At 46.6% G+C, this 144,179-nt stretch overlaps 1 protein-coding gene across 1 annotated transcript; it reads left to right on the plus strand.

Annotated features, from left to right (window-relative positions):
• The first annotated feature begins 22,074 nt into the window (after nt 1–22,074).
• On the plus strand, nt 22,075–112,524 carry fhdc1 (FH2 domain containing 1). Its single transcript, XM_086011927.1, has 11 exons — nt 22,075–22,725; nt 43,576–43,637; nt 72,640–72,742; nt 95,944–96,029; nt 96,140–96,240; nt 96,887–96,957; nt 97,047–97,154; nt 97,917–97,987; nt 105,071–105,188; nt 106,583–106,747; nt 107,807–112,524. The coding sequence occupies exons 1-11, from the start codon at nt 22,303–22,305 to the stop codon at nt 110,306–110,308; spliced, it is 3,810 nt and encodes a 1,269-aa protein (XP_085868053.1). The 5' UTR covers nt 22,075–22,302; the 3' UTR covers nt 110,309–112,524.
• Nucleotides 112,525–144,179: the final 31,655 nt, after the last annotated feature.

Here is a 144,179-nt window from a genome sequence, read left to right on the forward strand (position 1 = left end):
GGATACGACAGTTGATCTTAGCAATTCTGGGCTAGGGAAAGAACCTTCTGCCATGATTGCTGTTTCAGATAACTATCCAGCGACCCCACGAGAAAGTTTCTGTGCAGATGTCAATTGAGGACAGGGCCTTGACAACTGTTGCAGTAGCCTCCTACCACCACCCTGGCCAAAATCAGCTAATTACCCCAGATAACTGAGCAATCCTGGTACCTTCCTGGCCTGTGTGGCTGTCTGCACAATGCAATGCAATCATATACTGAGCCATTGGGGTAAGGGGCTGTGAAGCACTGAGGATATCATTTTCAGTAATCTCCTGCATCCAGCCTATTCTATGCTCCTCAAATAATTTGGAGTGACAGTCTGTCACTGTGCTAAGCACTGCCTGGGAAACAAAGCAATGTTTTAGGTTGCATGGTTACACCTGCCATCTGCTCAGTCTACCCACGTGCAAACAAATTCAGTTGAATCTTGTGTAATTTTCATCAATAGAGAGCATCCTGACGAACTGTATCACAGTATAGTATGGCAGCTGTAGCTACTGTGACCGGAAAGCCCTGCAGCGGGTAGTCAAAACTGCCCAACGCATTACCGGCACCCGGCTACCGACCATAGAGCACATATACCAGAAATGCTGTTTACGGAGGTCACGGTCCATCATCAAAGACCCTACCCACCCCAGCCACAGTCTGTTCGCCCTCCTGCCATCTGGGAGACGCTACAGATGCATTCGCACCCGTACGACCAGATTTAGGAACAGCTTCTTTCCCAGGGCTGTCATCCTACTGAACTCCACAAATAAACTCTAAAGCCTGCACATCTGCCAATGCACTTTATTATGGTTATGTTTATGTTAATGTATTACAAGCCAAATGTATGTTGAATGTTTACATTTCATTGTACTGCACTTGTGCACTAACAATGACAATAAAAGTTGATTTGATTTGATTTGATCACACCCAAGTGACACAACGATTTATTTCCACTCCCTTTGCATTATTGTAAAGGTTTTGCCAAACACTCTTTAACCATCTGAGCTCAAAGGCCTGTCATGCTATGCGAGCCTTCTTAAATTTTGATTTTGACATGTGAAAACGTACCTAAGCTTCAACTGGTCGCCGCAACCATGCGCTGGAAAACCGGCCACTGTTCAGGTCATAACGATCAATGGGGTCCAAGAGTTAGACTTTCCTCCGGCAAGACTTGTTTCGCAAATCACTAACTTGATCGAGTTTTTTGATGAGGTAACAGAGAGGGTTGATGAGGGCAATGCAGTTGACATGGTGTACATGGATTTCCAAAAGGTGTTTGACAAAGCGCCACATCATAGGCTTGCCGGCAAAGTTGAAACCCATGGAATAAAAAGGACAGTGGCAGCATGGATACGAAATTGGCCGAGTGACAGGAAACAGAGTAGTGGTGAATGGTTGTTTTTTGGACTGGAAGAAGGATGGTGTTCCCCATGGGTCGGATCTAGGACCATTGCTTTTCTTTATATATATTAATGACTTGGATGTGGGTGTACAGGGCACGATGTCAAAATTTGCAAATGACATAAAACTTGGAAGTACAGTGAGCAGCGAGGAAGATAGTGATGGACTTCAAGAAGACATAGACACTGGTTTGGCCCCAACTGGGGTACTGTGTCCAATTCTGGGCACCACACTTTAGGAAGGTTGTGAAGGCCTTAGAGAAGGTGCAGTAAAGATTTACGAGAATGATTCCAGGAATGAGAGACTTCAGTTATGTTGATAGACTGGAGAAGCTGGGGTTGTTCTCCTTGGAGCAGAGAAGATTGAGAGGAGATTTGATAGAGGTGTTCAAAATCATGAGGGGTCTGGACAGAGTAGATAGAGAGAAACTGTTCCCATTGGCAGAAAGGTCGAGAACCAGAGGACACAGATTTAAGGTGATTAGCAAAAGAAACAAAGGCCACTTAAGAAAAAACTTTTTTACACAGGGAGTGGTTAAGATCTGGAATGCACTGCCTGAAAGGGTGGTGGAGGCAGACTCAATTTTATCTTTCAAAAGGGAGTTGGGTAAGTATCTGAAGGAAAAAAATGCAGGTCCAAGGGGAAGGGGCAGGGGCTCGACGGGCCGAATGGCCTTCTTCCGCGCTGTAAGCATTCTATGAATCTGTGAATAAGTGGACTGCCCGATGGGATAAACACGCTTCTTGTCCGGAGAGGGCTGTTACATTTCTTTGCACGTTCTCTGATTTTTTTAATACATTTCAAAGGTCACAATAAAAATACAAACCTGAAATTACTCATTCACCTGGACATTGCAGGGATTGGATTAATGAATGTCAGACTATTGGATAACTTGCGATTTTACCTTCCCCTTTCAATGTACTAAGTTATGCTTACATATTGGGTTCACCTTAAATCTATGATCATTTTTTTGGATGAGAAAAGCCTTGTTCGGTTTATGTGCACAAAGTAACCCACCGTTTAAATAAGATCCAGCCTAAGCATTCTATAAATGAAGGCAGAAATATACTGGTGCTGACGGTGCCTGTTCATATAAGCTTGCACTTGATAATAAAGGTGAGGTCAAGATCGACATTGTGGGGTTTATTGAATGGTGGAAGCCGGTTATCCACAGACCCCACCGATCACAGGCCTCGGGGCTAATTGGTTTATTTTATGGGGTTCTCTTAAATGGGTGGAGTTCGGCTAGTTTAATGTTTGACATCGCGCGACATTTATAAACAAATCAGCTTGAAAATATTTAAAGCAATGATATCTGTTTCCCAGCAATCTAGCTGGATGTTGTACCACACCTGGACTGAGGGCGTTCTGTAACTAGATAACTCCAATTACAGTTATTTATATATAAATTATAATAAAGTAAATGACCAGGGCGAAATAATTCATAGGTTAATTCCAATAAGGAAGCCAACTCCTAATGGGTCAGGTTTTCAGACCTCGATAACCTGTTTATCTTTTGTTGTGTGTACATGCATCAAATGCAATACTATAAATACTGGCCATATATTACAGATCAGAATATCTGCTTAACGGGATCATGGCAGATGCATATATTAGATCGCATCAAGTTTCACTTTTTTCACTGATACTTAAAAATAATAACATGACATTTGCTGGTGATGTGTAATATTTTTACCATATCATTAATTCACATACCTTTCCGTTTCTTTGCACCAATCTAGTGATTAAAATACAACACGTGGGATGGGGACCTTCTCGGGATGGATGTGTTAAGTGGACGGCTGCTGGGTTTGTCTTGTTATGTAAATAATAAAACAACAAAAGATGGATTATAATAGCAATGTTGGTGAGGGAACAAGGCGGCAGCGATCACCTGGAGGAGCCCCGCCTGGCGCCGCGCATGCGCCGCGCCGCCGCTGAGGCCGGTCTGCGAGGAGATCGCGAGCGGCTGGTTCCGGGGAGCCCGAGAGATGTAACCATGGTGGCGATGTAACCTTCCCGGGGCATCAGACAGCGCCTTCCCTCACAACCCCGGCACAGCGCCCGAGGAAAAGGCAAGTATGTGCCCCAGTGTGTGGCGAGATCTGGCGTGTGGCATCATTCAACTCTTCCGAATGGACTTGCGTGGTTGGTGCAACCGGTTGTTTCAATGGAAATAAGACTAGTTCCATCGCCCTCCACGACCCCGATCTTCACCACAATAGTGAAATGCTTCGTGGATGTTTAGCTCCAATATGTTTTCGGACGTTTATTTACGAATTTGCATTTTTTTCCTTGCGATTAATTTCAGGGTTTTTTTTAAATATTGTTTTTAAACCTTTACATCCTGAGGGGTTGGGATGGAGGTAGAGTTGTGTTTTGCTGTTGTGTCTGAAAAGCGTATGCATCGAATGTGTGTGTGAAAGACGCGGTGTCTGTCCCCGGAGTTGCCGGCGAGAGGCTCGTCTCCCGGAGCAGCAGCAGGTTCCCCGCCACCCATCCGCTGTGCAAAGCGCTCATTTGGAGCCAGCGAAACATGAGGGCTGCAGGATTTGAAAAAAAATACAGTGTGCGTTGTTGAGCAGAACCGGATTTGGTGCAAGTTTATTTTTTAACTATTATTAATTTAGAAAGGACCACCTAGGTACCAATAATGTGAAGAGGAAGTCTGTAGTAGTTGGGTGTAGAAAAGGGCCACACCACGCTGGTCTTTTCTATTGATTGTAGCACATTACATTCACATCAGGTCCTGTGGTTATTGATCAACGCGTGATTGACGGGAATGCTGCCTCTCGTCTTAAAAAAAAAGACTGGTCGCAGTCCCCTGATCTTTATTGAGGCCAGCTAGCAGTTTCCATCAGGAATAAAGCGAGCGAGCAGGTAGGGCATTAGGGGTATGCTAAGAAGGGGACACCGGCACAATGCGTGTTTGTGCCACTTTTTATCAGCAGGACAAAAGGCTGCTGTTTGGGACTGAGATCACCCCGGTAATTACGCTGTCAGAAACAGGCGGATCAGATGCAGAGAATCAGTGGCGTCTCTACATTGGAGGGAAGGGGTAGGGGAGAATATTAGCATAGAAACGGCTGCCAAGGGCCCCAGCGTCGCTTGCTTTTTTTTTGTTTGGAGATCAGATTTCGCATTCAAGATGTATTGATTACTAAGATAAACGACAGGCAACAATCCCGCTCCCCCGCCACCTCCAAACACAAACCCCCACAAACTACAAGTTGCAGTGAGTTAGTGAATGCTGCCACCCTACAGCGAATGTGCGTGCTGCATGCGGCTTGATCCTTGATCCTTTTTTTTAGTACAAACTAGGGAATTGGTCGGGTCAAGTATATGGTTAACGCGTTTACAATGTAAACGGGCTATGTTTACGTCTCAGGTTATGTTTAATTTGTTGCCTTTATTCAGTGTACTCGCTCCCTAAACATTCTGAAAAAAATTGATATAAACTGGATACTGTACAAGAGAAAAGTGTAAAGAAATACATTTTTATGGTACACACGGCGGGTGGGGAATAGGTTTGGGTTTTAATTTATTTTAAGAGACAGGATTCGTACTGCAGTCTTGAAAATAACTAAATTTAGCAGAACTAAAGCTTGCCCTAGATAGATCAGGATCCCATTGGTACAGTTCTCTCTAAAATGGGATTCAAAGCTGCAGGGCACAAGTTCTGTTTTTAAGTTGATTTTTAATATTCACAAACTTGTATTTGTGCTATAATTTACAAGTGTACATTAAAATTAACTTTTTTTAATGGGATACCCATTTAAAAGCACCTGATGAATTGTGTTTTTTGTTTTTGCTGGATTCCCACCCTCCTCTCCTGGAGGTTTAAATAACTATACAAGATGAAATGATACTTTAATTTGATCAGAAAAAAATACTCGGTATCAATTAGATTTTTATTTCTGAAATAATTTGTTTATGGGTCTTATGAGCTTGCCATCAGACTTTCGATGAATAAGGAGAGTACAACAAAGACTCTTAATTTTAGGAAGGTTGACTTTGAGAGAATAAGGAATCCACCTCTGACCAAGCTTTTGGTTACTCCTAATATCGCCTCCTTTGGTTCGGCATCTATTTTTTGTTTGATTACACCTCTGTGAAGCACTTTGGAATGTATTTCTATATTAAATGCGCTATATAAATGCTACATTGTTTTTAATGGGGCTGGACTGGAAGAGATTGTTAGAGGGACAAAGCATGGAGGCAAACCAGTGTAGATAATTCTAAATACAGAATGTAGGAATTCTAAAGGCAATTCATGCCCTTGTATAAGAAATAACAGGAATAAGTGGAAACGTGTACAAATAACAAAGGAGGTAAAGAAAGAACTTGCATTTATATAATGCCTTTAACAGCCAATAAAGCCTTTTAGTGTAGTCACTGTTGCAATGTAGGGAAACGTGTCTGGATTTTCTGGTTACGTGGGGCAGGCAAGTGCTGGAGATGCATTCGTGGTGGCACGGATGCCTGCTGGCCTCATGCAAATTAAGTGCCCCCGTGCTGACCCTCCAAACTGCGGCTGGATCAGTGCTGGAGGTAACCGCCAGGATCGCAGATTTCTAGGGCCATTGCCTTTAAACAAGGGCAAAAGGACTGTCCTTTAAATGACATGGTGATAACTGTTGTGCGTAAAATATTAGAGGCTATCCTGAAGAAGTATATATGAAACCCCTAGAGAAGTATGGTCATGAGGGTCATGCCTTTAAAGGGGCAAAGATTAATAAATGGAACTCCACGGACATTGTTTAACTAGACTTCAGCAAAGCTGGTGATACAGAAGAGCATTGAGGGTTTGGTTTATAAGGTAGAAAAGCACTGAATTGTGGAGTGGGATTGATCTGTACTGGAGTGGCAGAAAGTGGCTAATGGGACTTGGGGTGGGGTTGTGCAGGATGGTAGGTGTGGTGGGGGGGGGTGCTAAGGAGCAGTGCTGGGACCTTTACTAATGTTATTGCATATGAATGGTTGGAAATGGGAATAGAGAGGTAACTGTCAAAACTAGCCACTGGCAACAAAGTGGGGAGGGGTGTTGCAAACAACTGAGAGCAAACTGATCAGGTGCAGAGGGATTTAGATGTCATAGAATCATACAGCACCGAAGGAGGCCATTCAGCCCACCGTGTCTGTGCCGGCTCTTTGAAAGAGCTATTCAATTAGTCTCACTCCCCTGCACTTTCTCCATGGCCATGCAAATTATTCCTTTTCAAGTACATATCCAATTCCCTTTTGAAAGTTACTATTGAATCTGCTTCCACCACCTTTTCAGGCAGTGCATTCCAGATCATCATAACTCGCTGCAGAAAAAATTCTCCTCATCTCTCCACTGGTTCTTTTACCAATTATCTTAAATCTGTGTCCTCTGGTTACTGACCCTCCTGCCAGTGGAAGCAGTTTCTCCTTATTTACTCTATCAAAACTCTTAATAATTTTGAACACCTCTATCAAATCTGCCCTTAATCTTCTCTGCTGTAAGAAGAACAATCCCAGATAGATTGGGAAGTTGGGTTGAGAAATGGCGAACGGAATTCAGTGTTGACGAGTGCAAAGTGATGAGACCAGAAAAGAAGAAACCTTGGAACTGTTAATTAAATGGCATTAATGTGCAGGATACAGCAGAGGAGGAGAATTTGGGTGTATTGTTGGATAGATTGTTGAAACCATCTGCACTGTGTGTGGCAGTCATAAATAAGGCAAATAGATCTTGGGTCGTATATGGCATGAATAGAATACAAATCATGGAATGTGATACTGAGCCTGTGCGCGGCAGTGATTTGTCCCCATCTGGAGTACTGTGTGCCGTTCTGGTCACAATATTACAGGAAGGACATCTCGGGACTTCAAAAGGTGCAGCAAATGCCACCCATCTGGCTTTTGACAGCTCAGTTACCAGGAGAGGCTATGGCAGCTGTTTGTTTACACTAAAGAAGACTGAGAGATCATATTGAGATATTCGAGATCCTTAAGGGTATCGACAAGTTGAACCCTGAGAAACTGTTTACTGTGGCCTGGAGAATGACGATGACAATGAGGGGGCATGGGATGAAGCTCAGATAAGGGAAATTGATTAGACAGATTGAACTGTTTCACACAGAGGGTGGTCGTTATTTGGAATGGACTGCCAATGAGCCGATCGAGGCTGAGGACATCAGTAGTTTCAAGGGGGTTGAACAGACATTTGGTAAGAAAATCAATTGAGGGATGTTAGCAGTGAACTGCATATTCTGAGGCTGGCCAAATGGACTGAAATGATCTTTCCTGGTCCTGTACATTTTTATGTCCCTTTGTTAAAGAATGGTTATTTTTTTGAGGAGCTCATTATGTTAGGTCCTCCTAAAATAAAAAAAATACTAGCTGTTAGTTGTGCAGCTTTCATGCCTGAATGATAAATGTGGGTGGCTGGGTTTATAAAGATGGGTTATTCCATGTATAGTGGTAATTTTCGTGATATTGCCTGCTTTACGGGAATTTCTCTCCTAAAAGTCGAGTGTTTCCACAGTTATTCAAGGGGGAAAAATTCGGTCGCGCAGTAGCGCCCCGAAAAAGTTAGCGCTCCTGCTTGGGGCACTACCATTCAATATCGTGGCGCTACGTGCAATGGCGCCACGCGCGTCAGCACGTAACGCTGCGGTATTACAGGCCTCCCTCCCCTGATTAAAGGGGAGGGGCCTAGCGCAGCATGCACCGGGGCCCTCCTGGATCACCGGGGAACGGGGTGCCGGGAAAACAGCCCGGCACTCGAGGAGTGCCAGGTTGACCGATTGCGGCCGGCACCCTGCATGAAGAAGCGGGAGGGGGCAGGTGCTGGTAGGCGGCCCCAAAAAAATGGCCGTCTGGCAACTGCCCTTTAATTAGCGTGGCCGCAGACATAACACCCTGACCCTGTCGGACATATCGTCCGGCGTTAGGTCAGAAGGCGCGACCAAAGTTTGCGGCCAGGGCGCGAGCGGGGTGCTGTGCACGACGATGATGTCATCGCTGGAGGTGCAGCGCTACCGGCTACCACTGCAGCTAACCTCCCGCTGAATTTTGCGAGAGGCGTTAGCGGCACTACGCCCAGGCGCTAGGTGCTTTGCGCCCCGCTTTCCAGTAGTATGGTCATTGGTTAATCCTAGGTATAAGAGATCTCTAAGGAATATGATACTGTTTTTGTGTCAAAATGCAAAAACAAGTACTAGACTATAGTTCTTGTGATACTACTCTTAAGTGAAAAACTAGTGTGGTTAGATCTCTTCTTGTTTTATAACATACTGAGTTTTAAGAAACAACATCTCAGTTTTCTGTTATGAAGGTACGTTATCGCAGAAAACTTTGGTATTCTGAAAGTTACAAAGAAATTATAGTGCTTGTTAAGACTCAGTGGCCGGGAAATTCGATAACAAAAATGGGCATGGACACTGCAATGCGAGATATGTCTGCGCCCGTTCAGAAAGCGCAGGCAGCACGTTAGTTTGATGCTGCTTGCTAATTAACATGATAGGAGCGCACAGCCTAGTGACGAATGCGCTGCTGACAGGCTGTGCGCTCAACAGGGGGCCCAAGTTCGTATCGCTGGAGTGAGGCTAGCTTTACTTAAAGCTAGCCTGCTCCTCTTCAAGGCAGTCTGCAGCTTTTAAAGCTGAACTGCCTTCTGCACATAAAAAATGCTGGAAGTGCTTCAGCACTAACACAAATGGCTCAACAGGCCAGGGAAGGGGCAGCCAGGATCTTGCACGCAGCACTCCAGCTTTGTGCAGGGGGTCAACACTGGAAGGGAGATCCTCTACCCATAGGAGCCAGGTGGGCCTCCAGAAAGAATGATGTGGGACCAGATCACTGAGACCATCACTGCCAGCAGTGTCGCCCCCACCACCTGGCTCCAGTGCCCAAAGAAGCTTCATGACTTCAGACCAGTGGTCAAGGTCAGTGAATGCATCGTCAAAAGCCGTCTCCTACCAACTGCACCACTGGCCTCACACACTGCTCAATGCACGACCCACCCACCCCCCCAACTCACCTACCAGCAATCTCTACCAAACACGAGGCACACCTCACATTCCTAGCTTTAGCTCACACCTTTGGAGGAGACGGGGCTGGCCATTCTTGGCAGGGGCATGGCTGAGCCCTTGGCCAGCTGTGGGATTGAAAGAATACAAGATGCTGGTATCCTCATACGTTATCCTCCTTCTCACACCCCAGTTACCTCTCATCCCACAATCTCTTCTGATTTACAAGCTGCACATGGTGTAAGCATGCACCTCTTGCTTTGCGCCGGAAGTGGGCGACAGCAAGGCTGCCAGTTTTTCAGCGGCCGGCGCTAAAGCTCCCAATTTCACGGTCAATAATTTTAGATGGCCACAAGTTTTAAATATGGTAGTAAGTATTGGGGCACCAGGGAGTGAGCTACACACAAATGTGGGGAGCTGTGGGGTGGGCTGCAGAGGCACAAAACTATTAGCCAGTGGCCTGCCAAGATTTTTAATTGGAAGACACTGGTTGATCATTCTGGCCCACTACAACACACACAATGAAGCATCTTGTCATAATGTGCCCTGCTTCTGGCTTTTTTTTCTATCATGGTGCATAGAGAGTTAAAAGCTAGGTTCACTCAAAGAAAGTCCCACCGGCAAACAGCTCACTGTTTTCTACCACAATCAGAGTGGGCAAGCTGACCGTTGTGCATGTCTACAAGCCACCGATGGAGACATGGTCAACTGTCGCCCTACCAACTGTTAACCACCCAGCCATCTACATTGGCGATTTCAACAGCCACCACTACATGTGGGGCTACTAAAATGTAGAAGGAGGGGGCGAACAACTAGAAGAATGGGCGCTGGCCTCTGACATCCATCTCGTCTACGATCCCAAACAGCCAGGCACCTTTTTTTCTGCCCGCTGGCAGAAGAAATACTCGCTGGACCTCTGCTTCACGACCAGTGACGGCAAAGGATGGGCGCCCACCTGCTCCCAGAAGATTCTTAAGAACTTCCCCCGCTCACAACACCGACCCAGCATCGTACATGTAGGGATCAAGGTGCTGATAGTCACCTCAGTCCCAAAACCAAGATGGAACTTCCGTAAGGCTTCATGGCCCACCTTCACGAGCATTGTTAAGGACACAATCCAGAGAATACCCCCGTCCCCAAACATCTACCACCGTTTTGTTCGATTGCTGAAAGTGAGGGCCACTAGAAGCATCCCGTATGACTACAGGAAAGAATACGTGCCATACTGGTCCCAGGAGAGTGAGAGACTGCCGGCACAGTTCAGTGTCACTCCAGACCCGGATGCAGCAACAACACTTATGGATTTCCTGGACGAAGGCAGATTAGCACGATGGCGAGAAACCACTGAAAACCTGGATTTCTCACACTCCAGCAGGAAACCCTAGAACCTGCTCCGTTGGCTTTGCGCTGTCTCACTTCCCCCAAGTGAGGCGCCAAAGATCAGTGCAGATGCCATTGCGGCCTGCCTCCTAACCAACTCAAAGGTAACGTTTAACACCAAAAACAAACGCAGAGTGAAAAAGCCGTTTAAGCTCTCTGCAAAAAACCGCTCCGCCCACCACTTTTTCTGCGGTCTTCACCACCGAAGAGGTGGACACAGTGCTAACAGCCACCGAGTCTGGGAGGGCCATTGGGATCAATGGCATCTACCCAGAATTTCTCAAGAACCAGGGCCCAAATGGACGGGTATGGCTTGCCAAACCCGCCTCCAACATCCTTGACACTGGGATAATCCCAGAAGTCTGGCGCCATTCCAAAGCCATTGCGATCCTAAACCCAGGAAAACTAGCCAGCAATCCCAAAAGCTACCGCCCCATCGCCCTTCTGTCTGTGGTCTACAAGGTGATCGAATGATTCGTCCTTAACCGGATAAAATTGGCTTTAGAAGCTGCCCTCCCAAATGAGCAGGCAGGCTTCAGAGAGGGAAGAAACTGCTCTGATCAGGTCCTTGCACCAACTACCAACATTGAGGCTTTGTGTGGCTGCAGGACCATGAGGCAGAGCAGTATAGACTAGGGCTACTGCTCTGCCTGATGGTCCTGCAGCCACATAAAGATCGTGGACTTGCAGCTAAACGGAATGCAGAAATGACGTATGAGGAGAGATTGGGATGATTGGGCTTATATTCGCTGGAGTTTAGAAGAATGAGAGGGGATCTCATTGAAACTTATAAAATTCTAACAGGACTAGACAGACTAGATGCAGGAAGGCTGTTCCCGATGGCAGGGAGTCCAGAACCAGGGGTCACAGTCTAAAGATAAGGGGTAAGTCATTTAGGACAGAAATGAGGAGGAATTTCTTCACCCAGAAAGTGGTGAACCTGTGGAATTTTCTACCACAAAAGGCAGTTGAGGCCAATTCATTAAATATATTCAAGAAGGAGTTAGATATATTTCTTAAGGCCAAAGGGATATGGGGAGAAAGCAGGGACAGGGTACTGAATTTGGATGATCAACCATGATCTCATTGAATGGCGGACCAGGCTCGAGGGGCCGAATGGCCTACTCCTGCTCCTATCTTCTCTGTTTCTATGTAAACGCCTCCATGAGGGCAGTGTCAGGAATGCTCAAGTCCACTCCAACTGAGTGGCTCCCGGTGCTGTCCCACATTGTCCTGCCTCCCATTCGCTGCACTGCCATCATGCTCCATAAGATGGAAAAAATCATGAGCAACATCGACCTTTCCATTCACAAAGACTTGAAAAACCTACCACAAAAGCACTTAAAATCGTGCTGACCATTCTGGGAAACAGTAGCCAATATTCATGTAGTTTGGTATCGACCCACTATCCAAATGGACAGAATTGTGGGACACATGCAACATTAAGAACAAACACCTGATCACTGACCCAACAGCAGAGGTCCCTGACTTCGTCCTTCCTCACACAGTGGACAGGCTCAACCGAATCCGCACAGGGCACGGACGATGCGGCCACCTGCCCCACAAGTGGAAGAGGAGGGACGACCAGAAGTGCGACTGTGGTCATGAGCCCCAGAGCATGGAACACATCACCGCAACCTGCCCACTAAGATCTGTTGCTGGAGGCACCTCATTTCTCCACTCGGCATCTCAGGAGGCCATCGAATGGATAGCCAAACTAGACATCCTGTTATAAGCTTTTCCCGTCATATGAAACAACAACTCAAAGAAAATGACCATGCCACTCTGGGTGGAACTTTAAAGACATGCTGAAGAATAATTGTAGAAGCAATTGAATCTTGAGAGAGAAATTGTGGTCAAGCAAATAATACCATTAAAATCATGATTGTTTATAGACTGTTCATTGTTCATCCTTATAAACCCACCCACACCCAAATTTACAATAGCCACAGAATATAGACACTGGGTTTCCCTGGTATTTGAGGGAGGGACCAAGCCATTCAATTCAGATGCGAGCATCATGTGGGTTTTGTTTGCATATATCTTTGATTGGCAGATCCTTTTGAGTTTAAGAGATACATATTTAAATTCAGTGGCAGATAAAAAATACAGATAAATGCAAAATACTGTACTAGAATATGTTAAAACTGTGAAAGTATTCTTGAAGACCCATGTTTGGTAGAACTTATTCAGTGAGTTATTGACACTTGGAATGGTCTACTAGGTATAGTAGTGGAGGAAAAACCTTAAATTCATTCAAGAGCTAGTTAGATGATGTCTTTGGGAATAATGTAAGTTCCTCTTTATTCTGAATGGAGAACTAAAGTTTGGTCAAATGGCCTTGCTCATCCATATCAAACATATGACCTTGTTGTTCAATTCATTGCTTTTACATTTTGTTTTATATGCTTTCCTCTATATTCTTCTCCCTCCCCCACTCTCCACCTTAGTGAGGATTGTGATGCTCTGGCCTGTAGACAGATTCAGTATTGCTCCCTTGTTGGACATAGTCACTATAACATTATTGTTGAACATTGCTAATATCGCTCCTTCATTGACCCCATCATGAGATGTGTGTTGAGCAGCTTGAAACAAGATGTCCCCTTATCTGTTGGACAACCTATCTGACGAGAATAAAACTCACCCATTATGCTGTCTTTTAATCAACTTATACTAAAGGCTTTTACTTTAAAATAGTGGGCACTGTTACCTTTTCTTTTTTCCACTAATTGTTTCTCCTATACTGAAAGTCTTGACTCCTTGCTTGGGTCCAGGTCCTTGGGCAATTTCCAGTACCTGGCCCAAGTGGCTGTTCTTCATGTATGAGTCTTTGGTGAGTTTTGGCAGACTACTTGACTGTAGGGGTATATATCACCCAAGCTGGATTCTGTCCTCACCTGATAACAGCATGCACACTTCCAATAGGGGGTCAATAGATAGCAATCATTAGCAAGAACCTTGCTGGTTTTTACTTCCATGAAGCACTGAGGCTAACTGTAGTGCCCCTACCACCACCCAAGCTGAAATCTGCTAATTCAGCACAGACTGGGATTGAACCTGGGACCTTCTTAGTCTGTATGGCTTAGCTATTCTTTTGCTTTAACCAGCTGGGCAGGTTCTTAAATTGAAAGAGCAGATTTAACTGTAAGAGCCCCTTGTGATCTGTACCAGATACTTGTGTCTTTCATACATGCATTTCTTCAATCTCACTAATGGTGGACTGCCTTACCAGTAGGTGAGGTAAGGCTTGATGTGGGTTATTAATCCACAGTAAAGTAAGGATATAGAACAACAGTTAGAATTAGTTTCACTTATTTCCAGCAATACAATTTGTCTAAACATAACAATATGAAAATAATAAATATGCATTGATACCCCACTTCAGTGAGTAGTCTTGCTTCACTTAAAGCTAATTTCCCAACTCCCTTCTCATATGTTCCATCCTCCTCGCAGCACTTTTCTGTCTGACTGTTCTTCAGCTTTTGTAGCTCTCTGTTTTAAAAACCTGACTCCATTGTCAGCTTTCAGGCAAACTGACCCCTCCCCCAAAGAGTAGAATCCACCAGCTTAACTTGGCAATAACCCATGATGAGTTTAAATTAAGAGTTGTCAAATCAGTAATGAGTGTGAATGTTCACGAATGTCAAACTATCTTTCATAGTCTCCAGGATGCTGATCCAGATGCCCATCCGAAAACAAATCCACACTTGTCAGCCCTGCTGTGCTGTGAATTTAACCATGTGAGAGCTAACTTTAGCTTAACAGTAGCATTTTTAACATATATTACACCAAGGTCCCCATGTGGCATTAGTGTGAAATCCTGAAATGTGACCGAGGCTGTTCACCCCATCAAGCCTGTGTCAGTGCTAACTCCTTAACTGGATATCTACTCTAATCCAATTTCCTTCTCCTTTCCCTGTATATGTTTATATTCTTCCTTTTCAAATACTTACCCAGCTCCTATTCAAATAGTTTTATAGATACTTGTGGTGAAGTATTCCATGCTCTCACAACCTCCGTGTGAGAAACTTCTTCGAACATTCTTCTTGTGATAATCCTGGGCTAATGGCCCCTTGTTATCGATTCACTAACCAATGAAAACAATCTTTGTCCTCTTAAAGCTTTTCATAATTATGAAAACCCGCATTAGATTCCTCCTTAACCTTATCTGTTCAAAGTAAAGCCCTCCATCTTTCAAGCCTTTCATGACCCTAACCTTCATTTCTTAGTTGTGACACTTTCCTTTCTCCTCCCCCATGCTTCTTCAGTGTTCCATTCTTTGCTCCTTCCTAACCCTGATGTCTAGATGCAGCTGAGACTCTTGTGCAGAACAAAGAAGATAAGTATGTACCAATGTACGCCCATCCCTTAATTCATGTGCTCTGCATCAGAAAATTAATCTTTTCAATTGTCAATCATAAAATTAAAACCCTATTCTATTTTTTTCTAACTTAAGAAAACTTAGAATATTGTATGAATGGTCTCTTGCATTGTCGTACTATTCTTCTGATGGAAATATTTTTTATATTCCACTTCCATCACATAACAATATGCTGTGATAAATATAGATGCCAGTATTAGAAGCCCCTCTCCCTGCCTTAATATTTCGAATCCAGTAATGCGCATGTAATATTCTAACAATTTTCTTAAGTCGGAACGTAAGACACACACACTATCCTGAAAGCAGCTCTGAACATAAACATGATACAGTAAGCTACCAGTCAGTGCATGTGTCTCTTCCCTACAACATTTAGGGTGTGACAGGCTATATACAGTCAGATGTGCCCTTTCAGCATTTATGAAATGTTAAAAATATATCTAATCTGTTATTTCTCAGTAATTGACTGCAGGTTAAGTATCATCAAGCAAGCTTATCCAGTGAACAGATGAGCCATCCAGATGAGAAAGGACCCAGGTTTGATTCTTGGCCTATGCTGAGTTAGTTGATTTCAGCCAGCTTGGCAGTAGGGGTGCTATCAATGGTCTCGGGCACCTGGGTTAGGGAGGACAAAAAGATCGGCCAGAGATTCTGCTTCTGATTAATATCCAATAACTCTTGCTGAAAGTGTATGTGAATTAAATTTGTATGGGAACTGGAACAGACCTGACTGTGATGTCCCCTGTGGCTGAGTAGATTGCTATGCACTGTCAAGATGAATAAAAGCCACTTGGGGAAGGTGTAAGAGGACAATTTGATCCTGTAGAACCATATCCCAGCAAAGATTAGTCAAACTTGGCAAGAACTGAAAAAAAAGTTTTCATTATTATGAGCAGTGCATACTGCACTCTCCATAACAGTGGAAACAGTGATTTATTTTCAAATTGTAAATGAAAACAACAGGACAATCTCTTTCTGTCTCACCTACACATGTCTTCTGAAGTAAAAAAAATGAAGTTAATAGGGTAGATTTTTATCTTCTCTGCACCTGGGGATTTGGCATTTCCCAAGTGCTGGGAAAAGAAAATGGAGATGGAGACCTATTACGTCAGCCTTATTGTGCTGCCCTGGGATTTCCTGGAGCTACCCCCGCTGGACATAACTGGGCTTGCACCTGTGAGATGAGCTTGTTACTTTAATGAGGCAGGAGTAGCATTCCCGACCTACCACCTCATTCTTCCAGATACAATCGTTGCGCACCCCATCGGAGGGGCACCTGAAAAACGTTGGAGCAAGGGCCTGTCCATGAGCCCCTGCAGCCCAGAGATCGGTGGGGGTCCTGGGGCCAGCTTGAAGAAGATGCAAGCAAGTGGACTTGATGCCATCAGCAGCTGCGTTTTGTGAAAACGCATTTTCAAATACTAGGCATTTGACTTGACAATGCTGAGACTAGTGGATGCGAGTGCTACTGGGTGTGAACTGTGATGTGGCACTCTCTGCAAATCCTTCTGTAATGTAAGCAATGACAACCATTTGGAATATTACAGTAGTACCAAAGAATTATGAAACAATTTCAGTAAAGAAACAAACTGTAGCACAGCATTATTATTTATTGATTTTTTAAGAAGGTTTTAACTGAGTATGAGTAACACAACCTCAAGAGCGGTGTGTGTAGGACAGTACACAAAAGTAATAAAGCTAAGCTCTTTTCAGCAGAAATGCTAAATGAATTGTACTTGCTTTTCTTGCAACAGAGCAGGCTTGTACATAAATTGTCACAATCCTGTAATATCTCAGAATCCCATGTGGTAATTTTAACAATCTGAGAAATCTCATGGCAGAGATGGGGGAACACAAGAGGAGGCAAATCTACAATTTTATGTATATACTTGAATGCTAGAGGCATTAGAAATAAGATGCCAGGACTGGAGGCTGTTGTGGCAGGAGGCAACTGAGTGCGTCAAGGAAGCCACAAGAGGCAATGCTGATCTTGATCCGGTATTCATAAGAGACCCAGAATATGTACAGGAAGCAAGAGTTGTAACACCCCTGATGGGACATCAATCACAGAAGGATCAAGTTTAACAGATCTCGGTCAGAGATGCCTAACACCAGGAGCCAGGTACATAACCTTAAAAGGGCTAAATTCAATGAAATGAGGTAACAACTAAAGCAAATAGACTGTGGGAGGTTGTTCAATAACACTTTAGTAGAAGGAAAATGGAACACCTTTAAAAGTTTCCGCTTGAGCATGCAGGATAAATAACATTCCCAAAACCAATAAGCTCAGACTAAACAAACATGACCCTAAATGGATCAGCAAACAAATTAAATGTGAGATAAAGAGGAAAAATATCATGTACAAGTCCTGCTAGGAAAAAGGAGAAGGGGCCAACTGGGTTAAATACAGGAAGTCACAGAAACACATTAAAACAGTGATCAGAGAGGCAAAGAGAGACTTGGGGTTGGGGCGGGGGAAGGAAGGCATAACAGCTGAGACCAGTCGGAATAGTAAAAAATTCTTTCAATACCACAACAGCAAGAAAGCAGTCGAGGTGAAAACTATAAAAGGTGCAAACAAGCTTGAAACTGAGGATGAGCATAAAATATTAAATATTCTGAATGTATTCACAAGGGAAGATATTGTCAGGGTTGGGAGTCACGGGGCCGTGTAGATACGGTGCCGTGCTGTCCGGGCGAGGCTGGTTCTGGACCCAAGTGCAGACAGACGAGGCGAGAAGCAGGTATACCGTCTTAAATAACAGTACTTTACTAGATTCACACATTACTAGATTCACACAAGGAAAACAGTAACAAACATAAGAGCTCAAGACAAGCTACCAAACGGCTAGTCAAGATAGGAACTCAGGACAAGCTTCCATGAGGCAACCCACTTGTCCAGACTGAGCTCGAGACAAGCTACCACATAGGCAACCGGCTTGCCGAGATAAGACTCAAGACAAGCTACCACAGGGGTAATCGGCTTATCAATACAGAGCTCAAGACAAGCTACCACAGGGCAACATGCTTGTCCAAACTGAGCACCTTATCAAAACTGAGCAACTTGTCAGCACCTTGTCAAGACCGAGATCAAAAGGAAGAACCACAGACTTAAATACAAGCAACAACCATGGCAACCAGCTTGTCAAGGCAAGCTACCACAGAGCAAAAGGCTAGTCGAGACTGAGCACCTAGTCGAGACTAACTCCCTTATCAGGACTGAGCCCAAAGGGAAGAAACCGCAGAACTTAGATACAAGCAAAAACAGGTGAAACCAATAAACCAGATAAAAGGCAGTTAAGTAATAAACAGGAGAAACAAGTAACAATTAACAAAGGGAAACCAACCAGTGAAGGTGCCATCTAGGGGTTACTGAATGAACTGATCGGCACCCTCACAGATATGAGCAACTTGGCTTCTTAAAAAAAATAGCCCCAGTAAAATCAATGACTTTGTTACAAATAAGATGGGAGTCCGACAAGCTAATTGGGTTCAAAACAAATAAATTCCCTGGGATAGATGGGATTTATCCCAGAATTCTGAAAGAGACTAGTGAAGAACATACACAATTGATGGGTAGGAAAAGACTAGCTGGCCCATCAAGCCTGCCCCACACCTCATGAAGGCTGGAACATTATGACTAGACATTTCCCCCACCCCCAATCATGTAATCTCCTGGGGAGGCAAAATCCAGAGAGAAAAACCAGGGCCAATAAAGGAAAACATACTCTGGAAAATTCCTCTCCGACCTCCCTCAGGTGATCGAAACCAGTCCAGAGATCACATGCACCATGTGCTATCTATAAAGACTCTTGCTTTCTATATGATGCAATCTCTGCCTCAGTCAAGAACCAGTACAGCTCCCTTTTGAAGGCATCCAGAATCAGCACACACCACATCCACCGGCAACGTATTCCAGAGGCTCAATAGGGATGCTTTTCAGCTCTTTAATTATTTTATTGACCTCTATCAGGCCGCTCTTTGTCTATGCTGCTCTAAAGTAAATAGACCACGGTCCTTAAGCCTACCTAAGTAGCTCAGGTTTTTTAAGCTACGAATCCTTCTCATAGCTCTCCATTGGACCTTTTCCAAAACATCTATATCACCCACCTTGTGGGGGGGACCAAAACTGGGCACACTACTCCAGGTGCGGTCTGACCAGCCACCTATATAGTGACAAAATGTTGTCTGTTGACATATGTGAAGTACTGTCAATCATTATGAGGGAGTCATTGGACACCAATTAGATATCAGAAGATTGGAAGCAAGGTAACGTGGTGGTCGTATTCAAAAAGGTGACAAAACAGGCACGAACAACTACAGAATCATTATTCAATTCCATTCCGTGTAAAATAATGGAATTGATTATCGGGAGTAAACTTGAGGATCACCTGTAAAACAATAATGTGGTAAATAGCATTCAATATGGATTCAGAAGGGGAAGATCCTGCCTGAACAACTTCCTTGATTTATTTGAGGAAGTGACAACCCAAGCCCTATGATGTGAAACTCTACTTTCAAAAGGCTTTTGACAAAGTTCCACATGAAAGGCTATTACATTAAACGCAAAGCTGTGGGGATTCAGGGTAAACCCTAGGAAACTGGTTGACAGGAAAGAAACAATGAGTACCCGTTAGGGGAGTTATGTCACTGTGGATGTAGTTTACATAAACTCAGAAACGCAGGGCATTAGGAACTCAATGGATGGATGAATAAAATGGGCCAAATAGCCTTCCCCATCCATAATTATCTTGTGAACTGAAAGAAAAGCCATTTTGATGTAATTTGATAGGTTCATTTACGATTTATCAAAAAATCTAATATATCCTGTATGTGTTTTTTGTGACTGAAAATGCTTAAGTAAATAAGAGTTGTCTTTTCACAACCATACTGCAGATGCCAGTTAACAAAAAGCTATTGCTTCAGTAATGTAATATCTTTGTCTCCTGAACCTCATGGATTGCCTTTTCGCTAATCCGAGTACCTGTACATAAATCCATTTCTCTGTCTCTTATTGCCAGTTGTCAATTAAGTAAATCACGTGGGAACATGTGCCCTTTCTTGCCTACTGCAAAGGGCATTGTTTTCATGGTGAATGGGACTGATCGTTTTTCATATAAGCTATTAAAAGAGTTATTTATGGGAAGAATGCTAGTAGGTGTGCTCAATTCATACGGAGATATGATTGCATTTGAATTCTAATAGTAAAAATGAATGCAGTTCTGAACTGAAAAAGTTGCCTTGAGAGGAATGTTATCTTGTCAGAAATCTTTGATACATTTATATTATATTTTTATAGTATTTTAAAACTAAAGATACCAGTCTGTAATATGTTTGAGCCAGTATTAGACAAAAATAGTCTCATGGGATTATAATAATCATAATCAACTTTATTGTCATTGTTAGTGCACAAGTGCAGTACAACGAAATGTAGGCTTGCGGCTCCCGAGAGTGTACATTTTGATTAAGACATTTAACATTCAACATTCATTTGGCTTGTAATACATAAACATAAACATAATAAAGTGCATTGGCAGATGTGCAGGCTTTAGAGTTTATTTGTAGAGTTCAGTAGGATGACAGCCCTGGGAAAGAAGCTGTTCCTAAATCTGGTCGTTCGGGTGCGAATGCATCTGTAGCGTCTCGCAGATGGCAGGGGGGCGAACAAACTGTGGCTGGGGTGGGTAGGGTCTTTGATGATGGTCAGTGACCTCCGTAAACAGCGTTTCTGGTAGATGTTCTCTATGGTCGGTAGCCGGGTGCCGGTAATGCGTTGGGCAGTTTTGACTACCCGCTGCAGGGCTTTCCGGTCATAGGAGCTACAGCTGCCATACCACACTGTGATACAGTTCGTCAGGATGCTCTCTATTGTGCAGCGGTAAAAGTTAGAGAGGATCAGGGGTGACAGGTTACATCCCTTCAGCCTCCTTAGGAAATATAGGCGCTGCTGGGCCTTCTTCACCAAAGAGGAGGTATTGAGGGACCAGGAGAGGTCTTCCGTGATGTGGACTCCGAGGAACTTAAAGCTGCCCACCCTTTCCACCACAGCCCCATGGATGTGGATGGGGGTGTGACTTCCGCCTTTAGACTTCCTGAAGTCCACAATGATTTCCTTGGTTATAAAAATAAATAATTTTAATAGAAAAAAGAAGCGCTCTAATGGGTCACAAGGTAGTTGTACTAGGTGGTGGGATACTGAGCTGGACATAACGGGAAAGTGCCAGATATGATCCCTGATCTGTGCTGAGTTAGCAGATTTCAACTTGAGTAGGAGTAGGGGAAACAGTGTTGCAGTTAGTATTAGTGTCCCTTGGCAATGGATCGGTAAATTGGCTAGTGTTCCTGCTTCTAAATACATTTAAATTAAATCTGCTTGAAGTGCCTGTGTGAGATAGGCAGACACACAGGATTGCATTCAGTTAGAATGACCCCAAAGCGAATGACCTATTTACAATCTCCGTTCAGGTTCCTGCATAGAGAATGGCTACAAGGTGAGGTGTTAAGGTGCTTCTAGCATCTATGAGACTGTACCTCACCATGAGTCGCCACCTCCATGGGAGGAATAAGAGAAAATCTGGAAAGGGAAAATATAATTTCCCACAATTTGGGACCACCATTTTGATGTTGGTATTCTCTTGAGTGTTATTTTCATTGTTGATTCAGGAGAGACCTGTCAGGAATGAATTAAGTATATTGCATATTGAAATTTCAACATAACTTCAAGCAATAAATGTTTGGTAAATGTAGTGCATGGGAGTCCTGGCCAATATTTATTCCCCAAAACATGTCTCTTTAGTGGGTATTGCAAGGGGTTAATGAGGGAGTCTTTGCATGAGATACGTGTGTCTGATTGATTATTCCATTCATTTAATATGAATAGATCTCTTGTTTTATTTTTTGATCTATAAACAGGTTCTGGTGCTTTGGTAGACCAACCATGATGAAGAATGAGTCTTCTGGGACATTTTACTCTTCAATGGACCGTGTCCAGAAAATCCTATGACTTGAGAAGAGCTTATCAGCAGATGTTGGAACAATGACTATGATTTAGCCCAGCCATTAAAGACCTTACAAGGGAGGAAAAAAGCCAAGTTACTTTTTTTTTCTTGGGATTACAATGCAAGTGATGAGTTGCCTGTCATTTGTAAATGACAAAGAGAATGCAAGTTCTCCATCAGTCATTGGTTTAGTACCCGGACCACCACCACCACCACCACCTCCTCCACTTCCAGGACCTCCTCCTGGGCCACCGCCGCCACCTCCACCTCCACCAGGGCTCCCGCCTCCTCCTCCACCCCCTCCTCCACCAGGTTCCCATGCTCATCATCAAAAGCGGATTCGCAGTTTCTTCTGGAAAACCATCCCTGAAGAGCATATCCGTGGAAAAACTAATATTTGGACAATTAGTGCAAGAGAACACTCTTACAGGATCGACACCAGTACTATTGAGGAACTGTTTGGACAGCAAGATGAAGTCAAATCTAAATTTGGTACGACAAACAAGAATTCAAGATCCCTATTTAAAAGCAGCAGCAAAGAGGTAAAATCGGAATTTCACTTTTATGTGTGTTTTCTATTTTATCGCAAGATATTGGTTATTTCCGAAATGTATTAGGTGTCAGCCTTGGCTCAGTGGTAGCGTTCTCGCCTCTGAGTCAGAAGGTTGCGGGTTCAAAGTCCCACTCCAGTGGCTTGAGTGCATAATCTAGCCCGACACTTCAGTGCAGTGCTGAGGGAGTGCTGCACTGTCAGAGGAGCCGTCTTTTGGATGAGACATTAAACCCAGGCCCCAGGTGGAGGTAACAAATCCCAAGGCACTATTTCGAAGAAGTGCAGGGGAGCCTGGTCAATATTTATCCCTCAACCAATATCACTAAAACAGATTATCTGGTCATTATCACATTGCTGCTTGTGGGACCTTGCTCTGCGCAAACTGGCTCCCTACATTACAACAGTGACTATACATCAATGTACCTCACTGGCTGTAAAGTGCTTTGGGACAACCTGAGATTATAAAAAGTGCTATATAAATGCAAGTTTTCTTTTCTTTAGTAGTCTTGTGTATATTTAAGAAAATTATACTTGTGTGAAGAAGTTACCAAAAATCAAGTGGTGCATGGCAAACTGGAGGGTTTAAAAATGACCAATGTTCAAATACTTACAAACCATAGTAACTCTCTCCCAATTTGAAATGTGGAGCTTTTTTTAAAAAAAAAGCTGCAATTACTAGTATTATTATAAAAATGTGAAATGAAAACAGAAAATATTGGAAATATTCAGCAGAACCATCAGCCTCTGAAAAGACAGATTTAACATTTTGGAAGGAGACCATTCATTAGAATATTAACATGTCTTTTTTTTTGGTTTCAGCTGCTGTCAGACCTGCTGTGTAATTGCCAGCATTTTTGGTTACTCATTTTAAATATATTTACTCCCTTTTAGTTCCGACCACACCATTATCTGGGTGACCACAGAATCACAGAATCACAGAAACGCCACAGTGCAGATAGAGGCCATTTCGGCCCATCGAGCCTGCACCGACACATATCCCACCCGATCCCCGTAACCCCTACGCCAACACATATCCCACCCTATCCCCGTAACCCCACGTATTTAATCCCCCTAACACTAAGGGTCAATTTATCATAGCCAATCAACCTAACCCGCACATCTTTGGACTGTGGGAGGAAACCGGAGCACCCGGAGGAAACCCACGCAAACACGGGGAGAATGTGCAAACTCCACACAGACAGTCACCCGAGGCCGGATTCGAACCCGGGTTTCTGGCGCTGTGAGGCAACAGTGCTAACCACTATGCCACCGTGCAGACCAGATGGGCTGCTGTCAAGCCCCTGCCAATGTTGTTCTTAAACCAACCATTCAGAAGTGTATCTGAATGAACTGGGCTGATTCAGTTACCACGCCACTAGATGTTATATTTTATCTATCGGCGTGTTTATATTTAAGTAGCAGTCCCAGGAAAGTGATGCCCAAATGGAGGTCCCCAGCCTCCGTGTGCCACTGTTTCTTTACTTTTTCCCTGATGCTGCTCCTGATAAAAGCCTGTATGGTGCCACGTTCGTGGAATTTGAATGGCGGTTTGTCGGTCAAGGAAAATGTACGTTCTGTTGCACCAGATTCTACAGAGGTTCCCAACTTTATACCAGAGAGTGCTATTGATCGTGGCAGAGAGCGATTCTCTCAACACAAAGGGGGAAAAATTCAGTTGTTTGCACCTCCCATTAGCGCCTTAAGAGGGCACCAATTGGGGCACAAAGCAACTAGCGCTCGGGCGCGGCAATGTTTGCGCCACTCGCGAAGTTAACTAGACATTTTGCGGCGGCGCTAAACACTACAGCCACGATCTCCTGCGCCGGCAGATCGTGATGTCAGTCGAGCGCGCAACGTCCCGTTAGCGTCCCGGACCGGATATTGAGTGGCGCCCCCTGCCTTACCGCCTGCCGCTAGCAACGACAGGTTGAGGGGCGCGTTATGCTGTTAGAAAGGGACTGGGGGAGCGCTATTTAAAAGGTGACCGCTCCCTGCCTTTTTTTGTCGGTGACATTTGTGCACCATGCATTCTGAGAGAGAGAGAGAGAGAGAGAGAGACTTCTGGAGAGATTCAACGCTGTGTGAAGGAGTTTTGAATACTGAGCAACACTTTGCAGGTTCATTTTGATTTGCCCTTCCTTGTATCTATTTAGAAGAGACTGTGGGGGCTGCACTCTGAGCTGAGATTCAAGGCTGCAATGAGCAGGATGTGGATGGAGAGCAAGATCAACCCTCCCCTTTAAGATAAAAACAGAAAATGCTGGAGAAACTCAGCAGGTCAAGCAGCATCTGTGAAGAGAGAAACAGTTAACATTTCAGGTCGATGACCATTCATCAGAACTCCCCTTTAAGAATTTGCCAGTGCCAGTGTGTCTGTGTTCCATTGCTGACTGACATCACATGAGCTTCACCAGCGCTGTGAGGTAGCGCCTCGCTCCTCAGCGTTAGCGCCTTAAGACAGATGTGAAGCGCCTGATTTAGCGCTCCAGTCACCTCCAGGGGCGATAAAAGCCAAGTTTGCTGTCGGAGGCGATAATTAGCGCCAGGCGCTAAACTTTGCGCACGGCCGATAATGGCGCCCCAAACGGGGCGATACTGAATTTTTCCCCCAATGTGCCTTATATTTATCCACTATGCCAGTCATACTGCTGCTTAATGCAGTTAAATTATACTTCAAACAAACAAATTACTCAAGCTGAGTGTCTGTCTGTTGAGGTTAACTCTGGAGGAGGCAGGCCATAGTGGGTGGTAGGCTGTGGCAAGTGGGGGTCCAGTCTGCATAAATAAGCATAGTGCATGATGCAGAAGGGTACTGGTGCTTCAATAGGATCCTAATGGGAGGTGCAGGATACTCCACCAATGGAGTTCCCAGGGCGGGGGCAGAGAGAGGAGCATTAGCCAGAGCACAGAGTATGGGACAAGGAAGATTGATAAGAGCATGGCATGGAACGGAGGGTAGTAGCAGATGTTATACAATCATGGTAAATAAGAACATAAGAATTAGGAGCAGGAGTAGGCCATTTGGCCCCTCGAGCCTGCTCCGCCATTCAATAAGATCATGGCTGATCTTCGACCTCAACTCCACTTTCCCGCTCGATCCCCATATCCTTTGATTCCCCTAGAGTCCAAAAATCTATCTATCTCAGCCTTGAATTACTCAACAATTCAGCATCCACAGCCCTTTGGGGTAGAAAATTCCATAGATTCACAACCCTCAGAGTGAAGAAATTCTTCCTCATCTCAGTCTAAATGGCCGACCCCTTATCCTAAGACTATGCCCCCTAGTTCTAGACTCTCCAGCCAGGGGAAACAACCTCTCAGCCTCTACCCTGTCAATCCCCCTCAGAAACTTATATGTTTCAATGAGATCACCTCTCATTCTGCTAAACTCCAGAGAGTATAGGCCCAATCTACTCAATCGTTTCTCATAGGGCAACCCTCTCATCTCAGGAATCAATCTAGTGAACCTTTGTTGCACCGCCTCCAAGGCAAGTGTGTCCTTCCTCAGATAAGGAGACCAAAACTGTGCACAGTACTCCAGGTGTGGTCTCACCAAAGCCCTGTACAATTGTAGCAAGACTTCCTTACTCTTATACTCCAACCCCCTTGCAATAAAGGCCAACATGCCATTTGCTTTCCCAATTGCTTGCTGTACCTGCAGGCTAATTCTCTGTGTTTCCTGTACGAAGACACCTCAATCTCTTGAACATCAACATTTAATACAAAAGCAAAATACTGCGGATGCTGGAAATGTGAAATAAAAACAGAAAATGCCGGAAATACTCTGCAGGTCAGGCAGCATCTGTGGAGAGAGAAACAGAGTTACCGTTTCAGGTCGATGACCTTTTGTCAGAGCTGGACAAAGTTAGAGTCGTTTCTCATCATTTAAAAAATATTCTGTTTTTCAATTTTTCCTGCCTAACCTCACATTTCCCCACATTATGCTCCATCTTCCACCTGGTTGCCCACTCACTTAACCTGTCTATATCCCTTTGCAGACTCTTTGTTCCTCCTCACAGCTTACTTTCCCACCTAGCTTTGTATCATCAGCAAACTTGGATACATTACACTTGGCCCCTTCATCTAAGTCATTAATATAGATTGTAAATAGCTGAGACTCAAGCACTGATCCTTGCAGCACCCCACTAGTTACAGCCTGCCAAACTGAAAATGCCACGTTTATCCCTACTCTGTTTTCTGTCCCTTAATCAATCCTCTATCCATCCATGCTAATATATTACCCCAACCCCATGAGCCCTTATCTTGCGAAACAACCTTTTATGTGGCACCTTATTAAATGCCTTTTGGAAATCCAAATATACTACATCAACTGGTTCCCAATGGACAAAAGGACTTAATGGACAAAAGGACTTCTGTTAGAGTCCAATTTTTCAGTGGAATCCAATCACAACATAGCACCTGATTGACATCTAGGGGGTCAATATTAACCTCTCCCCCCACAACGGATGGGAGAGGGTCGGGGGGCAGTTGAAGATTTTTTTTAAATCGAAGAATGCGACCCCAACCCGTCGCATACGCGCCTGCCGCCATTTTTACGGCATCGGGTTGCATGGCGTGTCTGTGTCCCATCTTGGAGAGGTGAGACACTTCATTATAATATTTAAATCAGGTTTCCACATTGCAGTTGGGGGCCTGATTTAAATTTCACGGCAGCGGGCTGCGTTTCCCAGAGCTTAGGAAACCCGGCAGCTAAATGGAGACAGGAGCTGCTCACTAATCCACGCGCCCACTTAGCAAGACTCTACATGGGAACAGACTCTGAAAATTTATAGGTAAAAAAATACTAAAAATAGACCAAGTGGGTAGTCAGGTAAATAAAGTATGATTTTTTTCTCTACATATAGTTAAATGCAGGTGTGCTATTGCACTCTGGCGTGTAATGGTATGACTTAAGTGTTAAATTATCGCTTGTTACACTTTTGAATTCCTGATTTTCATAAACAGGAGCCTGAAAGGGAAAGAATAAATGAAAATTGGAGTGCGAGCAAGTTTGAACTCCTCTCATTCACTTCCTAGTGACAGTTGTAAAGTGGCAGAGGCTGAAAAGGAAGTCCCCTGTTACCCCTCCCCCCCCTTTCAATCAGGAACTGGTGTGGGGAGCTTAAAGAAGGGTAGAAAAATAATTACAAAACAGAACAAAGACCAGCAACCAAATCTTTTCAGCCAATTTTCCATAATAAGTTTATTGCTTTTTAACTCTGGAAAGAACATTAAGCTTTCTAATACACTTTGGCCGTGATTTCGCCAGCGGAGGCGGAATCGCGGTGGGAGAGGTGGTTGGCGGGTTTCGGTCCCGCTCCCGGCTGCAGCTGCTCTGTGATAAGGATTTTCCGTTAATAGGGCTTGTTAAGCCCACCCTGCGGGCTTCCCGGCCAATTAAAAGGAAGCAGGTCCGATGATGCCATTTGATGACGCTTCATCAGCCGGTTTCCTTAAACGCACCATGGCCGCATTTATTTTGACAGTTGTACTATCAGTGTTCTGCAGCATTGAGATGCTGCAGACACTGACAAGCACTGCACAAAGGTGCACGGCTGCACCCAGGCTCGCCCATGACTCCCTCCATATGCTTATGGAGGGAGTCACAGTACGCAGGGAGGTTCTCATCCCTTCTAAGGGCGGAAGAGACCTCCCCAGGAGATCAACGCAGCCTGGTTGCACATTGCACAGGAGGGCACAAGCATGGATGTCGTCAGGAGGACCAGGCTGCAGTGGCACAAGCCTTTCAAATCAAATCAAAAATCAAATCAAATCAACTTTTATTGTCATTGTTAGTGCACAAGTGCAGTACAACGAAATGTAGGCTTGCGGCTCCCGAGAGTGTACATTTGGATTAAGACATTTAAACATTCAACATACATTTGGCTTGTAGTATCTATCTATCTTCTATCTATATATATAAAGCGGTCGATCTGTCTGTCCTTCTGTCTGTCCTTCTGTCTGTCTGTCCTCGGGTGTGCGTCTGTCCGGCTATGCGCTCGAAAGTTATACGGCGTACCTACGCGCGCGTTACCTCCGAAGAAAGCTTACGCTTCCGGGACGCTGGTAAGCATATTTACTTTTCGGTCAGACGAAAATTGTTCGCGCCTTATGCAAAAAACCTTCAAAATTAAACTCATTATCTGCTAGCATTGATTGACTGACGTCAAGGTTCGACCAATCCTGTGCCGTCACAATTGACCAATCCTACAGTACGGTCCCCTGATGGTTGGCCAATCGGTGTGTGTGTGTGTGGGCGGGACTAATCGTTTTCATCTCGGGGATGTGGCAGCCATTGTTTCAGTGCCATGACTTCAGCTTCCAGCTCAAACTACTTTGAAAGTTAGTATCTCTTTTAAAAATAACATAAGATTTACCAAAAACGTTTTATAAGTACTTTCACTTTCATCTTTCAAGGTATTAAGTGTGTGTGTGGGCGGGGCTAATCGTTTTCATCTCAGGGATCTGCCAGCCATTCTTTCACTGCTTGCAGCTCAAACTACTCTCCTTATCCAGCTTTGAAAAAGTTAGTTTCTCTTTTAAAAATAACATAAGATTTACCAAAAACGTTTTATAAGTACTTTCACTTTCATCTTTCAAGGTATTAAAAAGGTAGAAATCTTGCCCGGCAGCAGATTCACAAAGGGACACAGACAAGGCGCCAAAGCCTGGCACTCGATTTAAACCGCCCGCCCCAAAACAGCCCTGGCAAAGCCGGGCTCCCCCAGCTAGTTATATATATAAACGGATACTTCTGTCTGTCTATCTGTCTGTCTATCTGTCCTCATGTGTGCGTCTGTCCGGCTATGCGCTCGAAAGTTATAGGGCGTACCTACGCGTGCGTTACGTCGAAAGAAAGCTTACCGTTCCGAAACGGTCGTAAGCGTATTTACGTTTCGGCCGGACGAAAATCGCGCCCGCGGTATCCGAAAAACGTTCAACATTCCGCTCATTAGCATCTCATTATCCGCTCATTAGCGATAGAGTGACGTCGAGGTCGACCAATCGTACGCCGGGTTGCTGGCGCGTGCGGCCGGGCCCTCCTACGGTCGAGTGACGGGACGATTGACCAATCCTACGCTTTGGTGACCTGACGGTCGACCAATCGGTGCGTGTGGGCGGGCCTTATCGTTCTGAACCGAGGTGAGTCGCCGCCATCTTGATTCCAAACTTTTCCTTTCTTTTTCCCGCTTTCTGCGTCTTTCAAAAAAACGTTGCTTTTAAAACACATATTGTTTTTAAAAAAAGTTAATTACTTTCTAAATCTTTTATCTAATCTCATTAATTTTCCTACCTTTCCCCGTTTTTCCAGGTAGGCCTCGAAGCCTCGGCCTCTCCTCCGCACCCACGCCCGAGCTAGGCACCTCCCGGCCCCAGTCAACAAGCGGCCCCCGATCGCCGCCATCTTAGTGAAGGCTGGAGGGGTGGGCCTCAGCCGAGCGCCGCTACCTTAGTAAAGGATGCGCGCGCAACAGGAGCAGCTGAGACGCGGCGTCTCTCTCTGTTCCCCGCTCGGCTCGGGCGGGCGGGCTTGGAGAGCGGGAAGGGTTACCCCGGCAACCGGGCCCGCCGGCTGTCTCTCACAGCTGCAATCGGCGCTCTTCAAGCCAGCTCGGGAGGGCGGGGCCATGTCAGTGCGTGGGGCGGCATGGAGCTCCGTGCAGCCATCGCCGGCGCTGGGCTCGGGTGCTTTGTGGCCTGCGGCCGAACAGCGGCTGCGGACCTCGAGCTGACCGGGGCGCTGGACTCGGCTGGGCCATGGCTTTGCGGGTGTTCGCCTCGGCCAACGGCATCAGGGTGACGGCCGAGGGAACGCGTTCATCCAGGTGCCGAGGCCTGGGCCCCGGGGTGGAAAGAGGGATTGGAGCGGGGGATGAGGGCTCGGGCAGGGGAGAGGGAGAGGGGGGAGAGAGAGTGGGGAGGAGGGGGAGAGAGAGGGGGGAGGAGGGGGAGAGAGAGGGGGGAGGAGGGGGAGAGAGAGTGGGGAGGAGGGGGGGAAGGGGGTAGGGAGGTGGTGAGAGGGAGGAGGAGGGGGTAGGGAGGTGGTGAGAGGGAGGAGGAGAGGGTAGGGAGGTGGTGAGAGGGAGGAGGAGGGGGAGAGGAGGGGAGAGAGAGAGTGGGGGAGGGGAGGGAGAGAGAGGGGAGGGAGAGAGAGTGTGGGGGGAGGGGAGGGAGGGAGGGAGAGAGGGTGGGGGGAGGGCAGGGAGAGGGTGGGGAAGGGGAGGGAGAGAGAGAGAGGGTGGGGGAAGGGGAGGGAGAGAGAGAGGGTGGGGGGAGGGGAGAGAGAGAGAGGGTGGGGGAGGGGGGAGAGAGAGAGAGGGTGGGGGAAGGGGAGGGAGAGAGAGGAGGGTGGGGGGAGGGGAGAGAGAGAGAGGGTGGGGGAGGGGGGAGAGAGAGAGAGGGTGGGGGAGGGGGGAGAGAGAGAGGGTGGGGGAGGGGGGAGAGAGAGGGTGGGGGAGGGGAGAGAGAGAGAGGGTGGGGGAGGGGAGAGAGAGAGAGAGAGGGTGGGGAGGGGAGAGAGAGGGTGGGGGAGGGGGGAGAGAGAGAGGGTGGGGGAGGGGAGAGAGGGTGGGGGGAGGGGAGAGGGTGGGGGGAGGGGAGAGAGAGGGTGGGGGAAGGGGAGGGAGAGAGGGTGGGGGAGGGGAGGGAGAGAGGGTGGGGGAGGGGAGGGAGAGAGGGTGGGGGGAGGGGAGGGGGGTGGGGGGGCGGGGAGAGAGAGGGTGGGGGGAAGGGAGAGAGAGAGAGGGTGGGGGGAAGGGAGAGAGAGAGGGTGAGGGGAGGGGAGAGAGAGGGTGGGGGAGGGGAGAGAGAGAGGGTGGGGGGAGGGGAGAGAGAGGGTGGGGGGAGGGGAGAGAGAGGGAGGGGAGAGAGGGTGGGGGGAGGGGAGAGAGGGTGGGGGGAGGGGAGAGAGAGGGTGGGGGGAGGGGAGCGAGAGAGGGTGGGGGGAGGGGAGCGAGAGAGGGTGGGGGGAGGGAGAGGGGGGAGGGGAGGGAGGGAGAGAGAGTAAAGCAGGAAGAGACGGGGAGGGAGAGAGAGAGGGTGAGGGAGGGAAAGAGTGAGGGGGTGGGACAGGGAGGAAGAGAGGGTGAGGGAGGGAAAGAGTGAAGGGGTGGGACAGGGAGGGAAAGAGTGAGGGGGTGGGACAGGGAGGGAGAGCTTACCTTCTTCCTTCGCAGGGGTCCATCGGGCCACCTTCCCCCCTGTCGCTCTCTCTCTTCCCCCCCAGTCGCTCTCTCTCTTCCCCCCCAGTTGCTCTCTCTCTTCCCCCCCAGTCGCTCTCTCTCTTCCCCCCCAGTCGCTCTCTCTCTTCCCCCCCAGTCGCTCTCTCTCTTCCCCCCCCCAGTCGCTCTCTCTCTTCCCCCCCAGTCGCTCTCTCTCTTCCCCCCCAGTCGCTCTCTCTCTTCCCCCCCAGTCGCTCTCTCTCTTCCCCCCCAGTCGCTCTCTCTCTTCCCCCCAGTCGCTCTCTCTCTCTCTTCCAACAACAACATGCCCTCGAAAAAGCCTCGGCACCGCCGGGCACTCCAGCTAGTCTATCTATATATATAAACGGATACTTCTGTCTATCTGTCTGTCTGTCCTCACGTGTGCGTCTGTCCGGCTATGCGCTCGAAAGTTATAGAGCGTACCTACGCGCGCGTTACCTCCAAAGAAAGCTTACGCTTCCGGGACGGTCGTAAGTGTATTTACTTTTCGGTCGGACGAAAATTGTTCACGCCTTATGCAAAAAACCTTCAAAATTAAACTCATTATCTGCTACTTAGCATTGATTGACTGACGTCAAGGCTCGACCAATCCTGTGCCGTCACGATTGACCAATCCTACAGTACAGTCCCCTGATGGTTGGCCAATCGGTGTGTGGGCGGGACTAATCGTTTTCATCTCCGGGATGCGCCAGCCATTGTTTCACTGCTTCCAGCTCCAACTACTCTCCTTATCCAGCTTTGAAAAAGTTAGTATCTCTTTTAAAAATAACATAACATTTACCAAAAACGTTTTATAAGTACTTTCACTTTCATCTTTCAAGGTATTAAAAGGTAGAAATGTTGCCCGGCAGCAGATTGAGAGAGGGACACAGACAGGGCCCAAAAGCCTGGGACTCGATTTAAAATGTTGCCCGGCAGCAGATTCATAGAGGGACACAGAGAGGCCCCAAAGCCTCGCACTCGATTTAAACCGCCCGGCCCAAAACAGCCCTGGCAAAGCCGGGCTCCCCCAGCTAGTATTAACATAAACATAACCATAATAAAGTGCATTGGCAGATGTGCAGGCTTTAGAGTTTATTTGTGGAGTTCAGTAGGATGACAGCCCTGGGAAAGAAGCTGTTCCTAAATCTGGTCGTACGGGTGCGAATGCATCTGTAGCGTCTCCCAGATGGCAGGAGGGCGAACAGACTGTGTCTGGGGTGGGTAGGGTCTTTGATGATGGACCGTGACCTCCGTAGACAGCGTTTCTGGTATATGTGCTCTATGGTCGGTAGCCAGGTGCCGATGATCTCAGTAGATCACTAACTGTTACTGGAAAGCCACACTCAACCTCATCCTGCTGTGCCTCTCATCACATCCCCATCACTCTGCCTTCCCTACCCTACTCCTGCACATCCTCACTTTCACCAACTTACCTTGCACCTCCACCCATCCCTCTCTCTCTATCTACATCATCACTTCCCCATCTCACTAGCCACCCCTCTCACTTACCCTCATCCTAGTGCAATCATACCAACTGACAACACACAAGGGTAGACACTTGGGTGTTTTATGCAATGTTCATGTAAATTTTCTGTTAATGTGTTGTCAAACATTGAAATCTTTATTCTCAACACTCTGCCTTATTGGATAGATTTGTGTTCACCTTTGGAAGTTTTAGTGAGTTGCAGTGAATGGTGAGACATAACGGTATCCCCTGCAATGGTGATGCGTGTGAAAGGAATGGCTTGGTCATTGTAGGAATGCTTTATGGTGCTGGTGTGAGGTGGTGTTAACTTGCCACATCATGTCAAGTGAATTAAATCTGGCCATGGTGATGCCATCACTGGTCTCCCGGGCAGCAATGTTGTCAGGTGCTGATGCCCTGTGTTCTGTGTAGCATCAGGTGATTGCGGAGAAGGTTGGTATTGTTGTTGGTGATGTTAGTGTGCCTGGTGATGCTGGTGTTGGGGCTGATCATGGAGGGATTCAGAGGACCAAGGTGAGATTTTTTGAAGGGCACCGATGTTGCTGGAATAGATGGCAGCTGAAGTTGAGATAACAAAAGCGATCTGTCAGTGGTGAGGGAGCTTGCTCCAAGGAGGTGACAGTGGATAGAGAGTTTACTCCAAACACTTCCAAACTGCATAAAGCTCAAAAGTGTCTTCCAAGTCCTGAAGGCTCAAGCTTCTGACATTGGAAACTGACCAGCTGTGAAATGGTAGCTTTCATACCACTTTTGCAGCTGTCACCTATTCACAGCAATGGGGAGACATGGGGTCGATTTTCGTGGAGCCATCAGGCGGGGTTTCAGGCGTGTGGGGGAGGAAAATCCCGAATTCGGGGGTCCCAACACCATCCCGCCCAAAACCCCGCTCCACGCAACTTTCAGACGCGGCGGGTCCCCGCCCCGCACTGGGACCCGCCGAAACCAGGTGGGAAGGGATTAGTGCCAATTAACTGCCTGTTAACAGGTAGTTAACAGGCAGTTTTTAGCCTAATCCCTATTTTGAGGGGTTTCGTGTGGGATTCCCGATGGCTCCAAACCACGCCAGGTTAGAGCAGGCGGGCCGTCGGGTTGAAGGAGTTGGAGGGGTCGCGATGTCGGTGCTCAGGTGAGTGATGGGTGCATGAGTGCGAAGGTAAATATGTTTGCTGTGTCTAAAGTGTGTAAAGAACTTTTACTTACCTGTACTTACCTTAACAGCCTTTCTTCCTGTAGCCGTCGGGAGCCCATCACTCAGCCGGCACTTAAAGCTGAACGGCTGCGATCTGTGAAAAGTGACAGCCTTCAGCTTTGAGTGCCGGTGTGAGTTCTAACTGAGTCTGTGGAGAAGGACTCATGTCAGAACTCAGACTGTCAGTGTTTCACAGCTTCAAACAGCTGTGAAACACTGATATTTCATCTGTCAAGAACTCTTGACAGATGAAATTGCAGTCTGTGATGTCACCTGTTGCCAGGTGGCCCTTAATTGGCCTGCTGAGCCCGCTGGGCGGGCTCAACAAGGTCAATCAAGGGAAAATCGCGCGGATTGGCCGGATGTCGAAGTAGGCGGGTCTAAAACCCGAAAGTTGTAGTCCCGCCTTCTTCCCGACAGCTTCAGGAAAATCGACCCCATAGAGAACCCGACCTAATTACCTGACATGATCTCCGAACGGCGTGAACCCCGTTAAAAATGTGGTAAAATAGAAATAGGCTGGCAAAATAGTGGTTAACAAGCACTTAACAAGCAGTTAACTATCTTAAATGCCTCCCCTGCTGCTTGGCGTCGGGTTGTTCTGAAATCACAGACCTGACACTTAGGAAACTTACATGGAGGCGGGTTCGGAGCAGGTTCCCAACCCGCTGTCAATCATTTCGATTTTGACAGCAGAGCTGCCTCTAAACCTGCCCTCTGAGCGCCGGCAAAATTCAGCCCTATTTGTTTCAACCATGTATGAAATGTGAGCTCTGGAATGAGGCTCAGGTTGCAAGCAGTACTGTATAAACTATTGAATGGGTTGATCAATGCACTTGCATGAACATTGTAAAATTATTTTCTCACTCTTGCATTAGCTGCATTTCTCAGTAATGATCTGCTGCGTTGGCTAGCTTTAAACAGGCACAACTCTATTCCAAAATTTGCAGTCTTGTCCCAATATCCGGTTACTTGTGTTCTGTAACTTGCTATAGCTGCAGGGTTGGAGGAACAGGAGCAAACAAGTTTGAGTCAGAAAAGAGACAGCAAGGGCTCAGAATACAGATGAGAGAGAAGCTGCCAAGCTGTAGTTTGCACAAGGAATAACAATGCCAGGGAAAGGGATTAACTGGGCCAAAAGTAGAGCTGGGAGAATAAATGTGGATCTGATCAAAAATGGGGGGAAATAGAAAAGAAGAATGGGTGTTCACAGCTGCCATCTTAACAGTTTGTTACCCATAGTGCATTGTGATATTCTCAATTCTACCAGTCTCCTGCCATAACTCCAGCAGGAGATCGGCAGAATCCCCAAAGAACCAGTGGAAATAGCTGCTCGCTGTTTTTCTGGTGATTCAACTGGTCTTCCTTTGGAGTTACTATGGGAGATATGGAGAAACCCCGCACAATTTCAGGTCTGGTATTTTAATGCATTCTATTGAATTTGCATTTCTGATATAGGAACATAGGAACAGGAGTAGGTCATTTCGCCTCTCGAGCCTGTTCCGCGTCTTTGGATAAGGGATCTAATGTGTAATTCCAAAATCTTTTCTCTTGCTTGGCCACCTAAAGTTGTGATGTCGTTTGTGCTCTTTTATACAAATCAATCCTACAAGATGTAATTTGAAGTAAATTCTGATCAAGAATTGTTATTTGTAAAATATCTGATACCTCAATGACTTTATCTAGATTGTTGCACAAAATAATACAATGTTTCTCAATCCAGCAAAAACAAAATAGCTTAGAAATTACTGTTGCTGATAATAATGCCAAATGCTTAATCTGTTCAGGACATTTCTTGTCATTTTTAGTGGAGGTGTTAATCAATTTAAAGTAAACTGCTTTACCCTAGTGATAAAAGCAGGGACAAGAGGACTATGACAGGAATTGACTTGCGTAACAACCTTTAATTATTAATAGCTGAAATGATGAATCCATTTAATTTAGAGCATTGTTTACGTGGTGGCTTGCTCAAATATTTCTGTTCTTGGGTGCTAAGAATAAAATATATGTTCTCAGTGGCTGCTTTTACCAAAACACAGAGCTCATCTGAAACGTGGTACTTTACCAAAGCTATTTTACCACGATATACAACAGACCAATTAGAATTGTAAAAGATGATACTGTGGCATAGCCACCAATTGACTCTTATATGGATGTACATAATTGCCTTTAACAGAGTGAATCGGTACCTGTATTTGTTTGCTGTATGTAAATAGCGCGGTCTCTGTAAGAAGTAGACCAAACGCGATGACGTCATCACGCAGGTCATGTGACGTTCCCAACGGCGGGAAACGTGATGACGTCATGACATCAGGTGGAGAAGTTTTCGATCTCAGTCCTCGTGGAGCCAGCCTTGAGCAAACACCTGTTGATTAGTTCTCTTGCGTTTCAATTGTTACTTCCACCAGTTTGCATTAAACATCGTTTAATTATCAGACTGACTCGACCTCAGTACTTCAGATAGGAATTTAGCGATTCCTATAGTGGTGACCCCGAATCTTCGCGGACGATCTTCGCGGAGGAAGCGAGACGCAGTGGCATGATGGAAGCGAACGCAGTGGTTTTGAAGCTCCCTCAGTTTTGGGAACAACAGGCGGCCTCCTGGTTTGTGCAAGCGGAGGCTCAGTTTGAGCTTCGGAACATCGTGGCGGATCAGACCCGTTACCTCTACGTGGTCTCTGCACTCGACAGCTCCACGGCTTCGAGGATCGTCAGCCTGCTGGAAAACCCCCCGGCCGAAAGCAAGTACGATACCCTTAAGGCGCGGCTAATTCAGGTTTTCGGCCTCACGAAGGCAGAGCGCGCACGACGGTTACTCACGCTGCCCGGGTTAGGCGACTCCAAGCCTTCGGAGTTAATGAGCTGGATGCTCACACTCCTTGGCTCCGAACCGCAATGTTTCCTCTTTCGGGAGTTGTTCCTGAGCCAATTGCCCGAGCAGGTGCAGGCAGCCCTCGCAAGGTCGGAAGCTGCGGATTGTGTGGTGCTTGCTGCCGAAGCTGATACAATTTACGCGGTCATGCAGCAATACTGTGCCGCCTCGAGGCATCCCTCCCTAAAACACCCCGCCCCAACGCCTCCACCATCCGGCTGGTGTTACAGGTAGACTACCCTTTATCCGGACTTCCGAAAACCGAAACCCTCTAAAAACCGAAGGTTTTTTCGTTCAGCGTAAGTCATGCGTACGACCCCCCGCCGGCCCCGACCCCGCCAGCCCCGACAACCGCCGACCCCCCCGCGGACCCCGCCAGCCCCGACAACCGCCGACCCCCGCCAGCCGCCGACCCCCCCCGCGGACCCGCCGGCCCCGACAACCGCCGACCCCGCCAGCCCCGACAACCGCCGACCCCCCCGCGGACCCCGCCAGCCCCGACAACCGCTGACCCCCCCCCCCGCGGACCCGCCGGCCCCGACAACCGCCGACCCCGCCAGCCCCGACAACCGCCGACCCCCCCGCGGACCCCGCCAGCCCCGACAACCGCCGACCCCGCCAGCCGCCGACCCCCCCCGCGGACCCGCCGGCCCCAACAACCGCCGACCCCGCCAGCCCTGACAACCGCCGCGGACCCCGCCAGCCCCGACAACCGCCGACACCCCCCCCCGCGGACCCGCCGACCCCGCCAGCCCCGACAACCGCCGACCCCCCCGCGGACCCCTCCAGCCCCGACAACCGCCGACCCCCCCCCCCGCGGACCCGCCGGCCCCGACAACCGCCGACCCCGCCAGCCCCGACAACCGCCGACCCCCCCCGCCAGCCCCGACAACCGCCGACCCCGCCAGCCGCCGACCCCCCCGCGGACCCGCCGGCGCCGACCCCGCCAGCCCCGACAACCGCCGACCCCCCCGCGGACCCCGCCAGCCCCGACAACCGCCGACCCCCCCCCGCGTACCCCGCCGGCCCCGACCCCCGCCGACCCCGACTGACTTACGCTGAGCGTCAGCGTAAGTCGTGCGCACGACCCCCCGCCGACCCACCTTCCGAAATCCGAAATTCTCCTTTATCCGAAACTCGGCTGGTCCCGAGGTTTTCGGATAAAGGATAGTCTACCTGTATTACCATGCCCGTTTCGGCGCGAAGGCCAGATGCTGCCGTCCTCCCTGCGGTTTCACGCCCAAAGCAACAAAAAAACACCAGCAACAACTGCGCGAAAGGAAGACCAAACCTGCAGTATGCCCCACGGCTGCGATGGCGATTGGCGATTCCGGGAAGCTACTCTATATCACCGATTCCATCTCGGGCTGGCGGTTTTTATGCGACACGGGCGCAGTGCAGAATCCTTCCCGCATCAGTCCTCGACATCCTGACTGGGGAGGCGCGGTCTTCCCCTCCAAGCCGCCAACGGCGGTGCCATTCATACATTTGGGAAACGGCGGGCCCAGGTGTGTTTCGGCAGCCAACATTTCCAATGGGAGTTTATCACCGCCAAAATCTCGCAAGCGATCCTCGGCGCTGATTTTTTATGCGCCAACAGCTTGTTGGTAGATTTAAAAAATCGTCGACTGATCAACACCGCCACGTACAACTCCATCCCGTGCTTTCGAGGTTCGGTCGCGTCGCACACGGTCTCCTGCGCCTTGCCAGCGCCCAACGAATTCACCCGCCTTCTTGGGGAATTCCCGGAGCTAACCAGGCCCACCTTCTCTGCAACGACCGGCAAGCATGGTGTGGAGCACCCCATTACAACGACCGGCTCCCCAGTTTACGCACGGGCTCGCCGACTGGAAGCCAGCAAACTTGCGGCCGCAAAGGCGGAGTGCGCAGCAATGGAGCGGTTGGGGGTTATTCACCGGTCGAATAGTCCCTGGTCCTCGCCTCTCCATATCGTCCCCAAACCCGGCAGCGGATGGCGGCCCTGCGGCGACTACCGACGCCTTAATGAAGTCACGACTCCCGATCGGTACCCCATACCGCACATTCAGGATTTCTCCGCACATTTGGCGGGAAACTCGATCTTTTCCAAGGTCGACCTCGTCCGTGGGTACCATCAAGTGCCTGTACACCCCCAGGATATCCAAAGACGGCTGTCATTACCCCCTTCGGCCTCTTTGAGTTCCTCCGAATGCCATTCGGGCTCAAAAATGCGGCACAGGCGTTTCAGCGCCTAATGGATTCGGTGCTGCGGGATCTCAAGTTTTTATTTGTTTATCTCGATGATATCCTGATCACCAGCGCCACTAAAGAGGAACACATCAGTCATCTGCGCGTCCTCTTTCACCGCCTCCATCAACATGGCCTGATAATCAACCTGGCCAAATGTCAGTTCGGGCTACAGCAGCTGGACTTCTTGGGCCACCGCATCACTTCGGAGGGGGCAATGCCACTTCAGTCAAAGGTGGAGGCCATTGCAGCATTTCCGCGGCCGCAGTCCGTCAAGGCCCTCCAGGAGTTCCTGGGTATGGTAAATTTTTACCATCGTTTTATTCCCAGGGCCACACAACTTATGCAACCACTCTACGAGGCCCTCAGAGGAAAGCCGGGAAAGGAACCCGTGGTTTGGACGCCTGAGATGGATTGCGCCTTCGGGGACACAAAGGCCGCCCTCGCAAATGCGACGATGTTGGCATACCCGCTGCCTGGAGCTACCATCGCTCTTACGACCGACGCTTCTGACTACGCCATAGGAGCCATGCAAGAGCAGTGGGTCAACGGCACGTGGCAATCACTAGCATTTTTTAGTCGCCAACTATGACGCAATGAGCGCAAGTACAGCACGTTCGACAGGGAGCTGTTGGCGCTGTTTCTGGCCATCCGCCATTTTCATTTTCTATTGGAAGGGCGCCACTTCACCGCGTTTGTGGATCACAAACCGCTGACATTTGCTATGGCCAAGACTGCCGAACCGTGGTCAGCTCGACAGCAGCGACAACTCACCTTTATTTCAGAGTTCACCACCGACATCCAGCACGTGGCTGGCAAGGACAACGTGGTAGCTGATTGCCTCTCGCGTGCGACTGTCCAAGCCGTCCAGCTGGGAATAGATTATTCACACATGGCTGGCGACCAAGCAGCCGACCCGGAAACTCAGGCATTCTGTACCAACTCCTCTTGCCTCCAGCCAACGGATGTGCATTTCCACTCGGCGGGCTCCTCCTTGCTCTGCGACGTCTCCTTGGGGGATCCCCGCCCGATCGTTCCGTTTTCCTGGCATCGGAAAGTCTTTGACGCCATACACGGACTTTCACATCCTGGCGTGAAGGCGTCTCAAAAGTTACTGGCATCCAAATTCGTCTGGAGAGGGATGCGCAAGGATGTCCGCAACTGGGCTAACACCTGCGTCGTTTGCCAAAGAGCCAAAGAGCAACGCCATATCAAAGCCCCCTTGGCCACTTTCGAAGTACCGGAACGCCATTTTGACCACGTCAACGTCGACCTCGTTGGGCCACTCCCGCCGTTGCACTGTTTCACACACCTCCTGACCATGGTCGACCGCGCCACAAGATGGCCAGAGGCGGTTCCTCTGACGTCTACTACCTCCGCGGACGTCGCCAGGGCTTTTATTTCCTCATGGGTTGCACGTTTCGGTGTCCCGACAGATATTTCGTCCGACCGCGGTCCACAGTTCCCGTCCGAACTTTGGAACGCTGTTGCTTTAGGTTTGGGCACCAAGCTCCATCGCACCACGGCCTACCATCCGCAGGCAAACGGGTTATGTGAGCGCTTTCATCGGTCGTTGAAGGCGTCGTTAAGAGCCAGCCTCCAGGGCGCCGCATGGGTAGATAGGCTGCCTTGGGTTATGCTTGGTTTGCATACGGTGCCAAAAGAAGACCTGCAGTCATCTGCCGTGGAACTGGTGTATGGCCAGCCACTCCCGGTGCCAGGCGAGTTCCTGCCGTCACCAACGAAGCCGTGGTCCGCAGCCAACCAACTAGAGGCCCACCGGGAAGCAGCCCAGTTTTTCAAGCCAATTCCGACGTCACATCATGGTTTTCCTGCCTCCCACATTCGAACGGAGTTAATGCAGGCCAAGTTCGTTTTTATTCGTCATGATGCCCATCGCAGTCCACTCAAGCCTCCTTATACGGGCCCTTTCTGAGTATTGCAGGCAGGTGCCAAGAGTTTTTTGGTCGACATCGGTGGCAAACCCGACCACATTTCAATTGACCGCCTCAAGCCCGCGCACCTGGACCTCGAACAGCCAGTCGAAACTGCACAGCCACCGCGTCGTGGTCGACCGCCTGCTGCTACCATGCCCGACCGGATCGTTCCACCTGCCAGCTCATCAACTGCCCAGCAATTTCCTCTCCGAGAATATAGGAGTCGTTCGAACAGGCTTGTCCGACCTCCTCTTCGATTGACTTTCGTTGTTAAGGACAATTCTGGGGGGGCGCATGTGGCATAGCCACCAATTGACTCTTGTATGGATGTACATAATTGCCTTTAACAGAGTGAATCGGTACCTGTATTTGTTTGCTGTATGTAAATAGCGCGGTCTCTGTAAGATGTAGACCAAACGCGATGACGTCATCACACAGGTCACGTGATGTTCCCAATGGCGGGAAACGTGATGACGTCAGGCGGAGAAGTTTTCGATCTCAGTCCTCGTGGAGCCAGCCTTGAGCAAACACCTGTTGATTAGTTCTCTTGCGTTTCAATTGTTACTTCCACCAGTTTGCATTAAACATCGTTTAATTATCAGACTGACTCGACCTCAGTACTTCAGATAGGAATTTAGCGATTCCTATAATACGATACCTGCTAATCCAAAAATACAGCATATCTCACCTGTCAAACTTGCATTGAGAAAGAGCTGGAAAGCAGCTCCTGTTGCAATGACATCATCACAAACAATGAAGGCACTTAGAAGTAGACATACAGTCGGCAGCGCCTCCCAAACCCGTGACCTCTACCACCTAGAAGGACAAGGGCAGCAGGCGCCTGGTAACACATCACCAGCAAGTTCCCCCCAAGACTTGGAAATATATCGACGTTCCTTCATCGTCACTGGGTCAAAATCCTGGAACTCCCTTCCTAACAGCACTGAGGGAGTACCTTCACCACGTGGACTGCAGCGATTCAAGAAGGCAGCTCACCACCACCTTCTCGAGGGCAATTAGGGATGAGCAATAAATGCCGGCCTTGCCAGCAACGCCTACATCCCAGGAATTAATAAAAAACTACACCTCTCTCCTGAAGAGAAAAATAATTATTTTCAAACAGGCCTTATTAATCTAAATTATAATCTTTGTCATCTCACCAATTTATAAATAACCACACCAAATAGATTGTTAAACCAAAGGCAAATATTTTCTGACAAATTTTCCCCCCAAAACATGTAGAATAATTATATACTTCATAGCTGTTTATAGTTGACAAGTTTATGCAGCAAAGTATTTTGTTTTAAGTGAAGTTACTTTGTGCAGTGAGTAAGATACAGAAGTGAAGCAAACAACCCACAGACTGAGAAATGCCCTATAAACAGCACTGCTCTCACCTGTATTGCAGCAGAGATGACTCAGCTATCATTTGAAAGTCAGTCAAGGTTTGTCTTTATCCACACCTGATTTTACCACTGCTAAGAAAGTATAGATTCAAGTATTCTGTAAGAAAAATAGAGCAAACTGGGACAATAAACTGAAAATAGTAAATTCTGGCAAATATTGAAAATATTTTAATGCATATAAGCAAGAAACCAATAAATCTTTGAAGAAAAATGTAAGATGTTCTTTCAACTGCACACACTGCTGTACTTGCAGTTATGTGTCATCAAAACTAAGTCATACATTTTAGGCATGATTTTACAGAGTATTATCAGTACATAGGCTTTAGTTGATGCCACTAATTCATAAGTTATAACCAGGACACACAATCTGATTCAAATGCTTGGGCCCAAGATATTTTAGATTGTATCATTGAACCTAGGCCTTCATCTAAACATTTATGAAATACAGCTCTGGTATGCAAAAGTGTTAGAAGCAGCTTTTTAATGTTTTTTTCTGAATTATGTTACTCTATCATCTTTGTATTATTTCTATTTCTAGATCAATATTTTAGATGCAAAAAGAAGCATGAACATTGGAATATTTCTGAAACAATTCAAAAGGTAAGATACTCTTTTCAGAACAACTCTGTATAATAAACTCTGGCATAGCTTGGAACCTTGCTAATCTGTTGCTAGTGCATAACAGCCTAAATATTTTGCTTAAATTTCAGGAGGTGAGGGGGTGGGGCGGTGGAAATGAATCGTATTTCTTAATAATCTTTGTGAAAATTGTCCTACATGGAAAAATGAGTACATTCATAGCACAGCTTTTTATTTTAATACTGGTAAGGCAGCTCATAGCAGTACTCACATCTGCTTTGTATTTCCCACAAATGTTAATGCAATATTGCATATTTACTAAATCACCTCAAACCAGGTTTTGGGGATGATCTGACAAAATTAGAAGAATATTGTTGAAGTTTAAAACCTCATGCTCCAGTGCAATATTTATTGCTGATTGAACTAGGTTTAAAAATCACTATCTAATGCTCTACCTTTCTCAAGTTTTAAGAGTTCAAAAGTGTCTAAAAGGAGTGAGATGTTCCCCTTAGTCACTCACATTTTACAGCAGCAGTGACAGGATAGATTATCCTATTCAGAGGGTCCAAAGACCCAAGTAATGTCTATGCCAATTCAGTCTCAGTAGAGATGTGCTCACTAACATCTTGTATCATAAGCTGAGTGACCACCTGCAATTACCTTCCCGAAAGAGGCTGTACTGCCTGTAGCTCTGAAGATAACTGCAGTTATCACTTTCTGTTCTGTGGTCTCCTTCAGGATTATACTGGCAATGCCTAGTCCATCATATACATCTATATCTAGGAGGTCTCTCTTCTACATAGATCACTTCATCCATTTCTCCCATATTGACAAGCAACAAATTGGAAGAGCCTTTGAATTATGCTTCTGTGTGATTATTGGTCTTTGATGTTGTTGATTGCCCATATTCTAAGTCGCACCACGTCTCGTTCACCCATTACCCCTGTACTCCCTGACCTACATTTGCTCCCGGTACAGCAATGGCTCAACTTTAAAATTCTCATCTATATGTTCAAATCCCTCCGTGGCCTCACCCCTCCCTATATCTGTAACTTCCTCCAGCCCTATAACCCTCCAAGAATGCTATGTTCCTCCAGTTCTGGCCTCTTGTGCATCCCCGATTTCCTTCGCCCCACCATTGGTGGCTGTGCCTTCAGCTGTCTAGGCCCTAAGCTCTGGAATTTCCTCCTTAAAACTCTCTGTGTCTCTACCTCTTCCTCCTTTTTTAAGATGGTCATTAAAATCTATCTCTTTGTTCAAGCTTTTGGTCAGCTGATATCTCCTTATGTGGCTCGGTGTCAGATTTTGTTTGATAACGCTCCTGTGATGTGCCTTGGGACATTTTACTACGTTAAAGGCGCTATATAAATACAAGTTGTTGTTTTTTGGTTGTTTGGAGTATTTCATCATAGATGAAGAAATACTCCAAACATCCCCCCACCCCCAACAACCTAATACTTCAGTCCTCTCCAATTTATGAGTTGCCTTTGAACGCTGATCAATTGGAAATGAGGCTCGGCCCTCAAAATAGCTCAGGCCTCTCGGTAAGGACAACGGGCTATTGGTGCCCGCGTAATGTTTGCACAAAATAAAAATTGGTCCCATGCTTTTTAAAGATTTAACAAAAGCCTGCATTGGTAGGGAAACAAAAAAACAGGAAATGAGCATCAAATTCTAACAACTAAATAAAAGAAAAAGAAAAAAAGACTTGCATTTATATAGCGCCTTTCACGATCACCGGATGTCTCAAAGCTCTTTACAGCCAATGAAGTACTTTTTGAAGTGTAGCCACTGTTGTAATTTAGGAAAGTAATGTAATGTTATAAAGGACAGTAACCCAACCTCAGGTACAGCTTACTCCATTTCTCCCATATTGAAGAGTAACAGATTGAAAGAGCCCTTGAACCTTATTGTTATCGGCCTTTGGTGTTGTCTGGGGTATTTCATCATAGGTGCAATCCATAGGCCCCTCGTCACAACTGCATGATTTAATTAACCAGCAGTTAATGAAGGAAAATTCTATGGCGTTATGCCAAGTAGCAACAATATTTTACTTTAGTACGTGCCAACAGGAGTGGGAGTAACCTAACTGAGTGTACTGCACACAGGAGACTTAAAAAATATCAGCCAAAAGGTCAATCAGAAGTCACCAAACCTCACCGTCTCTTTCAGCTATGTTCACCGATCACATTTATTACTCAATGGACTGTGAATTGGAAATTTCTACAGAGCATCATAATCAAGGCATAATAATATACTTCTGCCAAAACTGGGAAAGGAGGAATGAAACAAAAGGGCACTTGGCCCAAAGAAGAAAGGGAAGATTTGTGATCAGGACCAAAGTTGGCATATTAACAAAATAGAGGAATTATCAGCTCTCAAAGCAAAAATACTAAGCAGCTCCACATCAAGCCCCACTGGTTTATGCTCTATTGGGCTAGCTTGGCTACAGTGTATTATCAACAGTGATCCATATATGGTAACCAAGACAGGAGAAATTTGTCCTGGCACAACCACAAAGTGAACATAAGGTTCTCCCTCCAGCTAGCCTGCAGAGTATTGGGACCAAGCTGTTTTGTTAAGTCTTCCCTGCTTGGCATTACATGACGAAAATGCTGCATTATGCACTCATGTAGCGACTAGTTAATCAAACTATCGATGCATCAAAGGAAGTCTCCACAGGGAATCTTAGTAGACAATGAAGGGGTCTAAACTGATTGTGATTCCAGTGTCTTTCCATCAGTTTCATGTTCTCTTCCTCGGTCAGTGCTCGGTCTGTTCTGTTTTTGACTCTTGACTAAAAAAGAATTCTTTCAATTTTCTCTTCTTCCCTCCATCTCTCTTGAAAGCATTGACTCCTCACTAGGATACAGTTTCTCAGCATGGGTCATTTTCTGATACTTCACTTAAGTGCCCACTGTAATCTCAGAACCTCAGCTGTGACCAACTAATTCAGCAAGGATAGAAAATGGGACCTTCCTGCTCTGTACAACTCCGCTGCCTTAACCTGCGGAGACAGTGGGAGAGAATGTTTTTACTGTTGTAGTTAGTGACATTGCCCATGAAGGGAGCAGATGCATTCACCTATACCTTTAGTGACGAGGGCCTGATGGATGCCACTGTGCCACTGCCTTAAGGACAGCATGACTTTCTGCTCTCTCACAGGTGACAGAATCACTTCTGTTGCTTCTAAAGTTATGTAATGTGGATTTGTTGCATCTACACAATGTAGTCTAGAAAGTCAGCAGGCCTAAGATGTTCCAAGTCAAACTGAATAGAAATTTGCAAAGTCTTCAAATGGACATAATTATACACGTCACCCACAATAATTCCAACCTTCTCTTTCTCCTACAATCTGTAGGCTTCCAAAATAAATGTTTGGTGTCACCTAAGCATTGTTTCTTGATTGATTGATTTATTCTTGGCTCCTTTCATTCCAGCCTTGTGCTGTACTGGACGATGAGCCTTGACCTTCTTCTAGGTTGTCCTCATGAATTTCTCATGTTTCTTCCTGCAGTGCAGACTGCAAGACATCCCTAATATCAGCAAAACCAATAGTCATGACAGATTATTAACTGGTCCCCATGCCTCTTAAACTAACCAATATTCTGGCCTATATCTCTGCTACGTGGGCTCCTGATACTATTCAAGTCTTTACAGAGCTTTGCATGTGTTGGATGCCTGTCTACACTGTTCCTTTCACACTGGTTATACAATTGTACAAGGTGGATTGCAGTCTGTCTTGATATGATATACAAAATTTGGTAGGTCTCCAATATACACTTCCTGATCCTGCTGATGTGACATTGTTTCTGAAGGTAGGAGACAGGATGATGTGCTGTATTGTAGCAGTTTTCATGTTTGAATTTTTAAAAGTATATGTCGATGTGCTTACTCTACCAGCATTGCCACATCCTCTGGCATTAATAAGTGTTCAAGTTGTGGTGGAGTTGTTGCGGATTATATTTGTGATGGGTTGTCCCAAATATGGCAGACTGCCTTTCCAGCACCTCCTCCAGTCAAATCTCCCTCCTATTCTTCGGATTTCTAGACATCTTCAAATGCATTTGTATAGATGCCATTTTCTAGTGTGTTGAAATTACTGAGCAGAAACTTGGGGCTCAAGGGCCTAATTTCTAGCTCAGCAAGTTTTTAATGAGTCATTTCCCAGGCTTATTTTGATTCCACGGCTTAATTAACTGCAGTAAATAACCACACAAGAGCATGTAATATACTGCTCCTGCTGCTCAGCAGTAAATGTGCTCCAGCCATGTATTTTCTGCTGAGAGATTAACAGACATGCAGAGCCATTTTTGCCTTTATCGTCCAACGATTCTCTTGTATTCAAAATCTCCCAATTCACTTACCCTCTGCACTATTTCAGAATGCTGTCATTTAATAGATGACTGCTAAAAGGTCAAACCACTTTATAAAATTAAAATTTTAAACACAAACAATGTGCAGTACATTCTCGCTTTTATATATTTGAATGAAAATGTGTAGAAGCTGCAGGAAATAAGATACTGCACCGTATCTTCTAGCTAGTATTACTGGTTGCTGTTTCCAAGATCACTCATTTGAGTTGCAATTGTGAGAGAAGTAAATGCTGCAGCAGTGACCTGATTATGGGAGATACAGACTCGGGGGTCTCGTCCAAATGAAATGAAATTAGTTTGAACAGTTTCCCATATTAATACATTTTGGCACAAATGATCATGCAAAAGCCCAGGCAGCTATTTGCTTATTCAAATTTTGAAGAAATTCATCGACTTGTCAACAGGCAAACCTGAACATGCAAAAGGACAAAAAATCTGTAATTTTTTCCTTTGGACTGTTAGTGGTCCAGTGTACCACAATACAGTGAATGCTGTTTATTGGAGTCACCTATGGGACTCACTAAATTGGCTGCAATTCACAGGTGCTGCCCTATCTAGGATCCTCAGCTCCATTGGTTAGTTTGTTATACAGGTAGACTATCCTTTATCCGAAAACCTCGGGACCAGCCGTGTTTCGGTTTTCGGAGAATTTCGGATTTCGGAAGGTGGGTCGGCAGGGGTCCGCGCGGGGGGTCGTGCGCACGACTTACGCTGACGCTCAGCGTAAGTCGTCGGGGCTGGCAGGGGTCCGCGGGGGGGTCCGCGGGGGGGGTCGGGTCCGGCGGGGGTCGGGGCCGGCGGGGGTCCGCGGGGGGTTCCGCGGGGGGTCGCGCGCACGACTTACGCTGAACGAAAAAACCTTCGGTTTTTAGAGGGTTTCGGTTTTCGGAAGTTCGGATAAAGGGTAGTCTACCTGTAGTAGCTCAGGCCTGGCTGTGCAATACAGAAAAGCTTGGCTCTTTGTATTAAAGTTGACTGCTGTTGCCTCGTCTCCACATGGTAACTCCTGATCTCCCAACCTCCCTTGTCCAATTCCCTCACTGTCAGCTAAAACACTAACCTTCCCATGCTGACTGGCCTGAAGACAAACAAGAATGCTGTGATTACCTATGCTGCTGATCTTGTTGGCCCTGGCTTAGTACAGGTAGACTATCCTTTATCCGAAAACCTCGGGACCAGCCGTGTTTCGGTTTTAGGAAAATTTCGGATTTCGGAAGGTGCGCGAAAACATTTCGGTTTTCAGAGTAATTTGGTTTGCGGGAGTGCGGATAAAGGATGCACTATCCCTTATCCGAAAGGGTGGGGGTCGGCGGGGGGTGGGGGTCGGCGGGGGGGGGTCAGGGGTGGGGGTCGGCGGGGGGTCGGGGGTGGGGGTCGGCGGGGGTCGGGGTCGTGCGCACGACTTACGCTGAGCGATTTCGGTTTTCAGAAGTCATGCTTTGCAGCGATTTCGGTTTTCAGAGGTTTTCTGGTTTCGGATGTGCGGATAAAGGCTGGTACACTTACGCTGAGCGATTTCGGTTTTCAGAAGTGCGGAAAAATGCTACACTATCCCTTATCCGGCTAGGCCTGTAAGTCGTGCGCCACTCTGGTCATGTCGTGCGCACGACTTACGCTGACCGAAAAAACCTTCGGTTGTTAGAGGGTTTCGGTTTTCGGAAGTCCGGATAAAGGGTAGTCTACCTGTATTAGCACTCTCACCCCTGAGTTTGACAGTTGTGGATTCAAGCCCCACTCCAGAAACTTGAGCACAACATTTAGGCTGACACTCCACTTTACTGAGGGAGTGCTGCACTGTCGGAGTTGCTGTCTTTCGGATGAGACATTAAACCAAGCTCCAGTCAGCCATGTCTGTCGCATGTAAAACATTCCGTGGCATTATTTGAAGAGCAAGGGAGTTCTTGTAGTGTCACAGCCAATATTTATCCATCAGTCAGCAACACCAAAAGATTAACTAGTAATTTATCTGATTGCTGTTTGTGGGACTTTGCTGTGCACAAATTGGCTATCATGTTTGCCTACATAATAGTGACTACCCTTCAAGAGTAATTTATTAGCTGCGAAGCTCTTTGGGACATCCTTTGCTTTTCTTTACCTGTGTAGCTTCTGACTCTTGGCACGCCCATTCCATGCAAGTAAAATTCAGTGTTTGTACTAGAGCACAGGAGCAACTCAGTTACACAGTGGTTATGTGCGTACATAAGTGACTGCTCTATACGACTATCTAGTATGACATTGAACCACATAGGTTAGGAAAGCCCCAGGATCCATCCCTCATTTGTGCTAAGCTAGCTGAGTCCAGCTGGTGTATCAGTTGGCCTCAGCATTCCAGGATAAGCAGGAGAAAAATTGGCCAGGTTTTCTGCTAAGGACTGTATTGAACTGATTAGAAGTGGCAGCATAAAACCTTCGCTAGAATACCAATGTGTTTTATTTCCCAGCACGACTGGGCAGAAGCTCGTGTATATATAGGAACTGTGCTGCATTACAGTGAATTAGAATGTCCTTTCTACATTCCAGAGGACCACGGCATTAAATGGGGAATGGAATACACTTCTTTTTGTTCCTCTTTTTCTTCTAATTTATCTCCCCACACCACCTCCTTCTCTCTTGAAGGTGTTGGCTCAATGCTGGGGTATAGTTCCATGGGCACTGTTCATCATTCAGTACCTTGCACAAAGAGCTATCCTTTATATGTGAACCAAGATAATAACTGTTGGCAAGTTACTCAACTGTGAGCTAATTTTGTGACCTCACAAATTTTAGAATTGTGCCCTTCTCTGAGGCACCTTATCTTTTGGTATGCATCACCAAATCATGCAAACTGGGTATCCTTTCAAAGGTTATGAAATATATTTTTCAACAATGCACATGATTGTATTAGTTGTTTCCAAGTGGGGCGCAGTTGGGATGCTAAAATTGGCTCCAAAGCAGGGCAAAGTGAAAGAAAATGAGACAGAGCTCCCCATACTTGATTGCTATCTATTTCTCCCCATTGGAACTGGATGTCAGGTGAGAACAGGGTTAAACTTGGCTGTGGATAATAGCCTGTTGACAATCACTATCTAGGTTTACACATGAAGAATGACACTGAACGGCTGCAGGGCATTCTGAAGGGGGAGGGTGAACAGGCAGAGGTCGTGGTTCACATTGGGACCAACGACATAGGTAGGAAGAGGGATGAGGTCCTGCAGCAAGAATTTAGGGAGCTAGGTAGCAGATTAAAGAGTAGGACATCAAAGGTTGTAATCTCTGGATTACTCCCGGTGCCACGTGCTAGTGAGTATAGGAATAGGAGGATAGAGCAGATGAATGCGTGGCTAAAGAGTTGGTGCAGGAGGGAGGGCTTTAGTTTCCTGGAGCACTGGGCCTGCTTCTGGGGAAGGTGGGACTTGTACAAGTCGGACGGGTTGCACCTGAACCAGAGCGGGACAAATATCCTTGCGGGGAGGTTTGCTAGCACTGTTCGGGGGGGTTTAAACTAAAATGGCAGGGGGTTGGGAACCTGAGCAAGGAGACAGAGGAAAGGAAAACAGGGATAAAAGTAAAAGATAGGAAGCAGAAAAACAAAAGTGGCAGTCAGAGAAATCAACGGTTTAAATCAAACGTGGCCACAGTAAATAATAATTCTAATAGGGCTAAGAGCATTAAAAAAACAAGCCTGAATTCTTTGTGTCTTAATGCAAGGAGCATTTGTAATAAGGTGGATGAATTGGCTGCGCAAATAGAGGTAAACAAATATGATTTGGTTGGGATTACGGAAACATGGCTCAAGGATGGCCAAGACTGGGAACTCAACATCCAGGGGTATTCGATATTCAGGAAAGATAGGCAAAAAGGAAAGGGAGGTGGGGTAGCATTACTGGTTAAAGAAGGGATTAATACAATTGTAATGAAGGATATTAGCTCTGATGATGTGGAATCTGTATGGGTAGAATTGAGAAATACTAAGGGGAAAAAAACATTAGTGGGAGTGGTATATAGACCTCCAAACAGTAAGGCGGAGGTTGGGGACAGCATTAAAAGGGAAATTAAAGAAGCGTGCAATAAGGGCACAGCAGTCATCATGGATGACTTTAATCTACATATAGATTGGGCCAACCAAATTAGTAACAATACTGTGGAGGAGGAATTCCTGGAGTGTTTACGGGATGGTTTCCTGGACCAATATGTCGAGGAAACAACCAGAGATCAGGCCATCTTAGACTGGGTATTATGTAATGAGAAAGGATTAATTAGCAATCTTGTTGTACGAGGCCCCTTGGGTCGGAGCGATCATAATATGATCGAATTCTTCATTAAGATGGAGAATGAAGTAGTTGACTCAGAGACAAGGGTCCTCAATTTAAATAAAGGAAACTACGATGGTCTGAGGAGCGAGTTGGGTAGGATTGATTGGGGAATGGCACTCAAAGGGTTGACGGTGGATAGGCAATGGCAAACATTCAAAGACCGAATGGATGAGCTACAGAATTTGTTCATCCCAGTTTGGCATAAAAATAAAACAAAAAAGCTGACTCAACCGTGGCTAACAAGGGAAATCAGGGATAGCATAAGATCCAAGGAGAGGACATATAAATTGGCTAGAAAAAGCAATAATCCTGAGGATTGGGAGCAGTTTAGGAGTCAACAAAGGAGGACAAAGGGATTAATTAAGAAAGGGAAAATAGAATGAGAGTAAGCTAGCAGGGAACATAAAAACTGACTGTAAAAGCTTTTATAGATATGTGAAGAGAAAAAGATTGGTGAAGTCAAGCGTAGGTCCCTTGCAGTCAGAATCAGGGGAATTTATAATGGGAAACAAGGAAATGGCAGACCAACTAAATACATACTTTGGTTCTGTCTTCACAAAGGAGGACACAAATAACCTCCCAGAGATGCCGGGGAACATAGGGTCTGAGGAAAGGGAGGAACTGAAAGAAATCAGTATTTGTAGGGAAATGGTGTTAGGAAAATTGATGGGACTGAAGGCCGATAAATCCCCAGGGCCTGATGGTCTACATCTCAGGGTACTTAAGGAAGTGGCCCTAGAGATAGTAGATGCATTGCTGGTCATCTTCCAGAACTCGATAGACTCTGGAACGGTAGCTAATGTTACCCCACTATTCAAAAAAGGTGGTAGAGAAAAAGCGGGGAATTATAGACCGGTAAGCCTGACATCGGTAGTGGGGAAAATGCTAGAGTCTATTATAAAAGATGTAATAGCAGAGCACTTGGAAAGCAGTGACAGGATCGGACAAAGTCAACATGGATTTACAAAAGGTAAATCATGCTTGACTAATCTACTGGAATTTTTTGAGGATGTAACTGGTAAAATAGATAAGGGAGAACCAGTGGATGTGGTGTATTTGGACTTTCAGAAGGCTTTCGATAAGGTCCCACATAAGAGATTAGCGTGCAAAATTAAGGCACATGTGATTGGGGGCAGGGTATTGACTTGGATAGAGAACTGGTTGATGGACAGAAAGCAAAGAGTTGGAATAAACGGGTCGTTTTCCGAGTGGCAGGCAGTGACTAGTGGGGTACCGCAAGGATCGGTCCTAGGACCCCAGCTGTTCACAATATATATTAATGATCTGGACGAGGGAATTGGATGTAATATCTCCAAATTTGCAGATGACACAAAGCTGAAAACAGGAAGGCAGATTATTATTTGAATGGCAATCGATTGAGAGAAGGGGAAGTGCAAAGAGACCTGGGTGTTATTGTGCACCAGTCGCTGAAGGTAAGCATGCAGGTGCAGCAGGCGGTTAAGAAGGCAAATGGTATGTTGGCCTTCGTAGCAAGAGGGTTCGAGTACAGGAACAAGGATGTCTTGCTACAGTTGTACAGGGCCTTGGTGAGACCGCACCTTGAGTATTGTGTGCAGTTTTGGTCACCTTACCTGAGGAAGGACGTTCTTGCCATGGAGGAGTGCAGCGAAGATTCACCAGGCTGATACCTGGGATGGCAGGAATGACGTATGAGGAGAGATTGTGTCGATTGGGCTTATACTCACTGGAGTTTAGAAGATTGAGAGGGGATCTCATCGAAACCGATAAAATTCTGTCAGGTCTGGACAGACTAGATGCAGGAAGGATGTTTCTGATGGCCGGGGAGTCCAGAACCAGGGGTCATAGTCTAAGGATAAGGGGTAAGCCATTTAGGACTGAAATGAGGAGGAATTTCTTCACCCAGAGAGTGGTGAACCTTTGGAATTCTCTACCACAGAGGGCGGTGGATGCCAGTTCATTAAATATATTCAAGAAAGAGTTGGATATATTTCTTGAGGCTAAAGGGATCAAGGGATATGGGGAGAAGGCAGGGACAGGGTACTGAAATTGGATGATCAGCCATGATCTCATTGAATGGCGGAACAGGCTCGAAGGGCCGAATGGCCTACTCCTGCTCCTATCTTCTATGTTTCTATGTTTCAACGTGTGGTATTGGCTGCCAGCACCAGTGAAACCATACACTAGCGAGAGTGAGGGCCTTGGGAGAGGTGGGGAGAAATTTGGAAAGAAAAAAAAAAATTCCATTGGTTTAATACGTTGGCATACTGAGATGAAGTAGTAAGACACAGCCTGGCAGCTACAATTCCCCATGCAGGCAGCTACAATTCCCCATGCAGAGTCCCTAAACTCATTTGGCCTTTGGGGAAGAAGGTAGAAAAGACCAGTGGTTTCATCACAACTGAAGGGGAAAATCATTTGCAATTGCCAAGCTTCTCTTGTGGATCAGTAGAGGGTAAAAGATCATGTTGCCATCCTAATTGCTACAGTGGTAGTGTGCTTGACTCCGGAATAAAGAACTGTTCATGATTTAATGCAAATTCGAAAGCTTAGTCCAAAGTCTTAAGGATGCTTGATGCAGGAAGTTGATTTTTTCCCATGAATAGTGGGCACTTCATAATATTGTTTTCTTAAAGGAGTTGAAAGTCTAGATTGACTACTTTTTGTGGAAACTACTTCCCCCATGTCTATTTGCAAAAATGACAAAAAAATCTTATTTATTTATTTATTATATATATAAAAGAGTTGGTTTGTCTGTTTGCGATACACTCAAAAGTTATAGAGCGTACCTACACACGTTATATCAAAAGAAAGCTTATCATTAGGGGAGTCTAATAGGCGTATTTACTTTTTGGTCAGACAAAAATTGTTCGGACACTATACAAAAAACGGACAAAATCCGCTCATTAGCGGTTGACCAATCCTACTGCTCATTAGCGTTGAGTGACGTGATGGTTGACCAATCCTACGGGGTGGGCGGGGCCTAATCATTCAAACTGCCGTTAGTGCGGGAGCGGGAGCTCAGCGGCGGCCATTAAACATCTGCCAGGCCTCAAGCTAAAAAAATGTAATGGGGATTAAATGATATGAAATATAGATTTCCAGCAAAAAAAAAGTTGGTTTTAAAAGAAAAAAAAAAGTCCATTTGCAAAGGGGACTCGGGCTTTCCCCCCCTCGGCGGTGGATGAGCTGCCTGCAGGCCTCAGGCCTCAAAGCCTCGGCCTCTCCTCGCCAGCCACGCCCGAGCTAGGCACCGACCGTCCCACTGGGCCCGATTCCAAACCAGCGGCCCGCAGCCGCCGCCATCTTAGTAAAGGCTGGCAGGGCGGAGCCGAGCGTAGCCATCGCTGCCATCTTGGTAAAGGCTGGCGGGGCGGGAGAGCGCGAGCGCGTGAATGTCGGCGGCGGCCCGGAGCGGGACCTGAGCTAAGGTGAGTCAGGCCGGGCCTCACGCACTAGGCCGTGCACGGGCCGGCCCTGAGGCACTGATCCGCACACGGGGGCTGTGGGTCACCGCGTCCAGGCTCTGAGGAAAGGGAGAGAGGGGTAGGGAGGGAGAGAGAGGAAATCAGGGAGAGACAGGGGGAGGGAGAGGAGAGGGGGGGAGGGAGAGGAGAGGGGGAGAGGAGGGGGAGAGGGGGGGGGAAGAGGAGAGGAGAGGGGGGGAAAAGGAGGGGGGGAAGAGGAGAGGAGAGGGGGGAAGAGGAGAGGAGGGGGGAAGAGGAGAGGAGAGGGGGGAGAGGAGAGGAGAGGGGGGAGAGGAGAGGAGAGGGGGGAGAGGGGGAGGGAGGGAGAGGAGGGAGGGAGAGGGGAGGGAGGGAGAGAGAGTAAAGCAGGGACGGGGAGGGAGAGATAGCGGGGAGGGAAAGAGAGGGGGAGGGAGGGAGAGGAGAGGGGAGGCAGAGAGAGGGGGAGGGAGAGGAGAGGGGGAGGGAGGGTGAGGAGAGGGGCAGGGAGGGTGAGGAGAGGGGGAGGGAGGGAGAGGATAGGGGCAGGGAGGGTGAGGAGGGGGGAGGGAGGGAGAGGACAGAGGGAGGGAGAGGAGAGGGGGAGGGAGGGAGAGGAGAGGGGAGGGAGGGAGAGAGAGTAAAGCAGGGAGAGACAGCGGGAGGGAGAGAGAGAGGGTGAGGGAGGTAAAGAGTGAGGGGGTGGGAGAGGGAGGGAGAGCTTGCCTTCTTCCTTCCTTCTTTCCTTCGCAGGGGTCCATCGGGCCAGGCCTGAGGCGCTCCTTTCCCCCTCTCTCTCCAGGCTAATCCCGTACTAAATCCAGCAGTCTCTCTCTCTCTCTCTCTCTCTCTCTCTTCCCCCCGTCTCTCTCTTCTCCCCCCGTCTCTCTCTCTCTCTCTCTCTCCCCCCCCAGTCTCTCTCTCTCTTTCCCTCTCTCTCTCTCTCTCTCTCCTTCCCACACAGACAAATTCATTTATATATATAAAAATTATTTCTACTTTTGTCATAACAACAAAAGAAAGCTGATGCTCAGGAGAGTGTCATAGGCGTATTTACTTTTTGGTCAGACAAAAATTGTTCGGACAGTGTACAAAAAACATTCAAAAATCCGCTCATTAGCGGTTGACCAATCCTACCGCTCATTAGCGTTGAGTGATGTGATGGTTGACCAATCCTACAGTTCAGTGACCTGATGGTTGACCAATTGGTGCGTCACGGGGGGCGTTTCATCCCGTGTGTGGGCGGGCCTAATCCTGTAGCCTCCTGAAACTTCGCCGCCATTTTTTTCATCCCCACAGCGACAGCACCAGCAAAACAAATCCCAAAATTGCGGCTCCGGCACAGTATCCCGCTCCCGGTCCGCCGGAGCAGCAGGTGAGTTGGGGTCACTCGGGCCGGGCCTCACAACCGCTCGGCCCGAGACACAGAGCGGGTGGGGGAGCGGCAGCGGCTGGCCATTAACCGCGCGGCCCGCGGCCGGCCGCACCAGGAGCTCAGCTGGGGTCAGTCTCGGCCCGAGAGCCCGGCCGGGCCTGAAGCGCTAGGCCACCGCGGCCAGCCTCAATTTTCCAAGCCCTTCCCCGGGTGCCAAAAGAGGGGGAGGGAGGGAGAGGAGAGGGGGAGAGGGAGAGGAGAGGGGGAGACGGAGAGAGAGGGAGGGAGAGAGAGAGAGAGAGAGGGGACAGACGGGCAGGGAGAGAGGGGGAGGAGAGAGAGAGGGGCAGGGAGAGAGAGGGGGAGAGAGAGAGAGGGTCAGGGAGGGAAAGCGTGACACAGAGCGGGGGAGCGGCAGCGCCCGGCCGTAAACCGCGCAGCCCAAAATTGCCCTGGCAACGCCGGGCCCCCCCCAGCTAGTGTTTAATAAAATAGACTTAAAAAGGACTATTATCCACATTTAGAAACTGGGGTGTTAATCTCACCATTTTTTGTTTATTTTAAAGGCAGTGCAGGGCAATGCTAATTCATTCATTTTCTTACCAGAACAGTTTGTTCTATAGAATTTTGTTAGCACAATCAGCAAAATCCTGTCCATCAAGACTGGCAGTGCTGCTCATTTTGTGCCTCTCAAGTGGCTTAACAGCCACTTAACTACAAAATTGTTCTACTTTGTTTCACTGACGCTGCTCTTTGTGGATTTTGAAAGATATGTTTTGGTGCCACAAAACCATTGTTCTTAGGTGTGTGTAATAAACCTTGTTTTAAATCTGAATCAAAGAGTACCATTCAAGTTTTAAAAACTGTTTGTATGTACGGCTTGTGTTTATTTTTATTCTTAAGAGCCGCCTTATACAACTCAGTGGCTCGCTAGAAACATAGAAGCATAGACGATAGGAGCAGGAGTAGGCCATTCGGCCCCTCGAGCCTGCTCCGCTATTTAATGAGATCATGGCTGATCATCCAAATTCAGTACCCTGTCCCTGCCTTCTCCCCATATCCCTTTAGCCTTAAGAAATACATCTAACTCCTTCTTGAACATACAGGTACACTATCCCTTATCCGAAAGCCTTGGGGCCAGCTGAGTTTCGGTTTTCGGATTTCAGAAGGTATTATTATAAGACTGGGAAATTTGTATTTAATATAAATTTTAAAAGTTCAGGCTACCTCTTGCGACTGTTCCGTGTCTCATTCCCCTTCCTGCTTCTCTGGAAAGCCGGATATCGGCTGACTCCTACTAAGCTGACCCGCAGATCAGGTCGGGGGGGGGTGGGGGGGCGGTTGCGAAAAGAATATCGGACGGGCCGCGGGTCGGGTCGGGTCAGGGGGAGAAAAGAATATCGGACGGGCTGCTGCAGCTATCGGACCGGCCGCTGTATTGTTGGGTTCACTCTCCCGGTACCTCCTTCACACTGCCCGGCTCGGCCTGCAATCTTCTACCCAGGAGGGAACTCTGTGACCCTCTGCCCTGCTCAGCGTAAGTCGTGCGCCACTCTGGTCATGTCGTGCGCACGACTTACGCTGAACGAAAAAACTTTCGGTTTTGAGGTTTTCAGTTTTCGGAAGTTCGGATAAAGGATAGTCTACCTGTATTTAATGAATTGGCCTCAACTGCCTTCTGTGGTAGAGAATTCCACAGGTTCACCACTCCCTGGGTGAAGAAATTCCTCCTCATCTCTGTCCTAAATGGTTTACCCCTTATCTTTAGACTGTGACCCCTGGTTCTGGACTCCCCCGCCATCGGGAACATCCTTCCTGCATCTAGTCTGTCTAGTCCTGTTAGAATTTTATAAGTTTCAATGAGATCCCCTCTCATTCTTCTAAACTCCAGTGAGTATAAGCCCAATCGACCCAATCTCCCCTCATACGTCATTCCTGCCATCCCAGGTATCAGTCTAGTGAATCTTCACTGCACTCCCTCCATGGCAAGAACATCCTTCCTCAGATAAGGCGGCCAAAACTGCACACAATACTCAAGGTCTGGTCTCACCAAGGCCCTGTACAACTGCAGCAAGACATCCTTGTTCCTGTACTCGAATCCTCTCACTACGAAGGCCAACATACCATTTGCCTTCTTAACCGCCTGCTGCACCTGCATGCTTACCTTCAGCGACTGGTGCACAAGGACACCCAGGTCTCGTTGCACTTCCCCTTCTCCCAATCTATTGCCGTTCAGATAATAATCTGCCTTCCTGTTTTTGCCACCAAAGTGGATAACCTCGCATTTATCCACATTATACTGCATCTGCCATACATCTGCCCAATCACCCAACCTGTCCAAATCATACTGGAGTTTCTCGGCATCCTCCTTACAGCGCACACGCCCACCCAGCTTTGTGTTGTCTGCAAGCTTGGAGATATTACATCTAGTTCCCTTGCCTAGATCATTAATATATATTGTGAATAGCTGGGGTCCTAGCACCGATCCCTGCGGTACCCCACTAGTCACTGCCTGCCACTTGGAAAAAGAGCCATTTATTCCAACTCTTTGCTTCCTGTCTGCCAGCCAGTTCTCTATCCAAGTCAGTACCTTGCCTCCAATCCCATGTGCTTTACTTTACACACTAATCTCTTATGCGGGACCTTATTGAAAGCCTTCTGAAAGTCCAAATACACCACATCCACTGGTTCTCCTATATCTATTCTACCAGTTACATCCTCAAAAAATTCCAGTAGATTAGTCAAGCACGATTTACCTTTTGTAATTCCATGTTGACTTTGTCCGATCCTGTCACTGTTTTCCAAGTGCTCTGCTGTTACATCTTTTATAATGGACTCTAGCATTTTCCCCACTACTGATGTCAGGCTTACCGGTCTATAATTCCCCGTTTTCTCTCCACCACCTTTTTTGAATAGTGGGGTAACATTAGCTACCCTCCAATCCATGGGAACTGTTCCAGAATCTAGAGAAATTTGGAAGATGACCAGCAATGCATCTACTATTTCTAGGGCCATTTCCTTAAGTACCCTAGGATGTAGATTATCAGGCCCTGGGAATTTATCGGCCTTCAATCCCGTCAATTTCCCTAAAGCCCGCGAAAGTGAGTTTAAATACTCACTGGGTCTCCGGTCTCACCGCTCCTGACACCAGCCTCTGCAAAGAAAGCCAGCGAAAGTGAGTTTAAATACTCACTGGGTCTCCGGTCTCACTGCTCCCGACACCAGCCTGTGAAAGAAAGCCAGCGAGAGTGAGTTTAAATACTCACTGGGTCTCCGGTCTCACCGCTCCGGACACCAGCCTCTGCAAAGAAAGCCAGCGAAAGTGAGTTTAAATACTCACTGGGTCTCCAGACTCACTGCTCCCGACACCAGCCTGTGAAAGAAAGCCAGCGAAAGTGAGTTTAAATACTCACTGGGTCTCCAGACTCACTGCTCCCAACGCCATTTCAGGCGGTAGTTCAGAGTCAACATATAGGCCAGACCAGATAATGACGGCAGATTTCCTTCCCTAAAGGACATTAGTGAACCAGATGGGTTTTTACAACAATCTGGTAGTTTCATGGTCACTAGCTTTCTATTCCAGATTTATTTTTAATTAACTGAATTTAAATTCCCCACAGTGTGATTTGAACTCATGTCTCTGGATCATTAGTCCAGGCCTCGGGATTACTAACCCAGTAACAGAACCACTATGCTACCGTTCCCTGTAGCTTGTATGGAAAGTTATGGTTAATTTCTTGGTTACTGTTGACCTTCTTTGTACTTTTAATGATTAATTTAAACTTCGAAACCTTGAGATCTTTGCTTTCCCCATGAGGAAAAGTTGCATTTATGGTTGAGCAACAGGTAGGGGCTTTGTAGCAGTTTAGTAGACCGTTTGTTTAAAACTCCAGTGGTAATTTGTGGGGTGGGTGTTTTATCTCTGGTGGAGCCTGTGCTCTAAAGCGATCTTCTCCTGCAATTGAAGTAAAATCTCTGTTAAACATACTTTACCAAAGAGTTTAGCTGATTCATTGTTGAATTAATTCTGGCTGAGTGAGTAAATTAATTCCTAACTAGCTGTTTTAATTTCCCCCAGTGGAAAGCTGCCACAGCTTTCTCTAAAAACTCATTAACAAAGGATTAAGAAGCAACAGCAGATTTTTCCAAAAATATGGATTGCAATTTTACTACCCCTCTTTCTAGAGCAAAAAAACCACAGGAGTTATGCAGCAAAGGAAAAATATAGCTGTTCCAGCTTATCTACAGTTTTCTGCCCATCTTTGACCTCATTGCTGTTCAGCAACAGCAGCAGCCATTCCCCTTTCAAATTTTCTGCCTAAACAAACCGCACAATTTCGGAGTCTTCTCTTTCCAAAGGCACTCTGGTAATATCAATGATGGAGCAGAATCATCTGCACCCTGAAGTAACTCCATTCATTCAACTTCAAACTTGCCTGGGAATCTATTTAGAGTATCCTGACTCTGGGGAAATGTACCATTTTGGTGTCAACACTCTCGCCTCAGAAGGCCATGGATTCAAGCTCCACTCCAGAGACTTGGGGCACATAATCCAGGCTGGCACTTCAGTGCAGTTACTGATTTAAGTATTTCACTGGCAGAGCTGTCTTTTGGGTGAGCCATAAAACCGAGGTCCCACCTACCCACTCAGATGAATGTAAAAAATCCCATAGCACTATGAAGAAGAGCAGGGAAGATCTCCCAGTGTTTTCAGTATTTATCCATCGACGAACACCACTAAAACAGATTGTCTGGTCATTTTTCTCATTGGTGTTTGTGGAATTTTACTGTGCACTATTTGGCTGCCATGTTACCCTATATTACAATCATGACTACACTTCAAAAGTACTTTATTGGCTGCAAAGCACTTTGGGACATCCTGAGGTCATGAAAGGCACTATATAAATTTAAGTTCTTTCTTTACTATTGTCTGACTATGCTGTTGGGCTGAGGGAGTAATGATACAGTTGGCCTCAATATTCCTGGGTTAGGGAAGTAAGCATCTGCCAGGATTCTTGCTCTGGATTGCTATATAAGATTTTTGCTGAAACTATCCATATGCGGATGTCTGTTAAGGACAGAATCAGACTCCGATGTGATATTCCTACAGTTGAATAACCCGCTGATACTAACTGTCAAGGTTCATGCATGAATAATAGTGACTTGGATGGGGTGCTGGGACTGCTACCTGTGGACAGCAGCCCAAAAAAGGAGTTGGGAAGGGAGGTAAGAAAATTGATGATAGATAAAAGGGGCAACCAACAAATGAGTAAACTTGTTGGCAGTCCTGGGTAGAGGAGAATATGCTGATGAGTAAACTGTTTTTTTAGACTTGAGGGAAGTATACAGTGGTGTTCCCCAGGGGCCGGTGTTGGGACCACTGCTCTGTTTGATGTATATTAATGATGCACTTGGGTATACAGGGCATCATTTCAAAGTTTGCAGATGACAGGAAATTCGGAAATGTAGTAAACATTGAGGAGGATAGTAGCAGACTTCAGGAGGACATAGACAGACTGGTGAAATGGGCTGACACATGGCAGATGCAATTTAGCGCAGAGAAGTGTGAAGTGATGCATTTTGGTAGGAGGAATGAGGAGAAGCAATATAAACTAAATGCTACAATTCTAAAGGGAATGCAGGAACAGAAAGACCTAGGAGTGTACGTACACAAATCTTTGAAAGTGGCAGGACAAGTTGAGAAGGCTGTTAAAAAAGCACATGGATCCTTGGCTTTACAAACAGGCATGGGGCTGGATTTTGCCGGTGCTCAGAGGGCAGGTTTGGAGGTGGGTCCGCTGTCAAAAAAGCAAAGATTGACAGTGGGTAGGAAACCTGCTGTCAACCCGCCTCCACACGAGTCTCCCAGGTCTCGGGTCTGCTTGCGCAGAACTGACACGACACCAAGCAGCGGGGGAGACAATTTATATAATTAAATGGCTTGTTAACAGCCAATTTAATTATATTTTGAGGCTACCTTGCAATTTTACGTTCTCCCCCACGGGTTACCCACTGCTTGGGGAGCACGCCAGCTCACCTTGTCGTGAGTTGAGTCTGCTTTGAGGTATCTGATAAGCTGAGAGCTGCAGAAGTGGTATAAAGGATGCTATATTGCAGATGTTCAGTTTCAGAGCTCAGAAGCTGTTGGTTACTGCATTTGTAAGACATATAGGGGGAGAAATTCGGTATCGCACCCTTTGGGGTGCAATTATCGGCCGGGAACAAAGTTTAGCGCTTGGTGCAAATTATCGCCTCCCGACTGCAAACTTGGCTTCTATCACCCCTGGAGCTGATTGGAGCGCTAAATCAGGCACTACACACCTCTCTTAAGGCGCTAACGCCGAGGAGCGAGGCGCTACCTCAGAGTGCTGGCGAAGCTCATGTGATGTCAGTCAGCAATGGAACACAGACACACTGGCGCCGGCCAGTTCTTAAAGGGGAGGGTCGATCTTGCTCTCCATCCACACCTTGCTCATTGCAGCCTTGAATCTCGGCCTGGAACGACCTGTACATCAAATCTGCTGGAAAGAACAATGGAGAGGCCCAGGGAAAGAGCTCAGAGTGCAGCCCCCATAGGCTCTTCTAAATCGATGCAAGGAAGGTCAAATCAAAATGATCCTGCAAAGTGCTGCTCTGTACCCAAAACTCCTTCACAGAGTGTTGAATCTCTCCAGAAGTCTCTCTCTCTCTCACACAGAATGTGTGATGCAAAAATGTCACCGACAAAAAAAAGCAGGAAGCGGTCACCTTAAATAGCACTCCCCCAGTCCCTTCCCGACTGCAAAACGTTCCCCTCAACCTGCCGTTGCTAGCGGCAGGTGGAAAGGCAGGGGGCGCCACTCAATATCCGGTCCGGGGCGCTACCGGGGTGTTGCACACTCGACTGACGTCTCGATCTGCGGGCGCAGGAGATCGTGGCGGTAGTGTTTAGCGCCGCTGCAAAATGTCTGGTCAATTTTGCGAGCGGTGCAAAAATTGCCACGCCCGTACGCTAGTTGCTTTGCACCCCATTAGCGCCCACTAACGGGAGGCGCAAAGCAACTGAATTTTTCCCCCATAGAGATTTCTTTAGCTTGCAAGTGTTTAAAGCCAACTGTATAATCAGTGCCACCTCATTGGAACAACCTCTCTCAGCATTGACAGATCGCTTCCATCATCTCACCTGCAGCTGCCATCTATTGCAGCAACATCAGCCGGTGCCCTTGAAAAAAATCACACCTTGGCCCTCTGAATCCTTCATGATCAGCCCCAACACCAACATCACCAGGCACACCAAAATCACCAACATCAGCAACCTTCTTTGCCATCACCTGATGCAGTACAGGACACACAGCATCAGCCCCTGACAACATTGCTGCCCAGGAGGCCAGCGATGGCATCACCGTGGCCAGATTTACTTCACTTGACGCTGTAAACCCTGGCTGCCACATGATGCGCCAGGTTGACACCATCCCACACCAGCACCGTAAAACATCCCTTTAATGTCCAAGCTGTTCCATGCACACTTATCACTATAGTGGGGGGAGGCGGTGGGGAGTTATGTCTCAACATTTACTGGATCTCAGTAAGACATCTCTCAAGGTCTGTCCAATAAGGTGAAATGTTGAAAATATAGATTTCACTGTATGACAACACATTAACAGAAACTTCACATGAACATTGGCTAAACCTCTCAAGTGCCTAACCTTGTGTGTTGTTAGTTGGTATGCTTGCAGTAGGATGAGAGTGAGTATGAGGGGTGGCTAGTGAGATGGGGAAGTGATAATGTAGCTAGAGAGGGTTGGGTGGAGGTACAAGGTAAGTTGGTGTCCTGGGAAGGTCTCTTCCCCCCTTGGAAGGGAAGAGAACCTACTTGCGTGCTGTGACTCCCTCCATAAGGATATGGAGGGAGTCATTGGAGAGCCTGGGTGCAAGCGTTCACCTTTGTGCAGTGATTGTCAGTGTTTGCAGCACCTCAATGCTGTCAAACACTGACAGAAGTACTGTCAAACCCCATGTGGATGTGGTCCCTTTAAGTAAACCGACTGATGATGCATCATCAAATGACGTCATTAGACCCACTTCCTGTTAATTGGCCGGTAACAAGTGATAAGTGACCTCCCTATTCTTCCTACCAAAATGTAATACCTCACATTTATCTGTGTTGAACTTCATTTGCCAATTGTTTGCCCATTCTGCAAGGTTATTAATCTCCTCCTGTAATTTGTTGCAGTCCTCCTCTGTATTGACTATCCCCCACAATTTGGTATATCCGCAAATTTAGAAATTGTGTTTTTGATTCCAAAGTCTAAATCGTTAATGTAAATTGTGAACAGCGTTGGTCCCAGCACTGACCCTTGTGGAACACCACTACCCACCTTCTGCCACTGTGAATAGCTACCCTTTACTTCCACTCTCTGCTTTCTGTCTTGAAGTCAGCTAGCAATCCATTCTGCTACTTGCCCCCTGACTCCGCAATCTCTGACCTTATTCATTAGTCTATTATGGGGTACCTTATCGAAGGCCTTTTGAAAATCTAGATAAATTACATCTGCATTACCATTGTCTATTCTCTCTGTTACCTCTTCAAAAAATTCAATATGGTTGGCCAAGCAAGATTTTCCCTTTTGAAATCCACGCTGACTATTCATTATTATACTTCTCATTTCTAGATGTTCTTCTATTCTCTCCTTTATTTTTCCTACCACTGATGTTAAGCTGACTGGTCCATAATTCCCTGGACATGTTCTATCCCTCTTCTTAAATATAGGTATGATGTTAACTGTCTGCCAGTCCTCTGCCACTACACTCTCCTAATGAATTATTAAGTATGTGTAGTAATGCCTCTGCTATCTCTTCCCTAGATTCTTTTAAAATGCATGGATGTAATCCATCCGGACCAGGGGTTTTATCCTCTTTGAGTTTGATTAGTTTATTTAATATATCCCCTTCTGAAATTTTAAATGCACTTATCTCATCATCCAATGTCATGTCCACCTGTTCTATTTCCCTGGTAAATACCGAAGCGAAATAATGATTTAATATTTCTGCCATTTCTCTATCTTTACCTGTGGTATTGTCCTGTCTGTCCCTTAACGGCCCTATTCCCATCTCAACCTTCCTTTTCCCCCTCTCTCCTCCTTCACAAAACTTAATTTCTGTTTTGCCATTTTTCTTGGTTGTTGAGTCTGTTGCCTAATTCCTGCATTGGATTAAGAATTCCATTCCTGCACCCCTGTGACTTTATTGGCTGCCACTCTTGCAGCCAAATACTCAGTGAATGCCGGAAGGGACAGGATTTACGACCTGAATGTAAGACTGGACAATCCTAGCCATGCCTCCCCCCCCCGCCAACATTCCTGAGTGTGTGTGTTTGTCTGTGATGGTTAAAAATACCGAACAATACAAAATACTAGTGACTTTTAAACACATTTTATTAGTAGAGTGAAACAGTGACTGAGGAATTCAGTTATCAGTGGGAATCAGCGCAAAATTGGTGATGTGTTGTAAATGCGCACCTGATGACATCAGCAAGGGCAAGATTGAAGCGCGTGCCTCATTCTAATATGGCGAGCTGCCAGCACTCCTCACGCTGTTTATTTTCTGGACTTCTAGCAAGCCAGCAATTCGAACTAATCTCAGCGCTCTCTTCTGTTGCTTGGCAGCCTTCATAGGGAAGTTGGCGAAGTTGTTCCTCTTGCTTTGTTCCCTGCCTTATGCACACTGTAAATTGACTGATATGGCTGATGTCATCTGTTGCAGCCTGGTGACCCTGAGGCATAGAAATTGAGAGCCACAGTTACCCCTAAAAGCCTAAAGCAGTGCTGTCTATGCACACCCTGCTGCTGGGCTCCAGTTGTTGCTGCAACAGGTGGCACCGTTCACTCACGGCCTCCCTGGTTAGGCGGAGGCACCGGGCACACTGCTTCTCACTGCAGCTGAGGTAGGAGATCCTGCTGCGGAAGACCTGTGTGCTGTATTGGTCTCCTGAGCCCTGGCCTCCTTCGCCCACTTGTGCCAGTAGCAGCAGGTCTCCGCTGTCTTGCTCCTGCTCCTGATCCTGATCCTGCAGCAGCCCCAAAGGCAGACCTGGCAAAACATTCATTTTACCACAATAAACAGCTGAAGCCCTCGCACAAACAAAGTGCTATCGCCCCAAAAAGTCTCTTGGCAGAACTTTTCTGCTAAAATATCACGGCCACAGAAAGAAAAAAACCCCTCCAAGCCCAGAAGCAGCCTAAAACAACTTACCCGAGTGCAGCTAAGGATCCCTTTAAATATTGCTGATGCCGCCTGCCTGCCGACAGTTAGCACCAAAAATCAGCAGGCAGGTCTAGGAACCCACAGAACCGGTTTTCCCACAATACAGTTACGCTAAAAGTGAAGGACCCTTATTTATACATGGCAATTGCTTCAGCGCTCTGGTCAGGCGGCCGCCTGGGACGACTCAAAGCCGCCCAGGCCAATACGGCGACTGCCGCACTTCCGGGCAAGATCAAGCCTGAGACACCCCAGCATGTAATTCGTCCCTGCAACATTTATTTTGTGCCCAAAACCAGGCGCAATGCAGGCAATTTCTCCCCCAGTGCTTTCTGACTGAGCATGTTTGCTTGTCTCAATATAGAGGCAGACAATCTGAGCTTGAGAAGGACTAGTTAAGTGATTGATAGTAGTGGGGCCCACCCCTGGTCACAGGCCTGAAAACATTTGAGGGTGGCCATAATATAAATACTCTTTTGAAAAACATTTTAATTTCTAGGGATTATTATTGTGTTTTTTAACTTTAGAATTCAACATATTAATCCTGTTATAATTATTCATACGGGGAAAAATAGATCTTCGATCTGGGATACTGCGTAAGGTTATCTGGAAGTAGTTCCTATACAATGTTACATTCCTTCTTCACAAGAACATTTTTCCTTGAGTAGAAAGTCTTTATTTTTTTTAAATAACTGACTTAATTTTCAACAGAGTGACTCAAGAGAGGCATAATGTGTTATTTGACATACTTGAAGCAGCTGTACACAGAGAGGATCACGGGCACACTAAGTGGCAGATCTGCAGCATGGTAGCATGTGACAAGCTCCATCCCAGACTGCAGTGAACACGTCTTTCATATTAATCTTTTCCCTTTCGACTAGTACATAGTTGTAAGTGGGTTATAGTGCTATTGTTGTAGAGTTTTAGGGGGAGAAATTCGGTATCGCCCCGTTTGGGGCGCAGTTGTCGGCCGGGCACAAAGTTTAGCGCCTGGCGCTAATTATCGCCTCCGACTGCAAACTTGGCTTCTATCGCCCCTGGAGGTGATTGGAGCGCTAAATCAGGTGCTACACACCTCTCTTAAGGCGCTAACGCCGAGGAGCGAGGCACTACCTCAGAGCACTGGTGAAGCTCATGTGATGTCAGTCAGCAATGGAACACAGACACACTGGCGCCGGCCAGTTCTTAAAGGGGAGGGTCGATCTTGCTCTCCATCCACATCCTGCTCATTGCAGCCTTGAATCTCGGCCTGGAGAGACCTGCACATCAACAATTCTGCTGGAAAGAACAATGGAGAGGTCCAGGGAAAGAGCTCAGAGTGCAGCCCCCATAGTCTCTTCTAAATCGATGCAAGGAAGGTCAAATCAAAATGAACCTGCAAAGCACTGCTCAGTACCCAAAACTCCTTCACACAGCGTTGAATCTCTCCAGAAGTCTCTCTCTCTCTCAGAACGTGTGGTGCAAAAATGTCGGCGACAAAAAAAAGCAGGAAGCGACCGCCTTTAAATAGCGCTCCCCCAGTCCCTTCCCGATTGCAAAACGCTCCCCTCAACCTGTTGTTGCTAGCGGCAGGCGGAAAGGCAGGGGGCACCACTCAATATCCGGTCCGGGGCACTACCGGGGCGTTGCACACTTGGCTGACATCACGATCTGCGGGCGCAGGAGATCGTGGAGGTAATGTTTAGCGCCGCTGCAAAATGTCTGGTCAATTTCGCAAGCGGCACAAACATCGCCGTGCCCGGGCGCTAGTTGTTTTGCGCCCCACTAACTCCCTCTTAGGGCGCTAACGGGAGGCGCAAAGCAACCAAATTTCTCCCCCTATATTTTCATTGTTAGTCTCTGGTCATTCTTGCTGAGACTCCTGGCAGTGATCTCTATGGAATAGATTCATTCACAGTGGTCTTGGGGCCAGTGAGACTCTTAGTAGGATTACCAGTGAAGAACTAGAGCAACCTGTGACAGAAAGCAAATGAAAAATACAACTCATTCCCAAAAGATCTAGTGGGTTAAACAGTATGGTCCAGCATAACACGAGGCAGCAGACTAGGATACTGCTAGGTTAGGCTCCAGGTCAGTGTTGAGTTAGTTGATCTAAGTCATTGACCATATTTGAAAGTGTGCCTGCTGATGTCCAGTGTGAGCAGCATGACACTCAGCTGTTATGCCCAATTCAGTCAAATAGTCACGGCTCCTGAATGTCTAGGCTTACACATGAAGAATAATCTACTTGGGCGAGATAAGAAAAAATATTGCATTTAAATCGCAACTTATCACATCCTCAGGATATCCCAAAGCATTTCATAGCCAATTAATTATTTTTGAAGTGCAGCCACTGTTGTTATGTAGGCAAATGCAGGAGCCAATTTGCACACAGCAAGATCCCACAAACAACAAGATGAATGACCAATTAATGTTTTTTGTGGTGGTGTTGGTTGAGGAATATGTCACCAATAGAATCTTTTAACATATACCTGAGCCACCAGAACGGGTAGACAAGATCTCGGTTTAACACCTCTAAAAGGCAGCACCTTCAATAACGCCAGTCTCCCAATATTGCATTACATGTCAGCCTAAGTTATGTGCAGGAATATTCAAGCGAGACTTAAATGACCTAACTCGAAGGCAAATGAGCCAACCTGACACTTACAATACCAGAAAATTGCTGATACACATGGAACTGTATCTTGATCATAAGGAGAAGAGGGATGGAAAGAGAAAGAAAATGTACCTCTATCATGAAGCGAGTATACTGCAGTAACATTATCCCAGGAGTTACCTGCAGAAAGAGAAATACTGATCCATTACAAATGAGTGTTTGATGGACACCAAAACACCCCGTGTAATCTGTGTTTGATTTATTATCGGTCATAGAAATTATATCACATTTTAGAGATGAAAGAACCCACAATGGCATTATTTATAAGGACACGCAGAATTATTGTGCTGCAGTAATTCACTAATTTTCTATGATTAAGATGGCAATAATTCTACAATGAGAATGTTGAAAGTGAGGCAGACTTTCCCGAGAAATAGTGGGATATATATTTCATCACTTTGGCCCTTCTTATTGTTATTTTGTGTGTTTGTGAGCAATTGATGTATTTTTGTCGGTGTCAGATTATAGATGTGATTTTGAAAATTGATTCTAATAAATCATTTTTTTTTTTAAATCTCCCTGTGAGGTGGAATTTTCCTCCTCGAGCAGCAGTACAAATAAAACATCGACATTTCTACATTGCTGTTTTTTGATGATAATAAATGCAAAAATGATCTACTGAGGGTTTTGCATTCCCTTGAATGGAGAGATTTTGATGGGCTAAAATGACCGTGTAGGACCCTTTAACATGTTGTGAGTCTGGCAAGCAATGGCAGGGCAGAGTGTTAGATTTTGATTGGCAGCTATTAGCCACTGCTGGGCCTGAACCAACCAGTGTGAAAAATAATTCTTTGGAAATTCAGACCAGGAAGGCACATGTTTGAACCCATACAGTGCTGTGAGATTTGATTTGTATAGGGGAAGAAAATTTAATTCTGAGAAAAACATTATTGAATCTTTCTTTAGAAGTTGATATTTTATAGCACATATCAAACAGGAAAACCTAACTCCACCAGTTTTAAATGTCCATGCCTGTTAATTTCAACTGTTAACATTGGGCCAGTGAGGTTGAAGAGCTTCACTAATTGCAATGAGTTTCAATGCCTCAGTCATCCCCCATTGTAAATTTCTGCGTCTGCTGGTCACGTTGCCACAGCAACAGTCAGCAGTATAACAGTTGGAATGAAATAAGTAAAGTAACATATATATAAAAAAATCATCCACCCTATAATAAAATTGTTTTTTGTGTGAGAGTATATATTCTTGTTTTTATTAATCTTTTCCCCATCCCTTTTTCAGACCATGCAAAAACATCAGTCGGTAATCTAATCCTGGGCCCCGAGACCAGACTACTCTTGCTCTGAGAATGCAGCAGGGTTGTGGGGTGGGGGTTGGGGGTTGGGGGTGAACGACAAGTTAAGTGGTTGCAGCCTGATTGGACAGATGAACCCTAGTTACAGGCTTGCTGCCATTGCAATTAATGTAAAATTTTATCAGCAATGAGGTCAGATAGTGGGGAAGTGCAGGTTTTACTATACTGCTTTAAAAAATGAGAACTGGACAATTGGAAAAATTATAGTTTTTTTTTAAATTAAGAGAAATTCTTCATACGCATTTCTAAATAAAAGACAAAGAAAGGTGTTTGCTGATTGGGGGTTGGAACACGAGGGAATTCCTCAGACACTACCACTAATAATTTACTGAACTGATAGATGTTTTCGGATGAATTTCCTTTCACTTCAGGCACTGTGACGAGCAGATGGCGCCAGCCTCACTACATTCTTCAAAGTAATTGTCTTCTCTGTGCAGCCCCCCCACCCCAAATCTGGAGCTGCAATTTTTTTAAAGTTTATTTGAAAAACCCTGTCTTAACTTGTTTTTGATATAATTGTTATCATCATCAGGGACTCTGTGTATGGAGTAAATCACGCCCAGCGCATTGATGAAGAATAATTCATCCAACCGAAATACTTTATTGAATGTTTAATTTGTGCTTCTTATATAAATATATATTTTTTCTTGTGTGTGTGTTTTTGTGTTGCTGCAGTACATGTTATGATTTAAAATATGTTGCCTTTGTAGAAACATGATCTAGTTATTTAAGTCAGAGGCACAACCATCAATAGAGATTGAGAGCTTCACTGAAAAACTTTGCAATTTGTACAGGCAGAACCCCTGCCAAAAAAGGAATTGAGGGAGGACATCTCCCCTCATCCCCTCCAGTTCTCATGATACACATAACAGCTAATTGCAGGTGTCATGAGAATACTTGTAGGTTGCAAAGTAAATTTACAGCACTGCAAGCAGTGTTGCCACAAGGCATATTTAGCACATTAGTACCAGTTTGTTCTAGAGAAAAGTCAATATACAGCTTGTGTATTGACTCAATTCATCACCTCAAATTGCTTCCGCCAGGACTGCTGCCAATGAGAGTTGTGTAACTTGCAGTACTTTGCTCTAGTGTTACAGAACTCAGAATGATCTCACCAGGCACAACCCAAGTTTATAGAAGGATAAAATCTATAATTGTATTAATTCATGTTTTCACAGTTCAAGTGGACAGAATTTAAAAATTTCACAAGCCCATCTATTTTCACAGCACTATGCTGTGCCCCTAGTGATACCAATAATTGGAAAGTTGGGATGAAATCATTCTTTAGAATCTTCTATAGTAAGTGCACATCAGCAAGACACTAATGGTTGTTCTCTTGTGATTTAAGGTCAAATCAGTGCATCATTGAAGATATTCGGTCAGGAAGGAGCGAGGCTTATGGATCTGAAAAACTGCGTGAGCTTCTCAAAATATTACCAGAGGCAGCAGAGGTCAGACTTGCCAGCAATAACTCTTATGCTTCTCAATAACGAGAATGAGTCTGAATGATTAATTGGTTTAAGAACATGGGAAGGTACAGGACCTGAAAAGACTAAGCATTCTATTTATCCAATGCCACCAACTGACATTCCTCAATCCCCCACTCCCTCAAATATCTAACCAATTCTTTCTTTTTGCGTACTATCTGCCTTTGCGGCTCACCACCACCTTCTCGAGAGCAATTAGAGATGGGCAATAAATGCTGGCCTTGCCAGTGACAGCCACATCCCATGAATGACTAAAAAAAAAGCAAATGATCCCTCTGGCACCCCGCTAGTAGCCCCTTACCATGTCTGCCAGTGTCAGCAGTGGCTCGGTGGGTAGTACTCTCGCCCCTGAGTCAGAATATTGTGGGTTCAATCCCACTCCAGCGACTTGAGCACAAAATCCTCGCTGACACTCCCAGCGCAGTACTAATGGAATGCTGCACTGCCGGCGGTGCCATCTTTCGAATGAGACCTTAAACCAAGACCCCGTCTGCCCTTTCAGGTGGGTTTAAAAGGTCCCATGGCACTATTTTGAAGAAGAGTAGGGGAGTTCTCCTTGTTGTCCTGGCCAATATTTATTCTTCAACCAACATTATTAAAAAAAAAATTATCTGTTCATTATCACATTGCCGTTTATGGGACCTTGGGTGCACAAAATTGGCTGCCGCATTTCCTACATTACAACAGTACTTTATTGGCTGTAAAGCACTTTGGGATGTCCTGAGATCGTGAAAGGCGCTATATAAATGCAAGTCTTTCTTTTTTTTTCTACACAGCTCTGACCACAGCTATCCTTTGCTTTCTCTGGTTTAGCCAACTTTTGATCCACTTCAGCAGTGTTCCTCCTATTTCAGACCTTCCTACTTTGATAACTAATCGCTTGTGTGCCATGGTTTCAGAAACATTGCCCAAACTCAAATCAACAGAATATCTGTTGTCAGCAAGATTTGTCATTTTCTCAAAGAATTCCATTGAACTTTTTTAGGCAAGTCCAACCTCGCAGAAACCCACTGATTCTCTCTGTTTAGATGTTTCAATATTCCCTCTTCGAGGATATCTTCTAATACTTTACCAACAAAAAGATGGCAGGCTCACTGGCCTGTAGTTTTATGGTTGTCCCTTTTTAAAGATTAGTGCTATGTTAGCTATTTTTTAAATCTCAGACACTACTCCCAGTGTTGGTGATTCCCTAAAGATAGTGGCAACACCTTAGTGAATATACATATTGAAATACTTGACATTGCTTTTAATATTTCCTGCTTTCCTAATCTCATTTTCTATTTTAGCTTTCCTGAACAGTTTTTTAATCTCCGTTACCTTCTTAGCCAGTTCTTCAAGTATTCTATGAAGTTCACCTAGATATGGTGCTGGATCTTCCTTTAAACTTCCTCAGCCTATCTGTGACTGCGATATCTGAAATTTCTATTTTGTTTTTCTCTGCCATCCCCATCCCACCAGAAAATTCCGTGCTGGGGAGAGCTCATGTTGCCTTTGTTGCCTTTCAGATCTTGCAATAGCCCATCAGTTTACTATGAATATACTTGTCAAAATACTTGACATTTCTTTTAATATTTTGTGCTTTCCTAACCTCATTTTCTATTTTAGCTCTCTTGAACAGACTCTTAACCTTAATTACCTTGTTTTTATATTCATTTCAGTGTACAGTGTTACCTGTAACTTTATACTTTTGGAACAATCTCATTATTTTGCACATTATTTCCATTGTTGCTCACATTGTTTAACCGCACCCCCCCCCCCACCAATTACCCTTCTTCCCAACTGATATGTATCTGTTCTGTACCCTATAATATTTCTAAACATGATCCATTTTTCTTCCATGATTTTCCCTTCTAATAATGATGTCAAGTCCAGTTTCAGAGGTCACCCCTCATCCTCTCAAAATCTGCCTTTCTAAAGTTAGATGTTTCTATTGTACTCACTCCCTTTCCATCATAAGCCTAACCATAAACTCTCCATATTGTGGTCACCGATTCTGACCTGCTCTACCATCTCCTAGTTGTTATTTAATTGCAGATCTAATAACAGCACTGCTATTGCTCCATGTAACAATCTAATACTGTGTCCATGTTTGCACTGATACTGCATCCTTTATAGATTTCCCAATTTATCTCTGGCAAATTGAAATCATCCATAACAACTGCTATTCATATGCACACTTCCCTTATTTGACTACAAGGACATTGATCCAAACCATCCTCCTGACCTGCTGTTCTACAGTAGATGCTTATAGTTAATTTCCTTCTCCATGTGTCTCTGCTCTGGCTACAGGGTTTCAAATTTATCAACAGTCAGACCAGATAGGTCCACCTCTATTATAACCAAGGTGTAAAAATTTTGATGCACCTGCTTCTGGCATACCTAGAAATTTTTACCCGTAATTCTCTTTCACAAAAGGGCTGTACTCCTCCCAGTTTGTCTTTTCCATCTCAGTGAATTAATCTGTATCCCCGTATGTTTACCTTGCCCATGTTATTGTTGAACCAGGTCTCTGTGATGCCTCCCTCTCCAGCCAGGACTTCCATGTCCCCCACTTCCTAAATGAATTTATTGATTATTTCCTTGTGTAGTCATATCCTTATACTTCGTACCCTAACCTGCTAAATTAGTGTTTGTTTTGGAACTATTCTCTACCAGGCTGCTCTGTACCGTGACATCCAGCTTCTCTTTTCCAGCTCCATCACATTTTGTTTTCCAAACTTTCTAGGTCTACTCTGTTTCCCCCCCCCCTCCCCCACCCCATTAGTTCAAATCCTCTCCCACTACCTTATTTACCCTTTCTGTAAGGATATTGGCACTGTCCCTATTCAGGTGAAGCTTGTCCCATCTGTAGAATGTCCCCTGCCCCAGAACTTGTTCCAATGTCCTGGGAAACTGAAGTCCTCCCTTCCATGCAACCTTTTAGCCACACATTGATATATCTAATCTGTTTCTCCCTAACTTGTTCTGTGTTGCACTGAGGGTAACCCTGAGATTACTACTTTTGATTCTTGCACTTTAGTCTAAAATCTAACTCTACATTCTCTATCTCAAAAGCCTTCATTCTACTCTTTCCTATGCCATTGGTTTGTACGTGAACCACAATTTCTGCCCGGCTTCCCTCCCCTTTCAGTGGTTTTTCCAGCCATTCTGTTGTGTCTCCTACTCTGGCACCTGAGATGTAGCTTGCCATTCGGGACTGACGGTAAAGGCTGTTAAACAGACTGTCTATTCCCCTAATTATTGAATCTCATGGCTGGTATCTCTCTTTTCCCCATGGGTAATCCTTGCTGCACTGTGCTATGGTGTTGCCCCCTGTGCCTCCACCTTTGTCCTCATCATAGGTGTCAAGAACTGTATATGGACAAGTCTAGAACCACAGGGTTTCCCTGTACCTGTTCCTCCTTGTCTCTTCCTCCTACCCCTGTAGTTGGTCACCCACTTCTCTCCCCCTAGTTCACTATTTCTCGCTATCTGTGAGGTGATCACCTTCTAGAAGGTGTCTGCTAGAAACCTTTCCTCCCCGTATGTTGTGGAGTGTCGCCAGTTGTTCCTTTAACCCAGCGTTCTTCTGCTCCAGCAACACAGCTCTGACACGCATGCATATCTATTCCTCCTGGAAAGTGTGTAGGTCAAGGATATTTCACCTCACACATACTGTAACACTGACCTCTGCTTTTGACACCTCCTATCTATCACATGTACGGTATTGAATTTCATTCTATTCCACTGATTTAACCAGCATTTTAAATTAGGAACATAAAATTCATTCATCCTAGAAGATCTTCCTCAAATATAAATTAAAATGCGAAGCAATGATGCAGAAATTTAGGTGACTCCTTTCTCTCTTTTCTTTGCAACCGTTTTTCTAATGTATATGAAAGAAAATTGTATAATTGCAGTGACTTCTAAAAGCCTGTAAGCTAAACCATGGGGAATCCACTACAGCTGAAAGTGAGCAAAAATTTTAGCAATTGAAATTGAATTTGCAGTTTCATGTAGAGATTGTGGCTTCGTATTTCCTCTCCCACTTTTGTTGTGAAAATGCCATAATTTGGGTGAGTAGGGACAGAATTTGGGATAGGACCTGCTTCCTCCCCCTTTTCTCACCCATGAAAATTTCCTCTGGATTTTGGAATGGTTGCATAATACACCTGCCCAAGTTCACCCATCAACCCTGTGCTCGTTGACCTACATTGGATCCCGATTAAGCAACACCTCGATTTTAAAATTCTCATCCTTGTTTTCAAATCCCTCCATGGCCTCGCCCCTCCTTTTCTCTGTAACTTACAACCCTCTGAGATCTTTGCACTCCTCCAATTCTGGCCTCTAGCGCATCCCCGATTTTAAATCGCTCCACCATTGGCGGCTGTGCCTTCAGCTGCCTGGGCCCTAAGCTCTACAATTCCCTCCCTAAACCGCTCTGCCTCTCTACCTCTCTTTTCTCCTTTAAGACGCTCCTTAAAAGCTACCTCATCTGCCCTAATATGTCCTTATGTGGCTCAGTGTCAGATTTTGTTTGATAACACTCCTGTTTTGTTTGATAACGTCTTGAGACATTTTACTACATTAAGTACAAGCTACAGGTACTGTTGTTGTTGTATCATGGAACATGCAAATGAGGAAAATACATCTGATACTGTACTTCCCTGAAATGCTGGGCAAAAGGGACACTTTGTGCTATCCACTCATCCAGTATTGTGAAAGGTTTCCTGTATTTAAAATTTAAACGGCAATTGATTACAGTACAGAAACTAACCTATATAAAAAATGGGGCACTTTTAAAATAAAAATCATTAGGGGGAACGGGGCAGTAAGCACCACAGCGAGTTTTCTCCCCCCGCCTGAGATGCGCGCCTACCCGAAATATTTAAATGCTCCTGATCCTGGGAAGTGGAACAAGGTCAGGGGTGCAACTGGTTGGGAAGTCCCTGCATGTTTAAAATGGTGGAGTGGGATCAGAGGAAATTCGACGCCTATTCCAGTTTTTAAACTTGTGTTGTGTTTGAGCTACTTGCATACTAATCTTGCGCTATAATTTCTGACTCACGAGTATTTAAGTTTCTCTCTCCCCTTGTATTTGGGCCTCTAATTACTGTTTACCGAGTTTGTTGAGACTAGATTCAGAAAATTGGAATGTTTATTTCTTACATAAATATAGAGTGCTGCAAACTGGTATCAGTAAAAGTGACCATGAAGCGATTGGATTGACGTTAAAAACCCAACCTTTGTTTATTTGTTTATGGGATATGGGCGTAGCTGGCAAGGCCAGCATTTATTGCCCATTCCTAATTGTCCTTGAGAAGGTGGTGGTGAGCTGCCTTCTTGAACTGCTGCAGTCCTTGTGGTGAAGGTACTCCAACAGTGCTGTTAGGGAGGAATTTTGACCCAGTGCCGATGAAGGAACAGTGATATATTTCCAAGTCAGGATGATGTGTGACTTGGAGGGGAACTTGGAGGTGGTGGTGTTCCCATGCGCCTGCTGCCCTTGTCCTTCAAGGCGGTAGAGGTCGCGGGTTTGGGAGGTGCTGCCGAGGAAGTCTTGGCGAGTTGCTGCAGAGCATCTTGTAGATGGTACACACTGCAGCCACGGTGTGCCGGTAGTGGAGAGAGTGAATGTTTAAAGTGGTGGATGGGGTGTCAATCAAGCGGGCTGCTTTGTCCTGGATAGTGTCGAGTTTCTTGAGTGTTGTTGGAGCTGCACTCATCCAGGCAAGTGGAGAGTATTCCATCACACTCCTGACTTGCGCCTTAGAAAGGCTTTGGGGAGTCAGGAGGTGAGTCACTCGCCGTAGAATACCCAGCCTCTGATCTGCTCTTGTAGCCACAGTATTTATGTGCCTTGTCCAGTTAAGTTTCTGGTCAATGGTGACCCCCAGGATGTTGATGGTGGGGGATTTGGCAATGGTAGTAACGTTGAATTGTCAACAAGCTCAGTGAGCTAGGACTTAACACCTCCCTATGCAACTGGATCCTGGACTTCCTGACGGGCAGACCCCAGGTGGTGAAAATAGGCAGTAACACCTCCTCAACACTGACCCTGAACACGGGAGCTCCCCAGAGTTGTGTGCTCAGCCCCCTTCTGTACTCCCTGTTTACTCACGATTGCGTGGCCACGCACAACTCCAACTCCATCATCAAGTTTGCTGATGACACTACCGTTGTAGGCCTGATCACAGATGGCGACGAGACAGGCTACAGGGAGGAGGTAAGAGCTCTAGCAGAATGGTGCAAGTACAACAACCTCTCCCTCAACATAAGCAAAACAAAGGAAATGATCGTGGACTACAGGAAGCGGCAGGGGGAGGGACACACCCCAATCTACATCGAAGGGGCTGAGGTGGAGAGGGTCAGCAGCTTCAAATTCCTGGGTGTATTCATTACGGAGGACTTAACGTGGTCACATCACATCGACGTCGTAATGAAGAAGGCATGCCAACACCTGTTCTTCCTCAGGAGACTGAAGAACTTTGGAATGGCCCCCCAGATTCTCACCAATTTCTACCGGTGCACCATCGAGAGTATCCTGTCCGGCTGCATCACTACCTGGTATGGCAACTGCACCGCCACAGACCGCAAGGCTCTACAGATGGTGGTGAAAGCTGCACAACATACTATAGGAATTAAATTACCTGCTGTCCAGGATATCTACCCCGAGAGGTGCCGGGGGAAGGCCCTGAGAATCTTTAAAGACGCGAGCCACTCCAGCCACAACCTCTTTGCCCTGCTCCCGTCCGGTAAGAGATACCGAAGCATACAGTCTCGTACCAGCAGGTTTCGAAACAGCTTCTACCCCCAGGCCATAAGACTCATGAACGTATAATTTATTATTATTTATTACTGTTGTTTTACTTATTATTACTGTATTTCTATTAGTATTTTATCATTGTTATGCCATATTTATTCCAATGTTGGGAGGACTCGTAAAAATCAACATTTCATTGTGCAGTACACACGTCTGCTGCATATATGACAAATAAAATTGAATTGAATTAAATTGAATGTCAAGGGGCAGTGGTTAGACTCTCTTGTTGGAGATGGTCATTGCCTGACACTTGTGTGGCACGAATGTTACTTGCCACTTATCTTGCTACATGCGAGCATAGACTGCTTCATTATCTGAGGCATTGCGAATGGAACTGAACACTGTGCAATCAATCAGCGAACATCCCCACTTCTGACCTTATGATGGAGGGAAGGTGATTGATGAAGCAGCTGAAGATGGTTGGGCCTAGGACACTGCCCTGAGGAACTTGGGCAGCAATGTCCTGGGGCTGAGATGAATGGCCGCCAACAACCACAACCATCTTCCTTTGTGCTAGGTATGACTTCAGCCAGTGGAGAGTTTCCCCCCCCCCCCGCCACCGATTCCCATTGACTTCAGTTTTATTAGGGCTCCTTGATGCCACACTCGGTCAAATGCTGCCTTGATGTCAAGGCAGTAACACTCACCTCACCTCTGGAATTAAGGTTTTTTTGTCCATGTTTGGACTAGGGCTGGAGCCGAGTGGTCCGGGCGGAACCCAAACTGAACATTGGTGAGTAAATGCCACTTGATAGCACTGTCGACGACACCTTCCATTACTTTGCTGATGATTGAGAGTAGACTGATGGAGTGGTAATTGGCTAGATTGGATTTCTCCTGCTTTTCGTGGACAGGGGATACCTGGGCAATTTTCCACATTGTTGGGTAGATGCTAGTGTTGTAGCTGTACTGAAACAGCTTGGCTAGAGGTGTGGCTAGTTCTGGAGCACAAGTCTTCAGCATGACAGCCGGGATGTTGTTGGGACGCTCAGCCATTTCTTGATACTACATGGAGTGAGTCAAAATGGCTGAAGACTGGCTTCTGTGATGGTGGGGACCTCAGGAGGAGGCCGAGATGGACCATCCACTTGGCACTTCTGGCTGAAGATGGTTGCGAAGGCTTCAGCCTTGTCTTTGGCACGCATGTGCTGGTCTCCGCCATCATTGAGGATGGGAATATTCATGGAGCCTCCTCCTCCTGTTAGTTGTTTAATGGTCCACCACCATTCATGACTGGATGTGGCATGACTGCAGAGCTTTGACCTGATCTGTTGATTGTGGGATCCCTGTCTATAGCATGCTGCTTCCGCTGTTTAGCATGCATATAGTCCTGTGTTGTAGCTTCACCAGGTTGGCACCTCATTTTTAGGTACGCCTGGTGCTGCTCCTGGTTTGCTTTTCTACACTCCTTATTGAACCAGAGTTGGTCCCCTGGCTTGATGGTAATGGTAGAGTGAGGGATATGCCGGGCCATGAGGTTACAGATTGTGGTGGAATACAATTCTGCTGCTGCTGATGGCCCACAGCACCTCATGGATGCCCAGTTTTGAGCTGCTAGATCTGTTCTAAATCTATGCCATTTCGCACGGTGGTGCCACACAACATGATGGAGGATGTCCTCAGTGTGAAGACGGGACTTTGTTTCCACAAGGCCTGTGCGGTGGTCACTGCTACCAATAATGTCATGGACAGTAGGATACCCATCATCAGTGACAGGTGAGAACAAGTCAGTTTTTCCGTCGTGTTGGTTCTCTCACCACCTGTCGCAGGCCCAGACTGGCAGCTATGTCCTTCAGTACTCGGGCAGCTCGGTCAGCAGTGGTGCCATCGAGCCACTCTTGGTGACGGACAGTGAAGTCCCCCACCCAGAGTACATTCTGTGCCCTTGCTGCCCTCAGTACTTCCTCCAAGTGGTGTTCAACATGGAGGAGTACCGATTCATCATCTGAGGGAGGATGGTAGGTGGTGATCAGTGGGAGGTTTCCTTGCCCATCCTTCCCCACCTGAAGCCATGAGACTTCCTGGGGTCCAGAGTTAATGTTGAGGACTCCCAGGGCCACTCCCTCCCGACTGTATACCGCTGTGCCACCACCTCTGGTAGGTCTGTCCTGCCAGTAGGACAGGACATACACATGGATAGTGATGGAGGAGTCTGGGACATTGGCTGAAAGGTAAGATTCTGTGAGTGACTATGTCAGGCTGTTGCTTGACTAGTCTGTGGGACAGCTCCCCAGATATTAGTGAGGAGGACTTTGCAGGGTCGACTGGGCTGGGTGTGCCTTTCTCGTGACCGGTGCCTAGGATTATTCGACTGGTTTTATACTTAGTTTACTTCTTTGAAGCGGTTTGGTACAACTGAGTGGCTTGCTAAGCCATTTCAGAGGGCAGTTAAAAGTCAGCCACAGTGCTGTGGGTCTGGAGTCACATGTTTACATCCAGGCCATGTAAGGATGGCAAATTTACTTCCCTAAAGGACATTAGTGAAACAGATGGGTTTTTACAACAATCCAGTAGTTTCATGGTCACCTTTACTGATGCTAGCTTTTTATCCCAGATTTATTTAATTAACTGAATTTAAATTCCCCAGCTGCCGTGATGGGATTTGAAGTCATGCCTCTGGATCATTTGTCCAAACCTTCTGGATTACTCGTCCAGTAACATCACTACTATGCTACCTTACCAACTGATTCACAAATATCCTTTAGAGAATTAAACCTGCTGTCCTTACCCGGCCTGGCCTATATGTGACTCCAGTGCCACTTCAATGTGGTTGACTCTTAACTTCCCTCTGAAGTGGCCGAGCAATCACTCAATTGGCAACTAAGGATGGGCAATAAATACCTGCCTTGTCAGTGTCACTCACATCCCAAGAATGAATTTTTTAAATACTGTTCAAAAATGCGTATGCTGATTTCTGATTTGAAAATGATAAATTGTTGCTCAATTAACTAAATACATCATGGTCCAACAAACTGAAGTTAAACTCTTCAGGGGCAATTTTCCCCAGCTAGTTTAGGTGCTAAAGAGCCTCCGAGGTGGCCAAGATGGTTCTTGAGCTGCAACGCCGGTTTAAACCAAAAAAGAAAGACTTGCATTTATATAGCGCCTTTCACGATCTCAGCATGTCCCAAAGTGCTTTACAGGCAATGAAGTACTTTTGACGTGTAGTCACTGTTGTAATGTTTAGCCCACATTTAACACAAGACACGATCTTGGTAAAGGAGTTGAAGTACACGCTAGGCACGGCCGCCCGGAGGATCATTAATGCTCTGATTGGCAATTAAATTGCCTGCTAGCGCTCATTAAAGAGGCTGCACGCCATTTTGCAGCCTAGCACTGCAATTAGAGACCTCTCCTAACAGTGACCAGCTGAACAGGAGTAAACAAGTCATTGCTGAGGATTTCTAGTGCTACTTAAAGCCATGCTCAGCTTTCACTGTTCACTTGTTGCTGGAGATCGAATGACTGCACTGCATTTGAAGAGGACTTTTGAGACACACAAAATCCTTACAGGGCTTGACAGGGTAGATGTTTCCCCTGGCTGGAGAGTCTAGAACCAGGGGTCACAGTCTCAGAATAAGGGGTCGGCCATTTAGGACTGAGATGAGGAGAAATTTCTTCACTCAGAGGGTGGTGAATCTTTGGAATTCTCTACCCCAGAGGGCTGTGGAGGCTCAGTCGTTCAGTATATTCAAGGCAGAGTTCGATAGATTTTTGGATATTAAGGAAATCAAGGGATATGGGGATAGTGCAGTAAAGTGGAGTTGAGGTAGAAGATCAGCCATGATCTTATTGAATGGTGGTGCAGGCTCGAATGGCCTACTCCTGCTCCTATTTCTAATGTTCTTATGAGACTTTCTGGAACACTTTGTCAAGATTTTACCAACTCTTATCAACATTTTCCCTGGAAATTCCTTGAGGACTTCGCCTAAAGAGAGTGAGTGCTGTGCTACTCGACCTTATTGGAGACCTTATAGGACCCAGCAGGAGAAAGGGAGCGCTTGGTCATGGGGATCTTGCTAGGGGTCCCCCATCGGCACTCAATCCTTTCAACCCCTTCCCCATGAATAACACTATAAAGACCACCAATTCCAGCACTACACAATTACCATATTCACTCTTTATCTAGAGCAAACACAAACAATGAAAACATGACATAACCAGCAGAGCTTGAAAATCTTCCAAACTATTCACCCTGGTGCTTACCCTTAGTGGCTATCCTATAAGTGTTCTTGCCTACTCTAGTGCTTCTAGGGTACATACTTTCAGGAGTGAAGTTAGGAAACACCTCTATACGCAAAGGGTGGTAGAAGTTTACGAACATACGAACAATGACATGTAAAGACCCTCTGGTCCATCAAGCCTGTCCCACGCAATTGCGATATCTTGTGTATCACAATATATATACACTCCACACCACCCGAAACCATGTGATCGAGGCAAAAAGCAGATAAAAAACCCAGGCCAATTTAGGGTGAAAAAATGTGGGAAATTCCTCTCCAACCCATCTAGGCAATCAAAACTAGTCCAGGAGATCACTCTGGCCCTGAACTCCCTGCAGTACCTACCTTCTGTAAGAGGTGATCTCTGCCCCAGCCAGAAACAGGTCCAGCTCTCGCTTGAAGGAATTCAGCGAATCAGCATCCACCACACGAGACGGCAGCCTGTTCCAGAGGTCCACTATTCTCTGGGAAAAGAACCACCTCTTGACCTCTAACCTAGATCTGGCCTTATACAACTTAAATTTGTGACACCTGGTCCTCCCTAACCTATTTAATTGAAACAAACAGTCAACTGGAACACAATCTATTCCCTTCATTATCTTATAAACCTTAATCAGATCACCTCTAAGTCTACACTTCTCTAAAATGTAGAGTCCCAGCTCTTTTAGCCTATCTTGATAACTGAAATTCTTTGAACTCAGAATTAGTCTAGTGGCCCTCCTCTGCACCCTTTCCAAAGCCTCAATATCACCCACCATGTGAGGAGACCAAAACTGGACACAATATTCCAAGTACAGCCTGACAAAGGTCTTGCGCAAGGACAGAATAGTATACCTCGTCTTATACTCAATTGTCCTGTGGATACACCCCCAACACCCTATTTGCTCTAGCTATCGCTTCATGGCATTGCTCATGTACCTTTAAAGATGTATGCACTAGAATGTCCAAATCTCTTTCTCTCTCCACCTTCTTTAATGCCTTTCCCTGAAGGGTGTGTGAATGTTGAGCCTTTGCCCGGCCCACAGGCTCAACACTGCACTTATCCAAGTTATACATCATTTGCCACTCATGAGCCCAATTTTCCAACACATTAAGTTGCCTGAAGCAGACCAGCATCGTCTGCAGTCCTAACACTCACACAGATCTTGGTATCATCTGCAAATTTGCAGATTGTGTCCCCAACACCTACATCCAGATCATTAATAAAAATAGTAAAGAGCAATGGCCCCAACACTGATCCCTGCAGGACACCACTGGTGACTGGTCTCGAAACAGATCCAAATCCATCTGTAACTACTTTTTGCCTACGTCCTGCCAGCCAGTTCTCAATCCAGCTTAATATATTACCACAAATGCCAGAGGCTTCGCTCTCATACCTCTTGTGCGGTACCTTATCAAAAGCTTTTTAGAAGTCTAAGTAGACAGTGTCTACTGGACTTCCCTCATCCACCAACTTTGAAACTACTTCAGAAATACAAGTAGATTTGTAAGACATGACCTGCTTTTTATGAAGCCATGTTGGGTGTCCCTAATCTGTCCCTCTCTATCCAGGCATTCATATATTACATCCCTAATGATACCCTCAAGCATCTTACCTATTACTGATGTTAAACTAATGGGCCTATAGTTACCCGGGTCTGTCTTGTCACCTATTTTAAAGATGGGGACTACATTAGCCTCCTTCTAGTCGATAGGAACCATTCTAGAGTGCAGGGAGCTCTTAAAAATACAGGCTAGGGGTTCGCACAGCACATATCCCATCTCCCTGAGGACCCTTGGGTGGATATCACCGGCCCAACTACTCTTAACTATTTTCAAGTTCTTAATTCTATCTAAAACAGCATGTTCATCTATGTTAATATTACTAGTTTTATTAGTAACATTATTAAATTCTAATAGTCGAGCATCATCTTCAAGGGTGAAGACTGATGCAAAGACTCATTTAGTATTTCCGCTATACCCAGTGAGCCGTTTGTAATCTGTCCTTGAACATCCTTGAATGGCCCAATATAGTCTTTGACAGTTCTGACTCTTTACATAACTGAAAAAGCTTTTCCCATCACTTCCACAGTTATCTACAATCCTTTTTTCCATCAGCCTTTTTGCTGATCCAATATCAGCCTTCGTTTTCTTTAGTTGTTCCTTGTACTCAACTCTGTTTGGTTGAGTATTAAATGCCTTCAATTTATAGAAACATTTCTGTTTACATCTTATTTGTCTTTTGTACATAACCAGTCAGCCACCTTGGTTTTTTCTTACCACACTTCCTTCTTTTGACCTTGGGTATATATTTGTTTTCCACATTTTTATCTTGTTCTTAAAAACTTTCCATTGTATTCTACATTGGTCTCACCACCACCCAGTAGGGTTAGACAATTTACCCGTTCCAAATCATCTGCCATTTTAGTGAAGTTGAAGTTTGGAACTCTCTTTCGTAAATGGCAATTGATGCTAGGTCAATTTTTAATTTTAAATCTGAGATGGTAGATTTTTGTTAACCAAAGGTATTAAGGGATATGGGGCAAAGGCAGATAGGTCACAGATCAGCTATGATCTCATTGAATGGCAGAAATGGCTCGAGGGGCTAAATGGCCTACTCCTGTTCCTATGTTCCTACATTTCTATGAAGTGCAACTCGAGTGGCGGCAGCAGCAGGTGAGGTGGATGGCTGCTGAGAATCTGAAGAGGGCAGTTCAGATGTCCTCCTGCGACACCCTCGAGAGGCTGTGGGCTGTGATGGCCCCGCCTCAGACTGCACCAGCTCAGCATGGGCTTCAGTAGTCTGGGCCACCTGTCTGACAGGCAAGGGCAGAGGTGGAGTGGCGGGGGAGGCAGTAATGCTGGCATCTGGAGAGAGGCCAGTACATTCCTGCTGCATGATTCCCACGCCACTACCCCGGGGCATCGGAGTGATCTCTGGGCATCGGAGACAAGCTGTAAGCCCCTTTCAACTGAGGAGCCCAGAGCCACCATGGCAGCTGCCTGAGCTTCCATTGCAGCACTTTGTTGTTCGATGGTAGATGCTAGTAGTGCAAGGGAAGCTGTTTGGGCTTCTATTGCAGCACTTGGCCGTTCCATGGAAGCTGCCATGACTGTAGTGGAAGCTGTGACCTCAGTCATCAGACGCTGCGTGATGTCGGACTCCACAGATCGTTGGATGGAATTGGCCAGCCTCTCCTCGCTGGAGAGGATGGGTTCCAGGCTCCACGTCAAGCCACGGGCCAAGCTGGAGACAGACTCCTCCATCCCCCTAGCCACAACCTGTAAGTTTTCAGGCAGGCTGTCCATTGCACCAAGCATTTGGTTTGTCCAACCTGTCAGCCTTCTTCTGAAGCTGGGCCCTGCAAGGTCCTCATCTGACTCCTCCACAGCAGAACTAGTATGCGAGCTTGTCCCCTGGCAAGATGGCACCTGTGGTGTCCTTTCCACCTGGAGTGGCTGCTGCCCACTAGTGTCCGGTGCATCTCAATGTGAGGATCAGTGTTTTACACTAGCCTCTAAGTTATGCGTGGTGCCGATCTCTGAGCTGGTGCCTGCGATAGTGGTAGCGATTGACGCAATGCCATCTTCCTCGCTCTCCTCCTCTTCCTCTGGGGGGTGGATCTTGATCCTGGGAGCCTGCAATGATAAAGCTAGAAGGGTTAGGGTGTAGCGCATGTGGCCACTATAGGAGGATGTGTGTGATGAGACCATATGAAGCTTGTGAGTGAGGATAGGTTTGGGGGATTAAGGATCAGGAATATTTGTGGATCTGTAAGGAAGCTGGAGTGGCCACATACCTCTAGGCAATCTGCCCCCTGCTCTGCCTGTGACCACGGCATCTGCCACTCTCCTCCCGATCACTGCCAGCGCTGCCTCCTCAAGGGGAATGATGTCATGCAGTCGTGCTTCCCCTCTCCGGTCAGGTCCCGCTGGCACCTGTTATGTACTATCTTGTCCTGCAAGAAAAGGAGTGGTGATTGTGAATGTGTGTATTGGCAGGTGTGTTTGTGTCTGTGTGATGCCTCACATGGCTGAAGAGCCGTGTCTGAGGCGTGAGTAGTGCCTGTGAAGGATGCAGTAGTGTGGCTTGTATGAATGTCAGTGTATAGTTAGATGATGAAGTGTGTAGAGGCTGTGATGCTGGTGGTGCAGTTACTGAGAAATGTGTTTGTGAGATGGGATCATATTGTGACCACTCGTGTCAAGTTGTTAAATTTCTTGTGTCACTGGAGCCATGTCCTGGGGGCAGGGCTCCTGGCTGTTACTTCCTGGGTGATCTCCTCCCACATCCGCCGCATTACCTGCCTCTGTGGGCTCCTTCCCCCCTGCGGGTACAGGACATCCCTCCTCCTCTGGACCTCCTCCACCAGGACCTCCAGCACTGCGTCTGCGAACCTGTGCGCCGTCTCCCTCAGTCCCTAAGCCATCCTCAAACGTTCCATTCTGTGTCAGCCAGTGCACTCCACACCTTCAGTGGAAGTGGGTGAGTGGAGACGACATGTACGAAAATTGCTTCTAATCAGCCCTTGAGTGTTAAACCTGCAGGCGTCAGTTTTAGCGCCTCCAGGCACGTTTAAGTCATGGTAATCATCAATTAGCCCCAAAATTGCAGGCTAAAACCAGACTTTCAAACAGACGTGTCTTATTAGCATAGCACCCACTTAGCGCCTGTTTTCACCCTTTCACCAAAATAACCCCCTTCCTCTGTTAATTATAAATAAAACTCCCCAAGTTCTGTGCCATGGTGAGGGAGGTGTGGCAGGTGGCAACTCGGTCTGTGTCTGTGCTGCTGGCTCACTGACCCAATTTCTTAGAGGTGTGCAAGCATGGCCCAGAATCTCTTTCTCTCTTCTGATTTTTCCCTGCATTGTTCCATCACTTCATGTGGTGTACCAGCATGATATGCCACCGCACAGTGTGGTATATTCAAAACAAGCTGGCATCAGCATCCGATGTTTGAATAACTCAGAAATCTGTTGTACGTGTGACGTAAGAAAACTACAGGAAACTTTGTGTTATCCGGAGGCTAAATGTCCGGCAAACTCGAGCCACCGGCAAAAATCAGGAGCCGTTTTGTTAGGTTTTTTTTCTTCTTGTGGCTTTTTTTTCAACAATCAGGCTCTGCAAAGTCTCTCTGAAGCTGTTGCTAAGTGACAGAGACGCTTCCAAGGTACGGCCGACTGTTTAGAAGCTGTTGCTAAGCAACAGTGTTTGTTGCCAGATAGCTCCGTATGCTTCAACATTAACGCTGGTTTGCCCGGCAGTTTTGAGGGAACGGCAACAGCTCGGTCCCGTCGGTGCCGGATAGCACAAAGTTTCCTGTACTAGGCACTTAGTCTGAGTATTAAACAAGGCTTTAATCAACTGTTTTTCAACATGGAGATCTAGTTGTGTCCTTCACTAATTCCTGTTAAAGAAAGTCCTGAGCAAGCTGGACCCGTGCCCGAGTATTTGTACTCTCCCTGGACAGTGCCACCAGCAGGCCGCCCAGTATCATTTCATAAGTCATTTCCACATGAATGACAAGATTCATGTCAACGTGTATGTTTTTTTTGTAATGTAGTTGATTATTTTCCTCCCTCCCCTCCACTTTCAGTCTTCCTATGTATTGCACCATATCTGGCTGATTACATACACTAAAGGATCTTATCCTATGCTTCTGCCATTACTACTGTATGGGTGGTTGCAAGGAAATACATAATTAGGTTGGGGTGATTTTCCCTCCATGTAAGGAAATACTTGTTGGCAAAAACTCGAAGAGTTTGGATGTTCATTAAGGATCCACATCCACAAGTCAACCTAGCAAAAACTGACCAAAGTTTCAAAAAAGCTGACACAGTCCCGAAAGAGCTGGCAACTCAAAATGGAATATAATCCTATGACATGTCAAACAGCTACACTGAACTGTAGTGGTCTAGCCGCTTGTAATTAAACTGTAGATAGGAACAGGAGTAGGCCATTCAGCCCCTCGAGCCTGTTCTACCAATTAATTAGATCATGACTGATATGTATCTTAACTCCATTTCCCAGCCTTGGTTCCATACCCCTTAATATCCTTACCTAACAAAAATCTATCAATCTGTTTGGAAATTTTCAATTGACCTCGCCTCAGCAGCTCTTTGTGGGAGCGGGTTCTAGATTCCCACTACCCTTTGTGTGAAGACGTGCTTCCTGACGTGACCCTTGAATGGCTTATCTCTAATTTTAAGGTTATGCCCCCATGTTCTGGACTTCACATCAGAGGAAATAGTTTCTTTCTGTCTACCCCATCAAATCCTTTAATCATCATAAACACTTCAGTTAGATCACCCTAAAGAAATAGCTAGTACAGGTATCAGTAATGGTGACCATGAAACTATCGGATTGTCATAAACACCCATCTGGTTCACTAATGTCCTTTAGGGAAGAAAATCTGTCGTTCTTATCTGGCCTGGCCTATACGTGACTCCAGACCCACAACAATGTGGTTGACTCTTAACTACTCTCTGAAATGGCCAAGCAAGCCACTCAGTTGTACACAACTGCTACGAAAAACAATAATAAGAATAAAACTGGACGGACCACCCGACATCGACCTAGGCACCGGCTTCGGACACGATAATGGCACACCCAGCCCAGTCAACCCTGCAAAATCCTCCTCACTACCATCTGGAGACTTGTGCCAAAATTGGGAGAGCTGTCCCACAGTCTAGTCAAGCAACAGACCGACATAGTCATACTCACAGAATCATACCTTTCAGCCTATGTCCCAGACTCCTCCATCACCAGCCCTGGGTATGTCCTGTCCCACCGGCAGGGCAGACCCACCAGAGGTGGTGGCACAGCGGTATACTGTCGGGAAGGATTGGCCCTAGGAGTCCTCAACATTGACTCTCGACCACATGAAGTCTCATGGCTTCAGGTCAAGCATGGGAAAGGAAACCTCCTGCTGATTACCACCTACTGCCTTCCCTCAGCTGATGAATCAGTATTCCTCCATGTTGAACACAACTTGGAAGAAGCACTGAGGCAGCAAGGGCACAGAATGTACTCTGGGTGGGTGACTTCAATGCCCATCACCAAAAGTGGTTCGATAGCACCACTATTGACTGAGCTGGCCGAGTCCTGAAGGACATAGCTACCAGACTAGGCTTGCGGCAGGTGGTGAGAGAACCAACATGAGGGAAAAACCTACTTGACCTCGTCCTCAGCAATCTACCTGTCTCAGGCGCATCTGTCCATGACAGTATTGGTAGCAGTGACCACCGCAGTCCTTGTGGAGTCGAAGTCCCATCTTCACACTGAGGACACCCTCCATCGTGTTGTGTGGAATTACCACTGTGCTAAATGGGATAGATTCAGAACAGATCTAGCAGCTCAAAACTGGGCATCCATGAGGTGCTGTGGGCCATCAGCAGCAGCAGAATTGTATTCCGCCACAATCTGCAACTTCATGGCCCGACATATCCCTCTACCACCATCAAGCCAGGGGACCTCGGTTCAATGAGGTGTGCAGAAGAGCATGCCAGGAGCAGCACCAGGCGTACCTAAAAATGAGGTGCCAACCTGGGGAAGCTGCAACACAGGACTATATACATGCTAACAGTGGAAGCAGCATGCTATAAACACAGCAAAGCGATCTCACAACCAACAGATCAGATCAAAGCTTTGCAGTCTTGCCACATCCAGTCGTGAATGATGGTAGACAATTAAACAACTAACGGGAGGAGGAGGCTCCATGAATATCCCCATCCTCAATGATGGCATAGCCCAGCACATGAATGCAAAAGACAAGACCGAAGCATTTGCAACCATCTTCAGCCAACAGTACCAAGTGGCTGATCCTCCTTCTGAGGTCCCCACCATCACAGAAGCCAGTCTTCAGCCAATTCAATTCACTCCACATGATATCAAGAAATGGCTGAGTGCACTGGATACAGCAAAGGCTATGGGCCCCAACATCCCGGCTACCATGCTGAAGACTTGTGCTCCAGAACTAGCCGCGCCTCCAGCCAAGCTGTTCCAGTACAGCTACAATACTGGCATCTACCTGACAATGTGGAAAATGGCCCAGGCATTTCCTGTCAACAAAAAGCAGGACAAATCCAATCCGGCCAGTCTACTCTCAATTATCAGAGAAGTGATGGAAGGTTTCGTCGACATTGCTATCAAGTGGCACTTACTCACCAATAACCTGCTCACCGATGCTCAGTTTGGGTTCCACCAGGACCACTCGACTCCAGACCTCATTACAGCCTTGGTCCAAACATGGACAAAAGAGCAGAATTCCAGAGGTGAGGTGAGAATGACTGCCCTTGCCATCAAGGCAGCATTTGACTGAGTGTGACTTCAAAGAGCCCTAGTAAAATTGAAGTCAATAGGAATCAGGGGGAAATTCTCCACTGGCTGGACTCATACGTAGCACAAAGAAAAATTGTTGTGGTTGTTGGAGGTCAATCATCACAGCCCGAGGACATCGCTGCAGGAGTTCCTCAGGACAGTATCCTAGGCCCAGTCATCTTCAGCTGCTTCATCAATGACCTTCCCTCCATCATAAGGTCAGAAGTGGGGATGTTCTCTGATGATTGCAGTGTTCAGTTCCATTCGCAACTCCTCAGATAATGAAGCAGTCCATGCCCGCATGCAGGAAGACCTGGGCGACATTAAGGCTTGGGCTGATAAGTGGCAAGTAACATTTGCGCCACACAAGTGCCAGGCAATGACCATCTCCAACAAGAGTCTAACTACCGCCCCTTAACATTCAATGGCATTACCATCACCGAATCCCCCACCATCAACATCCTGGGGGTCACCATTGACAGGAAACTTAACTGGACGAGCCACATAAATACTGTGGCTGCAAGAGCAGGTCAGAGACTGGATATTCTGTAGCGAGTGTCTCACCTCCTGACTCCCCAAAGCCTTTCCACCATCTACAAGGTACAAGCCAGGAGTGTGATGGAATACTCTCCACTTGCTTGGATGAGTGCAGCTCCAACAACACTCAAGAAGCTCAACACCATCCAGGACAAAGCAGCCCGCTTGATTGGCACCCCATCCACCACCTTAAACATTCACTCCCTCCACCACCGGCGCACCGTGTCTGCAGTGTGCAGCAGCTACAAGATGCACTGCAGCAACTCGCCAAAGCTCCTTCGACAGCACCTCCCAAACCCGCGACCTCTACCACCTAGAAGGACAAGGGCAGCAGGCACATGGGAACACCACCACCTCTAAGTTCCCCTCCATGTTACACACCATCGTTGCTGGGTCAAAATCCTGGAACTCCTTCCCTAACAGCACTATGGGAGCACCTTCACCACAAGGACTGCAACGGTTCAAGAATGCTGATCACCACCACCTTCTCGAGGGCAATTTGGGATGGGCAATAAATGCTGGCCTTGCCAGCGACACCCATCTCCCAGGAATGAATAAGAAAAACCCTTAGGGGGAAAAATTCAGTTGGTTTGCGCCTCCCGTTAGTGCCTTAAGAGGGCGCTAATGGGGTGCAAAGCAACTAGCGCCTGTGCGCGGTGATGTTTCCGCCGCTCGTGAAATTAACCAGACATTTTGCGGCGGCGCTAAACACTACCGCCATGATCTCCTGCGCCGGCAGATCGTGACGTCAGTCGAGTGCGCAATGCCCCGGTAGCACACCGGACTGGATATTGAGTGGCGCCCACTGCCTTACAACCTGCCGCTAGCAACGACAGGTTGAGGGGAGCGTTTTGCAGTCAGGAAGGGACTGGGGGAGCACTATTTAAAGGCGACCGCTTCCTGCCTTTTTTTGACATTTTTGCACCATGAATTCTGAGAGAGAGAGAGAGACTTCTGGAGAGATTCAACGCTGTGTGAAGGAGTTTTGGGTACTGAGCGGCACTTTGCAGGTTCATTTTTATTTACCCTTGTATCGATTTAGAAGAGACTGGGGGCTGCACTCTGAGCTCTTTCCCTGGGCCTCTCCATTGTTCTTTCCAGCAGATTTGATGTATAGGTCTCTCCAGGCCGAGATTCAAGGCTGCAATGAGCAGGTTGTTGATGGAGAGCAAGATCAACCCTCCCCTTTAAGAACTGGCCGGCGCCATTGTGTCTGTGTTCCATTGCTGACTGACATCACATGAGCTTCGCCAGCGCTCTGATGTAGCGCCTCACTCCTCAGCTTTTGCGCCTTAAGACTGGTGTGAAGCGCCTGATTTAACGCTCCAATCACCTCCAGGGGCAATAAAAGCCAAGTTTGCCGTCAGAGGCGATAATTAGCGCCAGGCGCTAAACTTTGCACACGGCCGATAATTGCGCCCCAAATGGTTCGATACTGAATTTTTCCCCCTTGATTGTCTATACTCAAAGGAATACAAGCATATCCTATGCAACCTGTCCTCATAATTTAACCCTTTAACCCTAGTATTATTCTGGTAAATCTGTGCTGCACCTCCTCCTTCCAGAGGTGCAGTGCCCAGAACTGAACGCAGTACTCTGGATGCAGTCTGAAAGCCTTACCGTGGCTATCTTGCCCTCCCCCACCCCAGAGCTGTACTGGCTTGCCCCCACATTCCCTCCCAAAGCACCACTACCAGCTGGCCTCAGCCACTCCCAGCATCTCCCCTAAAGTGCTGCTCCCCACTTATCTCCTCTCTTCTGCCCAACTCCCCCCCCCCCCCCCCCACCAAAATGCTATTTCCAAGCTCCTCCCACTCTAGCTGTAAGTGATTGACATCACTGCAGAGTGAGCAGGAATTCTCCATCTCAGTGTGCAGCAGCATTAGTCACTTACAGCAGGAGCGTGAAGAGTTAGGAATTTGGGAGGACCTTTTCTGATCAACTATCTCCTCATTTTCATCCACTAATGCAGATACATGGACAGTGCTCCCAAAACACCAACTGACCACAATATGCGTGTGGTTGGCAAGTATGTCCACATAACAGCCACTACTATTTGGAACCCCTCCTTGGCAGGGAACTGGGCAAATCAACAACCAGTGCTTTTTTTGAGAGGTGACTTTAAATTTGAACCCTTAGCTCATCCAATTGCACTGTTTAAACGCATTGGGGGAGAAATTCGGTATCGCCCCGTTTGGGGCGCAATTATTGGCCGGACGAAAAGTTTAGTGACTGGTGCTAATTATCACCTCCGACTGAAAATTTGGCTTCTATCACCCCTGGAGGTGATTGGAGCGCTAAATCAGGCACTACACACCTCTCTCAAGGCGCTAACGCCGAGGAGCGAGGCGCTAACTCAGAGCGCTGGCGAAGCTCATGTGATGTCAGTCAGCAATGGAACACAGACACACTGGTGCCGGCCAGTTCTTAAAGGGGAGGGTCGATCTTGCTCTCCATCCACACCCTGCTCATTGCAGCCTTGAATCTCGGCCTGGAGAGACCTGCACATCAATTCTGCTGGAAAGAACAATGGAGAGACCCAGGGAAAGAGCTCAGCGTGCAGCCCCCATAGTCTCTTCTAAATTGATGCAAGGAAGGTCAAATCAAAATGAACCTGCAAAGTGTTGCTCAATATCCAAAACTCCTTCACACAGCGTTGAATCTCTCCAGAAGTCTCTCTCTCTCTCAGAATGTGTGGTGCACAAATGTCGCCGACAAAAAAAGGCAGGAAGCGACCGCCTTTAAATAGCGCTCCCCCAGTCCCTTCCCGACTGCAAAACATTCCCGTCAACCTGTTGTTGCTAGCGGCAGGCAGAAAGGCAGGGAGCGCCACTCAATATCCGGATTGGGGCGTTGCACACTCGGCTGACGTCATGATCTGCGGGCGCAGGAGATCGTGGCGGTAGTGTTTAGCGCCGCCACAAAATGTCTGGTCAATTTCGTGAGTGGCGCAAATATCGCCGTGCCCGGGCACTATTTGCTTTGCGCCCCATTTACTCCCTCTTAGGGCGCTAACGGGAGGCGCAAAGCAACCGAATTTCCCCTCCATTGTCTTAGGTTCCCCAGTTTGTAAACTATTACTTTTTTTGCTCTCTTTTCCACATGCAAAGTAACTGAGAAGCAAGCTTTGGTATCTTGTGCACTCACTTTACTGTGTTTGGAACTCAAAACAGGGCATGTCCTAAAATTGACAGAGTAACAAATGCAGCAATTGGGATTTGTTTTGTTTATATCCATTATAATTTTTTTAATCAAAAAGTGATAGTAGGTTGTATTGATTGAATTACTTATCCATCCTACAGGCAAAGAAGTTACAAGCCTTCAAAGATGATATAAACAAGCTATCACTGGCAGATTCATTCATGGTTCTGCTGCTACAAGTGCCAAGGTAAGGTAGCAGTTTTATTGCTCTGGAAAAATAGCTTTTCTTCATCATATTAATAAATTGAATATACAAATACCTGATAAATCACTTAGAATGATTTTGTTGGCTTGCAGCTATGCTCTGCGGATGGAAGCCATGGTTCTTAAAGAAGAGTTTGCTCCTGCCTGCTGTGCTTTATACAAAGAAATGAGAGCAATACGAATGGCTACAAAAGGTAATAAATACACAGGTGAATTACAAAAGTACAACTCTCAGACTCCTGTCTTCTACTCAGTTGAAAGGGATCGGTGTGTGTTTTTAAAGTCCCACTGTGAAGTTCTGTGGCACAGTACATTTGTTCCAATGTATGGTAGAGACCTGGCTCTGAATCCAGCCTTTGGCACACATTCACATTCAAGTGTCTTGTAGCTGGACAACAGTGCTGCTGTGGATCTCGCTCCTGACTGCGATCTATCAGTCTCTGCTGGAACAGTGTGTGTGTGTGGATGTCTGGTGAGGACACGTTGGGCTCAGCTGTGATGATCACATTCACTGTTTGGACTGCCAACAATCACTGTTTAGACTCGCACATGAATAAAGTCTGCTTAGGCGAGGTACCAGAGGGAGCTTAGTGCCCAAGGAACCAGAGGTGTCAATGCTTTCAGAGGCGATGGGAGAAAACTGTAGAGGATAAAAATGTTCCAAAGTTGGAATTCCCATCCGAGTGGATATCTGTGCACGGTCTTGCCCCTATAGCTGTTGAATAAGAAACAACAGATTATTCAGTTACAAAGTTCTAAATATGCTGGTGACTGTCTCACAATACATTTCACGGTGCTTTTTGGTGCGTAACTAAACTTTGCATCCTTAACATTTTTCAGAACTGGTGACTTGTGAGGAACTTCATGCAATTCTGCATTTAGTTCTACAGGCCGGCAATATCATGAATGCTGTAAGTGATTTTTTGTTGTTGTTTTTAATACCACAAAACTTCTACATATGGTTCTTGTCCATTGATGGCCTCTTCCCATTTCTCTCCAGGGAGGTTACGCAGGAAATGCTGTGGGTTTCAAACTGTCTTCATTGCTGAAGCTAGCAGACACAAAGGCAAACAAGCCAGGAATGAACTTGCTGCACTTTGTCGTTCTGGTTCGTATTCAGACGTTATTTGTAGACATAAATGCTAGCAACTATCATCTAGTGGTTCATTTTTAATGGTTGGGTGAATAGGTTCCTATTTTCCTAGGAATTGGTTCAAAAACAGACAGCAATTGCCCCCACCCCACCGACACACACACAAATCATAATTTTGAAAACAATTGTCATGGCAATATTAATCAAAAATAATGGGAATTGCTAAAAATTCTTGCCTGCAAAATAAGATGCACTACCAATTCTGGAGAACTTAATTCACTTTTCACTCAGCGCACCAGGATGAACCTCTGAGGCATAAAATAACTAGAACCATTGACTACCATAAAGGAAGACGAAATGTTATTTCATAGAATCATAGAAGTTTACAGCACAGAAGGAGGCCATTCGGCCCATCACGTCTGTGCCGGGTGAAAAAGAGCCATCCAGCTTAATCCCACTTTCCAGCAGTTGGTCCATAGCCTTGTAGGTTACGGCACTTCAAGTGCACATCCAAGCACTTTTTAAATGTGATGAGGGTTTTGGCCTCTGCCACCCTTTCAGGCAGTGAGTTCCAGACCCCCACCACCCTCTGTGTTAATAAAGTTGTCCTCAACTCCCCTCTAATCCTTCTACCAATGACTTTAAATCCATGCCCCCTGGTTATTGACCTCTCTGCTAAGGGAAATAGGTCCTTCCTATCTACTCTATCTATTGTGTCATTTATCATTCTTCATATAAAAAAGAACAAGCAGTAACAATGATCTTTTTGTCAAACAGGAAGCACAAAAAAAGGATGCAAATCTTTCAGCTTTTCCTGAAAAGCTGACACATGTCCAGGAGTCAGCCAGGTAACATAATGAAGTTCTATTTCTCTCTTCTCCCAACTCCCGCCCGACACACACACAAATCATAGTTTTGGAAACAAATGTCATGGCAATATTAACGAAACAGATAGTTATCAAATTATAAATGTGTCCTGAAAATATTCAAGAATAGATTGCAGCAAAATCATATTTTAAAAACAAACTTTGGAAGACACACCCAAAAATCTTTAGATCACACACACTTTCCAGATATTCCATAACCAAACCCCACCTGCAGCTGGGTTTAATGAGATGTTTGTGTTTGTTATTATCCTTTTGTTTCCATCACGTACCTGTAGTCTACTGTCTAAACACTAGCGCTGCTTAGCTTTGTTATTATCTGAATGTTCATGCTAGATAAAGCTGACAGTGCAATGTCGGATTGACAAAAATACACTGCACACACAGGTCTGAGCAGCCTCGGTGCACGATAAACTCTGAGCACTGTGGATAAATGCACTAAATGATGTGTTGCTGGGAAATAGATGTGGTAAACCACTGTTATACCTGCCTGTGTGGGTGTTTGTATTCCACTGTGTACATGTCTGTACATGCCTCGGCTGACTCCTCCCACGAGTCCAGGTATAAAGGTGACTGCTCCACAGTCCCTCTGTATTCTGGACTGGTCGACCACTCGAGGCACACCTTCATTCTCTTGTTAATAAAAGCCTGTTAGTTACTCGCTTAACCTCAGTCTTTTGAGTAACTAATAGCGCATCAATTTTATTAACAAGATTTTTTTATAATGGAGAAGATCCTCACACCAGCATGCCTGGACTTAGACCATCGGGAGGCGGACGCATCCACCAAGTTTGCTCACTGGCTTAGGTGCTTTGAAAGATTCCTGATCGCCTCCGCTGCAACGGTCAAATCGGATGAGGACAAACTGGATGTCCTGACCTCCAAAGTGAACCACCGAGCGTACTCGGTCATCCAGGACGCGATCTCGTACACGGCTGCTCTCAAGCTCCTCAAGGACCAGTACACGCGGCCAGTGAACGAGGTGTACGCCAGGCACCTCCTGGGGAGTCGTAAACAACAACCTGGGGAATCGACCGAGGAATACCTTCAGGCACTGTCTGTGCTTGGCCGGGCCTGTGGTTGTAAGGATGTAAAGGCCGCCGTGTACACAGAGGAACTTATCCGGGACGCTTTTGTAGCGGGCCACAGGTCCAATTACACCTGACAGCGACTGTTGCAGCAGAGTGACCTCGACCTCAACAAGGCCTCTGAACTCGCACTATCATTGGACACAGCCTACCGGGGCATGGATGCCTACTCCTCTGCACCGTGGACGCCGCGGGGAACGACAGCCTGGGACACGGTAGGACCGTCTCATAGCGCCGTGCCACCCCAGCCACATCCCAGCAACGACCCAACTACTGCAGCAGTGTCCCAAGGCCAGAAATGCTACTTCTGTGGCCAGGCCAAACACCCCAGAGCGCGCTGCCCGGCGAAAAATGCGATCTGCTCGGGCTGCGGGAAGAAGGGACACTACGCCAGCATCTGCAGGGCCAAAGCCACCCCGAACCCCAGCAGCGCCGCGTGTGGGCCGTGCGGGCCGCCATCTTGGGCCTCCCCAGCCATGTGCGAACCACCGGAACAGCAGCCATTTTGGACGCCTCCAGCCACATGGGGATCATGGATGCCGCCATCTTGGACGCCAGCCGGGACGCAGCAGGCCCCCAACACCGCCTCATCTGATACCCGCAGCGACACACCGACCCCTACGCTGGCCTCCGTTACGCTGGACCAAGCGAGACCGCACCAACTGGCCCGGTCCACAATGGACATTAAGGTAAATGGTCACGAAACAACCTGCCTTTTTGACTCTGGGAGCACGGAGAGCTTCATCCACCCCGACACGGTGCGGCGTTGCTCTCTCCCAGTCCTGCCTGCGCACCAGCGGATTTCTATGGCCTCCGAGTCCCAGTCAGCGGACATTGGCGGCTACTGCGTGGTGACACTCTTAGTAGACGGGACTGTGTACAATAATTTTAAACTTCTGGTCCTGCCCCACCTCTGCGCTGCCGTTCTACTGGGGTTAGATTTTCAGTGCCACCTTAAAAGTGTTACGATGGCGTACGGTGGACCCCTCCCCCCACTCACAGTCCGCAGCCAGCAGCTTCCAAATTGCCCGCCGCGCACCAGGTGCAACCTCTCCACACTCAGAGTCACCCCCCCCCCACTGTTTGCTAACCTCACCCCCGACTGTAAGCCCATCGCCACAAAGAGCAGGCGATACAGTGCCGGGGACAGGGTTTTCATTAAAACCGAAGTGGAGCGGCTCCTGAAGGAGGGGATTATTGAGGGCAGCACCAGCCCCTGGCGAGCCCAGGTTGTGGTCGTTAAGACCGGCGAGAAGCAGCGCCTGGTCATCGACTACAGCCAGACAATAAATCGCTACACCCTGCTGGACGCTTACCCACTCCCCCGCATAGCTGATATGGTCAACCAGATCGCGCAGTACCGCGTCTTCTCGACCATTGACCTGAAATCAGCGTACCACCAGCTCCCTATCCGCCCTGAGGACCGCCAGTATACTGCCTTTGAGGCAAACGGCCGCCTCTATCACTTCCTTAGGGTTCCCTTTGGCGTCACCAACGGGGTCTCCGTCTTCCAAAGGGAGATGGACCGGATGGTCGATCAAAATGCGTTGCAGGCCACTTTCCCATATCTGGACAATGTGACCATCTGTGGCCATGACTTGCAGGACCATGACGCAAACCTCGAAAAATTCCTCTGCACCGCCCAACTCCTGAACCTGACATATAACAAGGAGAAGTGCATATTCCGTACAACCCGCCTCGCCATCCTTGGCTGTGTTGTGGAACACGGAGTCATCGGTCCCGACCCCGACCAGATGCGTCCCCTTATGGAACTCCCACTGCCCCACTGCCTCAAGGCCCTGAAGAGGTGCCTAGGGTTTTTCTCCTATTACGCCCAGTGGGTCCCCTACTATGCGGACAAGGCCCGTCCGCTGATCAAGTCCACCTCTTTTCCCTTGACGGCAGAGGCCCGCTTAGCCTTCCACCGTATCAAGGAAGACATTGCCAAAGCCACCATGCACGCAGTGGACGAATCCATCCCCTTCCAGGTGGAAAGCGACGCGTCCGACTTTGCCCTGGCCGCTACCCTTAATCAGGCGGGGAGACCCGTGGCCTTCTTTTCACGAACCCTCCAGGGCCCGGAGACCAGACACTCCGCTGTTGAGAAGGAGGCCCAGGCGATTGTGGAGGCTGTGCGTCATTGGAGGCACTACCTGGCCGAAAAACGATTTACCCTGCTCACTGACCAACGTTCAGTTGCTTTTATGTTTAACAACAAGCAGAGGGGCAAAATCAAAAACGACATGATCTTGAGGTGGAGAATCGAACTTTCCACCTACAATTACGAGATCTTGTACCAGCCCGGGAAGCTCAATGAACCCCCGGATGCTCTATCGCGTGGCACCTGCGCCAGCGTGCAGATCGATAGACTGCGGGCCCTCCACAATGACCTCTGCCACCCGGGGGTCACCAGGTTCTTCCACTTCATCAAGGCCTGCAACCTGCCTTACTCCATTGAGGAGGTCAAGACCATGACCAGGAACTGCCAAGTCTGCGCTGAGTGCAAACCGCACTTTTATAGACCAGACAGGGCTCACCTGATAAAAGCCACTCGTCCCTTCGAGCGCCTGAGCGTTGATTTTAAAGGGCCTCTCCCCTCCTCCGACCGCAATGTGTACTTCCTCAACATTATTGATGAGTACTCCCGTTTCCCGTTCACCATCCCCTGCCCGGACATGACCAGTGCCACGGTCATTAAATGTCTGAACGACCTCTTCACCCTGTTCGGTTTCCCCAGCTATATCCATAGCGACCGGGGCTCATCGTTTATGAGCGACGAACTCCGCCAGTACCTGCTCGCTAGGGGTATTGCCACAAGCAGGACCACCAGTTACAACCCCCGGGGGAACGGACAGGTGGAAAGAGAGAATGCAACAGTTTGGAAGGCCGCCCTGCTAGCCTTAAAGTCTAGGGTCCTTCCAACTCCCGCTGGCAGGATGTGCTCCCCGATGCGCTCCACTCTATTTGGTCACTGCTCTGCACTGCCACTAACGCCACCCCCTCATGAGAAAATGTTTGTCTTCCCAAGGAAGTCCACATCGGGGACATCGCTACCGCCATGGCTGTCGTCCCCAGGGCCAGTCCTACTGAGAAGACACGTGAGGACCCATAAAACGGACCCCCTGGTCGAGAGGGTCGACCTCCTCCACGCCAACCCCCAGTATGCTTACATTGCGTACCCGGACGGGCGGGAGGACACAGTCTCCATACGAGACCTCGCACCCTCGGGGGCCCCAGTAACCCACTACCCACTACCACCACCCCCCACGATCCAATATCCAACCCCAGCAGACGGCACGCCTGGGCCCCGCAACCCGCTCGACACCCACGAGGACTACACACCAGTGCCTCAGCCTACGCGGGACTCGACGCCGGAAGCTTCACTACCCCTGCTGTCGCCACGTCGGTCACAGCGGCATACAAGACCTCCGGAGAGACTCCAATACACAAACTTTTAATACACTTCACCCCGCCGGACTCATTTTTAAACAAGGGGTGAATGTGGTAAACCACTGTTATACCTGCCTGTGTGGGTGTTTGTATTCCACTGTGTACATGTCTGTACATGCCTCGGCTGACTCCTCCCACGAGTCCAGGTATAAAGGTGACTGCTCCACAGTCCCTCTGTATTCTGGACTGGTCAACCACTCGAGGCATACCTTCATTCTCTTGTTAATAAAAGCCTGTTAGTTACTCGCTTAACCTCAGTCTTTTGAGTAGTTAATAGCGCATCAATAGCTTACACATTCAATCCCTGATCTGTTAGTTGAGTTAGTTATCTCAGAGCAAGAGTGGTTAACAAATTGGGTTAACCAGACATTTGCTGAGAGATTTGCTATGTATTTCCAGAATTTTCCATTTTTATTTTAGATTTCCAGCATTTGCAGTTTTTCCTCCTTATTTTGATTGGAGTTTTACCGCTATTCGTGGAACCTTACCCCAGCATCAGGCGTCACGCTCACAAGTGCAGTACAGAAAAATGAGGCGGGAGAAAATAGAAAACTTTCACATGCCACTTAGGCTGAAAGATAACATTCCTGCACAAAATGTTGTTTTATTTTAAAGTGGATAATTGGGGATTAAAATTATATAAGTTGCCAAAAAGATGTTTGTGTGTGCAGTGGAAGCTTAGTAGGGCAGGCTGTGCATGCACTGATCAGAGTGATAGGACACTGATTCTTGCCCTTTATTCCACACAAGGTGTCTGTGGTGTGAGATGGGGCCCGATAGGGATAGGGTGAGGCATTTTCACTAAGGGCGGGAAATCAGTTTGCAGTATTGCCGTTCAGCCTTGAAGATGACTTAGGAAGTGTGGCGCAGATGCCCGGAATCACTGGGAACAAAATACTGTTTGTAGGATATCCAGGGTTTTCAACTTACTGATTTTCCCACAGCTTGTGCAGCTCCAAGGATCCCCACAGTTGCTTTACCTGCCCTACTGTTTCAGCGTCCTTTGAAACTTAAAACAAGTCCCAGCATTGACAGGACAAATACCTTGCTGATACCCTTGCAGTTCCAGTGCCCATTAAACCCAGGGAAAGTGCCCAAAGGTCTACCTGTTGCACTAGTCCCAGCACCCTTAAAACCCATGTCAGCACCCAATAGTAGAACAAATGCCCCACTGGTTCCAGCACCGTTGATCTACTGTGTACCCATAGGGAAGGAGAGTCGGGAAAATAATTTCAAAAGCAAGAGAGGCAAGAAAGGAAAAAGGATGTTCTTTTATATCATCATTTTTTTAAGTTCCTCTTTTCAGTATTTAGGACTTAAAAATTTGGGGGCAAAAATTGGCTCGCGCCCCCTTTGGGGCACTAACGTCGCCGGGGCGTTACTTTTAGCACCCCGAAAAAGTTAGCGCACCCGCACCCGAAATTCAATGGTAGTGCCCCAGGAAGGAGGCAGGGCGTTACTGGAAGTAATCCCCTCCCTCTTGGGGCGCTCCCAGGGAATAACGCGGCGCTACGTGCCGCAGCAACACGCGCGCCCGCACGTTGTGCTGTGGTACTGCAGGCCTTCCTTCCCTTATTAAAGGGGAGGGGCTTGTGTAGCGCGACCCTGGGCCACCACGGCGCGGGGTGCTGGCAAAAAAGCCCGGCACTCAAGAGGAGTGCCGGGCTGCCCGATCGTGGCCGGCACCCCGCGGGGGGATGGCGGAGTGGGCAGGTGCTGGCAGACGACCAGCAAAAAAATGGCCGCCCGTACGCCCCCCCCCCCCCCCCCTGACCCTGTCGGACGTAGCGGCCAGCAGTATGTTAGGGGGCACAACCGAAGTTTGTGGCCGGGGCGCAAGCAGGGCACTGCGCACAGTGATGACGTCATCGGCGGAGCCGCAGCGCCACGGGTCGCTGCCGCTGACCTCCCGCTCAATTTCGCGGGAGGCGTTAGTGGCGCCGCGCCCAGGCGCTAGTTGCTTTGTGTCCTGTTAGGGCGCTAATGGGAGTCACAAAGCAACTGAATTTTGCCCCCTTGGAGTTTAAAGCAAAGCTGGAAAATTGCAAAAAAAAGTAACTTGGATAAATGAAATAAAAACCGGAACACAGCAGGTCGGTCAGCATTTGATTAAGTTTCACTCCCCGAAACATCAATAACCTGCCTTTACACGTTACAGTTACTATCTGTGTATTTCTAGAATTCTCTGTTTTTATTTCAGATTTCCAAAATTTGTATTTTTTTATTCAACTTGGATAAGTGCTCTTTTTCATAACTAGTGCTGGCTGTGGTTATACAACGGTACTTGTACACAATATTATAGCTACTCAAGCAACATACCTGTACTTACATAATGAACTTAGTCGTGCTTTTCCTTTTATAATACTGCACCATGCATGATTGATCTGCTGTACATTTAAATGAGGGTTTCTCCGAAACCAGTCAATAGTACCGTGCACAAGATACAGCCTGTCTAAAGTTTTTTTTAATGGAAATTCTGACGCTTTGTTAACATGTATTTTCCTTTCAGATTGTCGGTAGACAGCATTGATGGCGATTTACATTCACTTGTCAGCAGAACAAGATGGCTGCAAGTAAATTTAAAGCAAGACTTTGAACTCTTGCATCAAATGGAGGATTTCACTCAGGTGAGTCAGTGTCAAAAGGCCCCGCTCGTACATGTCCACATGACAGCTTTATAGAGCAGAGGAGATTAATAAATTAACATTATGCGACTGAACATATCTGATGACTGTATTTTATTTAAAAAGAGCAGGAACATTAACCTGTTGCAGTAGATAGCCTGAGCCATAAAAATTAATGAACACAGCTCTGTCTGTTGGTCCACTGCTAATCTTAATCTCTTCACATTGTGCCTATCTCAAATGTCTAAAGTTCCTCATGGGCTTTGTTTGAATATGTTGAGAATACTCAAAGTTTAGTTGTTGAATACAGAATTTATCCCACAAGTGAGGAGATCAAATAACATACAATTGCTGTGTACATTAATGACTTGTGGTGGTCTTCCCTTGTGTCTAATAAATCCATATTCAACACCTAAACGAAGAGTATTTTGTTTCTACCATAATTATAGTATTAAATATCTATTCAGAATTTTTTTAATGATGTGTACAATTTTAATGGACCATTATAAGGGCAAAGAGTATTTAATCCGATCTGTTATTATTATGCCTAAAAAAGATATGGCAGCCATTTTGAAAATTGGTCTTTATTAAAAGAATAGAAGCAACAACATTAAATCATATTTTATTAAGTTAACAATAGAGTAAGATTAAAATTCTAGCTCTGTTACTGGCAGTGCAAAGATGGAACAATAATATTTAGTACCTCTGCCAAATACAGGAATTAATTCTGAGTGTGTGACCAAAGACTGGAAGTATTGTTTTTGAGAGTTAAACTAATTTAAAGGATTGAATTCTAAACCTGCTAGCAGCAGGGAAATGTATAATTGCAACATGCATGTCCAAGGAAGAAACACTTACGAAACACAAAGGTAGTAATAAAATTAGAAGGGTATGGAATTGCAGGGGCTGAGGAGCTATCTCATAGGATGATAGTGCTAGTCTCCGTACTTGAAAATATTCTGTAACTGAGGAAACCAAGGATGGCCAATTTACAGAACAAGTCGGGTACACACATATTTATATACATGTATTTACACTGGGGAAAGCACTGTGTCATTATCCATCAGGCCAAAACAAACAGGATCGAACTTTTGACAGATGCAGTTCATTGCTTATTTTTATGAATAAACTTATTAATCATCCTAAATGGCAGGTATTGGATATCTTTTAGTTTCATCTGTTCTTTAGATCTTAGTTACTACTTTTGAAGAACAAGAAAGCTATTTTTATAGATGTTTTTAAAAGGTGTTGCAGTCCAGAAAGTCAGATCGTAAGACCAGTTTATTGTAATGTGACGGTTGGATTTCGTTGCAGTTAATCTTTATTGAAAAATGTAGCCCTGGTTTCTTTGACTTCCATCCAGTGTTTGCTAAAATACTGCATATGTTTCACTACAGCAAGCTTTGAAAGAAGTGGACAGATTAGAGGAAGAGCGAGTGGAATTGCAGAAGGAGGTCAACACTCTCATCGACTTCTTCTGTGAAGATAAAGAAACAATGAAATTAGAAGAATGTTTCAAGATATTTCGAGACTTTTGTGACAGATTCAAAAAAGCTATTAAGGTAAGCAGGTGCACAACCTACTCTGATCTGAGATGGCTGCAGATGCTTTGTGAACCTTTCTCTCAGTGTTTGAAATGAAACCATTCCAGGGATTTCTGATAGCCTCACTGTTGCTAAGGGACAATGATCAAGTTTACTGAATGACCAGAGGAACATTCTCTTAACTGTTCAACCTGAAATTTTAAGGAAGTTATAAAATAAGGCAACAGGTGACGTTATGGTAAATACAGCTGTGTATAGCATCAGACAAAGAGAAAAGCAGCCTAATTTTACAAAATAGAAGTTGAGTATGACAGCTCAATTGGTGAATGCACCAGTCAGTGTGGAACTGAATCATACAGACTAGGGAACCCTCAGGTCTAGTCCTGAGTCTGTGCTGAGTTGGTTGTTCTCAGGAAGGGCAGCAATAGGGGTCTTATATTGGCCTCATTGCCCCTGAGCTGCGGAGGAGAGACATTAGCTAAAGTTCCCAGTCCTGATTGCTAACCAGCGACCCAAACTAGAATCTTTATGTGTAGATGTCTGACAAGGACAGAATCTGGCTTGGTAGCGATAATCCCCTGTGGTTAAACTGCCGTTAAACTGCCTTTAAACACTCACGCGTGAATGGCCATTTTGGCCAATGACCAAAGAGCTGCTGGGTTCTGTAGAATGGTACCCCAGAAAAGGTCAGTACCTTTACAAGAAGAGGGGAGAAATTTGTACCGAACAAATTAATGTAAGAAGAAAATTATCCCCCAATGAATTCTGTGTGTGGTTCTCAAAATAAGTTTTCACTCGCAATTGAAGGTGTACACGTCTTTCTAACCTTAAGTCTGTCAATAATATTTCTATGAAATACCATTGTTCAAAATGTTATTATAAAATGTTTATCAAACCAGACAGGGGGTTTCTGTTCCATATATTGGTGCAAACATGGTACAATAGCTATCAACAGTTAATTATAATTGATGTGGGCTTCTTCATTTAATCTATTTTAAACTTTACAAGAGAGATTGTCATTGAACTAAAATGATGATTATTTGGTTACTGAAAAATTGAAATCTCTCTATCCCATAGGAGAACAGAGAGAGAGAAATCCAGGAACTCCGTCAACAGCAAAGGTTAAAGGAGCTGGAAGAGAAACGGCATTCGTGGGCTGCTGGTGAGCGAGGTGTATTTGGAAGGAGTAGTAGTGAAAATGACGTGGAACTGCTCAAGGATGGACTACTTGACCTTTTGGCCTTCACACAGCAGAGATCTCAAAGCCCAGGGGGTGTAAAAAGAACTAGAAGCAGGCGCATACACTCATCTGGAGGCTCAGTTATGGACAGCCATTTATTGTCCTTTTTGCAGGCTGCTAGTACAGATGAACAGGCAAAGTCGAACAGTATCCCTCGTTCCATTGCACGTTGCTCTAAGCAGAGGGCAGCCTGGCAAGAGATGTCAGAAACTCGAGAAGGAAGCTTAGATAATGCGTACTTTGACTCAGACCATGGCCCTTCTCATGACACAGCTGTAAAAGACTGCCTTCGCCGCATGGCTTCAGCTGTGCCTTGTGCTACTGGGAACACAGAGACAACTTATACAACAAACTTTGGTAACACAAAGACTGATGATGGAATCGGTCAGAGTGGACATGATACCTACAATAACAATGAAAATATAAAACAGGATAGGGACCACACAAAGTACACAGAGACCACAAACTTAAATCAGATGACTGCAGCCAAAGAGCAACTTGGGCTTCTTGAGGGTTTACAAATTTTCAGTTACTCCAATTCAAAAGTAACCGACTCTAGCCAAGTGACAACCTGTGACGATGTTACACTAACAGACCTAGAGTGCAGCGAAGACTTGAGTTTGCAAACGCCTAGTATAGATGTGAGCTTGCAGACTCCTGATACAGATGTGAGCTTGCAGACTCCTGATACAGATGTAAGCTTGCAGACTCCTGATACAGATGTGAGCTTGCAGACTCCTGATACAGATGTCAGCTTGCAGACTCCTGATACAGATGCCAGCTTGCAGACTCCTGATACAGATGCCAGCTTGCAGACTCCTGATACAGATGTCAGCTTGCAGACTCCTGATACAGATGTCAGCTTGCAGACTCCTGATACAGATGTCAGCTTGCAGACTCCTGATACAGATGTCAGCTTGCAGACTCCTGATATAGATGTCAGCTTTCATACTTCTACTGCCTCCAACTCAAGTCTACTTCCTTCCAGTCTGGGCTCGATAAGACTTAGTTGCTGCGATAGAGAATCTTACTGTGTTACAAGTTCTCTCTCATCACCACAAGAGGAGAAGAATAAAAAAAGCACTGAAGTGTCCACACTGAGCTTAGATACCATAACATCACCTAGTAGCTTTGTGTCAAATAAGGAGTGCGCAACAGTGTTTTTTGTACTGGGATACACAGATGATGCAGATTGTTCTGGATCCTCAGAGAAATGTGAAATAAAAGCTGTGTGCCAGGAAAACAAAGAAGAATCACGTAAGGTGTGTGAAAGCCAAGGTAATCATATCAGAGATCAGACAGCAGCTTCTAATGATTTGGAGCACATGACATGGGACTATCTTTCCATTTCTGTCACTAAAGAAGTCGCCACTGAAAACATTCCTGCTCTTGAGGCAGTCTCTGTGAAATTAGAGGCAAAGCAGGTTTCCAATTTAAAGCAGCCTAGTACTGTTAGAGAGAAAGCAATGGCCAGTCCAAAAACAACAGTGCATTGTTTCAGTAGTACAATTCACCCCAAGTCTCCGAGGACAGCAAGACGGTCTAATAATGAGGAAATAAGAAGGATTTTGCCAATATCAAAGTCAACTAGAAGATCAAATAGCGTTAAAAGACCGGATACTAAAACATTAAGCAGTGATGAACTAAAACAGTCTCAAAAGGTCTTGGGGTCAAATAGGCGAGACAGCTGCTCAAAGACTCCCCGTAGGTCCAGCTATCCAGTGGTGGATCATAAGCCAACAAAAGGGACCATTGCTTCAGGTAGCTCATCAAACAGTCTGCCAAAGCGTAAAGACTCCCTTAGAAAACCTTGTGCTAAACCAGTCCGAAATATCTCCAGGCCAAAACCTGAGGAAAACACTAAAATCTGTCGCTCAGCTACGAGAGTTCTCCCTAAGTCTAGTACAGACACAGGCGGAGCAACAGAACCCATGGAAAGAAATGGCATAGCTGTGCCAAATCCAACTCCCAGCTTTGCCAGAAATACTGTGGCCTCCTCCTCTCGACGCCAGAGGGCAGACTCCAAACAGATCCCGAGCCCGCCTCAACAAACCTCCAAGCCAACAAATCTTACCAGAGCCGCTTCACAAAAACAAACTGCGGCCAAGTGTACTGAAATAAATCACACAAAGAGCAGTGAAAATGCTAATGTGAAAAGGACAAGTAGCCAAAAACTGGTGAGCAAGCCTCAAGAGGAGAGTAAAGCACCAACGCATAAAACACAAACCACCTACACAGGAAACAGTACTTTGCTAAAATCTACAGAAAAGAAACCTGTCCCAGGGGCAGACTCCAACAGAAACAGGAAAACCCCAGAAAGGGTACTGAAGTGGAAGTGAAATGCTCTTATCATGTGTAGATTAGGGCAGTAGCAAGTTAAAGATGATGGGTGGACCTTCCAGAAAAGGAAGTTCTCTCCTCGTGAGCCTGCAGCTCAACTTTTCATTGGTGTATGATGCTGTTCCACATCGGGTCAACCTGATAGCTCTTGCCTGCTCGAACGTTAGACTCCCAACCAGAGGGCTGGAGTTTGAATTCGAGCGTTGACTGATGCTCAGGCTTCACTGCTGTAAAGCAGCCGAAGTCAGCCAGGCTTCTAGAACTGTCCTCTGTGGCACCAGGAGGAGGTGGAGAAACTGCCAGGACCACTCTGCCTTTTAGAGGAGTACACCCTGCCATCCAGTCACGGAGTGAATCGATGCGTGCAGAAATCCGTTGGCCAGATCCCACTTTTCATGACAGCTGGAGGCAGGGGTTAAAGACCTAATGAGGGAATAATAATTGTCATAGAAAATGAAATTCACATTCAACTGATGCTGAACCAGAACATAGCAGCATTTTGATTAGTATAACGTGATTGCTAATTCCTCAGGAAGAAGTACTGGTGCAAGGTATTTTGCAGGATTGAGTTAGAGTGCTGCTTCTCTGTAATGGATTTTTAAGCATTACATGAAAAATTCAAAAAGCTGTTAGCTTTATCTCTCTGTGTAGTTAGTGAATGTATCTCTTTAAAATGTGCGTCAATGTTAAATCTTCAAATCTCTAGAAGGTGCATATTTATCATTACGGTGGGCTGCTACTTTCTTTTTAAGGGAGGAGAGTACTGGTGCTAAGCATTAGAAACGTACAGAGATACCAGTGAACGAACTAGTGGGCTGAAGTTTCCACTTGATTACATAGTTGCAGCACCATAATTTATTTTTTGTATTGTGATATGTATAATGTGTATAATACAAAGTGCAAAGCATAATCTGTACAGTAAATACAATAGCTGGTTATTCATTAGTTAAACCCCATGGATGGGATAACCACTCTTGTGTTCAGTCACTTTCACTAAGGGTTCACTATGATTGTAGGGCTGTTCAGAAATTGGAACTTGAGATTTAGATAGACCATTGTGTGTGTCTTTGTTCCGTTTGCTGACACCTTCTATGGCGAGAAAATGACATTCTTTCTCACAGTAATGGAAATGAGGCCCTATGTTGCAGGAGTGCCCCGAGTGCAAAACACTGAACTTTGTGGAGTTCTTACTCACAATTGCGATGATCCATTCGATGTCAGATGTTAGCTGGTGACTTTCGAGCACAAACAGTGCCTTGAAACAACATCACCTTTTGTATTTAATAGTGTCCTTGTAATTAGCAGTGTGCTAGTGTGTATATATAGAAGATGTTGCACTGCCTGTTTAGCAGTTTTCTCCTTCCTGATTTGATTAAGTATAAAAGCTGCTCATCTGTATACAACTGCTTCGTCAGGCCCATGCCTGTCTGCAGCAATGGCGTGTCAGTCGATTTCTCACCCTATTCTCATTCTGTAGTGTTTTTTATGGGGATATATTATACCCTGATTTCTCTCCAGAGGGTACTTTAATCTAAAAGAAGTATATATTTTTGTTAGAGCTGAGCTCATTACATCTCTTAACTGACCCACATGAACCAGACTGAACATGGGCTGGACTGAGTGGCTGCAGGCTGCTGAATCTGCCCACACTGTGCTTGAGATTAATGGCATTTAAAAAAAAATTATTGGCAGATTAAGGAATTCCACGCCTTTGATTTTTTAAATCTCCTTATATGTCTATAATTGAATCAGCATGGAACATTACTGTACATCCGTAATAGAGATAGAGTTTAATGTAAATATGACAAAACTGATATTCAGTCTGAAAAGCTCACACATGTCAGTTTGACACTCACTGGCTTTTTTTCTTCATATCTGACATGCTTTTGCTCATTTGGATAAGAAGCTGCAAACTGTTGGTTTCATTCGTCTTTTCCAGCCCTTACCAATTCCACCCTCCTGTGTCACTGTGTAACAAAGGCCAGTACATCTGTGGTAGCTGCTTTATCTTATCTTTCTATCAGTACCTGCCTTCATCATGCCTTGAAAAACCTAATGACTTGATGGTCATTTCAAATTGTAAGATTACCTTAAATTTGTAAACAAAAGTGGTGTATCTTTGTAAATGGAAATGAAGTGTTGTATACAGTAACATTTGCACGTTCTACATAACTTTTGTTCAGTCAAGTATTAAAAGTCAATTCTGTCTAACTAAGTAGTGATTGTGTTGTCTTTTTAGTGAGGCTTGTGAGTGTTCACTGCTGCATTAGCCCTTCCTGATGAGAGATAATAGAGTTAAACCGGCAGAGACTCTAGGGTGAAATTGAGTGTGGACGGGGCGCAAAACAGATGATATCACATCGGTTGCCCGTTGTACGCCCTGTCCGATATTCAGTTCCTTTGACTTCAGTAGAATTGCATATTGGGGAACCGATGTGATCGTGTCTGTTTTGTGCCGCTGTCAATGTTCAATTTCACTCCCTCTCTGCCAGGAATGGAGTCTCTGAAAAATTACCATGTTTCGTATGTGGTTGAAGTTTGGCATCATTGGATACCAGAGGGAGAGAGCTCTGTGGCAGTGCATTTCCAACTCCGGTGACATCAATGTTTGTATTTTATTTTCACACTATGTCCAAATATTTAGAAATGCAATACAGCTGGGGTTGGAAAGATGGAGAGTGGGGCACATGGGTGTCAGATGGGAAACAGTGAGTGGACAGGGATGGGCATGGGATATTGGAGGCTGGGAATAGGGCCCAGGCGTCCTGTGGTCTGGGACAGAAGCACTCAGTATGAATGGGACCTGAGAGCAAGGGGAAAATAGATGAAGAAGGTTGTTATGTGGCACCTGCCTGTATTATGGGGTTAGGGAGCACTTTGGAGGATCTTAGGGTAACTAAGGTCTGGGAGTAATGGGGGATGGGGTGGTTCTGGTGCTTTTGTAGACTCAGGTGCAATGGAGTACGTGGGATTTGAGACAGCTGTAGGAGGAGGCCTGCAATTAGGAAATACCAGGAGAATGGGTTGGAGTCTGATAGCTTCACCACAAAAACAGTATTGATCTCCAGAACCTATTCAGACAATCGACGAGCATAGATAGAATCAGCATAGAGAGTAAGAAAAGAGAAAGCGGATGGCAGTTCCATAGATATTGGACACAGCCACACCAGGAGGACAGATAACAGCTGTGGCTGCCCCCAGAGGACTATCCTCAGTCGTGCTAAGAGATAAAGTAGCACTTGCCCAGGAGCACCGATAATCATTACAGCAACACTAGGACACCAACGAAGGAATGTGGGAGGGTTGCAGCTTAAAGCCCGAAACTGGTCATACATGCAGATGACTCAGAGTCCTGATAAATATCAGGTCTCAACACCCAGTTTAAGTATCTTGGCTCAAGGAGTGTCGCACAACCCAAGCCCTAGGACTCTGACAGATGATAGGTCTGAAAGGGAGAAAAATCATTACAAAGATTTATTACAATACTTGGTACACTTAAACATTTTAGTAATTTTTTTGATGAATTACTACATTTTTTATTTTATATAAATGCTACTTTTGTCTATGTAGTGCAGGAGGAGGCATTGGGAGCCAACATAGTCACTAAAAGGAGTTTGGCCTAGAAATTACAGTAGGTCAGAAACCTGCCGGTGCCACCTCGAGTCGAAGTTAACGGCCGCCCACAATAATAGCACAGGCAGCACCAGTATTTTAGTGCTGCCTGCTAATTTAAATTAGCGCAGCGCAAATCTTGGAGCGCAACACTCGTTTTCCAGCTGTAGTCTCAGCAGGAGGCCCAATGTGGTATGGCCGTAGTGTCCTTGGAGCGAGGCAGCGTTATTGGAACAGGAGTAGGCCATTCAGCCCCTCGAGCCTGCTCCGCCATTCAATGAGATCATGGCTGATCTACGACCTTACTCCATATACCCGCCCTTGGCCCATATCCCTTAATACATTTGGTTAACAAAAAGTTATCAATCTCTGATTTAAAATTAACAATTGATCTAGCATCAATTACCGTTTGCGGAAGAGAATTCCAAACTTCTACCACCCTTTGTGTGTAGAAGTGTTTCCTAATTTCACTCCTGAAAGGTCTGGCTCTAATTTTTAGACTATGCCCCCTAGTCCTAGAATCCCCAAACAGCAGAAATAGTTTCTCTATCTACCCTATCTGTTCCCCTTAATATCTTGAAAACTTCGATCAGATCATCCCTTAACCTTCTAAATTCTAGGGAATACAACCCTAGTTTGTGTAATCTCTCCTCGTAATTTAACCCTTGGAGTTCGGGTATCATTCTAGTAAACCTACGCTGCACTTCCTCCAAGGCCAATATATCCTTCTTAAGGTGTGGTGCCCAGAACTGCTCACAGTATTTCGAAGTGTGTCTAACCAGGGTTTTGTATAGCTGCAGCATAACTTCTACCCACTTGTATTCTAGATAAAAAGGCCAGCATTCCATTAGCCTTTTTGATTATTTTCTGTTCATGACATTTTAATGATCTATGTACCTGGACTCCCAAGTCCCTTTGGACATCTACTGTTTTTTTAGCTTTCACCATTTAGAAAGTACCCTGTTCTATCCTTTTTAGGTCCAAAGTGGATGACCTCACATTTGCTTACATTGAAATTCATTTGCCACAGTTTTGCCTATTCACTTAATCTTATCAATATACCTTTGTAATTTTATGCTTTCATCTACAATGCCGCCTATCTTTGTGTCATCGGCAAATTTGGATATATGACATCATCTAAGTCGTTAATAAATATTGTGAATAGTTGAGGCCCCAACACAGATCCCTGTGGGACACCACTAGTCACATCCTGCCAATTTGAGTACCTGCCCATTATCCCTACTCTCTGTCTCCTGCCGCTGAGCCAATTTCCTAACCAAGTCTTAAAGTTAGCCTGTCATTTTAGAAAGTAGTGTCGATCCCTTAAAGGGGAACTGCTTTCTAAAATGAAAAAATAAAAAATCTTTTAAAACTAGGCAGTTTATAGCCCTCAGAGCTCAAATGCCTTCTGCACGTAAAAAAACAGTAAAGGTGTTTCAGTACTAACACAAATGGCTCAGCAAGCCAGGGAAGGGGCACCCAGGGTCTCTCACACAGCACTCCAGCTTTGTGCAGGGGGTCAACACTGCAAGAAGAGGCGCTCCAGAAAGAACAATGTGGGACCAGATCACCGAGGCTGTCACTGCTAGCAGTGTCGCCCCCACAACCTGGCTCTAGTTCCCAAAGAAGCTTCATGACCTCAGACCAGTGGTCAAGGTCAGTGAATGCATCTTCAAAAGCCATCTCCTACCAACTCCACCACTAGCCTCACACATTGCTCATTGCACGACCCACCCCATCGCTCACCTACCAACAATGTGTACCAAACACGAGGCACGCCTCACATTCCTACCTTCATTTCACCCCCCCTGGGAGGAGACGGTTCTGGCCATTCTTGGCAGGGGCATGGCTGAGGCCTTGGCCAGCAGCGGGGCTAAAAGGATACAAGATGCCGGTATCTTCGTACTTTATCCTCCTCACATCCCACTTCCCCCTCATCCCACAATATCTTCTGATTTACAAGGTGTGCATGGTGTAAGCATGCAGCTCTTACTTTCCCGCCCTCCCCTCACCACAACTCCACCCTTGTGCTTTCCTCATTTCACACACCCAAGAAATCCATCTTGCCCAACCAGTGGTTGACCAAGAGGAGAGTGAAGAAGAAGAAGAAACAACATCATTCGATTTCACACTCCCAGTCACCAGCTCCTCGAGGTCGTCCTGTAAGGCCATCTGCAGTGCCTCCCACTGAAAGTCAGCAGTCTTTCACCAGCCATGCTGCAGCTACTGGGTTAGCACTGCATAACATTACTAGGATAGGCAAAGGCACATGCAAGACAGTCACTAAGGGAATGCACAAGGATGCAGCAGTTCCCACTATGGTTTAACTGCCGGGTTTCACAACTTGGGTGAAACCCATCCCCAGGCAGTTAAATTTGAAATGGAGGGAAAAATAGAGGCTTCCAGCCTCATTACAATATTTAGATTGAGGTAATGTCCCCTGGGAGCGGGTTCGCCACCTGCCCCGTTCCATCCCCGTCCCGCCTCTGGGGAAACCGGAAGTGGGTGGGTTGGAGGTGGGATCAGGTCAGGAATCCCACTTTTAACAATTTAACTGCCCCCATGCTCCAAACCCACCTGTTTTTTGGGGGGAAATTCCGGCCTCTGTTTCTTGTACGAGAACAGCTAATTCTCTCTGAACACCAACATTTAATAGTTTCTCACCATTTAACAAATATTCTGTTTTCCTGTGCTTCCTACCAAAGTGAATAACCTCACATTTCTCCACATTAAACTCCATCTGCCACCATACTGCCCACTCACTTAACCTGTCTATATCCCTTTGCAGGCTCTTTGTGTCCTTCTCACAGCTTACTTTCACACCTAGCTTTGTATTGTCAGCAAACCTGGATACATTGCACTCGGTCCCTACATCTAAGTCATTAATATAGACTGTAAATAGCTGAGGCCCAACCACTGATCCTTGCAGCACCCCACTAGTTACAGCCTGCCAAACTGAAAATGCCGCATTTATCCTTACTCTGTTTTCTGTCCATTAACCAATCCTCTATCCATGCTAGTACATTACCCCCAACCCCATGAGACCTTAGCTTGCGTAACAACCTTTTATGTGGCACCTTATCGAATGTCTTTTGAAAATCCAAATATGTTACATCCACTGGTTTCCCTTTCTCTACCCTGCTAGTTACATTCTCAAAAAACTCTAATAAATTTGTCAAACACAATTTCCCTTTCATAAAAACATGTTGACTCTGCCTAATCATATTATGATTTTCTAAGTGCTCTGTTACCACTTTCTTAATAATGGATTCCAGCATTTTCCCGATGACTGATGTCAGGCTAACTGGCCTGTAGTTCCCTGTTTTTCTCTCTCCCTCCTTTCTTGAATAGCGGGGTTACATTTGCTACCTTCCAATCTGCTGGGACCGTTCTAGAATCTAGGGAATTTTTTGAAGATCACAATCAATCACTATCTCTGTAGCCACCTCTTTTAGAACCCTAGGATGTAGGCCATCAAGTCCAGGGGATTTGTTGGCTTTTAGTCCCATTAGTTTCTCAAGTACTTTTTCTCTACTTATTTTAATTACGTTAAGTTCCTAACTCTCATTAGCCCCTTGGTTCCCCACTACTTTTGGTATACTTTTTGTGTCTTCTACAGTGAAGACAGATACAAAATATTTGTTTAAAGTCTCTGCCATTTCCTTGTTCCCCAATATAATTTCTCCTGTCCCAGCCTTTAAGGGACCAACGCTTGCTTCATTGGTTCTTCATTGTTAGCTTATTGCTAGCTGTTTAGTGAATGGAAATGGTTTTTAATTGATTACCATTTAGTCAGTTTGGTACTTCAGCCGGACAACCTTGGTCACTTAACACATAGTTTGTGATTTAGTTATACGATATTTGAACCAAACAGGACATTTTGACTCAGGATTTTGCATGTGTGACGTGCAATTTCCCACGCCCCACAAATTTGTCCTCGATGCAAAATTTTTAATTATATGAAATTTACAGCAAAGCTGTGTACGCATATCTTAGGTGAAATAGTTTGAGTTCCTGGTCCAGAAAGTACATGATGGGAAATAACAACAGAAAATGCTGGAAAAACTCAGCAGGCCAGGCAACATCCGTGGAGAGAAATTAGAGTCGACGTTTCGGGTCGAACCCTTTTGTTTTCAAGTACATGATGGGGCTCATCTCAGCGTAAGTGCTGATGTGGCAACCTCCACCACTGACAGTGCTGAACTTTCCCTAATTTGACTGCTAATGGCAGGCTCCCACAGCACTAGGGGTGCATACGGGAGAGGCTGGAAAGTCCAGCCATACAGTTCCTGGCCCTGGGATGGGGGCTTTCCAGGCACCCCTGCCCCCAGCAACTCCCCCCCCCACCCCGAAGAATTTGTTACCCCCTCAGCACCCTTTTTTATGGAGTCTAATTTTAAATTTAAAAATAAAATTCTGCAGCTAAATGGAGTTACAATACAGATCAGCCATGATCTAATTGAATGGAGGAACAGGCTCGAGGGGCTGAATAGCCTACTCCTGTTTCTATGTTCCTCTTTCACTGTGGGTCCAGACCACAATCTCCCCCACCACCAGAAGACCATCCTGGAAAGTTGAACAAAAGGCGTGGGCCAAACATAACTGGGTCCTGCATAGTTTGCAGCCCATTTAGTGGGCTCTCACTGAAGTTACGGTAGGAATATGCAGGAGGGACTCGATGCACCACCATCAAGGCCTTTCCTGGAGCGGTTGGCTTATCAGAAAATTAGATCTACTGTCCGCAGTCTTCCCTGAATTAATTTGTATGGCAGGCAATGCACCTGCAAATTTTCAATGTCATTCATAGAAACATAGAAACATAGAAGATAGGAGCAGGAGTAGGCCATTCGGCCCTTCGAGCCTGCTCCGCCATTCAACGAGATCATGGCTGATCATCCAAACCCTAGCACCCGGTCCCTACACCGACAGCCATCCCACCCAAGCCCTAACCCCGTAACCCCACGTATTTAATCCCCCCTAACACTAAGGGCCAATTTTTATCATGGCCAATCAACCTAACCCGCACAGTGTGTAAGGCCCCCCTGGTGACATAGGGTGTCGAAAATGTTATATTATTGGTTCATTGTCTCTAGCCATTTAAATGCAGGATGGTACATGATGTTCTGACTTATTAAAAAGATTAATTGTATAATCAAAATCCATAATTTGCTATTATTTAAAAAGTTTTTAGTGGTATTTTAATTAATGCAGGATCTCTGTAATAGTACGTAATATAGGAGGAAGGGTGCAGAAATCAGGGACCACTTTTAATTCAAATTGATTCTCTTTTGACACTGCTACTGCTGATCAATCTAAACAGCAATCAGCAAGACCTGTGAATGCACCATTAGCAAACCAATCACTGCAATAAATCACTGCCCAATCAATGAGCAAACACGTGCCTGCAACAATCCATCTGATTGCTGCAAAATAATTGGCTAACTCAAGAGATTGGGAAATGTTGGTCAGCACTTTCCTGACCAGGCCAAGTCTTGATTGCGCTCCTCTTGAATAGACCAGGGTGAGGTCTATTCAGGAATAGACTAAGCTGCCTCTGGAAGCGCGACAGGCGACAGCAGCTCACCTCTATTATTAAAATGAGACCCAAGGCCCAATTTCTGATGAGCCTCTGGTCCCAGCTTCAAAAAATGGTTTTGATGACATAGCTATTTCATAGGCAACCACATGATGCGTCTTCTTCTCCTTCTTCTTAGGCAGTCCCTCGGAACCGAGGATGACTTGCTTCCACATTAAAAATGAGCTTGCAGGTGACTGATTAGTCCAATGCGGGACCTACAGTCTCTGTCACAGGTGGGGCAAACGGTGGTTGAAGGGGTGGGTGGGTGGGGTGCTTGGGTTGACGTGCGCTCCTTGCGCTGCCTGCGCTTGGCTTCCGCTTGCTCCCAGCGAAGAGACTCGAGGTGTTCGGCGCCTTCCCGGATGCTTCTCCTCCACTTTGTGCGGTCTTGGGCCAAGGATTCCCAGGTGTCAATGGGGATGTTACACTTTTTCAAGGAGGCTTTGAGGGTGTCCTTGAAGCGTTTCCTCTGCCCACCTGGGGCTCTCTTGCCGTGCCGGAGCTCCGAGTAGAGCGCTTGTTTTGGGAGTCTCGTATCGGGCATGCGGACAATGTGACCCGTCCATTGGAGCTGATTGAGCGTCTTAACGGCAGCATCACTTGCATGGCGAGCATTAGCAAACGTTGATTGTTGCTTTTTAAACAACGGTGTTAATTCAGAAAATTTATCTTTACGTAACTTTCCTGTCTACTTACCATATTTTTCACCATGGATTAGTGTCTTTGAATATTGTATTCTTTCAACACAGCTACCTGTTGCTTACAAATCAACCAAGTGGGCTTTCCATTCATCTCTACAAAGAAGTACAAAATTAATTCCAAACTTCAGGTGAATGTTCTGGTAATTTATTTAATTGGGGCCAAATGAGTTGTGTATACAAACCGCATGGTTTAGGAGGGGGGAGTGCAAAAGTAACAGTGAAGACTATTGCCAGAGCTTAAAGAACAAATACTTTTGCTTTTGTAAAAAGCTAGATTTTCTTTTGTGGCAAATGCACTGAAGCTGGTAGTAATTGCTTTTCTCAAGTGAATCGGTAGCATGGGTTCAGTTAAGGCAAAATAACTTTAAATTAAAACAGTGAATTGTTAGATTTATCAGCACCATTAGTAAAATAAATAAAAGAAAACAAAGACTTGCATTTATATAGCGTCTTTCATGCCCACTGGACATCCCAAAGCGCTTTACAGCCAATTAAGTACTTTTTGAAGTGTAGTCATTGTTGTAATGTGGGAAACGTGGCAGCCAATTTGCGCACAGCAAGCTCCCACAAACAGCAATGTGATAATGACCAGATAATCTGTTTTTGTGATGTTGATTGAGGGATAAATATTGGCCAGGGGGATAACTCCCTGGTGTAATGGTGGAAATTAAAACATATCAATGGATTTAGGCACATATGCATCTCCAAGATTTATGGATTTATATCATTAAAATCCCGGCCACCAGGACAGTCTCCCCCTCCAGGCACATTTTTCAGCTGTTCCCCTTTGTCAGACCCCACACCACTGTCATGAAGTCATGATAATTGTGTAGATGTAACAAAATCACCGATAAATCAGCATTTTTCTTTCAAACTACAGAGTGCAACCCCAGCATTCAGTATATTCATTATTTGTTAAGGTTTCTGCTTCCATCTCTGTGGATTCTGTTTCATAGAGTGAGCTTATTGGGCTACTAGACTTAAGTTACTTAAGCTCAGCCTGTTCTGGATGGTCTTACTTTCCAAACTTACCTTTTCCTTTTCTTTCTCTTCCAAATCAAACAAAATAGGGGAAGTGCCGAGAGTGTAGTGACCCACTACTCTGACACACTGTTCAATACCGTGCTACTTTATTGTACCCTGGGATCCAGACTTTTATCACTACTCGAAGAACAACTTGCACCTGGTCCTAACAAGTCAACAACCTGGAACCACGACAAATTTGCCTTTCTAAGCAGACGATGCAGGATTGACGTACACAGAAGATAAAAAGAACAAATCCATTCACCACATTACATTTTTAAAAAGAGATTCAATCCATCTCACTAGCATTCCAAACATTTAAAAACAAAAGAATAGAAGGAGGAGTGAGATGCTCTTCAAAAAATTATTACAAATATGTTAATCAAAAATAATTTAGAACAATATTCCCCCCCCCTTCACCCCCAAGGACAGCCAGACACAAATCTCATTGTACAGCTGTTCCCCTTGCTGCTGATTGAAGCTCGGGCTCTGACTGCACACTCTGCAAGATACTGAGCCAGGAGCCAACAGATGAGACGGGGGTGCTGGGGGTGGGGAGGCGGTCAGGCCTGCAGTTATTTGTGGAGCATTTTGCCATGAGAGAGGAGCTGAGGGATCCGTGGCTGTGGCTGTGCTGGGCGCTGCTTCCCTCCTCTCCCAGCCTGGCATGAACTGCGGCAGTTGGAGCTTGCGATGTAAAATCAGGGCATGTAATTCTCCGTGCACAGTGAGAATCCTTAGTCTCTGTCCCCTTGTTCCCCATTCACCCACCATTGGAAACAATCTTTCACTGTTTACCCGCAGTAAAGTCCCCAGGTTTCACTCACCTCTTAACTGGCACCACTCCCAGTTACCATGTTGCTGCTGCCGCTGCTCCAGGCTCTGCAGGAAATACTAGGCCCGACGTCCACACAAGCCCACCCCACTCCCCAATCCTCTCTCCCCACTGACCTCCCTTCAACACCCAAGCCCCAATTTCTTCTGCTCCAGGTCTCCATGTACCATGCATAGGCAAGCAGTTTCTAGGCCTCGGCTAATATCACTATCTGGTTGCTAGGAGATATACAACAGTGGGCGGGGGGAGGGGAGTACTTAGCCTTTGTTTTGCACTCCCCAATGAGGGGACAACTGCGATCCGGAATTCACCATATGGAAAGTTGGGGGGCAACTACCACCTCTGGGCACTCCATGGCAAGGTGGATTTAAGCACCAACCCAAGGGTAAACCTAGCACAGTGGGACTCCACAATGGGAACCTCACTGTGCGAAATCTACCCTGTAGTGTCACCAACCTAGATATTGCATTAATCACTACACTATTTCAAAAGTCAGATCTTTATTAGCAGAGTCAACAGCTTTTAAAGAAAATATTTTAATTAATGCGGGGGCGTTTAATTTCAAAAGTTTTTATTTTGTTATGGTGATTCTGCTTGGTCGAAAACCCTGTTATTACTGTTGGGCTTGTGGTTGGGACTTGTATATAATTGGGTGCATTTACAATCAAGTCTGCATTTTATAATTGATTCTCTGGCTCCATTCCAACAGACAAATATACCAAGTACTCTGTGTTTTGAAAAGATAGAAACGGAGTTATGAACCTGGAATAGTTGAAGACAAGTATTTTTTTCAATAGACTGGAATTCATTCATAGTAAGTTGAAAATCTAGTTTCTCAAATGTCACAAGGATTGCTAGCTATTTAATTTCTCATCTCTAGTCTCCAATTCAGAGAGTGCACAGGTGACCATCTCTGCCAATGCTGGTCCTGAGCAGCTCAGAAGGGTCTGGTTTGCCTATTTAAGGTTACTGATATACTGCCGCACTTGTCTCAGACTGGTAGTTGTAGAGTGCAAAATGCAGCTCGCACCACTGGAGTTATATTGTCGGCTGTGGATCTCACTATACCCAGCAGTAGCGAGCTCTATGCATGTGTGCTTACATGTTCATGCAGATCTTTGCTCCCCAGTGTTTATTTTGTAATGTTAGGAGAAAGAGAGCGGGAGTGTCCAGACTTTGCAATAAGTATTTTAGGTAGATTTTATGAATTTGCACTCCTGGCTCGTGACTTCACGTGTTCGTAGGAATTCAGGAGGGAAGATCAATGTGTCCCCAAAAGATGACCTCTGCACCTGAATTCTCCACATACACGTCCAGAGCGCAAAGTTCTGTATCAGGAGCGTAAATTTGTAAGATCAACCCTTTAAAGTCCAAGAAAGAGAGACTTTCATTTATATAGCACCTTTCACAACCTCAAGACGGCCCAAAGCACTTTACAGAAAATGAAGTACTTTTGAAGTGTAGTCACTGTTGTAATGTAGGAAACGCGCAGCCAATTTGCGTTCAGCAAGATCCCACAAATGACAATGTGATAATGACCGGATTATTGTCTCAGAGATGTTGGTTGAAGGATAAATATTGGCCAGGACACCATGGAGAACTCCCCGGTTCTTCTTTGAATAGTGCCATGGGAGCTTTTACATCCACCTGAGAGGGCCTTGGTTCAAAGTTTCATCCAAAATATGGCACCTCCAACAGTGCAGCACTGAGCTGAGAGTACCTAAACATTCATTAAACCTAGCTTCACATTGTACTGTAATTACATTGCACCAGTGCTAAGACCCAGTGATGTGAGATGGCCTCCTAGAGGGGATCTCAGTTGGCCTAACCTGATTGTGATTGACCAGTCCACTCAGGACGTGACTGTGGATTTATTAATGTGGCCAATTTTCCATAATGTGCACATCTGGGGCAGATCCATGCCCTGTCACTCTCAGTTTAATGATCCATGCCCTGTCACTCTCAGTTTAATGATCCATGCCCTGTCACTCTCAGTTTAATGATCCATGCTCTGTCACTCTCAGTTTAATGATCCATGTCCTGTCACTCTCACTTTAATGGGCACGCAATGCTTTGCACTGACACAAAAGTGAGCACGGCCTTATTTGGTTGCCCTTTCACTCCGCGGGAAAGTATCAAAGCACCACTCGCAGGTCCACCATCTAAGGCCTGGGACCTCCATCATCGTAAGTTTAGATACGAGACAAACTGGATGTGAATGTCGCCGTTCCACCACAGTATGTGGGCGTAACCAACACCCAACCGCAGCATAATAAGGCATTGTTGATAAAGCAGAGGACAGGCACGGCAGTGCCACAGGTATGCTTTTGAAACAAAATGTTTCCGCTCTTCAAAAACTCCAATCAATGAAATTGTCATTATTGTGCAGAAGACAATAAAAGATCAAAGGTATAGCCTGTGTCTCCTGAAACTCATTCGACACAATAGCGATTGTTCAGCTGGCAAAAACCACCTCCTCCCCCTCCCAATTATTTTTCTTTACACAATTTTGGCACCAGACTGACTGTATAATAATGCATCTATTGTCTACACTGTGTCTACAAAACAATATCTGTGGCAGGGTGTGGAACCCCATGTGACCTGAATAGATTTCTCTGTCTCGATTTTCTTCTGTCAGATTAATGTCTTTTTTTATTTGAACAGAACACATCCATTACAGCGCAAGGTTGGCACTGGAGAAAATAAGCATTACTCCTTGATGTATGGATTTTCTTTGGAGACCCAACTGATGAAAGCTTCAGTGAGGAAGAAGGAAAAGTCAAACTGAATAAATGTATGAAAATGTTGCCATCTGTTAAATTAACTTGTGAAGGACTGAAGGTAGTAAAAACAAAGCTTCGAATTGTGCACATTTCTCACTACACCATTAGAGATGAGTCCCACTTGTTCATGCTGCATTCTGTGATCTTTAGTATTTTCTGTCCACAATAAAATTACATTGTTTTTGTCTGTTGAATGACAAGGCTAAGAAAGACACATTGCTGCCCAATTTGTGTTTAATTCCACCTCCTACCCCAACCCCACTGTGCCTCAAAAATAAAATACTTTACAGACACCGTGGCCTCGATATTAACCCTCCCCGACAGGCAGGAGAGGGTCGGGCGGGATGTTAAAATGTACAAATCGGCCAGCACGCCCCAACCTGATGTGGTTCAGCTCGTCAGCAACCATGTAAAGAGGCTGATGCAGGTCTGCGCATGGTTCCCTGGGAACTTCCATGATGCCTTTATACTGTGGCAGTCGAATACCCCCACAATGTTTCTACCTCGAACCAACTGACAGGATGACTGCTTGGGAACAAGGTATACCCCCTTCAACTTTGGCTCATGACACCTGTGAGGAACCCGTCCACTCAACCACAGGAGAGCTACAACACAAGCCACATCACTACGCAATAATGTGGCTTACGTTGTAGTTATCGAGCAAGCCATAGGAATGCTGAAGTTAAGGTTCAGGTGGCTTGACAGGTCAGTTTCCACATGTACGCTGATGACACACAGCTCTACCTCACCACCACCTCTCTCGACCTCTCTACTGTCTCTAAATTATCAGACTGCTTGTCTGACATCCAGTACTGAAGAGCAGAAATTTCCTCCAACTAAATATTGGGAAGACTGAAACCATTGTCTTCGGTCCCCACCACAAACTCCGTTCACTAGCCACCAACTCCATCCCTCTTCCTGACAACTGTCTGAGGCTGAACCAGACTATTCACAACCTTGGTGTCATATTTGACCCCGAGATGAGCTTCCAACCACATTTCCGCGCCATCACTAAGGCTGCCTATTTCCACCTCCATAACATCGCCCAACTCCACCCCGCCTCAGCTCATCTGCTGCTGAAACCCTCATCCATGCCTTTTTTACTTCTAGACTTGACTATTCCAACGCACTCCTGGCTGGCCTCCACGTTCTACACTCCATAAACTTGAGGTCATCCAAAACTCTGTTGCCCGTGTCCTAACTCGCACCAAGCCCCGTTCAGCCATCACCCCTGTGCTCGCTGACCTACATTGGCTCCCAGTTAAGCAAAGCCCCTCCCTATCTCTGTAATCTCCTCCAGCCCCATAACCCTCCAAGATATCTGCGCTTCTCTAATTCTGCCTTCTTGAGGATCCCTGATTATAATTGCTCAACCTTTGGTGGTTGTGCCTTCTGTTGCCTAGGCCCCAAGCTCTGGAATTCCCTCCCTAAACCTCTCCGCCTCTCTACCTCTCTTTCCTCCTTTAAGACGCTCCTTAAAACCTACCTTTTTGACCAAGTTTTTGGTCATCTGTCCTAAGATCTCCTTATGTGGCTCGGTGTCAAATTTTGGCTGATTACACTCCTGTGAAATGCCTTGGGACGTTTTGCTACGTTAAAGGCGCTATATAAATACAAGTTGTTGTTGTTGCCTGGAGTTTCTCTACAGTATTCGCCAGCCAGGGTGTTGCGCGCAGATCAAGGTTGCATGCTGCATCCTACACAACATAGCATAGCAAAGAGGTGCAGGATGAAGGAGACGCTCATGACTCCTCATCAGATGATGAAAACTATGATAATGGGCCAGAAATTCCAGAACGGGGCTTGCAGCGCGTGCAAGCCCCGTATTTGCACTTACCCCGCGCTCCTGCCGATCAGCTCCAGGGACGCCTGCACTTCCAGAAACTAAAGCAAGAATCCCGGGCAGCGTATGACGTCACGCCGCCCAGGAGCGCAGCCAGCGCGGACCCAGGAGCGTGCAGTGTAAGTGAGACACGCCCCTTGAGGTCTCAGTTTCACTGGACACGCCCCCAATGTTTCTGTCAAGCTGCTTTGCTTTTTTACATGCAAAGCAGCAGTTTAAATAGGTTTTTGGAAGTTTTTTGAAGATTTTGGTAACTTTTATAAACTTTTTAAAATGTTTACATTATTTTGAGTAATCTGAAGTAGTTTTAAAGAGAATTAAAGCAATTTAAAGACTTTTAAAAGCCCTAAAAGAATTTTTTTAATTCCATTTATTTATTTAGCAATGTCGTCGTCATACGTGTCTTCACACTGTTCCCTTTGGGGAACTGTATGAAGTGGTGGAAGGATTTATGGCCGTGATTAACGCTCATTCCGTGACCGTAACCATCTTTGAACCAGCCATTAGGGCGGTTAATCCTATGGCGGGAGGGTTTTACGGGCTCCCACAAGCTATACAAGGAGGGGGGGCCACCCACACCCACGGACGCAAATATCCCACTGGATGTCAACCCAGAATTTAGAGCCGGAGCTCCGACTCCACTTGCCGGGACTGTCTGGAGTGGGGTTCGAAACCCTACCCTGATCTGGCCCAGCGGCAGGGATCCTACCGCTATGACAAAGGCCCAATCCAATTAGCAACGTGAAATGGCAGCATAGGGCTCCAGTCACGGGGAGGGAAAAGGCGCAGGAAACGTATGGGTGTCACCTTTTGTGCGGAGTGGGCCTTTTGCGTAGCAGTAAGCATCCCCGCCGCTGGGCCAGAAGGAGTAGGGTTTTGAACCCCACTCCAGACAGTCCCGGCAAGTGGAGTCGGAGCTCCAACTTTAAATTCTGGGTGGACATCCAGCGGGATACTTGCGTCCGTGGGTGTTGGTGCCCCCCCCCCTCAGATGGGTTGTGGGAGCCCGTAAAACCCTCCCGCCATAGGACTAACCACCCTAATGGCTGGTTCAAAGATGGTTACGGTCACGGAATGAGCGTTAATCACGGCCATAAATCCTTCCACCACTTCATACAGTTCCCCAAAGGGAACAGTGTGAGGATACGTACGATGATGACCTCTTGCGCAATGCACCTCCTTGGACCCTCAGTCGCAGGTGCGAGGGGGCAAGTGGTGCAAGTGTTAAATTTTTTATTTTATTGACATGTAAAATGTTGGCCCAATAATTCCCTTCCAAATGCGCTAGTACGGTCGGGGTACTTACGCATCTGGCCGGATGAAATGTCGGTTTTCAGCATGCACAGTGCATGTGGGGAAAACCGGCATTTCCTGTCCTCTGAACGAAGCGGTTCAGAGGCAGAACGCGTGCGACTGCACATGCAGCGCGTGCGCAGTATAATTCGCCGCTTTCATTACTGCTTTCAGTGAGGTCCAGTCATTACAACTTACACATGAAAAACGCATGGGTACAGTTGCTACAGAGGCTGCGGAGGAAGATATTTCTTATCGTGGAGCTTCTGAAAGTATGTATGTCTGTATATATTCCTTTGCGTGTTATGTATATATTCCTTTACTTATGTGTATGAATGTATTATTTAATTATGACTTTCAGAGAAAGTAACTTATTGGAAAATCATAATTAAAAACATACATTCATAGTAAAGGAATATAAAACATACATACATATACGTAAAGGAATATATGTGGACATACATACATAACTCATTCTCACATTCCATTCACACAGCCACAATTGCTCCTTCTACCTACCGTTCTGAAAACCCTTTAAAAAAAAAAAAAATTTTAACTTTAAAACTTACTTAAAATTTCTTAAAATAACTTCCCTCCCTTTCCCAAACAAAAATATTGCATTTCAAAAGCTCCACGATAAAATATATCTTCCTCCGCAGCCAATGAACCACTTTACACTTGCTTTTTTTCAGTGTAAGTTCTGAGGACTTACCCTCACGGATTTCATGAATGAAATCCACGAAGTTCACTGCGCAAGCGCTGCCTGTGCAGTCGCACGCGCTCGAGGTCTGGAAATGCCGGCGTTCCCCGCATGCGCTGTTCCTGCTGAACGCCGGCATTTCCAACGGCCAGAAGCGTGAGTACCCCGAGCGCACTCACGCTTCTGGCCTGGAATTTCTGGCCCAATATAGAAGATGATGGTCCAGACGCATGGCCACTGAAACATATTGCTACCTGTGACGCAAGGGAGGCTTTAATAGCATGTAGGTTCAGTTAGATCAACGCCAACTGCACCATTGTCGCCCGACCAACCATACCCCCTTGTACAAGCAGTCATGTGACCCCAAATGCACCCATCCAACATCCACCAACTTGTGAGATCCAAAACATCTCTCCACCTTCCACTTCCATTAAATGAAAACCTGACTGTAAAGACTGCGTTCAATCATAGGACACACGGGAATGGTGTGAGTTACAAAGGTTTAATGTGGACAACAAATGGATCAAGACAAAAAAAATGTGACACCAATGTGTTAACCCACTGTGATCTATATATCCTTTTTCTATTCCTGCCATTTCTACATGGTGCTGCCCCTGTGACTTCAGCAGAGATGGTGGAAGGCTGCTGTTCACCTTTCTCAGTCTCATGAGGTGTTCGTGGCCAATGACCTCTGGGGTTTGGAGACTGTGAGGGCCCTGCCTCTGACTGCTCCTCCTGCACTTGTGCAGTGGCAGTGTGGGCCAGCTGGAGTGGAGGTACCATGTCAGGTATTGGTTGAGGGGTGGCAATGGATGAGATGTACAGATGTTCTGAGAAAGGTCCGCACTTGCTTCGCCCGACCCACCATCCTCCCTCCTCTGGGGCAGTGGCACATTAATCTTGCCTGTCAGCGGGAGAGCAGAGTGGAGGAGATCAGTGATGCCTTGAAAGCCCCAATCTAGTCTCTCTATGACCTTGTCAAGACCGGTGGAGATTATCATGCCCAGTCAGCAGAGCTGCCATCTGAGCCTGCTGCCAGCATTGACTTATATGAGTGGCTGACTACAAATTCCATAAAGCTTGCCACACGCTCCATTGCAGAGTTGAAAAGCTGTGTGACATCACTTCACATATGTTCGAGTTGGATGCCTCCATCCTCTGCCACTGTGGTGCCCTCATAAGCTGTCCCTTCCACCATTCTCTGCTCTAGCTCACTTGTGCCATGAGAGTAACCAAGTGCAGTCCCATCTACCTGCCTAAGAGGCCCAGCCTAGGTGCCGTTATCTGCACCGGTGCCCGCAACACTTGTGGTATATAATGGTGCATCCTCAGCGGGTATTAGTTCCTCTGAGGAGTCTTTGTCCTCTCCCATCAGGGGCTCTTGGACTTTATGTGATGGCCCTTCAGTCCTTCAAGAGTTTATTTAATAGACGCCCTGGAGCAATGGCAGTTTGAGAATGTTGATCTGCACATGAAACATTTCATCAGTGAAGTCAATGGTCTGAGGTCAGCTGAAGGTGTCGTGTATTGATTGCGAGTTTGACACCAGTCAATACGGTAATGTAATGTGCATTGCATTATGGGAATTACCCAGGAAAGCAGCAGTCAGCCATTTTACCAATAAAGTAAAGATCACAGTTAGAAGCCTGCCTGCCTGACTTTGATTTAATTCGACGTATCTACATGCTTGATTGAATGTATTAAAGCATAGATACAACATTGGCGACGAGGATAACGAACAGGAATCATTTTAGATAAGTAGTTGCCCAAATTTTAGTTAGCTAGGATGGAGAAGACCGGCATTCAAAATTTTGCATGTTTCGCCGAGCCAGCCACGTTGGGTCCAAGATGGACGAGGTGGTTAACGTCTTTTGAGCTTTATGCCGACAGCAAAGGATTCATTATCGACGATACCTCTACAGCTGCCACAAAGCAGAGGAGAAGAGCTCTACTTCTACACCTAGCAGGACCAGATGTCCAGGATATCTTTTCGACTCTACCGGACACAGGAAAGCCAGCAGACTACACGGCGGTGGTTAGTGCTTTGAATCACTACTTCGTGCCCCAGGTCAACGCAGCATTTGCTAGACAGACTTTTCATAAGTTGTCCCAGAAGGCAGGTGAGACTGTGCAACAATTTGCTACTCGCTTGTGGCAGGCTGCTAAAGACTGTGCTTTTGGGGGGGGTGCGGATAATCAAATAAGAGACGCTATCCTGAGTAGGTGCACGTCAGCCTATGTGCGGAGGAAATTGCTAGAGGAAGGGTATGGTCTAACGCTTGCCCGCACATTACAATTGGCCTCACAATGTGAAAACGTCGAGGAGCAGATGTCAGCCATGTCATGTACAGAGAAGGCGGAGACAGATACTGTTCGTCGTGTTACACAGAAAAGAGGGTATTATATGAAAAGCTCGACAGAGAAACCAAAAGGAAATGGCGATAGGAACGAAAGGAAATGTTACAGATGTGGACACACAGACCACATGGGCAGAGATCCGAAATGCCCAGCACGCGGACAAACATGTCATAAGTGCAAGGGAAAGGATCATTTCTCCAAAGTATGCCGCACAAAGGGTACAAAGAAACACAGTGTGAACAATGTAAAGGAACAAAATAACTGTGCATTTGCTGTTACTGGAAATAACGTGACAGAGAGACTTACCTTTTGTGTGGGGGGAGTAAACCTGAGAATGTTGACTGATTCGGGTGCAACTAATAATGTGATAGATGAGAATACATGGGAAGGATTAAAGTCAGAACACATTAAGTGTCAGTCACATGTCCCTAAGACAGAGAGGAAGTTATTCTCTTATGCTTCTAGCCGACCACTGTCAGTTAAAGGTGTATTCACATGTGGGATTACAATAGGTAAGAGAACTGAGCGGGTGGAATTCATTGTGGTTAAAGGCCACGGAGAGCCGTTGTTAGGAAGGGAGACAGCCATGAAACTGGGAGTTTTAAAAATAGGCGCAGATGTCTCAGCTGTGGTAGATGTAAGACAGCTACTAAAACAACGGTATTCAAAGGTGTTCCAGGGAGTAGGAAGGCTGAACACAAAACAGATCAGTTTGTATATCGACCCACAAGTGAAGCCTGTGGCCCAGCCACTCAGGCGTATACCATTCAACTTAAGGGGGGCAGTAGAAGCCAAAATAAAACAATTGAGGGACATGGACATTATCGAACCTGTAGCTGGTCCCACCCCATGGGTAAATCCTGTGGTTATTGTACCAAAAGCGGATAAGGATGTAAGGTTATGCCTAGACATGAGACGAGCAAACCAGGCAATAGTGAGGGAACGATATCCAATCCCCACCGTTGATGAGATACTCCAAGGTATGAACGGCTCGACGGTGTTTAGTAAGCTAGACCTGAAATGGGGTTATCACCAACTAGAACTGACCCCTGAGTCATGAGAAATCACAACGTTTGCAGTACATAACGAAGTATACAGGTACAAGAGGCTGATATTCGGTGTATCTTCAGCTAGTGAGCAATATCAGCACGAGATAGCTAATGCCTTAGCTGGAATAGAGGGTGTTGAAAACATCTCAGACGACATTATCGTGCATGCACACGACCAGGAAACGCACGACAGACGCCTGCACGCTGTCATGACCAGACTAATGGAAAGTGGACTGACACTAAACTCAGAGAAGTGTCAATTCAACATGGACCGATTGATTTTCATAGGAATCCTGTTGTCTGAAAAGGGCATCGGACCAACAGCAGAGAGAGTGCGAGCGGTGGCAGAAGCTCGGGAACCAGAGAATGCTACAGAGGTGAGGAGTTTCTTGGGACTCGTTGGGTACAGTAGCAGATTCATCCCGCAGTGTGCAATGCTATCAGAGCCACTGCGATGCCTGATGAGAAAAGACACACCATTTAAATTTGGATCACAACAGAGACAGTCATTCAGTGCACTCAAGGAAGAGTTGGCCAGAGCCGGCACTTCAGCATATTTTGATACGGACGCACCAACCAAGGTGATAGCAGATACCAGTCCTGTCGGTTTAGGCGCAGTACTAGTTCAGGACCAACAGGGACAAGAGGTGCCAATATGCTATGTAAGTCGTAGTTTAACAGACTGTGAGAGGAAATACTCTCAAACAGAAAGAGGCCTTAGCTCTTGTATGGGCTTGTGAGAGGCTGCATCCGTATGTGTATGGCTGAAAATTTAACTTGGTAACTGACCATAAGCCATTACAAGTGATATACGGCCCACACTCTAAACCCTGTGCCCGTATAGAGAGATGGGTACTTAGATTACAGCCGTACGATTTTAAAGTGATACACATTACAGGCAAGCAAAACATTGCAGACCCACTGTCACGATTGCTGGGGGAGACAGCAAAACAGGAGAGACATTCTCATGGCTCAGATGAATATGTGAGATTTGTAGCTGTGAGTGCGACACCAAAAGCACTCACTACTAGAGAGGTGGAGGAAGCCTCTGCTACCGACCCAGAGCTGATTGAGGTACGGAAGGCAATCACAAACTGACATTTTGAGAACTGTAAAGCTTATGCAGCAATTGCAAACGAGCTGTGCGTAGTGGGGTACCTAGTTCTTCGGGGAACACGCATCGTGCTACCCACAGTGTTACACGCACGAGCCCTGGTGTTAGCACATGAAGGACATTTGGGAATAGTTGGAACAAAGCAACATCTCAGAACCAAGGTTTGGTGGCCTGGCATGGACAAGGCAGCTGAAAAACACTGTAAAGCGCGCCACGGCTGTCAGATAGTAGCCAGACCCGACCCACCTGAACCGTTGAGACCAACACCATTACCGGAGGGCCCCTGGCAGGATGTAGCTATAGACTTACTGGGACCCTTGCCATCCAACCACGTCATTCTTGTGGTAGTTGATTATTATAGTCGCTACTATGAATACGATATCATGACCTCCACAACAACAGAGAAGGTTATTGATAGTCTAGAGTCAATCTTCAGCCGTCATGGTTTGCCAATCACCTGCAAATCTGATAATGGTCCCCAATTCAGATCTGAATTATTCAAAGAATACTGTGAAAACAACGGGATCAAACACCTGAAAACGACAGCAAAATGGGCTCAGGCTAACGGAGAAGTTGAGTGCCAGAATGCATCGCTGATGAAGAGAATCAGAATTGCTCAGTCAGAAGGACTAGATTGGAAATGTGAACTTAGAAAATATATGACTGTGTACAGGAGCATTGACCATGCCACGACAGGAAAGAACCCGGCAGAGCTGCTCTTTAAATGGAAAATGAGAGGAAAGCTGCCAGACATCACAGAGTCGCGCGTAGACATGGAAGTACGTGACCGGGACGCAGAACAAAAAGGCAAGTCCAAACTGTATGCAGATGAACAGCAGAGAACACAATACTCAGAGGTGGAAGTTGGCGACACGGTGCTGGTACGGCAGGACAAAGTGGACAAGTTCACCACTCCTTTTAATGCCACACCGCACAAAGTTTTGAGTAAAATAGGGAGTCAAGTAGTAGTGGAATCTCCAGAAGGAGCACGTTACTCGAGAAACACTACGTTTGTGAAGAAATACAGAACCAATGGACCAAAGGAGACACTCCATGAGCAGGAGGAAACACAAGGGATTGAGGACAGTATAGTAGACCCTGACACACATACCACTGTGACACAGGCAATACCCACTGACATCAACATGTCAGACATCCCCATACAGCCAGACCTCAAAGGGTTAAAAGAAAACCCCAAAGACTGTCTGATTATGTCACAACATAAACTGTGCGAGAACTGCATGGGTGATGTTAAATGTTTAAACCTGGGAATTATTTAGTTGTGTGGTAAGACACAAGTTTGTAAAAAGTTTATAAACCAAATAAGTTATGCAGTGTTATTGTAAACAACTGTTTTTAAACTGCAAGTTTGTTTCCAAGGAAAAGGGGGATGTCGTGTATTGATTGCGAGTTTGACATCAGTCAATACGGTAATGTAATATGCGAGTTTAACACCAGTTAATACGGTAATGTAATGTGCATTGCATTATGGGAATTACCCGGGAAAGCAGCAGTCAGCCATTTTACCAATAAAGTAAAGATCACAGTTAGAAGCCTGTCTGCCTGACTTTGTTTTAATTCGACGTATCTACATGCTTGATTGAACGTATTAAAGCATAGATAAAACAGAAGGTGAAATTGAATTGTGGGTGATGCGGGTATGAAAGATTAATGTTGTCTCCCTTCTCTGCTGGACAGCCAGCCTCGTCATCGGCAATGCTGAGGGAGCTCAAGGTGTCATTTATCTCCAGTGCCTCTTTCTCCACTGGGGAAACATCAACAATTTCCTGCGGCCCTCCCTCTCTCCCTGGCATTCTGCTCTCTCTGCTCCTTCAAGGGTGGAACCACAAACCTATGAGTGGCTCTGAGGAATGCGTACATCCGATGGATATGACAGGCCATACGAGATGAGATGAGGATTGTGGTCACTGGCAGCAGTGTAGGGAAGAACTGGGATGGCAGTGAGGGTGAGAGGAAATGCATTGAGATTGGTCCCGATGAGAGAGATGTGGGGGTGAGGAGTGGTGTAAATGGAGTAGGACTGACAAGACAAAGTGAGTAGGGGTGCACTGCAGGATATGGGTGAATATAGCCATTTGCTCACTTTTTCTGACCTAGTGAAATCGTTGAACCGCTTGTGGCACTGAATCCATCAGCTCGGGTCACACCCCTGCTGCTACCTCTTCCGCCACCTCCAGCCGTGCCTTCTTGGTGGTGACAGCAGGTTTCATCTCTCCACTGGCTGGGAAGAGCACCTCTCTCCTGGTCCTTACTGTCTTCTGCCGACTATCCAGAGCTACATCTGGGGCAGCCTTTCCTCTTTTTCTAGTCATGGTCTCACTTACTGCTTGTTCGGTTGCAATTAAATCCTCCAATACTCCTCCTCCGTTTTATCTGTGAACTGGACTTTTAAATAGTCGAGGGGAAATTGCATCATGCGGGTCTGCATCAAACCCACTCAAGTGCAGTGGAGACGCAAAACCTCGAAGTAAAATTATAACGAGGCATCACCGTGAATATCAGCCATTCCTACCCGTCCTATGATGTTGCGTGTTCATCGCCTCGTATCACTCCTCACCCCGCTCCCCCCGCCATGCTCCGTTACCATCTCCGGGTTAATATTGGGCCCATTTTTCTCACAGTATTAAGTCCTGGTCAGTATTTTAAAAAACTAGAGAAGGAATTCTGGAAGCCTGCCCTTGTCCTGACAACATCCAAAATCCCTGAGGTAATACCATTGGAATAATACAGGTGGGTGCCCAGGCCATTCATGGTACTACTGGGGTAACTGTAGGGGGCAATGGGATTTCAGAGTGGCATGTTGTCCACTCTGTCGGATGGGGTGGGGGGACGTGGTGGGGATGGGTGTTGACCAATTTGGCCTAAGTCTCCAAATTGAAAGATTTTTCATGCTGGGCCATTCTCGCTGTGGCAAAACGTCTCTCTTAGACTTGATAGTTTTGGGATAGAGCATTGCAGGGCGACTTCTAGCCCTTGTATGGCACACAGTTTGACCATAACCTATTTGGAACTGATAGGAATTTTTGGGGGAGCCTGGCATTCACCCAGCACAGCCTTCAATTTGAAGTCAGGCTGGAGGAGGCACAGACGGACGAGGTTATTTAAAAGCACAGCTTGGCATCCTAATCACAACTTCTTGATTCATACTATTTGATTCAGCCTTGATTATCGGTCTTGCTCTTTCACTAAGATTTCTCAGTATAATGCTGGTGCACCATGCAACCTGTCAGCTTCCATTCCAGTTGGGCTAGCATTTTCCAGAAATGGAACAAGAAATGGCCATACACTGATAGTTACTGGACACTGATAGTTACTGGACACTGATAGTTACTGGACACTGACAGTTACTGGACACTGACAGTTACTGGACACTGATAGTTACTGGACACTGATAGTTACTGGACACTGACAGTTACTGGACACTGACAGTTACTGGACACTGACAGTTACTGGACATGGACAGTTACTGGACACTGACAGTAACTGGACACTGACAGTTACTGGGCACTGACAGTGACTGGACACTGACAGTTACTGGACACGGACAGTTACTGAACACTGACAGTTACTGGACACTGACAGTGACTGGACACCGACAGTGACTGGACACTGACAGTTACTGGACACTGACAGTTACTGGACATTTACAGTTACTGGACACTGATAGTTACTGGAGACTGAGTGTTACCGGACACTGATAGTTACTGGACACTGACAGTTACTGGACACTGACAGTTACTGGACACTGATAGTTACAGGGCGCTGACAGTGACTGGAGACTAACAGTGACTGGAGACTGACAACTACTGGACACTGACAGTTACTGGAAACTGATAGTTACAGGGCGCTGACAGTGACTGGAGACTAACAGTGACTGGACACTGACAGTTACTGGACACTGACAGTTACTGGAAACTGATAGTTACAGGACACTGACAGTTACTGGACACTGACAGTTACTGGAAACTGACAGTTACTGGACACTGATAGTTACTGGACACTGACAGTTACTGAACACTGACAGTTACTGGAAACTGACAGTTACTGGACACTGACAGTTACTGGGCACTGACAGTTACTGGGCACGGACAGTTACTGGACACGGACAGTTAATGGACACTGACAGGTACTGGACACTGACAGTTACTGGACATGGACAGTTGCTGGATATTGACAGTTACTGGAGACTGACAGTTACTGGAGACTGACAGTTACTGGACACTGCTAGTTACTGGACATTGACAGTTACTGGACACTGACAGTTACTGGACACTGACAGTTACTGGACACTGATAGTTACTGGAGACTGAGGCCTAGAAATTCAGTTGGTTGCGCCAGCGATCAGCGCCTAAAGAGCCCGAGAATTGGGGCGTTACCCAATGTTCGGGAGGGCGCAATGAAGATAGCGACACCTGCCATATTGACTATACATTTAACGCCTGCGCTAAGTGTTAGCGCGCGCCCACGTGCGCAGGCAGATCATGACGTCATTTCAGTGTGCAACGCCTTTTAGGCGCCCCTGACCGGATATTCGGTGGCGCCCGGAACCTTTGCGCCTAGCGCTATTAGTGACAGTTCGATGGAACGTTACCAGGCCCTTCTCGGAGTCGGGGGGCGCTATTTAAAGGGGACAGCGCTAGTATAAAAGCTGCAGCCACTTGGCCTGTTCATTGTGATCGTTGCTGGAGAGAGTTGGTGAGCTACTGTGGAGCAGGTTTTTTTTTATTTAGCCTTAGAATATTTGGGACCTTCAGACCTGTCCGGAGCAGTTGCAGCGCTACACCTAACAGCGTTTTGACCGACTGGCATCGGAATGGGAGCTGCTTTGGAGGGCCACGTCCTCATGGCCGGACACTGTGAAGGGGCAGGGAGACGGCGGGAGAGAGGGCCGGGATTGGCCAGAAGGAGGAGGGGCAATGGAGGTCGGCCAATCCAAGGGTACGCTGCGAGGGTATTCAGGCAGCAGGTGTCATACCTTGACATGTCGGAGGAGCAGTGTGTGCGAAGGCTCTGATTCGGTAAGGAGGTTGTAACTGAGCTGTGCCACCTGCTTGCTGAGGATCTGCAGCCACGTCTATGGTGCAGGACCTCTCTGTCGGTGGCCGTTAAAGTGACTGTTGCCCTCAATTTCTATGCCAGCGGATCCTTTCAGTCAGCCACTGGGAACATTGCGAATATCTCTCAGTTTGCAGTCCATTGTTGCATCCGGCAAGTGACAGCTGCCCTTTATAGAAGAAGGCATCAATTCATCACCTTCCCTCTGACCCTGGAGAAGCAGGCGGAGCGCGCGCAGGGCTTCGCTGCCATTGCGGACTTCCCCATGGTGCAGGGGCCGATTGATTGCACACACGTGGCTTTGCGGGCGCCATTACTGAATGCTGAGGACTTCCGCAACCGCAAGGGGTTCCACTCCCTCAATGTGCAGCTGGTCTGTGACCACCGCCAAATGATCATGGCAGTCAACGCCCAATTCCCAGGGAGCAGCCACGATGCCTTCATCCTGCGGCAGACCTCAGTTTGTGACCTTTGTGAGGGGCCGGTTCACCCATGAGGCTGGCTTCTTGGGGACAAGGGCTATCCTCTCTGCCCATGGCTCATGCCACCACTCCGTTTGGCCGCCACCCCAGCAGAAGAGCTGTACAACAGCAGCCATCAGGCGACCAGGAACATTGTAGAGCACACTATTGGTGTGCTCAAACAGTGTTTCCGCTGTCTAGACCATTCGGGGGGAGCCCTGCAGTACTCGTGGGTCGCATCGTCGCCGCCTGCTGCATGCTCCACAACTTGGCGATTCGACGCACCCAGCCAATGCCAACTGTCCCTCAAGGTCCAGCAGAGCAGGCGGACGAGGAGGAGGAGGAGGAGGACGAGCAGGCGGACGAGGAGGAGGAGGAGGAGCATGCGGACGAGGAGGAGGAGGAGGAGGAAGATGGGAGGGCTCCTGAAAGTGGAAGGGCCATCTGTCAGAGGCTCATCAGGACTCGGTTCGAGGCCCCTCTGGCGGAATGATGGGTGTCATTCGTCCTGCGCACTTCGGATCTTTCAAAGCCTCTGAAGGCCAGCATGACTGTAAATAGTAACGTATACCATTGCAAATTAAAACTTTTCTTTATTGTCAAAAAAGTCCTTCCTTCCAGCATAACAACGTCATGTCAACAGAAACCATAACTAACAAAATAACAGTTAACTCTTCGGCAAAGCCGCAAAACTAAACAAACCATTTCCAACAATCACAACAGGTGAGGGAGTCCTTGAATTTGGCCAAAGAAACGTCTCAGCACCTCCCTCTACTGCTGGCCCCTTGATGGAGAACGACTTCTCTTTCGCGGTTGGCCCCTTCCCTCCCTGCTGCTCCTACGTAATTGAACCCCAGTGGCGGGGTCAAGGCTGGAGGACGCCTGCTGACTGTGTGGAAGCGCAGAAGCCCCTGAGGGACGGCCTGGACGACCTCTGGTCTTGGAGGGTACGGACGCAGGCTGCTTGATCTGAGCATGGCTGGAAGCAGTGTGCCCTGCAGGTGGTGGCAGCTGCACTGCAGACATACCAGCGGTGGCATGAGCAATGGTCACCTGCCGAGAGAGGACACCCGCGAGAGGACGCCTGCACCATGGTCGGACGACACACTGGCTCTCTGAGGGGACCGGGTCGGCTCATCCGCCACAATCGACTGCTCCACTGATTCCTGACCTTGTATGGTACTGGAAGGGCCCGGGGTGATCCTAGCTGATGCAGATAGGGTGGCTGCAGTGAGAGTTTGCGTTGCCTCAATCTGGGTGTGGATGAGGCCAGCAAGTGACTGCGTGGCAGCAGTGAGGACCTGTGTGGCAGGTGCTAGTGCTTCAGAGAAGCCCTGGACAGTTCTTTCCATTGCTTCGGACAAGGCCAGAGCAGTCCGTTCCACTGCCTCGGACAAGCCCTGGACAGACCTTTCCAGGGATTGTCCGAAGCTCTGAACAGTCCTTTCCATAGCAGCCTCGAAGCCCTGGACAGTCCTCTCCATTGCTGCCTCGAAGCCCTGGACAGTCCTCTCCATTGCTGCTCCAAAGTCCAACACACTCTTTGCCAGTGTTTCTATCGACTGAGGCATCCTCCCCGCTGCAGCCATCAACTCAGTGTGCCTGAGCCAGGCCTGGGTGCTCATTTCAGCCAGGCTACACACCTCCTCTGCACTCTATGCAGCAGTCATCACTCCCTGCCTTGCCCTCCGGGGAGCCGGTGGCCGAACTTGCCTACCCCCCTCGCGTTGCTGCATGCCGCTTGTTCCGGCAACTGGCTCATCATCAGAGCCACCCCCCCCCCCGCTCCCCTCCAGGGAACTACTATCCCCAGTCTGCAGATGTGTAGGCTCCCCTGAGGTTGGAACGGATGCCCCGGCTTCCTCCTGATCCTCGCCTCCAGAGGCACTGGCACTGGCAGCTTCAGGGCGCAGATCCCGAGTTGGTGATGCAGCATCTGAAAGCAGGGAGGTGGAAGAGTGGCTTTAGCAAAAGGACAGGTTGGCGGAAAGGCATGCCAGATTGCGGCACACTGAGAAAGCATGCTGGCGGGGGGACCAAGTGGAAGGAGACGGCTGAAAAAGGTGAGAGCCTTACCCTCGCTGTCGACAATGGGGTCGGCAGCTGCAGTGGTAACAGGACCACTCAGACGTCCTCCAAGAATCTGGTGCACTCTCTCCTCGAGATCCGTGAGAGTGACCACTTGTGGAGGTCCGCCACCGGTTCGACGCTGGTCCTTGTGGATCGTCGCCAGCTTGGACTGCAGGGGAAAGAAGGGGACGTTCTGTTACATGATGCCCTGAGTGATCATCTCATGCCCCCCATGGTGCAAGAGCCCTTACATGATGCCTTGAGAGATCATCTCATGCCCCCCATGGTGCAAGAGCCCCTACATGATGCCTTGAGAGATCATCTCATGCCCCCCATGGTGCAAGAGCCCTTGCATGATGCCTTGAGTCAAATGTCCATGTGTGTGCCCAGAAAGGGCCATGGGTGCTTGCTGTCAGATGGCCATTGGGGCATCATGGCAACAGGGTGCGCGAAGTCAGGTGCAGATGGAGGGAATCAGAAGTTTGCATAAACAACACTCACCCTAACGACCCGAGTGAGGTCGTTGAATTTCTTCCTGCACTGAACAGGGCTACTGGTCGCCATGCTGCTGGAGTTGACCCTCTGAGAAACATCCCTCCAAGCTCGGCGGTACTCCTTTTGATTCGGCCTCCTGCCATTGTCAGGATACAGAACATCTCGACGGCGCTCCACTGCGGACACCAACTGGTCCAGAGCCTCAGTGCTGAAGCGCTCTGCTCTCTGTCTCACCTTCTCCATCCTGACCAAGTTTTTTGCACCAGAGAAGGGCGAGCACCGATTCTGAGGCCTACAGGGCGTTGAGTGTGGAAGCTGAGGCTGACTGACCCATCCCTTTAAGAGCCGGCCGGCGCCTGGAAGTCTCGTGGTTATCGGTAATTGAGATCAGCTGCGCTGCGCCCGTCCGCGCCGATATTGGGTAGCGCCGGAAGTTTTGCGCCTTAGGAGGCCCGTGCAACGTCTGAATTCGCACCTCAATCCCCTTTGGGGGCGATGCAACCCAATATCGCGCCAGGCGGCGATAAGTTTCGTCTGGCTATAAATTTTGCGCAGCGCCAGTTCTAACGCCTCAAGCGGGGCTATACCCAATTTCCAGGCCTGAGTGTTACTGGACACTGATAGTTACTGGACACTGATAGTTACTGGACACTGACAGTTATTGGACACGGACAGTTACTGGACACTGACAGTTGCTGGAGACGGACAGTTACTGGACACTGACAGTTACAGGACACGGACAGTTACTGGAGATTGACAGTTACTGGACATTGACAGTTACTGGACATTGACAGTTACTGGACACGGAGAGTTACTGGAGACAGACAGATACTGGACACCGTCAGTTACTGGACACTGACAGTTACTGGACACTGATAGTTACTGGACACTGACAGTTACTGGAGACTGACAACTACTGGACACTGACAGTTACTGGAAACTGATAGTTACAGGGCGCTGACAGTGACTGGACACTGACAGTTACTGGAAACTGATAGTTACAGGGCGCTGACAGTGACTGGACACTGACAGTTACTGGAAACTGATAGTTACAGGACACTGACAGTTACTGGACACTGACAGTTACTGGAAACTGACAGTAACCGGAAACTGATAGTTACAGGACACTGATAGTTACTGGACACTGACAGTTACTGGAAACTGACAGTTAGTGGACACTGACAGTTTCTGGACACGGACAGTTACTGGACACTGACAGTTACTGGAAACTGACAGTTACTGGAAACTGACAGTTACTGGACACTGACAGTTACTGGACACTGACAGGTACTGGACACTGACAGTTACTGGAAACTGACAGTTACTGGACTTTGACAGTTACTGGACACTGACAGTTACTGGAAACTGACAGTTACTGGACACTGACAGTTACTGGACACGGAGAGTTACTGGACACTGACAGATAGTGGACACGGACAGTTACTGGACACTGACAGTTACTGGACATTGACAGTTACTGGACACTGATAGTTACTGGACACGGAGAGTTACTGGACACTGACAGTTATTGGAAAGTGATAGTTACAGGGCACTGACAGTTATTGGACATGGACATTTACTGGACACTGACATTTACTGGACACTGACAGTTACTGGACACGGACAGTTACTGGAGACTGACAGTAACTGGACACAGATAGTTACTGGACACTGACAGTTACTGGACACTGACAGTTACTGGACACTGATAGTTACTGGACACTGACAGTTAATGGACACTGACAGTTACAGGACCCAGATTGTTACTGGACACTGAAAGTTGCTGGAGACTGACAGTTACAGGACACTGACAGTTACTGGAGACTGACAGTTACAGGACACTGACAGTTGCTGGACACTGACAGTTACTGGACACTGACAGTTACTGGACACTGATAGTTACTGGAGACTGACATTTACAGGACACGGACAGTTACTGGACACTGACAGTTACTGGACACGGACAGTTACTGGAGATTGACAGTTACGGGACACTGACAGTTAATGGACACTGATAGTTACAGGACACAGATTGTTACTGGACACTGGCAGTTGCTGGAGACTGACAGTTACTGGAGACTGACAGTTACAGGACACTGACAGTTACTGGACATTGACAGTTACAGGACACAGATTGTTACTGGACACTGACAGTTATTAGACACGGACAGTTACTAGACACTGACAGTCACTGGAGACTGACAGTAACAGGACACAGACAGTTACTGCAGATTGACAGTTACTGAACACTGACAGTTACTGGAAACTGACAGTTACTGGAGACTGACAACGAATGGACACTGACAGCTACTGGAAACTGATAGTTACAGGGCGCTGACCGTTACTGGACACTGACATTTACTGGACACGGACAATTACTGGACACTGACAGTTACTGGACACTGACTGTTACTGGACACTGACAGTGACTGGACACCGACAGTGACTGGACACTGACAGTTACTGGACACTGACAGTTAATAGACACTGACAGTGACTGGACACTTACAGTTACTGGACACTGACTGTTACTGGAATCTGACAGTTACTGGGCACAGACAATTACTGGACACTGACAGTTACTGGACACTTACAGTTACTGGAGACCGACAGTTACTGGAAACTGACAGTTACGGGACAATGACAGTTGCAGGACACCGACAGTTACTGGACACGGCATGTTACTGGAAACTGACAGTTACTGGTCACAGTTACTGGACACGGACTGTTACTGGAAACTGACTGTTACTGGACACTGACAGTTCCTGGACACTGGCGGTTAATTGATACTGACAGTTACTGGACACGGACAGTTACTGGACACTGACAGTTACTGGACACTGAAAATTACCAGATCCGGACAGTTACTGGACATGGAC

The sequence above is a fragment of the Somniosus microcephalus genome, chromosome 2, assembly GCF_052327205.1.
Source record: "Somniosus microcephalus isolate GS21.2 chromosome 2, FLI_Smic_1.0, whole genome shotgun sequence".
NCBI classification, from domain to species: domain Eukaryota; kingdom Metazoa; phylum Chordata; class Chondrichthyes; order Squaliformes; family Somniosidae; genus Somniosus; species Somniosus microcephalus.

Excerpts from the sequence above, each read along its gene's own strand:
- fhdc1 (XM_086011927.1), top strand. The coding sequence starts at position 22,303 with ATGCAAGTGATGAGTTGCCTGTCATTTGTAAATGACAAAGAGAATGCA. Across the intron at positions 96,241-96,886 it reads AATACGAATGGCTACAAAAG|AACTGGTGACTTGTGAGGAA; the intron begins GTAATAAATACA and ends AACATTTTTCAG. Across the intron at positions 97,988-105,070 it reads CATGTCCAGGAGTCAGCCAG|ATTGTCGGTAGACAGCATTG; the intron begins GTAACATAATGA and ends TTTTCCTTTCAG.